This window comes from Puma concolor, chromosome D2, assembly GCF_028749965.1.
Source record: "Puma concolor isolate L17-30 chromosome D2, mPumCon1.1.hap2, whole genome shotgun sequence".
Classification (NCBI taxonomy): domain Eukaryota; kingdom Metazoa; phylum Chordata; class Mammalia; order Carnivora; family Felidae; genus Puma; species Puma concolor.
The window spans coordinates 88,182,195-88,322,303 of NC_141677.1; the positions used below are offsets into that span (position 1 = coordinate 88,182,195).

Below are 140,109 nucleotides of genomic sequence, written 5' to 3' on the forward strand. Positions count from 1 at the left end.
TCTCCCTTACCCCTTGGCCACAGCCTGGGAGACCCCTGGGACACACGAAGCTCCCCGTGGGCCAGGACGGCACCTGTCTTCCTGCCACCCTCAACTCTGTCCGGGTGTCCAACCCTGGGACAGTGGCTTCTCCCGGGGCCGTCCTTGCGTGTGGTGCTGCCCACGGGGGTGGGGGGGGGGGCTGGAAGTCCAGCTTTGGGGGAGGTGACGTGGCTGTGTGTCCCACACTGGGGAACTCCAGCGCACATGTGGTTGCCCCACACGGAGCCTCCGGGTGCCTCCTGGGGGCCCGGCCTCAAGGGCACGTCCACGGACACCTCCTGCTGGCCTCCTCCGGGCTTGACTTCATTCGTTCATGCGTTCACTCAGCAAATATTGGCTGGACCCCGCCACAGCATGGTGCCAGACCGAGCGCCCCCTCCAGGGACTCGAGCCAAGCTGCGTACCTGGGGTCACAGAAACCACACCACAGATGCCACACCACAGTGATTTAGTCGTTTTTACTAAAGCACATAAACTTCCAGGAGCCAGGGCGCGGCAGCCAGGGTGGGCCTCCGGGGACCGTGAGCCTCACCCCAGGGAGGCTGTCTTCCAAAGGGCCCACCTGCTGCTGAGGACCCATGGGAGGCGGAGGCCACCCCTTGTCCCAGCCCCTAGCCCCGCGTCCAGGCGCCCCCCCCCCCCCACGGGACTATTGGGAACACCTGGGGCAGGGGAGGGATCTGGGGGTCGGGCAGCTGAGGGGCCAGCCCCGATGCACCCCTCGCCCCACCCACCCTGCGGAGCCCCCAGAGGCATCCCCTCCTCTCCACGAGGGTCCGGTGCATGCGGCGGGGGGGGGGGGGGGGATGGGAAACGGAGGCAGCCCCAGAGGCAGCCGGACCGGGAGGCCCTGGCGTGACCCTGCGCAGAACTGGGACTCGGGGACAAGGCCGCTGGAGGAGGGGCGCCTACGGGTGGGGTGAGGAGGGGTGGGCGGTGGGTCCTCAGAGGGGCCATCGAGGTCCGTGTCCTCGGGGAGTCACCCAATGGCCAGGTGTGGCAGCCCATACAGGACCGAGTTGAGGGCGACGGGGAGCCGCTCGGAACCGCGCAGCTGTGGCTGGAAGGACAGCAGCTGGTCCTTGGAGGTCCACGGAGACTCATCTGAGGACGGCACAGCTCACTGGGGGCAGGACGCCCGGGGCCCGAGAGAGGCTCACGCACGCGGGGGGCAGGGGTGCTCCCGACCCTGCCTCCAGACGTAGTCCTGAACACGGGCCCTGCCGCACGCCCACACCCGGGACACCGAGTGTCCCCACCCCACGTCCCCTCCGCACCACCACCCCACTCTGAGTGTGAGGCGTCCAGAAACTTCCAGCAGCTCGGGGCCTCCTCCTGCCACCAGCTGGCCGCCACCACTAACTGGGGGCAGGGCGTGCATGACAATCACGGTGCTGTCCCTTCCTTTCAATGCGCATCAACGCGGGACCACGGAGCACGCAGGAGCCACGGCTTCCTCTCCTGCTGCCCCCAGCACAAGTCAGCGGCTCCTCCACCACCGGCTCTTTCTAGACGCCATCGACCTTCATGCACCTGCTGACGCCAGGCCCTCCCTCCCTCCTCCATCCACTGAAGCCGCGCTTATCGTTTGGCACTGCGTTCTGGGCACCGGGGACCACGTAACCCCTTGTGCTGTTTGTCTGAAGACTTCGTGGTAAGTCACCCTGGGATAAACCTCTCCTAGTTACGGCAGACTGTTCCTTTAACGCGCTGCTCGAGCTATGGCTGGTGTCGTGTTTATTTTCAGCCCCAGCACCTTACGTGAAGGTGTGAAGGGGTGTCTGTCTGCTCTGAAGAACAAAGTCCCGGGGCCCCCGCTCCCAGGGAGCACACCTGGGCTTTCAGAACTTATGTGACTTGGACGGTTCTAAAGACAGACGGGCAGTTCTAACAGCCAGGGTGCCTCCCTTAAGGATTTAGGACGCCAGGCGTCCCTGAGGCTGCTGTCAGCCTGTGCAGAGACAGGAGGCAGACGCCCTAGCCTGCGGGGCTGTGGGGCTGCGGGGCTGCGGGGCTGCGGGCAGGGACACGGGGCTGTGGGGCTGCAGGGACACTGGCAGAGACGAGGGGCGGGGACACAGGCCGGGAGGTGGCCCTGCATGGCAGAGGATGAGCGGGGATGTGGAACAGCTTCCGTTACCATGGTTGTTCGTGTCCCCAGCTCCCGTCTGCCGAAGGAGATGGGCGGCCCTCCCGATGGGCCTGCCAGCTGTCAACAGATCTAGGAAAGAAACATCCTCAGGCTGGCCAGGGACCCCGCCGGCAGGCTCCCGGGGAGGGGACGGCCGCGCCCACTCACTTTCCCACAGGACGCTGGCCCGCAGCGCGTTGTCCTGCAGGAAGGTCGGCCACTGGTTTGCCAGGATGCTCCTGACCCCCACCAGACTCAGAAGGACGGCAGTCTCGACGGGCCTCTCCAGGGACAGCTGGGCCACACTGCGGGGACCACGATCCAGTGTGACCACCTGAACCGTCCCCAGTGCACAGCCCGAATAGCACCAAGTGGCGTACGTGTCCTTCGATGGACAGCTCTCCGAGTTCTTGGAAGAATCGAGAACGCATTCCCACCCCCCACCCCGCCCGCCTCGGCAGATTAAACGTCATCTAACAAGAAGCATCCAGAGTGCTGCCAGATCCTTCCGGACCACTCCCAGCATGGCAGTGGAGCCAGGAGTCGCGGCATCGGTCGTGAGGCGGGGGCCCTGCTGCGCCACCTCGGCGGCCCCCCCGGCCCTTTGGGGAGCCCTGAAGCCAGGGCACCCTCCCAGCTGCCGCCCTCTGTCCTCGGGGTCTGCGTTGGGGCTGCCCTCCCGCCTCCACAACGCCCCCGCCAGACTCTTCCAGGGAAGGGGTCGGGGCAGACTGCGGAGTCCTGGCTCCCTCGTGGGGCTCTGTCTCCCCCCCACGCCCCCCGGCCCCCACCACGAGCCCCCCAGTCAGGGATGTGGAGGCGGGGCTGCTGGCACGGGGCGGGGGCGGGGGGGGACATCAGGCACCTCTTGCTGTCCGAGTGCTCCGTGTGCCGCTGCATGCTCGCGTAGGACCTCGTCAGGTCCAGCAGGACCATCATCTGGCACTCTGCGGGACCCAGGAGGCAGAGCTCAGCCGCCGCACGCCCAGGTGGAGGAGGCCAGTGGCCTCGCCCGGCTGGGGCTTGACGTCCACGGGCCCTCTTCCAAGGCCCCCCGGCCACCTGAGCCCGCGGGCGCAGCATTTGCTTCGGGAACCCCACACCCTTCACGGGCCCCCGGTGCCAGCGGGCTGGGCTGGGCGGCAGGGGGGCTGGGAGGCACCCTCTGGGCCATGGCCTGGCCCCCCTGCTCAGCAGAGGCTCTCGGCCCCGGTCTTGCTGGGGGAAGGGGGGGCTGGGGGGGGGGGGGAGTTGGACACACATGGTGAGAGTCGGTCACCCTGGCCCCGTGAAACAGGTGCCAGTGCCTGAAGTGTGACACTTGGCTATGGATGTGCAGGGGGCCACACGGGACAGAGGTGGACTCCCCACTTGCTACGGTGGCCTGGCTGAGGGCGGTTCAGGGGGGCTGCCCCAGGGGCAGGCGGGACCTCCGATGCGTGAGGACAAGCCTTGGTCGGGAATGGGAGGGGGGCACCAAGGGTGCTGTCGGCCCCACGCGCGCATGGTGACGTCGCACACCATCTCATCTGCGAAGGATTGGAGTTAAGCTTGAGAGGCCTTGTTTCTGCTGCCCTTTGGGGCGAGGACTCTGCCGGGTGACAGGCTTCTGGGATGGGGCGGTGTGTTGGCCTCACCCCCATCTCCAGGGGGCTGGGAAGGAGGCAGGTACCAGGTGACCGTGTGCGGCGGAGGGGGGCGGTGTTCAGGTGCCCTGACCACGGGACGAGTGTCCACGTGCTGCCATCAGCGGGTCGGTCTGAGGGCATCTCCGAGGGGTCCTTGAAAAGGCTCTCCTAGCGACTGTGTAGGGCGGTCAGTCATCCAGCCACCCGCTGAGGAAAAGGCGACTCCAGGGCGAGCCAGACCACCACTCAGAAGCCCTCAGGGGACAGCCCGAGGGAACACAAGGCCCAGGGTGCCCCCAGTTACACTAGAAGGAGTGGTGGGGGCGTGACCAGCGTGTTCCGGAAATGCCCACCCCAGCCCTCCTGGACTCCGCAGGCACAGCCCCGGGGGATGACCCACCCAGGCCCTAACTCTGGCCGGGCCTGCCAGGTCCAGAGCTCGGAACTGGCAAGGGGGGGGTGAGGGCAGGAGGGGCTTCCCCCACAGCTCTGCCATGCTTCTAGGGAGGCCCCAGCCCTCGGAGCCCTTCATCAGACAGGCGACGCCTGATGGGGACGCGGGGGCCTTGCTTCGTGTCTGTGCTGGCTCCTGTCGCCCCGGCAGACAGTCGGGCTTGGGGGCGCCGAGGGGCTGTCTCACCTCGTAGGTTCGTGGCAGCCAACCTTTCCACCGCTATGTGGGACAGGAAGCTCTCCATCCCGTAGAAGAAGAAGCCACCGCAGCTGCCCAGGAGCTGCTCCCACTCGGCCTGGCTGCAAAGGGAAGGAGGGTGGCCCGGTGGACGCAGCCAGGCGGGCAGCAGGTATCCCGGGGCGTCCCAGGGGGGTCCTGGCTGCGGCAGCCAGGACCGGATCTGTCCCGAGGCCTTAGGGCTGCAGCCGCGGGCAGGAGAAACTCTCGGGACGTGTTTCCAAAGCAAAGCCCGTCCCGTGCTCCTTGCTCCCTGTCCCACCCCTCCGCTCAGGCGGAACTAATGTCCACCCTCCTGGTGCCCCCTGTTGCCCTCAACCCTGGGTTCTACCCATGTGGTTCTCCTGAGAAGCTACATCCCGTCCCTGGAATGAACCCTCCTTTCACTGTGCAGCGGCTCTGGAAAGTGCTGGAAGGACACTTCCCTAATGGCCAACCTCTCCCAGGTCTCTGAGAGGACCCCCAGGTGAGCATCCCTGTTCCCAGCCAGCGCTCTGCACCACTCCAGTAGGCCCCGCCCACACACACACACACACACACACACACACACACACGCGCGCGCGCGCGCACACACCTCCCCACAGGCCACGCCCACTAACACCCCTGTGCATCTGCGGAGGACCCGCCCCAGCAGGCCCCATGCACAATCCCACTGCAGCCCCGCCCCTCCCCCCGTAGGCCCCGCCCCCCCACAGCCCCGCCCAGCACCCCCCACCCCTGCCCCCAGCAGGTTCTCCCCTGCCTTCCCTCAAACCAAGTGCCAGAGCCTGGGGCACACCCTGCACCTTGGGCAGAAGTACACCCTTGGGTGCCAGGTCCTCATCTGTAAAGTGGGACAAAGACAATGACCCCCCACCCACCCCCCCCCACCCCCCCCCCGCCGCCATCCAGGCACCTTGAGGACCAGGAGCCCACTGCCTGATGACCAAAGGCCGGACCACAGGAGCCTCTGGGGGTGGGGTGGGAGTGTGGTTCCCGGGATAAAATGGGGGTTCAGGGTTGGGGGGAGGCTGAGGGAAACAGGGAGAAGCGAGGGGCCAGGGGGAGACGGAAGCCAGTGGTCCCACCGCCCCCAACCCCCCGAGTGTGGGGAGCACCCCTCTGGCGGGTCACATAAACCGGCTCGATGGGGGACTGTGTCTCCAGACACCAGACACCGACCTCGGGAAGTGCGTGTTTCCCAGATGTCCCACCCACAGAGCAGTGAACGAGTCTCGGAATCTTTCCAAAATTTCCCGGGTTACGGAGACAGGAGTCCTCATGTCTGCAACACACATTGAATGGGGACCAGACACAGGAGCTTGTCTCACACGTGGAACCCTGAGGGGCTACAGGCAGCAGCAGGCCCCGGTGTGACCGTGGTGTGGCCTTGGCGTGTCCCTTGGTGTGCACCTAGCGTGGCCCTCGTGTGGCTGTGGTGGACCTGCTGCGCACAGACGGGGACACGGTGGAGTCGACATCTATCACTTGTGGAAATGTCAGCGCTCCTTCCCTTCCCTAAATCTCTCCTAAAGAGGTTTTGAAAACCAACTTAGCAAAAGAAAAACCCAAGGGACTAAATACCTAAAGCTACAGGGGACGGCACGAAGTCACGTTTCGGGCCCTGAGGGTCACCGGACCTCGCTTCAGGGGCTCATTCGTCCTACAACTGATGTCCTGACTTGGCTGTGATGGCCAGGAAGGGCCGCAGAGCACAGGTGCGCGTCCGGGCCCCAGGGCCCCACTCCCCCTGCGTGGTCGGGGTAACGGGAGGCAGCCACGCTGCGCCAGAGCCCACGGGGGGGGGTTGTGGCCTGTGTGTGCACGTCGAGGGCCCGTGAGAGGCACTTGCCTATGACCCGGGCCTCCTCGTAGGGGTCCACGATGACTGGGTCTGGGTTAAGGAGCAATAGCCCACAGGCTTGGGTGTCCCGGGCGGTGGGGCCGATAAAGGATACACTTGAAGTTGTCGGGGTCGACCACGATGCAGTCGGGGGGGATGAGCCGGGGCGCAGCGTCCTGCTCCACAGACAAGGGTCTTTAGGGGCCCCGTGGCCCGCAGGCGGACCCCGGGGCTCCCCGGGCCCTCTGCCTGTGGCCGGCGAGGCCTCCTCTGCCCACCTTGTGTCCCTCCTTAGCTGGATTTCTCTTCCTGAACTGTCTGCCTTTGCTCTCCTTCTTCACAGTCCCGTCGGCTGCGGACAAGAAAAGAAGGTGGTTTGGAGCCAGTAGAGGTGGAGGCATGAGGCAGTATGAACGCACTAAATGTCCCTGAACTGTTCACTTTAAGGGGGTTAATTTTACATTCCGTAAATTTCATCTCAATAAAAAAAAACCCAAGAAGTAGTGACAACGATTGATTTTAATTTTTCTGAAGTTGTGAAAGCAGCGACTTCTCCCATGTAAAGGCTCGCGGGACTGGCAAAGGCCCGAGCCAGGAGACCTCGAGAAAGGAACAGTCCCCAGAGAACCCCCAGGCCCACCTGGCTGGCCATTCACACACCACGCGGGGCACCCACCAGTATGCCTGCTGCAGCGGCCCTGTCGCGGGGCCGGACCCTGCTGGCTCCCTGCCTCCTGCGCGAGCATTTACACCTCACTGCTCTGCTGGCTTGTAGATTCTTTCGCAAGTTCTGGAAATAGTGACAGGTGACTTCCTCTCTGTAGGCCCTCATGTCTCTTATTCCTGTGGGTACACTCACATGCCAGGAGGGAACGGGCGGAAGAGCAAGGCTCTGGCCGCGTCCTGTGTGCTGTGCCATCAAGAAGGAGGCTTGCTGGGGACCCAGATGGACCCTCCGCCAGGGCGAGCGGTGTTCATTCCCAGCCGGTTTGCTAAGAATTTCTATTACGAATGCATTCATTTTAAGAAATGCTGTTTCTCTGCAGTGACTAAGATGCTTATTAAGTTCGTTTTCCCTTGGTCTAACTTAATGATGCTTATAACTTTCAAGGTCAGAATGGGTGATGAAAGTCATATTTTTCTCTCTTGTGCCGTTCTTGGCAGTTTGGGGGTGTGGGGCCAACAGAGGCTGGAGGGGTGGCCCTTCTTCCCTATTCTCAAGGAGATTTGTTAAGACTGACATCAGCTGTTTCTGGAAAGTCTACCCGGTCGGTTTCAACAGCAGATGTAAGTCTCCCCTCTTTGTTGGTTACGAGAGCACGCGGAGTTTTCCTTCTTGAGTCCACGAGCTGTGTTTCCCAGGACTCAGCCTGCTTCGGCTACGCGCTTGAACATACTTGGTAAGGTCACTCGTAGCGTCGTCTTACCATCTTTCGGATCTCTGATGCATCTGTAGGGTCGGAGTCTCTTTTCACTCCTCACGTTGTGCATTTGTGCCCCATCCACATTTTTCTTGACCGTTCTCACTGGAATGTGTCTATTTTACGAGTTTTTAAAAACTTTTGTTTCCTTGTTGGTGTCTGCTCATGTGCTTGCGGCCCCCTCTCCTCTGCCTTGAGGTTTTTGTGTTCTTGCTCCAACTCCCATAAATCCCATGCTCAACTTCTACGCTTCCAGAGACTAGCGGTCTGGGACCTTCCTGTGATCACTTCTCCTGAGTCCCACGAGATATGCAGGGGTGCGGTTTTAAATTTCCAAATGGGGATTCAAGAAAGCCACCTTTTGGTAGTGGTTTCCGTGATGGTTCCGGGTGTTGCTCCACATGTTTTGAGGCTGTCAACCGTTACCGCTGTGTGACAACCCCACCCCGGAGTGCCTCTGGCTGTGGAGTCTGTTCCACGTGGCAGTGGGCAGCTGTCCCTTCCGGTCACCCTGACGATCTCTTTCTGACGCGGGGTGTCCTTTGGTTTAGCCACGTCTCTCGTACACACGGCACCTGTGTGCGCAACGTCCTCTTGTCCACGCCGTCACTCAGTGGGCAGGTGTGTGGCCCGTTTGTGTATTTACTTATGATCTAGATGGATTAACTCCCGTCGCCCCACTGTTTGGTTTGTGTCTGTCCCACGATCTGTGTGCGCTTCCCCGTCACCGGCTCCCGCAGCCCCACGGCTGCGTCATTTCTCTCGTTTGTTTTCCCTCTTCACCAGCGTGGACTCTGTACAGCAATTCCCTTTTCTGTGGTTGTCCGTAGACGTGCACTGGGAGTACTCACCACACAGAGAACCTGCCTCCAGCCTGGGCCGTTGGACGCTTCTGCTTGTCACCCCTCGGCCATGCGTTAGGAAGGCTCACCTCCCATTTAGCCAGTGTTTCTGTCACTCCACGGTGAGAACCGTTGCTGCTGTAACAAGTGACCACAAGTGGAGGGACTTAAAGCAACACACACGTGGTTCTCACACTTGTGCAGAGGAGTCCTTTTGGCGGACGGTTTGCCCAGGACTGCTTCCTCCTGGGGCTGCGCACAACGGGCTCCACCTTTTCCAGCCTGGGCTCGGGCGCCGCCCCGTCCTTAGAGGCAGCAGCACCGCCTCCTCCCATCTGTCTGTGACCTCCTGCCTCCTCCATCTTACAAGGGGCTGCTCTGCCTTGGACGCCGTTAAAATGCCGCCGGGGGCTCATCAGTCTGACCGCCTTCCCTGGAGTCTCCGCTCCGCTTCTCATGTCGGGGGCTTCTGGAAACTTCTGGACACACGGCGTTACAGTCTTTGTCCAATTCTGGGGGGACACTGGCGGTCCCTGATCCCAGGACTCCCCTCCCAGGGCTCGGGCCGTGGCGCATTGGGCCCCGCGTCCCCCGTGGCTCCCTCTCGGGGCTCAGGCTCCGTGCCCGCTCTCTGGCGTCGCAGAGCCGCTGTTCCCTCTACGTCGCCTTTTCCCTGCTTTCAGTTGGAAGGGCAGATGCGGCCCTTGTCGCTCCATCCGGGATGCAGGTGAAGGTGCAAACTATTTGTTCTTAGCTTCCCTTCCTACTCACTGAAGTGCAGCGTGTCTGCCGGGGACGGCACGGAGGGAGGGCCTTCCCATACCCGGCGCACCTGCGTGAAAGGCGCCCGCGGACAGGCCACGGCCAGCCGGAGTCCGCAGCTGCCCCCAGGCCCGCGTCCCGGCCCCCGAACCTCCGGGCATCACCTTTCGCCACCTAGTCCGTGACTAGCTCGTCACCGGCTGCTTGCTGCCATCCCTGCCTTTCAAACCCAAGCGTGAGAGGCCACGGCCGACGCTCAATGCCCCCTTCGGCGCGACTCACGGATGCCTGGCACACACCAGGGGTTCTGCGACACCTCGAACCTGTGCGTGCCTAGACAAGCGCTGCCACGGCCGATGATGACCGTCTGCCAGGAGTCCACGTGACGGTAACTTAGTCCCATTTTGAAATCAACTGTGGCCCAGGACACCTCTCACCTGTCTCCTCTCGACGGAGGCGGCTCCACAGCATCTGCAGGGAAAACTCTCGGGCCACGGAGTCCACCCCGTCCTCAAACACGGAGAGACCTTCCAGCGGCAGCTCCAGAAGATGCCTGTCCGCAATGAGGATGGTGTCGTTCGCAGCCTCGGGCTCAACTGTGGACAGGGCAGCACCAGCTATGGAGGCCGCAGGAGACGAGCTCCCGAGGACGCGCAAACCCCTGGGCGGGCCTGCCCGTCACCGCTGATGCCGATCGGCTGGAGACACAGGAAGAAGTCTGAGCTCGGCTCAGCCTGTGACGGGAGGGGAGGGGGGCGGCAGGACGCACGGGGGCGTCTGGGGGAAGGACGCTGGTTTTCACGGCACAGCTGGGTCACGACTCCGAGCCGGACGCAGCCTAGGTCTCAGGATGGCCGGGCCTCTGCAGGTCTGAGGGCCTGCCTCCCGGAGCAGATCCTGGAATCCACGACTCCTAACCAGGGAGCCACCTCTCAGAGGATGAAGCCTTGCACCTGGGATGTGGCGGCTTCTCCACGTGACCACGGAACCCTTGGAGGATCACGTGGGCCCTGCTTGGCCAGTTAGAGAGACCCTGCCCTTTCCGACAGGCGTAAATGGTAGTGAGGGTGAGGCCACTAGACCCCTCGGTCGAATTTACCGTACGCACGCAGGGAAACAAATTACTGCGGTGAGCGAGGGCTGCGTCTGGGGATCTCAAGTCCGAATCCCAGCGGACAAAGGTGACCGCGGGTGGGCCGACTCCGGCCCCTCAGCTGGAGCAGGAAGCACCACCACCTGCCCCGCAGCCGCACGCACCCCCCGCCCTCATCTGTCGTCTGGCTGCGGAGCCGCTGGTGCTGCGACACGCGAGCCGCGAGTGCGTGCAGGTGGGTGTGCGCGGTGGCAGCGCCGCGTGGGGAGGGGGCACCAGCGGGGCTTCCGGGTCAGAGCACCTGCCGGGTCAGAGCACCCAAGGCGGGCGCACTCCCTTCCCTCCCGCTCGATGACCCCGCGTGGGCCCCAGAAAAGGAGACAGACGAAAATGCCTTCGAACAAGAGCGAGGGACACGATCGCGGGTGCCGGGTGGGAGATGGGCGCCTCGTGGTCACACCCGCTCCGGCCGCGGGGCTGGGAGGACGGCGCGAGCGCATTTCCCACATTTTCAGGCCCATCGAGTGGGAAACCGGAGGGGCTGTCCTGACCGCGTGGAGACGACCGGGAAGCCTCCGGAGCTCAGGCGCCGGGCGCCCCCTCCCCAGGGGCGGCCAGACCAGCACGCGTCGCCCTTCACTCGGGAGCCAGCAGGTCCCTGTGCAGAAGCTGGTCCCGCCCTCGTGTCATCTGGGGCGCACACTCCCGAGGGTGACGGGAGTATGCCACCACGCGGGCCACCAGCTCCCCCAGGAGGGGCGGGTCTGCGGGTGCAGGAAGCCCCCGCTCCGGGCTCTGGTATGTGGAGCGCACAGACCCCTGAGGGGACTCTCTCACACCCCGTGGGCGCTCAGCGCCCTGGGAGACCCTCAGGGGACGCCTATTTCTGACCCACCTGGGCTCCCCCGACCCAGCCTCCCCTCCGGCACGCTCTCACTCACCCCGGGGCAGGGACACTTTCCTTTCCTTGTCTTTGCCCTTTGGTCTCCCTGAATCCGCGACAACGGTGGGCACCTGTGTTCTGGAGGCCAAAGGCACGTCCTCAGGTTTTGAAAAACACATGGAAATCACACATACTAAGGACATAAAGAACATCTCCCTGGACCGTTTCACATCAGGGCAGGGAGTGTCACTTTTGGGGGCCGGTCTCACTGAGATGGGGGCAGGGATAACTGGGCACAGACAGAAACAAAGGCCGCCCAAGGCCTCTGCCTTCCCTACCAAGAATAAGTCAAAGGGGTTCAGGACCCCGGGCCATGTGTCCCACTCCCACCCTGTACGGGCACCAGGCACTGCAAGGGCATGGGGCGGAGGGGACCTGAGTGGTGGGGATGTTCCCCCAGAAAAGATTTTCAGCAGAGTCGGGACTTTTTCCCTATGACAGAGGCCCCGAGTCAGGCATTCTGGATTTGAGGGGCCCTTTGGCCTTTCCCGTCTGTATTCAGCATGGTCTGATTTAGGGCAGAGCAAAGCTCATCAACTTCACAGCAGAGACCCGAACCTCCACGTGGGAATGACGCCCACCCAGCCCACCGCCGGCCACTCAGCTCATGCTGGGCTTTGGGGAGGCTGGGGTCAGAGCTGGCTTGCAGGCTGAGCCCCCCCCCCGGCCAACCTGGCCCCAGCCCCCTATTCCTGACCGCCCCCAGCACCTTCGGGCATCACTTCTGGGGACAGAGAGATGGTGGTTCCCTTCCCTGTCCTGAGGAGAGTCCTGGACTTTGTGCTCGAAACCCGCCCCCACCTGGACCATGACATCTAGCTAGCACCGCCCTGTCCCCCCCTACCCCCCCACCCCGTGGCCTCCACCCTCGTGCCGGGAGCTGCTCAGACAGCAAACACTTCCGCAATCAGCCCGCGACAGGTACCTGGCCTCAGGGCTGCCGAGCACTGGAAACAGCGGCCTCAGGTACCCCTCCATGGATGCCAGGACTTCCCCAAACTTCCGCAGAGAGTGCCCTTCCTTCTCAGGAGGCGCATTTTCCAATTCCTGCCTCAGCCCAAACATCAGGCTGTGATCAGAAGCGTCTCAGGGGGCCTCATAAAATCCCAGCCCAGTTTGCACACAGAGTGAGGAAGACGCTGCAGGACCCGCCCTTCCAGAAAAAAGCTTGGTGGCCAGGGGCGCGGCTCAGCTGCACAGCAGGCTCCTCGCACCCCACCGGCCCGCCCCAGGCACCGGGCTCCACCGGACCCCAGACTCCTTGCCGGTCCCAGCCGCCCGCTCCTCTGGGGCCCGCCCTGGCGCCCCCAGCCCCACTGGTTCCTCTGCTCACATCATGGAGGCACCTGCACCAGACTCGCTCAAGGAGTCGAAAAGCATCGGCCATCCTGCCGGGACCCCGACCTGGGCGTCTGGCAACGCCTGGGGTCTGGATGACCGGTGCCGCTCACCCGGCACCCCTCCTTCACCTCACTGCAGCCGGGCCGGGGTCCTGGTCCCACCCGCGTGACGGAGCAGCCCGGGCAGCTGGGCTCGGGGCCTCACCGTGCTTGAGTTCAGGGCCATGTCCTCATTGGTCACCTCTACCTGGGTCAGCTCCCGGAACTGCTGGGCATCGGCCAGTAGGCGGGAGAAGGTGGCCGGGTTCACGGCCACCCGTGCCACCTTGCAGAAGCCTGTGGAGACCGACGCCACCGCTGTCCCCCACCCCCATAGTCTGAGGGGCCGAGGACAGACGGAGCGGGGGCTGTGCATGAACACTTGGAGTCGATACACACGGGCACTCACGGTGGCTGTCAGAGTGGGGGCTCAGGCGGGCGTCCCCCAGTCTACAGCCTGAAACAGGAAGTGGAATTATGTGCCTGAGGTGTAAGGACAAAAGGGGGAAGTAGTGATTCCTGGGAGAAGAGATTGTGGAGCCGAGTGAGGGCCACCCAGGGACTTTGAGCATCACCAGCCCCGAGGGCAGCTGAGGCTGGGGTCCGGCCCTGGGAAACACAGGTCTCTGCCCGAGTTCCCGTCTCTCACAGGCTCAACGACCCCCACCCAGCAAGCCTCCCCCCCTTCAGGCCCCCCCCCCCGGTGGAGAAAGGCAGGTCCACCTGCCCCCCTGCTGAGGACCGTGTTTGAGGAGTGCCTCCTGCAGTGGAACTCACCGCCCGCTTGCAGCATCTTCCCTTTGGCCGCAGGGACGGACCTGGGTCTCTCGTAGGCAGCGCCATACAGATGGGTCCTGTTGCCAGGACACGGGGCAGGATCAGAGCCCAGCTCGTGGGGCCCTCGGGGAGCCCGTTCAGCGGACCACACACACCCTGGCGGGGCCCCGTCCCCACGAATGCCTTGGCCAAGTCAAGACGCAGAATTGAAACAGACCTATCTGGGCACAGTCGTCGCTGTGAGCTGTCTGACTTCTCTCTGCTCGGCAGGTGCACGGGCATCGTGTCCCCCTGTCATGCCAGCCTGGTGGGACGCCGCACCCACCCCCTCTCAGCCTGGAGCACCTGCCGGCCTGTGTCTGTCCAGCCAGGGCCTTCAGTGCACCCATAACGTGCCCTGCATGGTGACAACCTCCCCCCCCCCCGCCCCCAGTGACAGTGCCATGTCCATGCTGCTCCACTAGACTTCTTGACAGGGTGGCCAACATCCCCAGAACAGGGACAAGAAGGCCTTACCTGTCCCGCCCGTGCTGCAGAAAGAGAATCCGAAAGGTAGGCGGCATTTCATTCAGGTGGTTAAAATGCTGCTCAGTGACCCAGAGATTTTGCCAAGCCTGCGCGTGACAGACAGGAATCAACGGACCACGCCGGATGCTGGCACAGTCCCTGAGCTGTGCTCAGACGCTTTGTGCCAGGCCTCTGCTGGGGTCTGCCCAGGCCGGCCTGGGGCGCGACCCCTGCAGGACTCGCGGCCGCCACAAGGGGGCAGAGGGCGCACGCGGCCTTCACTGGGATCCACCCAGCTTGCTCCCTCTTGGCCTCTGTCGCAAACTTGACCTGCCCTACACTACACGTGCAGGCCTAAGAACCCAAACAAGTAACAAACGGAAGATCCACCAGCAGCCTAGTGCCTTCCCTCTGTTCCTCCGCCCGGTCCCCTGAACGCCACAAGGCATGGTCACACGCGTGCCCCTGCCCTCCGCGCCCCCTGCTCCCAGGGCACCTGCTCCGAGGCGCATCTGGCTGGGGCGCGCGCCCCGCCCCGAGCCCACCCCCTCACCCACCCCGGCTCCAAGGCGCATCCTGCTCCGCAGCCGTCCCGAGGAACCGGCCCACAAGCACGGGTCCCCACTTGCTACTGAAACCAGCCTCGGGTGGGCGAGCACCGAAGGGTGTCTGCATTCACGTCCCAGCCTACAGGCGGAGCCAGCCTACAGGCGGAGCAGGCAGACAGCAGAAGCATGACCCAGCCACACCCACCCGCCCAGAGGCGGAGCCAGGGCGGCTGGCGCGGAGCGCCCCCTGCTGGGGACCAGACTGGCTTCTTGGAGAGCGGAGTGAGCCCGCCACCAGCCTCTGTCCTCTCCCGGCAGCGGCAGTGGCAGTCCCGCTTGGGCCACCTGGGAAGCTGCGGGTGGGGCCCTGGGCATGTGCTCCCTGGGGACCACGCGGGGGCATTCCACGGGGGTGCAGGCCAGGGACACAGGTGCAGCTGAGCACAGAACCGACGCCAGAGGGGCTGCTGCGTGGATGCAGGCCCACCCCACCCGTGTGACCCGGGTCCTGCTGAACCTGATCCATTTTAGCACCTCTGGGGGTCTGGCAGCATCTGAATGCAGGCCTCTTTGCATTCCGCTAATAGCTAGTGAAGCTGGGAGCCATTAAAAATGTCTACCGACTTGGGGCGCCTGGGTGGCGCAGTCGGTTAAGCGTCCGACTTCAGCCAGGTCACGATCTCGCACTCCGTGAGTTCGAGCCCCGCGTCAGGCTCTGGGCTGATGGCTCAGAGCCTGGAGCCTGTTTCCGATGCTGTGTCTCCCTCTCTCTCTGCCCCTCCCCCGTTCATGCTCTGTCTCTCTCTGTCCCAAAAATAAATAAATGTTGAAAAAAAAAAAAATTAAAAAAAAAAAAATGTCTACCGACCATTTGGGTATCTTTTGTGAAATCCCACTCTTGTCATTCTTTCCTGTGGGAGTGTCTTTTTCTCACTGACGGGAGCACATCCCCAGTACCACGGGATGTGAGCTCGGGGACCCTTTCTCGGGCTTGCTTGTGTTTAAGTTTGTATTGAAGTACAGCGTGTGCTGCTATGCTAGTTTCGGGTGTACAACGTGGTGATTCGACACTTCCACGCAGCACCCGGGGCTCATCGCGACAGGTGCCCTCCTCGGTCCCGTCACCGGGATCTGTACCACGGTGCCCCTCGCCCCTCGGGGTCACCCTTGACATATGTTGGACGTTATGTGGATGGGTCTGTTTCCAGACTTTTCTTCTGTGCCGCTGGTCATTGTCTCTGTATGTGTATATATTCTCTATGGGTCGATAACACGCTGATCGCGTCAATAACAAGGTCCTGATACTTTGTATAGCAAGTGGGCATTTCTGCACAAATTTTAGAATTGGATCGTCAGTTCTTACAAAGGTAAACGCCTGCTGGGAGTCTGATGAGGCTTCTGTGGCAACTGCAGATTCATGGCCCATAGGACGTCTTCCCGGGGTGACTTGGCATTTAGGCTCACAAGGCCGCCCAGGAGAATCAGGACAGGTCAGTGCTGGGCACCCTCTCTCTGGGAGCCATTCCCGGAGACTCCTGTCCGCCCAGTGACAGGTCAGGTACGTGGGAATGAGCTCCACAGGGGGCGGGTGCGGGATCACCTGTCAAGTGGTTTTGGCTCATCATCAACCACGGGCCACTTTCTTAGAAAGCGATACTGACTACGAACTCGGGGGAACACAGCCAGAGTCGGCCCAAGGAGGAAGCACACACACCTGTCCCTTTGTCCACAGAGAGCGGACGGTCGCCGGAACGGCACGGAGCATTCTGCCCACACACAGCCCACCTCCTCTGTGCACATCTTCTCGGATTTCTCTCAGAAGGTTTGTAGTTTTCAGGGGAGAGGCCAGGGGCATCTCGTGTCCGATTTCCCCCAGGTACTGATTGTTCTGCTGCTACTGAAGACGGTGTCACTCAGGTATTTTCCTTTTCTGCTTGTTTGCACCTGGCACGCGGAGTGCAGCTGACACTTCTCTAACGACCTGCGAAATGGGCGCATCGGGCTGGGCTCCCGGCCTCTGTGCTGACTGTTGTTCCTTCACCCCCACCTTTCACCTCTGGCCTCCCTGGACGATGCAGAACAGAAGCGCTCACGGCCTCCGGGGCGCCAACACTCCTGGCTGGAGAAAATCTTCCAACCCTTCAGCAGATAGGCTGAGGTTTGCTCGGGGTTTAAAGGACGTCCTTTATCAAGTTCTATCAATATGGTGAATTACGTTGATGTTTTTAATATGAAGCCACGTGAAACGTGGCCATTTGACGCTGACGCACGACCAGGATCTGGCTGGCCAATGTCTCGTGTCTGCCGATGAGAGAGATTTTCCTTCCTTGTAGCGCCACCACTAGGTTTCCAGTATGGAGACTTAGCAGACCTTAAAAGAAAGAGGAAGTATTCCTATACTCTAGAAGCGTTGGGGAGGTTATCTGTACCTTCACCGTTTGGCAGAAGTTACTGGTGAAGCCAACTGGGTCTGGGATTTTCTTCGTGGGGATGTTTTTAATAAAGGACTCAATTTCTTTAACAGCTAATAAATTACTCAGATTTTCTGTCCTGTCAGCTTGTACGTTGTATTTTTTGAGAAATTTGTCTATTCCATCCCAATCGTCAAGTTAACTGGAGTAAGATTAAAGAGAATATTCCCTTACGAGCCTTGTAATGTCCAAAGGGTCTCTATGATGTCTTTCTGGTACTGATATTGGAATCTTACTGTTTTGTTTTTCCTTTTTTTGTTTTCTTTATTGGGTCTTCCTAAATGCTCATCAACTTTATCAATCTTCTCTTTGGAGCCCTTTTATCAGCGTTGGTCTCCTCTATTGTATGTTTGTTTTCGAATTTCGCTATTTCTGTTGCTGTATTTCTTATTTTTTATTTTCTATTTTTCTTAGGTGTTTTTCTTCCAGCCTCTAGAAATCAAAATCTTAGTTACCGTTTTTAAGATTCTTCTCCCTCTAGTCAAGGCTGTATTTTTCCTCTACGCCCTGCTTTAGACAAGTCTCACAGCTTTTGATATGCAGCGTTTTCATTCTCTAACTCGGTTTAAAACACTTCCTAAATTTCACTGTGATTCCTTCTTTGACTAACCGATGATGATGCTCTCAAAGCAACGGTCTCTTTCAGCTATTACATCTAATTCAATCTCACTGTGGTTGGAAAACAAATGGGAGGATCTCGCTCTGTTGGCGTGTTCAGGTTTGCCACGGCCCGGCTCTGGTCCCTTCTGGTACACGCTCCGTCCAGCCGTCCACGTGGCCGTGGGTCCTCCCGCCAGACGTGGGCCTGTCCAGGGCTCCTCTATTCCCATCCCTTCTGCTTTGGGTATTTGAATCTCCGTCATCGTATGTGAAGGTTTAGGATTGTGATTCCCTGTTGACTGATTCCGGGTCACCGGCTTTCGTGTCAGTAGTAACTTCATGATTTAGATGCTCTGTCTCATCTTTTCCGCTCAATATTTCCGGGTCCTTGTGTGTAAAAAGTACCCCTTTTACGCAGCACGTAACTGGACTTTGTTTTTCTTTTCATCCACTCTGACAGCCTTGGTCTTCGGCTTGTTATACTTACTACGACCACAAACCCGTTGGGTTTCTGTCTACTTTGCTCTGCCTTTTCCCCACTGGGACCACATGCTTTTATATTCCCTCACCTCCCCTGCTCTTTCTGCCTGTCTTTGGGATAATAAAATACTATTATTTGATTTTTTCCTTTTTATTAACTTAGTCACACATTACTTTAGTGGTTACCCTGGGAACTAAGACATTCACCTTTGGCTCATTAGAGTCTAATAAAGATGTAACTTTACCTTTCCCGAGGAGTGACAGACCCTCGGCATCGTCTAATCCTTCATCTAATCCTTCCTGCTCTTTGTTTTACTGTCTTGCCTATCAATTCCACAAAATAATTTCAGCTCCACAAGATGTTAGAATTACTGTCTTACGCAGTCAAATTTTATTTCCTATCACTAAACGTTTGCCTTTGGAGTATTCTTGGTTCTCTCGTGCTTCTGGGGACTTACTTTTCCTGTCCGACACCTCCTTGTTTCTTTTCTTGCAGGATACCTGCAAACTGCCTGGGTTTCTGTGCATCTGAGCGTGTCTCCACTGCACGTCGGCGGGCCGCGGTCTCCTCTGGCCTGTGTTCAGGGGCCTGTGGCTCCGGTCCCGCTGCCCTCGGGGCCTCCGTCCTGGGCACTAGCAGTTCCACGTGGATGGACGTGGTGCAGCTTCCTGTGTTTGTCCTGTGCAAGGTTGCTGGCGGTCCCGAGCCTGTGGCCTCGTGAGCTTGGGGAAATTTGAGCCATCGGGTCATGTCAGTATCGCCTTGGGGCCGCATTTCCCTCTCCTGGCTTCGGAGACTCCGGTTAGGAGTGCGCTTGGCCTACTGAGAGTTCCTCCCATGGCGCTCATCCCTGGTTCTGTCTTTTCGATTCCTCTCCCCTCCGGTTGACTGCCTTCTGCCGGTCCGTGTTTCCTATGCTGTGCTCCTGCTCTCTGAAGAGGCCTCACGTGGGGGGTATCTCACGGGGACCGGGGTCCCGGAGGCCACCTCCTCCCAGGACGGCCCTCATTTCCCAGGCGCCATGAGACCACGATGGATTTCATCACCTTCCACAAGCTTTCAGGCAAACTCCCCACGGCCCAGAATGTAGCCGCTGTCCCCAGGCGTGTCGTCAGGAGCCTGCCACATGTCCCAGAGGGCCGGCAGTGATGCGGGGACAGACGGGGACAGAGTCCCCTCTCGGGAGCTGGAGCTCAGCCTGCTCTCAGTGTGTCCATAGCTGGGCCTTTAAAGACAGCGTTTGGTGCCACTGACCTGGCGCCTGCTGTGGCCGCTGCGGTAGCCTGGCTGTGCTCTGCGCCCCACCCCCAGGTGCAGCCGACCCCCGAGTCTGTGACCAGAGTCAGTGCAGGTCTCCCACAAGGATCCTCGAAACAGGAGAAGGAGGAGGAGGAGTTGACACAATACCCGCAACAGAGGTGGCCGCCTCGGACCCCATCCTACCACGGACCCCGTCCCGCCTCAGACCCTGTCCCCATGGACCCCATCCTGTCTTTGACTCCATTCCGCCTCAGACCCTGTCCTGTCTCGGGCCCCGTCCCACCATGGACCCCATCCTGTCTTTGAACTTGCCCCACCATGGACCCCGTCCCTCCTCGAACCCCGTCCCGCCTCGGACCCCGTCCCACCATGGACCCTGTCCTGTCTTGGAACCCGTCCCACCATGGACCCCATCCTGTCCTCGAACTTGATCCGCATGGACCCCGACCCGCCTCAGACCCCGTCCCACCACGGACCCTGTTCCACTTTGGACCTCATCCCACCTCGGACTGGGTCTCGTCTTGGACCGAGCTCCTGTGCCCCCTGCGTCTGGCTCTGTCCTCAGCCCTGCACGTGCACTGATGCACATGGTCCCTCAGGTTTCCTCTGAAGTTAGCGCTGGGTCACCATCACCCCAGCCACGGTGACACACACGGACGTGTCCTCCAAAGGTGGGCAGCTGGGCTGTGGGGAACGGCCTGTCTGTGGACCGGCCTGCGGTCCCTGCACCTCCTGGGGCCTGCAGTGCTCCTCAGGAGGAGGGAGGCTTTCCAGCACGGGGGCTAAGGCCCTGGCTCTCGGCAGGGGGCGGTTCTGGGGACAGCTCGGGGTGTCACGACTGGAGGGGGAGCTACTGGCATCTGGTGGGAAGGGACCAGGGGCGCCCCTCAACTTCCCATGGAGCACAGGACGCCTCACCGCAAGCAAGACAGGGGACGGAGGGAGACAGGAAGCCGTGGAGGGAGGGGACGAGGTCAGACCCACACAGGTGCACGGAAGCAACAGGGAAGGAGGGGAGCGGGACCAGCCAGAGGGCTCCAGGCTGCTTCCCGACTTGCTAGGTTTTCACCGAGTCCCGCTCCTTCAAATACCCCTCTTCACAGCTGCTCGTCCCAGCACGAGGAGGTGTGGTGACTGCAGCGTTCCACGGCGGCTGAAGGAGAACCCTCGGGGGTCCTGTCGCTCCCGCCCTCTGCCGCGGGCCTGGGATGTAGGGTCACCGAGGCGGCGGGCCCCCATCCCCACGAGGCCCTCGAGGAACAGGAGGTCACAGAGGGTGAGTGGCACCCCAGAACCGCGCGCTGACAAGAGGGCAGCCAGGATTTGGACCCGGCCCGAATCCTCCCCAGTCAGGCCGGCCACAGCAGAGCGACGCAGCACAGCTGTGAGAACGGGGCCGGCTCCGGGGGCTCGCTCACCGTGGAAACGACCGCCAGCCTCTGCCTCACGCTGGCGAACAAGTTGGTGGACGTCCTCCCCTTCCGCTTCAGCTGGTGCTCCAGCCGCAGCAGGGCCGCCAGCTGTGAGCTGCTGGTGTCGTCCGTGGCCGTGAACAGCACGTCCCGCATCATCTCTGAGGCCGAGCAGCTCTGAACCAGACAGGAGGGGCCCAGGGGCCTGAGCCCTGCCCTGGGCCGGTGGCGCCCACGCGCGAGGGCGGACGGGGCTGCACGGCCGCTCCTGCCGCCGGCTTCTCGGGAGGCCGTGCTGCTCCCGGCACCCGCCCACCCCTTTGCTCTGAGCCTCAAGAGCACGAGGCCTGCCGGGCCAACGGGGATGTCGGTAACAGGGGCTGCGGCTCAGGGAACCTGGGCGGGGGGCGGCCTTCCCTACTGCTTCCGGTGGCCGGAAGCGCCCTCTTCCGGCTGAGCACCGCTCTCAAGGCAGAGACCGGCGGACGCCGGCGGGAGGGAGCGCGGGGTGCTCGGGGCCGCTCTCTCCCCAGGTGGCCAAGAAGGGCCCGGAGGAAGGGGCACAGAGCCACACCTGAGACAGCGCCAGGAACTGGCAGGTGGCCACAGGGTCCAGGGTGCCGCTGCACTCCACCATCTCCAGGCTGGCGGCCGCCGCGATGTCCGGGAGGCAGCCGCCCAGGGCCACCCGCACGCACTGCAGCAGCACCTCGGACGCCTGGGCCAGGTACCGCTGGGCCAGCTTCATCTTTCTCTGCAGGGACACAGGCTCAGGCCGGGCTGCGGGCAGGGCGTCGCGGGGCGCGTGGGAGGGGCCGTACCTGCAGATCCCAGCCCTTCCTGCCGTGCTCCTGGGAGGCGGCCCTGGAGGGTCCCGGGTCCCTGCAGCGATCCTCGCCGGCCTCGTCCTCCAGAATGGTCTCCAGAGGCTTATGGCCGCTCAGCTCAGCACCTGCCTATGGAGAAGGCGCCCCTGTCGGCCAGCTCAGCCGCTTGGGGCTGGGGGTCTTCCTAGAAGAGCAGAGTCTGTGGGGAAGAGCCTGCCTTTGCCTTTGGGCAGGTGCCTTCCAGATGGAAGAAGGGGTGTGTACGAGGCACTTAGGACGGTGGCCTGGAGCCCTGCAGCAGCGTCAGCAGTGTCCCTTCGGGGGTGGGATGCTCCCCAGGGGCACCCGGCCTGCGGGGCAGCCTGGCAGGGGGCCCTAGAGAAGGGTGTGGGCCTGCGTGCACGACGCGGCCAGTGCGGGGGCACAAGCCCTTGTGTCGGCTCCACGAGGCAGTGTGGGTGGTGGGAGGGAGGAAGGGGGCTCGGGTCCCCTGCTGCACGTGAGCGGGGGTTTTGCACCCGCACTTGGGCGCACCCTGGACTCCCTGGAGAGCTGCTGAGGTGCGGGGAACACCAGGAACTGCGGGCCGCCGCCAGGGACGTCCTGCCCTTGGACCACCTGTGTGTTTGCCCCCCCTTCCTCTCCAGTCTGTCCCCAGCAGTCTGTGTTTCTCTCCCGCTGGCTGGTCACACCGGACAGACCACTTCTTGCCTTTTTCTCCCTCGCTCTTTTTTTTTTTTTTTTTTTTTTAATGTTTATTTATTTAGAGGGGTGGGGAGGGGCAAAGAGAGGGAGCCAGAGAATCCCAAGCAGGCTGCGCGCCGTCGGCCTGGAGCCTGACATGCGGCTCGAACTCACAGACCGTGAGATCATGACCCGAGCCGAAATCGAGAGTCAGAGGCTTAACCGGCCGAGTCACCCAGGCGCCCCAGGCCACACCACCTTCTCAACCAGGGACTGTTAGAGGCCTGTTTGACATCCTGGTTCTTACTGAGAGGAGGTGAGTCTTAGATACACGGTTTGTTCTCGCGCGCGGGTGAGGGGTATGCGGGCGAGCCGAGGGCAGGAGCGCATACCGAGAGGCCCTCTTCCCAGTAGACGGTGGGGCGCACGGGGTCCGCCTGCACGGCCAGCAGGCGCAGGGCCCTCCCCGCCAGGCCCAGCTGCCGGGCGCGGAGCTCCGTGAAGCCGGTGCGCGGCGAGTGCAGGGCCCCCAGCTGCGCCAGCACCACGTGGGCCAGAGTCCTCTTCAGGGTGAACCATTTCTTCAGGAGCACAAAGCACCTGCGGTTACTTTCGCCTGGCCCTGAGAGGCGCGGCCCCCTCCCGCCCCCGCGTCCCCGGGTCGCGCCCCTGGAGTCCCTGGTCTCAGGCCCCCGGGAGGGACAATATCCAAGCACTCTGAGAAACGCTCCCTTTTGCATCTGGGGCGGGGGGGGGGGGGGGGTCTCCGGGGCTGAGGCGTCGGGAGGTCACGGAAGCCTGGCTGCAGAACCTGGAGGTGGGGCTCACCAACAAATAATGTAAGTTTGCCTCAAGTTCAGTTTCAGGGCTATCTTCCACGTCTCCATAGTTATGTCAAATTAATTTGACTCATACTACATGGAATCTAGGAAAGTGTCTAAAAATGGCAGAATATGTTTCCTTCAGGTATTTTGCAAATTAGACTGCTCTTTAACAACACGATTTCAGCTTTGAGGAGCTCTTTAGCATGCCGACGTGCTTAGGCAAAGCACACGCACGCCCTGGGGAGGACAGTGCTTCGTGCACAGTCCACCAGCAGACCCCCCCCACCGACCGTCAGACGGGGGGGGGGGGGCTTTCTTCGGCAAGACCCCCAGGCCCGCCAGGCCCAGGGCTCCATCCCCCCAGACGCCCCCGGGTGGCCCTGCCATCACAGCACGGCCCCCGCAGACCCGCACGCGGGGGAGGCCTGTTGGTCTCGGGGACGGTTACCAAGCCGACGGAGGTGTGGTCACTGACGCTCTGCAGGTAGCTGAGCAGCAGCTTCTCCACGGGGCTCTGCTCAAACTGGCGGGCCAGGGCCTCCGCCCAGATGAGCTCCAGCAGGTCCAGAGACACTTCCGCCAGGTGGAGTCGGAGCTGCGCCAGCCTCCTCCTCAGAGGCGTGTTGACGTTCTGTACCTGGGCGCGCCAGAGACACAGTCAGGGCGCGGGCAGGCCCCGCGACCCCCCACGCCCCGTGCTTCCATCAGCTCCGATGAGACGCCACGGGCCGTCTCCACAGCCAAACAACGCCCGTGTCCCTCAGTCCCTCCCTCCTGGCGGCCACCAGCCACACTCCAGCACTCTGAACCGGTTTGTGTTTTCTAGGGTTTCGTGCCCGTGGGCTGACGGCATGTGCTCTCTCTGGCGCTGTTCCCTTGCATAATTATTTCAGGCCCATCCACATTGCTGCACGCATTCGTGCCCGTTAACTGACGGGGAGAACCCGCCACAGGGCGCTTATCCACTCACACTCCGGGCCGGCTCACACGGTGGCCTGTGTCTAACTGCCAAAGCGTGGTCCGTGCTACGCCCCTAGCCGAGCGGCCGGAGGTCTGTCCCTCCCCGTCCTCGCTGACGATCAGTATGCTCAGTCTTCCCAATTGTAGCCATTGTCACAGCGGGCTGTGGTTTTCCATGACCGTCAGCGTCTCGCTGGTTCACTGGTGGGTTCACCATCTCTGCACGTCATCGTCCACCATCCACACGTTCCCCTTGGGGGTGTCTGCTCAACTGCCCCCTTTTTATTGGGTTGTTTCTTATTATTAAGTTTTAGGAGTGTTTTAAATTAAAAAGAAATTTTTAATGCTTATTTATTTTCGAGAGAGAGACACAGAGTGGGTCGTGGGAGGGGCAGAGAGAGAGGGGGGGACATAGAACCCGAAGCAGGCTCCAGGCTCCGAGCTGTCAGCACAGAGCCCGACGCGGGGCTCGAGCCCACGAACCTTGAGATCATGACCTGAGCCGGAGCAGTCGCTTCACTGACTGAGCCACCAGGCGCCCCAAGAGTGTTTTATATTCTGGATCAAATCTTGTCAGTCATATGGTTCACAAATATTTTCTCCCAGTCCGTGCCTTCCCTTTTCATTCCCTGAATAGTGTCTTTTGAAGAGCAGGCTCCAATTTATCAATTTATTCCTTCATGGATCATGCTTTTATTGCCGTAGGTGAGAAATCTTTGCTGAACCCAAGGTCCCGAAGGTGTCTTCCTCTAGAAGCTTTGTAGTTTCAGCTCTTACCTGTAAGTCTATGATCTGCTCTGAGCTCCGTCCTTCCAGCTGTGTTTTGGGTGTGCATTTCCAGTGGCACCAATGTTTTATTTAGTTATTTTATTTTTAAAAATTTTTGTTAACATTTATTTATTTCTGAGAGACAGAGAGAGACAGAGTATGAGCGGGGGGAGGGGCAGAAAGGGAGGGGGACATAGAATCTGAAGCAGGCTCCAGGCTCTGAGCTGTCAGCACAGAGCCCAATGCGGGGCTCGAACCCACAAACGATGGGATCATGACCTGAGCTGAAGTCGCTGGCTTAACCAACTGAGCCATCCAGGCACCCCCAGCCTACTGTTTTGAAGAGTAGCCTTTCTTCACTGAATTGCCTTTGCTCTTTTGTTGAAAATCAATTTTGTGTCTGTAAAGTGTATCTATTTCTGGATTCTCTGTTATGTTCCATTGATCTCATGTCTTACTTTTACATTAAAACCACACTGCTTTGGTTCCTGTCACTTTATAATAAGTCTTAAAATCAGATAGTGTTAGATCTCCAACTTAGTTTTTCTTTTTTTCTTTGAACTTTTTTTTAATGTTTATTTATTTTTGAGAGAGACAGAGACATAGTGTGAGCAGGGCAGGGGCAGAGAGAAAGGGAGACAGAATCCAGAGCAGGTTCCAGGCTCTGAGCTGTCAGCACGGAGCCCAATGTGGGGCTCGAACTCACAAACCGTGAGATCATGACCTGAGCCGCAGTTGGACGCTTAACCGACTGGGCCACCCAGGTGCCCCTAGTTTTTCTTTTTTAAAGTTGTGTTTGCTATGTTATGTCTTTTGCAATTCTATGTGGATTTTAAAATAATTTTGTCAATTTCTGTAAAAAAGCCTGCAGCTTCTTGGTCGGGACTACAGAAAATTTAGGGAGAATTGAGATCTTAGCAATATCCAGTCTTCTGGCTCATGAACATGGTATATCCCACCATCTGTTTGGGCCTCCTTCACTTTCTCAGCAATGTGTTACAGTTCTCAGGGTAGGCGTTTCCACTTTTTTATCAAATTTCATTTTCATTCTGTCAGATGGTATTGTTTTGAATTTTTTTATTTAAAAACATTTTTTTAATGTTTCTTTTTGAGAGAGAGAGAGAGCATGGGTGAGGGAGGTGCAGAGAGAGAGGGACAGAGAATCCCAAGCAGGCTCCATGCTGTCCACGCAAAGCCTGATGTGGGGCTCGAACCCACGAACTGCGAGACCACGGTCTGAGCCAAAGCTGGATGCTCGACCGACTGAGCCACCCAGGTGCCCTTGTTTTTGAATTTTTAATATCTGGTAAATTGTTGGGAGTATACAGAAATATAAAATTAATCTTTGCATCTTGTCCTTGCGTCCTGAAGCCTTGGTGCAACTGCTTGGTAGTCCCAGTAGCTTTATTATTATTATCATTTTTGTAGACTGCATGAGGTTTTCCATACACGTGATTATGCTGTCTGAAAACAAAGGCTGCTGTATTTCTTCCTTCCCAACAGGGCACTTTGAATTTCCTTCTCTCACCTGCTGAGTGGGCTACAACTCAAATACAACTCAGGAGGAAGGGGGTGAGAGTACATAGCGCTGTCCTAGCCCTGGACTTCCACCCAGGTGTGGTGGGGGTCCCACAGATGCCCTCCATCAGCTTGAGAAGTTTTCCTTCTATTAATAGTTTGCTGAGAGTATTTTTTTTTCAATCAGGAATGAGTGTTGGGTTTAGTCACATGCTTTTCCACATCTACTGAGGTGATCATATGTTTTTACTTTAATTTTAAAAAAATATGGTAAGCCAAATTGATTGATTTTGAATGTTACACAATTCGCGGGTGGCTCAGTCAGTTGGACATACGACTCTCCGCTTAGATCATGATCTCGTGGTTCATGAGTTTGAGCCTGTGTTGGGCTCGGCGCCGACAGCTTGGAGCCTGCTTGGGATTCTCTCTTTCCCTCTCTCTCTGCCCCTCCCCCACTCATGCGCACATGCTCTCTCTCTCTCTCTCAGCCTCTCTCTCTCTCTAAAAAATAAAATAAATATTAAAAGCAAAAATGAACTATTGGGACCTCATCAAGATAAAAAGTTTCTGCACAGCGAGGTAAACAATCAGGAAAATGAAAAGGCAACTGACAGAATGAGAGAAGATATCTGCAAATGACATACTAGATAAAGGGTTAGTATCCAAAATCTATAAAGAACTTATCAAACTCAACACCCAAAAAACAAGTAATCCAGTGAAGAAATGGGCAAAAGACATGAACAGACACTTCTCCAAAGAAGACATCCAGATGGCCAACCGAGACATGAAAATATGCTCCACATCACACCTCATCAGGGAAATACAAATCAAAGCCACACTGAGATAACACCTCACACTGGTCAGAGTGGCTAAAATGAACAAGTCAGGAGACTCTGGATGCTGGCGAGGATGTGGAGAAACGGGAACCCTCTTGCACTGCTGGTGGGAATGCAAACTGGTGAGGCTGCTCTGGAGAACAGTGTGGAGGTTCCTCAAGAAACTGTAAACAGAACTACACTACAACCCAGCAACTGCACTACTAGGTATTTATCCAAAGGATACAAACATGCTGATTCAAAGGGGCACACGTTTATAGCAGCGCCATCGACAACAGTCAAATTATGGAAGAGTCCAAATGTCCATCGACTGATGAATGGATAAAGAAGATGTGGTTTATATACGTAATGGAATACTACTCGGTGATGAAGAAAGAATGAAATCTGGCTATGTGCAACAACGTGGATGGAACTAGAGGGTATTATGCTAAGAGAAATAAGGCAGTCGGAGAAAGACAAATATCACAGTATTTCACTTGTGGAAATTAAGAAACACAACAGATAGCATAGGGGAAGGGAAGGAAAAATAAGATAAAAACAGAAGGAGGCAAACCATGAGAGACTCTTAAATACAGAGAACAGACTGAGGGTTGCTGGAGGGGAGGTGTGTGACGGGTTGGGCTGAATGGGTGATGGGCATTAAGGAGGACACTTGTTGGCATGAGCACTGGGCATCATATGTAAGAGATGAATCACCGGGTTCTACTCGTGAAGCCAAGACAACACTGTATGTTAACTAACTTGAATTTAAATAAATAAACAAAAAAGAACAACAACAACAACAACAGCAAAAGCATTAAAAAAAATTCCCAGGATAGTCCCGACTTGACATTGATGTCTTCTCCTTGTTACATATCGTTGGATTTAATTTGCTGAATTTTTGTTTAGAACGTTTGCATCCATGTTCGTGATGAGAGGCATCTATCTGAGGCTCTTGTTTTGGTATCAGGGTAATACTAGCCTCATAGGGTGCTCCCCTCTCCTCAGTTTTCCAGAAGGGTTTGTGTTGAATTGGTGTTACGCTTTCGTTACCTGTCCGCTGGGATTTGCCGCTACAGCTTTCCGGGTCCGAGGTTCTCCTCGTGGGAACTACAAGTTCCGTTTCTTTAACAGATGGAGGGCTATTCAGGTGACCTGTCTCCTTTTGAGTGCGTTTTGGTTGTTTGTGTCTTTCAAGGAATCTTCCACATTATCGTGAAGTTGTTCAGGATAGCCCCTTATTATCCTTTTAATATGTGTGGGATCAACAGTGATGTCACACCTCCTATTCTCTGATATTGGTTATTCACGCTCTCTCTTTTCTTCCTGATCAGTCAGGCAGAAGTGTGTGTATTTATTGATCTGCTCAAATAACAACTTGTGGTTTTACTGATTTTACCTTCTAATTTAATGTTTCCTATTTTACTGATTTCTGCTCTGATCTTTGATTTCCTTTCTTCTGTTCATTGGGGAGCTGGTTCCTTATCTCCTTCCTTATGGTGAGGCCTGAGGTCATTAATTTGGGATCTTATTTCTTTTGTCATACGGTCATTTAGTGTCACAAAATTTCCCCTAAGCATTCCATTAGAGATGCCTTAAAAATTTTGATGCGTTTTTTTCCCCCCCTTCAGTTCAGAAACACTTTCCCTGTTGATTTGCTCTCTGGCTCATAGTTATTTTGGTAGATGCTACTCACTGTCCATGTATCTGGGCAATTCCACCCATAGCTTTCTGGGTTTGTTTTTTAACTGAGGTAAAGTTCATATAACGTGAAGTTAACTGTTTCAAAGTGCACAGCTCGGTGGTGCTTCGTGTGTTCGCAGCCTTGGGAGGCACCTCCTCTGCTTTCAAAATGTTTCTGTCATTCCAAAAGGGAACCCCTTACCCACTCAACAGCCATCTCTTCTCGATGGCCTCGCAGCCCCTCCCCTGCAACCACGAATCAGCTTTCTGCCTCCATGGGCTAAACTATTCTTTTATGCTGCTTTTTGATTTCTACGTTAATTCCATGGCAGTCTTGGTACACCATCTTTTTTTTATTTATTTAAATCTCTTTATATTTATTGAGACTTGTTCTATGTTTAGGATCCAGAATATGATCTATCGTGGAGACTGTGTCGTGTGCCCACGAAACAAAAAGAACGCGATCCTGCTGCTGCTGGGGAGATGCATTATAAACGCCCACTATGCAACCTGGTCGGTGGTGGTGCACAAACCTAGCTCTCTGCCTGAGGTCTTCTTGTTCTGTTAATGATGATTTGTCTGCCTCTCCGCCGCAGTGTCACAAGTCTTTCCTTCGTTTCTTTGGACGATCTGCTATTAGGTATTTAGAGTTTAGAACATGACGTCTCCGTGGTTACCGGCTCCCCTTACACCGTGAAACCAACCCGCTCGTCCCCGTGACGCTCTTCCTCCGAAGCCTGCCTGATGCGGGCGGGGCCGCCCGGCTTCCTTCGCTGTGTGTCAGCATCGTGTACCGTCTCCCATGCTTTTACTTCCGGCCTAGTCACGTCTGTAAAGTGGCTTCCCTGTAGGCAGCGCATGGTTGGATTTTGCTTCTTCATACCATCTGACGAGTTCTGTCATTTAACTGGGGATCCAGACCATTCCGGTTCGCGGGACTGTGACATGACTTGTTTGTCTCCTGTACGGCCCGGCTGTTCTTTATTCTCTTTCCCCTTTTTCCGCTTTCTTGAGGGACAAGTGAATGGTTTTTAGGATCTCCTAAGCCCTTCTTGGCTTATCAGGCATGCCTCTTTGTTCTGAGATTTTCGTAATCCCTTCAGGGTTTAGAGTATATTTTGCCACTCCACTCAGAGCACAAAACTCCTTCACACTGCTCTTGTCACACATCTTGTTTACACGGGTGTTACCGACCTGATGCTACGCTGTCATCATTTTGCCGGAACAGTCAGCTATCCTTCGGAGAGATTTAAATAACGAGAGAAAATCGTCACAGGTTTTCCCGGGTAGCTCACACTCGCCGTGCCCTTCGTTCATCTGTGCAGATCACATTTCCACGTGGGGCCGATTTCCTTCCGCCTCAAGGACAACTGTGCGGTCCCGTCGCGTGTCTGCTGCCACGCGCTCGGCTCTTGGAGGTCCGGGGGAGTCTTTACTTCGTTTTCATCCTCGAGAGACGTGTTTGCTGGGTACCGATCAGCGGCTCTCGCTCCAGGCTCTTCGTGACGCTGCGTCACCGTCTTCCAGACGGCACTCTTTCTGTTGAAGTCGGCTGCTCTGCACTTACCGTGTGCTTGCAATTCTGACCCGTCTCGAAGAGCCCTCGCAGCCACCGGCCGGAGACAGCTGGGTCACAACGTGCCCTTGGCATACTTGGATTCCAGTGGGCTCATAGTGGCTTTCAGCCATTATTTCCTCAAACAGCCTTTGTCCCCTCCTGGCCCTCCTCTCCTCACAAGGTTCCGATTATTGCGCTCTCGGCACGTCGACTCACGGGTGTTCTGGCGATCTCCACTCTTGTCCACGGCCGCCTCCGACCCTCTCAGTCTCTGCTCCCCTACCCATCCGGTGCGTGCTTCCCCACACACGTGGTTTTCACCTCTGTCTGTTCGCTCTCTCTCTCTATGTCTCCTGTATCTCCACTTAGCCTTTGGAGCTTGAGGAATGCAGTCAGTAGTAATTTTTAACATCCTTGCCTTTGAACTCTGGTATCTGTGCCAGTTCACAGACTGTTCTGAGGTGTATTTCCTGCTTGGGCATGGTGATTTTCGCACGCGAGTTTTGACTGGGATTTTGGCACGGTGATTTCTCACCCGTTGCCAGACGTGGCGCATCTTGCTTTTTTGGCGGATGGACATTTGTGCCCTGCTCTTGCCTTTGCCCTGGGACCCCAGCGCGCAGACACTTGGATGACTTTGCAGGCTGATCTGGGGCAGGGCTCATCCAGGGCCGGATCATCCCCGACTGGCCTCGGGGTCACGAGGTTGTCCGCTGGTGGGAGCAGGCGCTGCCCCAAGCCTGAGTGGGGGCCCAGCCCCGTACCTGTCCCCCTGGGTGCCCCTCAGCCACCCGGAGTGTCGACGGAGGTGGAGCCGCCTCTGCTCAGGATGACGGCACGGATGCTGACATCTAGTGTGTTGAACATCTGCTTCACGTTTTTGTCTACTTTTTGGTTATTTCAGAAGGGAGGGCAAATCCAGTCAGTGTCACTCCCAGAAGTGGAAGCCGGCGGCTTGTTTAAGGCAAGTGGGGGGCGTCTGTGCGTGCCCTGGGGGTGCTCCGGGCTCGGGGGGGGGGGGCCCAGGGCACAGACTCACCTCTTGCAGGGACAGTAAGGCCCGCACGCTGCAGAACCGCTCCTCTGCATCAGCCACAGCTCCCTGGACTAAGTCATGTGCCTCCAAGTAATACGCGGTTCTCTGCTCCTGGTCTTTCTCGTTCTGGGCACATAATCTTTATAAGACCAAGAGTGGGATTCAGAACAAAAATCTCAAAGCACTAACGAAGTGCGGAGTATATAATTTCTATGTGACTATTTTTTTATTAGTACTTTAAACCCTCTGATGAGATGTCTTGTACGTAAAGATACAAAAATAAGTACGCGCCCTGCACTGCTTTTGCCAAAGTTAAATCTACACCTGGCAGACAGACCAGCGAACCAACACAACGTTAACCGTGCTCATTCAACCACCGAGTCTTCCCATTGGTGCTTTTCCGCATGTTTTAAAGTTCTTCCACGACCGCGTGTCACTTGTGTGATGACAGGCCAAAGGCCACCCTTCACACTGTGCACACTGTGAGCCTGTGTGCAGGCTCCTTCTCCCTCACAAAGGCCGCTGTTAGTACCTTACACGCGGTTTTGAGCTTCGAAATGCCTGTGTGCACCCCAAGCACGCGGGTGGCCAGGGCGGGGTGGGTGGAGGGGAGGTGGGAGGGGGAGGGCATTTACTGAAGTCTCACTCCTCTGCCTCTGGGCCAGCGCCTACCCGTGATGACAGTGGGGACTTCGGGAGGTCACATGGGGGAGGGTGACAGAGCCCCACTGGAGGGCAGCGCCTGGGCTGCTCCTCAGGCCAGAGCCAGCGTGAGCAGGTGCAGGGGTGTGCGGGGTCGACGTGTGCGAGGCTGTGTGTGAACACCTGTGAGTGATCACGGGTGACGTGCCCACGTGTGTGTGACCGATGTGAGAACGCTGTGGGGGTGTGCATGTGTGCCTGCGTGTGCGGGTGGGGCGGCGTGTGGGGCTGTGAGTGTACTTCCGTGTGTGTGCAGAGACAGAGCTGGTGGGATACTGGGGGGACTGGATGAGAGCAAGGACACCTCCCTGTGCCGCTGTCCTGGACGGAGGTGCCCGCGGCCACAGGGTGGGGCCAGGAGGAGGTTCTGCTGGAGGGCAACGGGGGCCGGTGGGGGCTTGACCCAGGAGGAAAGCTGGGCCTGTGGTCAGGACACTGAGTCAGGGGGCAGGGGCAGGGAGGGGGCCGGAGGGAGAACGGCCTGGACAGCCCCGGGGCAGTGCGCGGTCACAGGGCGGCGGTGGGGGGGGGGGGGGGGCGGCACACCGGCCCGGGCAGAGCTCCGGGGGCCCGGGAGGGCCGCTCACCTCTTTATCTTGGCGCGCTCTAGTCTTATATCCACACAATTGTCTCTGTAGCCCCAGGTGATCAACCTTTTCTCAATTTCCGTCAAGCAGTCGTCCATTTTGTTCAGCAGAAGCAAGCATCCGGGAGGTTCGCCATCAGCTGACTCCTGAGCGGCCTTGATCTGGAGGCTCACGCACCTGTATGGGACGTGGGCCGTCATGTGTGGCCACTGCAGTGTCACCAGCGTTGCCGGAGGAAACACCTGAGGAGCGCTTCCGGAAGAGCAGAGACCACACGGGCCACACACACGCCTCCGTCACAACGCGATAAAGTCGGAAGGTAGCAGCCCGCACCCCGCCATCACATGCTTCTGGAAATTCAAAACCGCTCTCCTCTGACTCAGGGGCAGAAACCCACACGGACGGGGCAGTCTTCGCACATCAGACCTGCGGGCCGCTGCCAGGGGACGTCAGGGGTGCCTGCCGGGGGAGGGGGGACAGGCTGGGTGACCCACGGGACCAGTGAAAACGGAACAGGACAGCGCCTCTCAAATACACAGCCAAGAACTGAACAAAGACAAAGCAGAAAATCAAGAAAACCAAAATACGACAAAGTCCCGGCTGCTCTGATCAAGAAAGCCAAAGCTGCTTCTTTGTTGAGGTCAGTTAGCCGTTGGTGTGGAGTCTGATCTGGGAAAAGAGTGAGGGCACCGAGGAGGAGCGGGACCTACGAGAAACGCTCTGTGAAGTCACAGGGGAAGAGCCCAGAAACACGTCTACTAACACAACCAGAGGAAACGATTTTCTAGAAGGATAGAAGTTACCAGAAAGCTGGCTCAGAAACAAGCTGAAAGTCTGCAAGACCAGTAAGCACAGGAGACCCAGAGCTGCTCTTGGAGGCTCTGTCCCCAGTGCACCTGCCGTTGCCCCCTGGGCGGGAGGCGCAGAACCACCGGCCAGAACAAAGCGAACACGGAGCAGGACAGACCCCAGGGAGGTGTCTGCTCCCAGACGCAGTTCCACACTGACGGAGGGTGAAGGGTGGAGAAGACCCCGCAGCCAGCCCCCAACCGGGGCTGGGCCCGCCCCTCAGCGTCTGCTCAGAAGCGTGTGTCCCCTGAGAATTTAGGAACAAACCAAGCCACCTGCACCCCCGTCCCAAGAAAAAGGCACTTTGGAAAGAAAGAGACACTGCCCCCAGGAGCCCGAAGGCCGAAGGTCAGGCTCCCGAGATGTCCCCAGGCCTCCCTCCCCCAGGGGCCGCGTGCAGCAGGCAGGGGGTCCCAGGGAAGGCTCTGCTCCAGAGCAGGTCGCCTGGGTAGGGGGTTGTGGGCAGAGGGCTCTCCGCGTGACTCCCTGCACGCGATAGGTTTGAAATGCCGCATAAAGGACAAAGTGAGCTACGACCGTCATGCGAATTAAGCTTTTCTTACAAAGGACTACCTGGCCTCTAGGTCTGTGGCCATAAACTCCAAGACGGGCACTCGGTTCGGTCTTTCTTTTTGCAGAAGCTTGAAGGTGTCTATCAGTCTCTGAAACAACTGGCAGACCTGGGGACGGCAACGTGGCGTCGGCGTGTGGCCCTCGGCCACCGGGACCGGCCACGGGCCCCTCTCGAGCGCACCCGGCCCCCTCACCGCCACTTCTCTGCCTTTGCCCTCCATGGACAGGAGCGTGTCCGCCAGGGTCAGGGTTGAGCTGTACCAGAACTCCTCGCTGCCCCCCAGGCGCTGCGCCCACTGCACCAACTGCTTAGCTTGTCCGTAGTTTCTTTCCTTGTTCGCCAACTGCGCTAGAAGGTGCAGGCATCTTGCTTGGGCACAAGGATCATCAAGCTCCTGAAAGACGTAGAAAGACAGGAGGGGGGTCGGGAGGGGGAGAGAGACAGAGACAGAGAGAGCAGCTCCGGGCACCAGGCCTTCCCACACCGTGTCCACTGGGCTGCTCCCTGACCTCTGAAGGAGGCCCCGTATTTGCCCTCAGGGCACAGGGGTGGGGGGGCTTGAGGCCTGTACCTGTGCTAAAACCACTTCCAGGGTTCCAACAGTGCCAAGGGCCCTGGGAAGCCCCCTCCCCTTAGCGGCAGGTTCCAGTGTCCCCCCCTCCCCCCCCCCACCACTGCCCAGGAGCCCCCGTCCAGATGCTGGCCAAGGGCCAGCAGGTGAGCAGATTTTGCACCCTAGTTGGCCAGGGCTGTCTCATCCCCCACCCATTGCGCATGGTCGCAGGTGGCCTGGGCGTGGGGCGGGGGTGCTGTTGGCCTCTGACCCACAGCCGGCAGGAGGACGCAGGCCGGAACAGCGGCAGTCCGAGGTGGCCCCGGACAGGGCAGCTGGCACGTAGCCCAAAGAGACCGAGGGCCTGGTGGGCCTGGGGCCTGCTGTCCCAAGAGCCGGGGCTCTGGACGGCAAATACAGGCTGGAGGCGGGGAGGGCGACGAGGTGCCTATGGGAGGCGGACATGTGGGGGGTGGGGGGGGTGCTGGCCGGTGGAGCCACGGCAAAGAGGCCGATGGCGGGTTGCCGTGGACAGAAGCGGGGCCCGTACCTGCAGACACCCCATGGACAGGTCACCAGGCTGTGACTGCTATCGCCCCACAGAGGCACGGCCATGGGGTGGGTGGCTCAGGGCAGTGGATGACCGGGAGGGAAAAACCCGTGGGCACGTGGGACCCGTGTCAGGTTCAGGAGGAGCGGGGTGGCATCTGGAGGCGGCAAAGGTGGCCCAGCCATGCCCTGGGGACTGACTCTGCCCCAGGGGCTCTCAGAAGAGGCCGTGGCCAGCAGGGTGCTGCGGCCTCTCGGGCCCCACCCCTCGCACCCCTCCTGGCCCTGGAGTCTGGACCGCACGTGCCTATCTGGCCACCAGGCCTGCACACAGCTCTCCTGCTGGCCGAGACCCGCACGCCTGTCCCCACTGCCTGAACCTCCCACGCCTTGAAGTTTTGTGCCTTTATTGGGGACTTCTCTGTCTCGGACCACCTGTCTGGCTCTGTAGCTTTGCCTGGTTCCCCAGCGGACACAGTTCTCAGAGCCGGACGCAGGTAGAACCACCCATCCGCAGGCGTTGGAGGGCCACGATCTCCAAGGAGGGGAGCACACGTGGGCATCCATGCTCATGGGGACACAGCCCAGGAGAAAAGCAAGGGCCCAGCGTGGGAGGGGAGGCTGGGCTTGGGGCCTCCAGGCACTAGAAGGGCCACTCATGGGGGACACCAGGAGGACCAAAGATCTGTGCTCGAGGACAGAGCAGGTTCAAGAAGCCCAGCGGACAGAGTAGTGGGGCCTAAGGAGCCGAGTGAAGATCTGAACAGCCAGGCCCGAGTGCTAGCCTTTCCAAGGGGGCTCGGAAAACCCCAGGCTTCCAGAGAGGCCCTGGAGAGGCCCTAGACACCTGCAGGGCCCACACCTGAGGAGACAGGACAGAACTCATGGGCGGGGGGCTCAGCCCGGGCCTTCAGGCTCTCAGCCTCCACACACAACGGCAGGAAACGCAATGCTGAACGGCCCATTAGGAGCCCTACCATCCAAGAGAAAGCGGCCGTGGAATCAGGCCCACGGCAGCCATGGGAAGCAGGGATGTTAGCAAACTCTGTGTACAGAAGGCAAGGAAACCAGAGGAACGTCAGGCAAAGGGCAGAGACTCAGATACAAGTCTAAGATGGGCGTTCCAGAATGGCAAGCAGCAGGCTGGCTTCCCAGCAGAGGGCGCATGTCCCCGCGGGCAGGGCGGCCTCTCACCTGGAAGGCCAGGTAGGCCTCCGACAGCAGCAGCCTCGCAGGCTGGTACAGATCCACCTCCAGCAGAACTTCTGCCTTGAGGGTCCACAGAAGGGGAAAGGACGTCCCCTCCAGCCCAGTCCCGGTCTCTCCGTTTATCTTCAAGATCTGCAAGGCATGGCAGGCACGTGTGCCCCCTCGGCTCCACGCCAGGAGGACCCGCTTTGCCGGGCCGGGGCCCTGTCTCCACTGCGTGCAGTCTCCCGGGGCCTGTGTCTTCTGACCGGCTGCCTCACGCCCAGCACGCCCAGCACCAGGTGGCCCCTGCTCCCGCCCGAGCCCCGTGCTCCGTGGCCCCGCTGTCCTGTACCACGCGGCACCCACACCAGCACGGGAGGGGTCACCGAGCCCCTGAATTCAGCAAGACACCGGGGCTCCTGGCACGTTCCTACCAAGTGTCCCAAACGGTTGACTCTGGGGGCTCAGAAACGGAGTCTCAAGTATGGAGCGGTGTCCCGAGCATGGTGGCCCGGACGGTTACTTTCCTTCGGGGGCAAGACCGCCCAAAGTGTGCCCACTGCGTGGAGGGGAGAGCTGCTTGGTGGTCAGACTTCCGGGGCCGCCTCTCTAGCTGCCCGGGCCTCCACTGCCCTTCTTGGTGGGCCCTCCGTGCCGCCCCCAGCCTGTCTTCTCTGAGTCCTGCCCAGGCCCCTGGGGGGAGCCCTCCATGGCGGTCTGTAGCCCCGTCTTCCCCAGAGACATCCGGGACCCACAGGGAGGGGACACGGGAAACCCGGCAGGAGGGTTTGGGCGCAGCGCAGTCACGGCAGGTCCTGGCCAGTGGCTCGGGCTGCAGCCTCAGCACCGTCCCTGCCCAGCCAGGAACACGGTGCTGCGGGCAGAGTGGGTACCTTATCCTTCGCTATGAGCGGCTTTGTCTCTGCTTTCTGGATCGCAGTTATGGGCTCGGGCACCGTCGTCAGACTTTCTTCGGAGAGCAGTTCCTTGTTTTTCTCCTTTCTCAAGGCGATTTCTTTTCTGCAGCTAACATAAGTAACACAACTAATACGCCAAAGAAATATGATGGCCAAGAAATACCTGAAAATGTCCAACTTCATCGGTCGTCAAGAAATACAAATGAAAATAGCTACAGGAAGACCGAGATTACAGGTAATAAAATGCCCATGACTGCCCCCAGGCACAGCCCCCACCCCAGGCACTGACCCCAGGCACAGATCTGCACCCCCCCCCCAGGCACAGCCCCCACCCCAGGCACTGACCCCAGGCACAGATCTGCACCCCCCCAGGCACAGCCCCCACCCCAGGCACTGACCCCAGGCACAGATCTGCACCCCCCGAGGCACAGCCTCCAAGGCCGAGGGTCTCCCCACAGCCCACCGTCCGGCTGTGATGAAGGATGGGGCCTGGGGCTGGAGGGGGCTCAGCCGAGAGCAGCCCCAGGTTGGCCAAATCGTCCCTTCTGGACAGGGGAGCGTGTCCCGCCGACAGGAGACCTAACAGCCGGGGGAGGCGCCGTACCTGGCCTGCTCCATGTCACAAAGGTATGTTTGCCCGACCACCTCTTCGTGGTAAGTCGCTGCTTCTTGCAACTTCAAATCGGAACAAACTAGGGCAAGTCTAGGGGCAGGGGGGCAATAAGGAGAGTTAATGGGGCCACACAGGACCTGGTGGATCAGAGTCAGGCTGTACTGGGACCTGATAAAAATTGGTAAACGGAAAAAGAAATGTATAATTTAGTGAGGTTTTCAATAATGTTTAAACCCAAGCAAAATTACACAGGTGACTCTACCAAATTTCAGGCAGAGAAAATTTTAATACTCATTCATGTATTTTACTCAATACCTACTTATGGTCTCAGGGTCACCTTCAGAGGTAAAACTCCGGCACAGTGGCTGGGGCTCTGACCACCTCCCCCCTCAAGGAGAGAGGCTCCACTTTGATTCTGGTGTAAAATGGTTGTATTTTGAAATGATGTCAAGCTTGCGGCACAAATACCATAATTACTATACGCCCCTCGCCCAGATTCCTTCAGTGTGAACACTTCACCACATTTGCTTTACCGTTTTCTCTTCCTCCCCCAACACCCTATATTTTTTTCTGGATGATTTGAGTGTCGGCTACAGGCACAGTGGCCCTTTATTCTAACACTTCAGTGTGCATTTCCTTAGAACAATGATCTTCTCTTAAAGACCAGGTAGAAATTGTAAAATAAAATTACTATTTTATGTTCAAATATATTGATTGATTTGGTTTTACAAATCATAGGCACTATTATTTATAGAAATAGTTGACTACAGAATTAATATATGAAAACGCTGTTTGCTTTTATATTGCTTCGGGGAAATTTTCATTTCAGCCACCTAAATGCTCCCCAGTTTCCCTGAAAATAAAACAGCTATACTGACCGAAGATGGTACAGATCTTTGAGGCTCTTGCTGTCTACCACGGAGGCTGCAATTAGTATGCCCAATTGCAGGACTGGGATGGTGAGTTCGTAAAGGGACATCTTCTGCAGGGCTTTGACCAAGTGGTCCAGATAATATAAACTGTATGTCTACATAAACACACAACAAACATGTAAGGTCAAAGAAGGGAGGAAGGTTAGACCACTAGCTTCTAGGGTCTTTCTACAAAAACCTCTATCCTTCTCCATTCCAAGCATAGCTCTAAGCACACAGCAGGTGTTCAACAGTGTTTGTTGAACAACGAATGAATGAATGAATGAATGAATGAATGATGTGCTTCCTCCTCTCCTTCACTAATAACTTTTATCTTGTCATGTGAAATCATCCACAGTCTTCAACATCCAAGTACAGTTAAAGGTCCTCACAAGAAACAATCCATTTATGAGGTGCCTGGGTGGCTCGGTTGAGCGGCTGACTCTGGATTTCAGCTCAATTCACAATCTCACAGTTCATGAATTTGAACCCCACACCGGGCTCTGTGCTGACAGTATGGAGCCTGCTTGGAATTCTCCATCTCCTTCCCTCTCTTTGTCCCTCCCCCACTTGTGCTCTCTCTCTCAAAATAAATAAGTAAACTTTAAAAACAAAGAAACAATCCATTTACATATTTACTCAAATTAATGTTTTTGTTAGATTTCTTCCACTAAAAACTACTGATCCATTAAAAACAGACTTTCTTTAGGAACACAAATACCTGCTTTAAAATTGAATATAGATCGAGAAGAACTAATACTTACAAAGATGAACTAGGTTTGACAAAATTAGAGAAGTTGGATGAACTATTTTTAAAACGCACTAAAAGCACTGAAAACTGGGAAATGCTGGGAAAAATCACTGGGCCGAGACCTGGAAGACGATGGGTGTCCAGAGAAATTAGCCTCACATATTGGGGTACATTTGTCCTGGGCATGTCTGCTGATTCAAGAGGAAGCTGGGAGGCTGAATGATGCTTCTGATTTTTTTTTTTGTAGGGTGGAGGCAAAAAACGAGTTGAGGGCCCACTGAAAGCTACATGTCCCGGCTGGTTCCCAAAGGGCTGCACCTTACGGTTAAGGGTGATCTAGAAGTAAAGCAGCCCCTTCAGGAACTTCATTGAAACCCAGTGGTCTTTGGGTGGCCTGGAAAACGTGTGGTTCTTTGAGAGACTAATAATTGGTAAGCCCTGGTGAGGTTGATCAGGAAAGAGGGGTGGGAAGACACAGAAATCCCTACAGAGCCTACAGTCACTAAAAGATAATAAAAGGATATTAAGAACATTATGCCAATACATCTGAAATTTTATATTAAGTGAAAATGTCCTAGAAAAACACAATCCATAAAATTGTAAGAAGAAACAGAAAATCTGAAGATATGTATAACCATGAAATAAACTATATTCATAATTTATGACCTTCCCTTATAGAATAGGCCTAAAGGTTTTCACCAGGGAATTCTACCAAATTTAAGGAAGAAATAACAAAAAATCTTATATAAATGCTCCCCAAGAATAGTTAAAATAAAAGGTGTGTGTAGGGGGGATCTTCTCTGGTGGTGAAAAGAACATTCTGGCTGACCCTGTGCTCTGGCGTCCCAGGTCAGAAAGGTTGTCTAAAGCCACAGGGAAAATGGTGGAAAATTCACTGCCCCCATTGCCAGAAAGGGCAACTATGGCTTTGTTCTTTCTTAAGCTCCCAATTTGGCTTCATACTCTATCTTGTATGGGCCTTTCTTCCTAAGTCTCGGCTAAACTCCTTAGGCTTAGCCTACTGGCCTCAAAAATATAGAGAGGTCGCATTGCCTGCCTGCCTCCTCGTCACGACAGTAATCACGTATGTACTCCTATTTGGAATAGACACGATCAGTACCTCTCCACTCAACTCCATTCATACAATCAGAGAACTCTGCTAAGAGTCAATAGCAGAAGAGATACCAAGAGCCCATCCCAGCCTTAAGGAATATTCCCTTAATGATGTGAACCGAATGTTCTTTCTCGCGGCCGAAGAACCCGATGCCAAAAACTGAATTGTATGTAGACTTAACACCAAGCATTTATTATATTTTTGACGTAATAATTTTGACCGTAATTATTTTTACTATTTCTCTTAGTTAACCCAACACTGAAATGTAAAAAAGTTGAACTTCCCTTAGATTAAGCTCCACTAATATTATAAATGTTCTCAAATATTAGTTATTAATGGACAAAATAACTGAAATGGTGCATTACCATGTACCAGACTTAAAAGAAAAAAAAGTCCTGAGAAGGAGAGATTCTCGTGGTTAGGCAGATGGGCCCTAGACGTCACCCCACGGGTCATCGTAAGAGGGAAGCAGGGAGGGACGTGACACGGAGGAGAGGACCCTGAGGTCGGAGACAGAGACAGGGGGGAACACGGCCCTTACCCAGAGACGCCGGGACCCCGGGAGCTGGGCGAGGCAGGGAGTCCCTCCCCTAGAGCCCTGCAGGGAAGGTGGCCCCGCTGATGCCCTGACTCGGGCTGGGCCAGACGGACTCTGGACACCTGGGCTCCACAGCCGAGAGGAGAGACGTCGGAGGCTGCTGCCACCCGGCCTGCGCCGACCACCATGGCCACGGCGGCCACAGACCCCGACACGCAGCTGCGTTGGCGTGTTCGGGGTGCTCCTGGCGGGTGGGGGGTGGTGCGTGCCGAAAGGAAGGAAGTGCTTCCCGCGCACACCGGCAGTCGTCTGGGGAGAGCGGCGGCCGGGAACGCGTTCCTGGGGACGGTCCCCGGGCCTGACCTGCTCCGCGCCTTGGCCTGGGCGGCGACCCGCAGGTGTCTCCTCGGCGCCTCGCGAGGCCAGGCCTTGTCCCCGCCCCTCTTCTGGGCGTACTTCACGACAGGGAGGCTCCAGCTCGGGGAGATGGTTCAGGAACGCAGGCTGGCGGGCGCGTGGCCACGGCCCACACCACTTCTTTGAGTCAACTCACCGGCTTCTGGATGCTTGACGCGTTGACGGTAAAGTCGCTTTTATCTTGTTTAAATACAGATATCGCTTCCTCGGGGCAGGAGTAGGAAGCCCACTCCTCTGTGCTGGCCGGTAAGTCCTCAAGCCGTTTGCCAGGAACCGCGGTTGGAAGCTGTAAAGCGGGGACGGCGCACTCGCTTTGGAAGCCGGCTGAGCTCGAGCAGACAGGTGGTGAGCCTTGAGAAGGCAGCGCATCCCTGGCGCCCTTGGGGGCGGGGTGCCGCCCGGACCCGCACCCCCGCCCCGCCCCGAGAGCACCCCTGCACACGTCTGTCCTCCCTGGGGTCCGCGCCCCAGGTGGGGCTGTGAGCCACACCAGAGCCACGTTCGGTTTCACAGGCAAAACCCGCTCTGACGTCACTCCTGAGGGCACAAAGACGGTGCTCTCTCCCCTCGCCCAACAGAGTCTACCCGGAGGCACCCCGGCTCGTGGTGACCCCACCACCGGCACATCCAGGCCCGGCCAGCGCCGCGTAAAGGAGAGCACGGAGGACGTGGGGCCGGAGTCCAGGGGGAGCGCCCGCTCCGGAGGGCAGTCGGACAGGACTGCCACGTGAGCGAGGTGGGGCCCCACGTGACGAGGACGCTGTCTTCCCACTCCTCCAGAGAGCTGCCCTCCCACCCGCACACCCTCTGCCGGGGGGTGGGGGGCACACACCCTGGGGCACCCTCCCGACGGCCCGGCAGCCCGGGTGTGGGTCCAGGCCCTCTTGCTTGGCCCCAGTCTGTGGCCTGGAGCCCCACTGTCAGGGTACCTGCTTGGGGTCTTTGCCCTTCTCTCTGTCCTCCTTCTCCTTCTCCTTCTCTTTCTTTTCCTTCTCCTTCCCTGGCTCCTTCTCCTTCTTCTCCTTCCTCTTCTCCTTCTCCTTTTTAGGCAGTAGCAAATGTGAACTAGCTGTTGCTGCTAGAATTCTGCTTTCTGAAATTGATCTTCCTGCTGTTAACAAAGAAACCTGTGAAAAATGAAATCCAGGTTTGCAACATGAGGAACAGCCGCGAACGCACCCCTGCACACGCTCAGATCTGAGGGCAGCCAGTGGTCCTAACGCTCTGAGTGGCGACCTCACGCCACTCGTGTGCCAGGGCCACGTCGGTGAGCCCGCCCTGTGCACGGGTTACCGCAGCATCTCTTGGTGAGTGGGACATTTGGCCTCCAGGATGCGGGCGCGGTGGGGACACGGGGCTGACCTCCAAGGAGGGCTTGTCAGCTCTATGAAGTGAGTTCATGTCTCTAATTAAGAACACACATAACTTTGGGGAGCCTGGGTGGCTCAGTCGGTTAAGCGTCTGACTTTAGCTCGGGCCACGATCTCGCGGTTTGTGGGTTCCAGCCCGCGTCAGGCTCTGTGCTGACAGCTCAGAGCCTGGAGCCTGCTTCGGATTCCGTGTCTCCCTCTCTCTCTGCCCCTCCCCTGCTCATGCTCTCTGTCTCAAAAATAAATAAAAAAACATTAAAAAAAAATAAAACAAATAGAACACACATAACTTAGCAGTTCTCCTAAAAGAAGCATAAAGATCCTTGTTTGATGGGTGGTGGGACAGTGGGCTGGAGCATCTTGAAGCTGCTTTCCCAGTCCCGCCCGTCCTTCCCGCAGCCAAGGTTCCCAGCACATTTCTGAGGGGGGCGGGTACTGCCCACAGGAGGTCCTCAAGAACCAGAGGCTCCAAGAGCTTCCCCGGGTGGGGAGCCCTATAAAGAGATGGTAGGGACAGGCCGTGCACAGAAGGTTCTGGAAGCCCAGCAGCAGGGCAGCTCAGGATTGCTGTGCCTGGGCCACCGAGGGGCAGGGAGATGCAAACATGGGCCAGCCGGCCGCTCCATTCACACGGGCTGTGGGCACCCCCGCCGGGGAACTTCTGGGCGGACGGACAAGGGTGCTGGGTGGGTTTCGGAGACGAGTGGCCTCGGCCACTGGAGCGGGCCTTCCTTGAGGGGTTTCTCGAGCAGGTGAGGCCCACGGGCTACAGGGAGAGGCTCGGACTCCCGTCAAGAGCTGGGGACCCAGAAGGGAGCAGCCTCGTGCCTCACCTGCCAGATGCGCTTGAGGAACGTGTAGGCCATGAGGCAGTAGTCCTGGTAGCTGGCCGCGCTCGGGGACACCATCAGGGCCAGCAGGGTGTAGGCGCGGGCCAGCGCCTCCAGCTGCCTCACGTTCCAAAGCTTCTCCAAGGAGACTGTCCCCGCAGCCTCGGACACTGGACTTTCAGGGGCTGTCTGAGCGGGCAGCTGTTCCTCTGCAAGACAGGGGTGCCCACGGCCACGAGCATGTCCACACTCGGATGGCGTGGGCCCTTCTGAAGGGCACCTGGGGGCACGGGCGTCCAGGGCTCCTCCCCCAGCCAGCGGACCACAGGGCTGCCCGCTGGGGGCTGCAGGTCCCGGTGGGGGCCGTGAGGACACGCCCATCCCAGGCAGGAGGGAGCCCCCCACCCAAGCGCCCCGGTGCCACGGGGAGGGCGCGGCCCTGCGCGCTGAGCAGCTGACCGCGAACCAGAGCAGATAACCACTGAGGGGCGTCCGAGCCCACCCTCACCTGCCAGCTCAGGGGCGTCCCTGGCAGGTGTCATCGCCAGCAGGATGTGAATCGCCCACGTCAGGTGGAAAGTTACGTCCTCCATGGGAAACTGTTTGTCATACAGCCACTCGCTGAATTCCAGGATGTATTCTACTTTTTGCCAGTCACTCTCTGGCTTCTTTGGGATTGAACAAAAAGGTCAGAAGGGGTATGTGTTCACTCCTCGGCGTCCCAAATGCTGGACTGAGCACGTCGCTGCAAGCGGGCGGAGGGCTCTCAACCCACCTTCGCGGCGCGGGACCCTCTGATGGGACCCAATGCCGTCCACACTCGTGCACAACCTTTCCTTTGCTGATGGTCTTGTCACGAGACCAAAGCCGGGCAGTCTCCCGGCCCCCTTCCCACCCCGCTGCGGGCGCCCGCCGGCCCTCCTGAGTCTGTCTGCCTTCAGTCTGTGCTCAGCTTAGTGCCTCCCCAGGCACTCATTCAAATGTGTCTGCGAGGCTTTCTCTGGACGGGTCTGTGGTTACCCAGGGCTCCGGGGTCAGGGAAGGAGGCTGTTCCGTCCAGCATGCAGCCCCAGAACCCCGCACAAAGTGAGTCGAAACTCACTGCACGAGGGACAGGGCTGCCGCTTCCCACCCCTCCCGGAGCAGAGACAGCCCAACTGATGTCTGGTCCACCTGCAGGGCCCCACACGCTCGCCCCAACCCCACAGCCCTCGCCTGACACCCAGGCCAGTGGGGGCCGCCATCCGTGGGCTGGGACAGAGGAGGGTGGCGCTGAGGAGCAGGCGTTTGATTCTGGGTGTCGGGCTGCCACGCAAGAAGACAGAGGGGGACGGGCGATGGGTCATGGGAGGTGAGGTTGGAGGGGGGTCCAGGCCAGACACGAAGTTGTGAGGAGACTCAGGGTAGAGGTGGGGTTTGGCTCTGGTTGAGATCACTGGCGGGGGTGGGAGGGGAGTCGTGGATGGAGGGATCGGAGCCCTGAGTCCCGCCCTCTCCCCATTAAGTGGTTGGCGGTAGGGGGGGGGTGGCTGGGCTGGGAGGCGGGGGGACCTGGGAGCCCAGAGAAGGAAGCCAGACAGGGCAGGGGCAGGTCGGGGAGGGGGGGGCCTCAGGGTGCCCACGGCGGTCTTGGGGGCTTGGCAAGAGCTTTGCAAGGGAGCTGGGGGGGTGCCAGAGCCTGGGTGGGGTTTATGACGGACACCATCTCTCAACGAATGGTGTTGGGAAAATGGGGTGCCCTCATGCTCACACCAGCCACAAAGTGTAACTCAAAATGGATCGAAGACTTGAATGTAGGAGCTGAAACAATGACGCCGTTACAACAAATACAGGAGTGGCTCTTCGTGACCTTGGACCACGAGACGGCACCGGGGACACAGTCCATAAACACAAGCAACAAAAGAAACAGAGTGGACTTCATCAAAACTACAAATGTTTGGGCTATAAACGCATCACCAACAAAGTGAAAAGCGCTTGAAAAGACAACGCACATATACGAATCTCCTATCTCATCAGAGGTTGTGCCCAGGACACATGAGGAAGTCCTACAACTCAACAATAAAAAGACAAACAACTAAATAAAAAAGTGGACAAAGAATCTCAATAGACATTTTTCTGAAAAAGATAGACAGGGGCACCTGTCGGTTAAGCGTCCTACTTTTCAGCTCAGGTCATGATCTCACGGTTCAGTTTGTGGGTTCGAGAGCCACCGTGCTGACAGCTCGGAGCCTGGAGCTGCTTCGGATTCTGTGTCTCCCTCTCTCTGCCCCTCCCCCACTCACACCTCTGTCTCTGTCTCTGTCTCTCTCTCTCTCAAAAAGTAAATAAACATTAAAATTTTTTTTCAAGCTAAAAAGATAGACAAATGGCCAATACATGCATGAAAATACATTGCTTTCTCTCTCTCTAAAAAAATAAATAAACATTAAAAAAAGGGGGGCACCTGGGGGGCTCAGTTGGTTAAACATCTGACTTCGGCTCAGGTCACAGTCTCACAGCTTGTGAGTTAAAGCCCCGAATCAGGATCTCTGCTATCAGCACAGAGCTCAGAGCCTGCTTTGGATCCTCTGTCTCCCTCTCTCCCTGCCCCTCCCCCACTCGTGCTTGTTCTCTCTCAAAAATAAATAAACATTAAAAATAAATAGATAAATAAACATTAAAAAAAAAGAAAGAAAAAGAAAATACACACATGTGTGAGTCACCCGGGAAGCACAAGTCAAACCACAATGGGACAGCACCGTCCCCCCCAGGACACTAGGTCAGAAAGCCAGTGGGTGGTGCGGGCCAGGGTGCGGCCACACTGGGGCCCTCGCCGCTGCTGGTGGGAAAGAGCTCTGGAGAGCCGTGACCGCCCCTCGGAAGGTCCAGTAGAGCTCTCCGGGCACCTTGCATACACTGCTAGGTCTGTGCCCGGGAGATACAAACGGGGCGTCCGTGCAGCGTCTTTCACGAGAGCTAAACATGGAAACACGCACACCCGTCAACAAAACGTTACCTGACAACGTCTGCACACAGTGGAGCCTTACCAGCCAGAGAAATGGGTGAAGCTCGGACACAGCCATAACCCAAGAGAGCCTGGACGCATTATGCCAGATGAAAGACGCCAGGCACAAAGGACACATCTTGTGCGACACATGCAAAACGGACAAACCCACACAGACAGAAAGGGGACCGCTGGCCGGCGGTGGGTGAGGGGACGGGCGCTAATGGGCCAGGTTTTCTGGGTGGTGGTGAAGCGTCCTCAAACCGATGGCAGTGATGGCTACGTGACCCTGTGAGTTCATGAAGATCCACCTTGCACCCCAAGAAACCAGAAACGAGGAACGAGGGGACTTGGGGTCGGTGGGGACAGACAGCCTTTGCAAGGAGCCTGGTGCCGGGGAAGCCTTTCCCTGGAGGGTGGGGTCCACACTGCCTGGTCCCTTTGAACCCGGTGGGGACCCAGGTCCCAGGAGCCTCTTCACTGGCCTCTCAGCGCTGACCACGCAGAGCCTGTGTTTGGACCCAGAGCAGCGTCCTGACCAGTCCCCAGCTAACTGCTTCCCGAGGGACACACCACCCCTGGCTCCGTCGACAAACCTCACAGCAGGATTTGCTCCATGAGAGACACTCCGAGTAACAGAAAAGCCCCATCAGTTACCTGGCGCTGGTGGCGTCCTCAGGACAAGCTCAGGGCCGTGACTGAGGGGCGGCTTTGCCCCCCAGCAGAGCCCCCACCTGCCGTGGGGTCACGTGGAGGCGCCGTCCCCTCCCCAAACCTGCCCTGCTTCACTCCAGGTGCGTGGAGACGAATGTCTGCCGTGATTCTCGTCGTGGGGAGAGACCGAGACCCCCGAATCGCAGAAGGCGACACAGCCTGCTCCTCTGTGCCCGGTCCGGCCTCGGGCACCCCCTCTTTGCGGGCCTCACCCCCTCCCGCACAACCGTCCCCCGGGGCAGCAATGCGGGCGCTGCACCCACGCAGGGCCTCTCCCTCCACGCTGGAAGGTGCCACGGAAGACAGGGGTCTGTCTGCCTGCTCCCCTGCGCTCGTGAGAAGGGCGCGTCCCCTCCCTGTGGCTGCGCCCACGCCTCCGCTGGGCCAGGGGTTCCCCAGGCCTCCCTCCTCGGGCCCGCGTCCACAACTGAGAGGCTGACGTCACGAGCACCCAGGCAGACCTGTAAGGCTTGGATGGCGTTGTGATAGCAGGTCAGCTCGCCCTGCACACTCCTGGAGTTCAAGGCCAGACGGTGCCACATGTGTGCCAAGTAATCTTCACTTTCATCTTTGAATTTCTGTATTTCCATCATAAAATTCTGGCCAAGTTTGGCCTTCACGATGACCATGTGTTTGAAAATCAGGCTTAAAAAAAAAAGCAAAAGAGAGAAATTAATGCTTGAACTGAACGGTAAACAATTCAATATCTAGAAGGCACCCAAAACTAAGAAACGTTTGTCCATTTTCCTACGTACAAAGACAAAACGAAACGGAACCTGAGTTACTTGGGGGTTTTTGTGTTGTGTTTTCCTTTGTCCTGACTTGTGTGTTTTAAGTCCCCTCCCTTCTTGTGTTGAATTCCCAGAGGGGAAAGGGTGTCGCCAGTGGAGATGGGAGGGTGGGGCAGGGGGGCAGATGCAGGTTGGGGGGCCCCGGTGGGGCGGGAGGGAGGGGGGGGATGGGGTGCCCAGGAGGGGGGAGCACTCACAGGCGGTGCGCTGTCCTCGGCAGCACCTGCACAGCCTCGTCCAGCACCTTGAGGCCCCCCTCCCAGTCGCCGCGGTCCGCGTAGCAGTGGAAGAGCAGGCCGTAGAGCGCGGCGCGCAGCGTCAGGTCGTCCTCGGCACCTGCGGCAGGAGAGGTGCTCGGGGCTCCGAGAAGGGGCAGCTCCAGGCCGCCCCGACCTGCGGGCCTCGGGGCGCCACAGGGAGGGCTCCCGGCACCATGTGAGAGCCCGGAAGCCGCGGACGTCCCTGAGGGCGGCGTGCGCCCTGTTTGTCACACGCATCGGCGACCCCACGGGCCTGACAACGACCCTCGGGCCAACACGACGGCTGTCCGGTCGCGGGGGAAGGGGGGTCAGGGCCGCACGACAGCAGTCCTTTAGGACCAGCCGCGCCGAAGAGGCTCGTGAGGGGCTCACTGTCCCCCAGGCTGCCCCACTGCTCTTCCTGCCTCTGCATGGCTCACCTTCGAGGGGTGCCTCCTGAGCGCCCCCACCCCCTCCCCGGCCGGGCCTCCACACCCTCCACACCTGAGCTGGCTCAGACTTTTCGATTTCCGAGCCCTGTCTCTGTTTCTGACTCCCGTTACTTTTCTACCTCGTGAGGGAAGAAGAATCCTTTCTGGAAAGCCCTGACCCGCACTGCCGGGCGTGGCTGCTGGCCAGGCCCGGCAGGTGGCGGCATCGGGCTGATGGACGGAGACCACGCCTTCCTGTTGACTTGCCACCAAACGTGCCACTGCGCCGCCCAGCTTCAGCGCCCCCCTGTCCCGTGTAAGCAGAGGCCCCGTGGCGGGTATGGGGCCCTCAGCGGCCATAGTTTACATGGGTGACCGTGTAGCCTTCTTGTCCTGTTTGGATGTCAGACCAGCCGGGAGAGCAGGCCCAAGGACCCAGCCACACACACGGCCACACGGCCAGCACAGCACACACTGCCCGGGACCTGCGTGGCCTCTGCACCGCCAGTGCTGGGATCTCAGGACATAGGTGTCCCTGCGTCTACACCCAGGAGCAGGTAGATTCAGGCACGTGACTGGGTCAGCCGGTCAACCCCCATCAACTCGGGGGCCTCATGGTGGGGCGGCGAGGACCGCCAGGGTCTGCCATTTGAGTCCCGACTGGCTCAGGTCCTGCCCTTGGCTCTGCATTTCTTTGATCTGTGCCAAGGAGCAACATCCTCCCTGGTCTGCCCTCACGGTCACTGTCACCGTCAAGGCTCTGGACCGTCCACCGCTTTTCCGGTCCAGTCCCTCCCCTCAGGTACTGCAGCTGTCGTCGGGGGCCTGTGCGCCGGGCCCCCTCCTGCTCCACTCCTTCCCCGCAGGTCCTTCCGGGCGGGGCCTCGGGGTGGGGTCGCCACCAGGGAGGAAAGTGCTGTGCGGAGGCAAGCCTCTGGGCGCTTGCGTGAGTCTGTTCCCGCAGCACAGCCCGTCCTGACCAACACGACTGCGTATCACAGAAGTTACTCACTGACTCACTTTAAAGTTCAAGAAGTAATCTTCCCACGAAACACCTGCTTGGCTCAATCGTACTTTCCGATCTTCCCCCTATAATCTGCCTTTTTCGCTACTACTAAACTGACCTATTTGATCATTTCAGTGCGTGGAGTTCAGCGTGGGCGGGGCCTGCACAACCCCTCCCCCCCCCCCCCCCCCCCCCAAGCCATACTCCGCCAGGAGCCTCGATCCACGGCCCGGACTGCCGTCTGGAGCGTGGTGCTCAACTCACTCTTCAGTCACACACAGTCCTACTGTCTGCTCATTATCTTAAATCAACTTTATCTCCCAACAGACACGCAGTACTCGGGGAGGGGGCCCGCTGCCCCAGCCCACAGCATTTACGCCCCCAGTACACACCGAGACCTTACAGTAACAGGAATGATGATGTTTTAGCAGTTAATCATTTTCTTTCTTTAAACATGAATTCTTAAATACGGTCTTACTGTTCTAAGTTCAGTTTGTGTTTTGCTTTTGCTTTGCAGGAGCCCATCTCTACGTTGGCTTTGGAAGTACAAGAACACGACTTACCTGCCAGAGTGACCCAGAGGCTGGGCCCCCCGGCGGCCACCACAGAGACGGCCACCACCCGCCCAGAGCCCTGCCCTGAACCCAGGGGCCAGACGAGGGGGCCTTCCGGGCTTCGGTTTCCCTGCGCGCAAAGTGCAGGTTCCAGGAAGTTGTTCACAAACAGCACTCTGTGCCCGTCACACAGGAGCCGTTACTGTCGTGATGAAGCGGTCTGTGCGTTAGTGCAAGGAATAACAGCACGCGGCACCTCCCTTTCTCTGTGCTGCGGCCGCGTCTCGTGCCTACAAACCTGGGAGAAAATGCCCTTCGGGAGTCCCTCCGCTTTGGAAGTCCGCTGTAGGCCACTGGTGCAGAAGCAGTGTTTTTCCATTTCCCTAAGGTGAAAACAAAGAAACCGTGCAGATATCGCAAAGGTGCAATTTATTCTGTCACCATTTTGATTTTTATTTGCCTCAGTATCTGAATACAGAAACGGAAGCCAAGTTCCTGAACTACTAAGCCGCAAACACTGAAGTCACATCTCACCCCTAAGGAAAGGCCCCCCAGTGCACACGAGAACATGCACAGGGACTGCCTCACGCAGCCTGCACCCTTTTTAATGACGCAACACATCCAAATCAGTGTCAGAGCTTGAAATCAGTGGGACCAAAAGCACATTAGAAAGGACTTCTAGGGGCGCCTGGGTGGCTCAGTCGGTTGAGCGTCCGACTTCAGCTCAGGTCATGATCTCACGGTTCACGGGTTTGAGCCCCACGCCTGACTCTGTGCTGACAGCTCGGTCGGAGCCTGGAGCCTACTTCGGATTCTGCGTCTCCGTCTCTCTTTGCCCCTCCCCGACTCATGCGCGTGTGCACGCGTTCTCTCTCTATCTCTCTCAAGAATAAATGTTAAAACATTTTTTTAAATAAAAAAAAATAAAATCAGATGTGAAAGTAGGACTATTATGACCTTGGAGAGATAAAAAGGATTCTAAGAGAAGGCTGTGGCCTCGCGCATACCGACACATTAGATCTAGAAGAAATGGAAAAATACTTTAAAACACATAATTGCCCAAGCTAACTCAATAGGAAATGGGAAACGTCAACAAACTTAAACAAGTAGAGACTGAATCAGTAATCAGAAATCTCCCAATAAAGACAAGTCCTGGACGCAAGGCTCATGGGTGGCTTCTACCAAACATGTGAACAATTGGCAGCAACCCTCCTCAACTTCCAAAAACCGAAGAGGAGGAAATGCTTCCGTGCCGATTCTGACGCGATTCTGACACCAACGTTACTTTGATAGCAAGTCCAGACAGAGACATCACAAGAAAATTACAGACCAAGACAATACTCTATGACTATAGATGCAAAAATGCTCAACAAAATTTAACCAATCAAATCCCACAGCGTAGTGAAAATATGATTCACCATGACCACGTGTATTCCCAGGAATACAAGGGTGGTCCCACGTAAGACCGATCAGTGTAATTAATCCAGCACATTAACAGAACGAAGGAGAAAAACCACACGATAATCTCAACCGATGGAGAAAAGGTATCTGACAAAATCCAACAACTTTTCATCATAAAATCTCAGAAAACTAGGAATAACAGGAAAATTGGTCAACATATAAAAGGTATTTGTGAACAACCCATAGCTGACGTTGTGCTCAACAGTGAAAAACTGAAGCTTCCTGCTAAAATCGGGAAAAAGATGAGGGAGTTTCAGCATTTTACTGGACGTTCTAGCCAGAGTAATAGACAGAAAACAGGATAAAAGCCAGCCAAACAGGAAAGGAAGAGGTAAAACTGTCCCTATTCACAGATGATACGATCCTAGGCATAGAAAATCCCAAAGAATCCCCAAGAAAACCACTAGAGCAAATAACTGAATGCAGCAAAGTTGCAGGACACAACAATACAACAGTCAGTTGTTTTTCTATGTACCCGCAGTGATCAGTCTGAAAACAAAACCAGGAAGTGCTGTGGACTTAGCTGTGTCCCTCCTCTACCAAATTCCCATGCAGAAGCCCTAATCCCCAGTGCGCTGATATTTGGAGATGAGGTTCTTGGGAGGTGATTAGGATTAGATGAGGTCATGACGTAGGGTCCTCATGATGGTGTTAGTGTCCTTATAAGATGAGACACCAGAGACCTTGCTGATCTCCACACGCCCCCAAACGAGGAGAGAGCAAGAAGGCAGATGTATACAAGACGGGACAAGGGCCTGGCCTTACTGGCTCCCTGATCTTGGACTTCCTTCCAGACTCCAGAAGAGTAAGAAACAAATTTCCACTGCTTAAGCCTTCCAGGCACCCAGCATTTTGTTATGGCCACCTGAGCTGAGACAAAAAGCAATTTCATTTATACCATCACCTAAGAGAATTTAATGCTTGCAAAGAGGTAAAAGACATATATGTTGAAAACTATGAAAACATTTTGCTGAAAGAAAGTGAACAAGGTCTGTATGAATGGGAAGACATCACTTGTTCATGGATGGAAAAATGCTAAACTGTCCATAGCACCCAAAGTGATCGATAGATTCAATACAATCCCTCAAAATCCCAACACCCTTCTCCAAAGAAACGGAAAAGCCAAACCTCAAATTCATGTGGAATTGCAAGGGGCTCCAAGTAGCCAAAACAACCTCAAAAAAGATTAATAAAGTGGGAAGGCTCACAATTCTTGACTGCAAAATTTACCACAAAGCTACAGGAATCGAAGCAGTGTGATCCTGGCACAAGGACAGACATATAGACCAATGGAATAAAACAGAGAGCCCAGAAATAAATTCTCAGATATATGGTGAATGACTTTTGACAAAGACACTAAGATCATACAACGGGCAAAGAACACTCTTCAGCAACTGGTGCTGGGTGGGGCACCTGGGTGGCTCAATCGATTAAGTGTCCGACTTCGACTCAGGTCATGATCTCAACGTTCGTGAGTTCGAGCCCTGTGTCAGGCTCTGTGCTGACAGCTCGGAGCCCAGAGCCTGCTTCGGATTCTGTGTCTTCCTCTCTCTCTGCCCCTCCCCTGCTCATACTCTGTCTCTCTCTAAACTAAATAAACATTAAAAAAAAAAAAACTGGTACTGGGAAAACTTGATTTTCACAGGCAAAGAAATAAAACTGTCCTCCTATCTTACACCACATACTAAAATTAACTCAAAGTGAGGGTGGGGGAAACCTGAAACATAGGAGCTAAATCTATAAAACTCGTAAAGAAAACATTGGAAAAATTCTTCATGACATTGGATTTGGCAATGACTCCATGGATGTGACACCAAAAACATAGGCAAAAAGAAAAATATAGTTGAACTTTGTCAAGATTAAGAACTTTTGTGTGTCAAAGGATACCATCAAGGGAGTGAAAAGGCAATCAAATGAATGGGAGAAAAAAAATCTGCAAATCTGATGTTTGATAAAGAATTAATATCCAGAATATATAGAGAACTCTTGCAATTCAACAACAACAACAAAAATCCAAAAATGGGCAAAGGACTTGAACAGACATTTCTCCAAAGAAAATATGCAGATAACTAATAAGCACATGAAAAGATGCTCAAAATCATTTGTCATCAGGGAAATACAAATCAAAATCACAATGAAGTATCTCTTCACACCTACTGAGATGGGTATAATTTTTTTTTTTAATCGGAAGCGAGTGTTGACAGGATGTGCAGAAATTGGAACGCTGCTGGTGGGTATGTATAATGGAGCAGCTGCTTTGGAAAATAGCTTTGCATTTCCTTCAAAGGTTAAACACAGAAGTACCATATAACCCAGCAATTCTACTCCTAGGTGTAGACTCGAAAGAACTGACAGCAGGGACATAAATATATTTGCACACTCATGTGTAGCCGCACTATTCACAACAGTGGAAAGGATGAAGCCATCATGCTCAGCAACAGATGAGTGGATAAACAAAATGGTGTCCATCCACACAACAGAGTATCGTTCGGTCATAAAAAAGAAGGAAATGCTGACACCTGCTACATGAACCTTGATGACACTATGCCGAGTGAAATAAACCGGACACAGAAGGACAAACGCTGTGTGATTCCTGTTCAGTGAGGAACCTAGAGTCTTCCCATTCATAGAGATGAGAGTGGGGTTGTTGTTCCATGGGGACGGCTCTTGTTGGGGATGATGAAAAAGTTGCAGGCACAGACCCTGGTGATGGCCATAAAACACTGAATATAGTTAAGGTCACTGAATTATATACTTCTGGATGGTTAAAATGGTAATTATATTATGTATATTTGATCACAACTTTTTAAAAAGCCCATTGGAAAGAACTGAACTTTAGGTGAGTTTTATAGATGTCTAGACCCGGGCTGGGCAAATTTTTTCTGTAAAGTGCCAGAGAGTAAGTACTTCTGGCTTTGTGGGTCACATGGTCTCTGTCACAATTACTCCCTTCTGCTGTTGTAGCCAAGCCACAGACAATATGTAAATGATCAGGCATGGCTGCGTCCCAATAAAACTTTATTTACAAATATAGGAGACAGGCTAGATTTGGCCCCTGGGCGGGGGTTGCCCACACCTGGCTTAGGCCATCAGAGGTCATAAATATCTTTGTAAGAAAATAGGAAGCATAGCCAATTTCTTCTATGAGGCTCTGATTTTCAATTTTCTTCTTGCTGTCTCTTGAACAGCAGTCTCCCCGACCAGAGACAGTTTTGGGGATTTTACGCACAGCTGTGGGCCCTCCTGCCACAGGCCTGGCTCTGGAATCAGCACAGAGGGCGGCTCCCCCATCTCGTCCTGTCCCCCCAAACCTCCCCCAGCTCGTCCTGTCCCCCCAAACCTCCCGCAGCTCGTCCTGTCCCCCCAAACCTCCCACAGCTCGTCTGGCCGCCGGCCTCCGAGGGCTCTGCTGGGGCCCGGACTGAGGGCCCACGAAGCTCCGCCCACAGGCTCTACCCTAGGCCGTCTGACCACAGACCTCTGTCTGCCAAAGCCTTTGACCTGCAGACCTTCCCTTAGAAAAAGGCCCTGCTGAAAACTGCAGGTTTAGGTCTGAGCCTGGCCTTCTTGGGTGGACGGGAAAGGTGCTGGAGTCCCCATGGGAAGCCGAGTCCTGGGGCACAGGACACACGTGGTCAGCAGGCGGGACAGCCCTCACTGACCTCCGCATGCCCTCTGAAGCTGGGTCTGCGCCCAGGTGAACAGAGGGGGCCAGCCGCGGGTGGTGACTTACCAAGACCACACACGCCCTGGCGACGGGGCGCCTGTGGGGTGGAGTCAGGCCGAGACTTTGGCTCTGGCCCAGAGGTTTCTGTGGTTTTCCTCGGCCATCTGAATCTACCGTTCTGTCCTTTCCCCTCCCCTGCTGGGGCTTTCTGGGGAACGGTCAGTGTCCCCTTGGAGGGGAGGAAGGAGGAAAGAGAGGTCTGCGTGTCTGCCCTGCCGGGTTTCAGGGACGTCATTGTCCTCTGGGCCCCCTCCTCTGCTGGCCCTTGTGTTCCTGGTTTCCACGGCTCCCCGGGGTCCGTCTTCCCTGGGGATCTCGCCCTCCCTTTCCGGAGGACGCCTGCCCCGCCGTGGCCCCACATGGCACACCTGTTTCTCCGCTTCTGTCTTATTGATGATGCCGATGAGCCTCTGTACGACAGTTTTGGCTTTCCTCCTGTTGGCCGCGGAGGACAGGAGCGGGAGCCAGGTGTTCCAGCACTGCCTCACAGCCAGCATCACCAGGGCGCTGCTCCCCGCAATGCCCCCGAACCTGAAAGGGAATCCCTGGGCTGGAGCGGCGTAGACACCAACGACGCAGGAGCGACATGGGAAGCTTCTCGATTTACCGGGGAGCGGGCGCGGCTGGGCGCCACGGAGCACCCCGGACGCGGGCGCTCCCTCCCCCCGATGGCCATGTGGCCTGTGGCGACCCACTCGTGCCCGAGGGCCTCTCGAACACGGGGCGGAGTGGATGTGACCGCAAGGGGCGAGATGGCCCCGGCCACAGGGTCACAAAGGAGGGCCAGCCCTAGTGGCAGTCCCCACTGAGCCCCGTACCCTTCACCCCACGGCACTGCGGTCCGTCTACCTCCCACAGGCGGCACGCACGCCAAGCCCACAGCCCACGCGGTCACACTGGCCACTTAGCCCGGCATGGCGCACCTGGCGCTCTCCATGAAGGACCTCGCGGCCGCCAGGCGCAGCTGCTTTCTGCCCTTCAGGTTCTCCAGGATGCTCCTGCCCTGGATGCAGGCTGTGGTGCTCAGCATCTCGGCCACCAGTTGAGTCTCCACCCTGGGGACAGAGAAGTACGAGGGCAGGAGGGCTCTTCGGGGAGACAGGTGCTGTGCAGAGAGGGGAACAAGTCCTGGGGGCATCCAGAGTAGCCTCGTGCGAGCCCCCAAACCGCAGCTAACTGGCTGAGCGCACTCAACCCACAGAACCACGAACCGGCGTGTTAAGTGACGAATCTGTGAAGGGAGCAGCAAAAGGTGGGCACAGCGAGCCCCTCCTAGCAGGGCCGAGCCCCGCCGGGAGCAACGGGGCTCCGCTCCCTGCGCGCCCGTGTGCTGGTCTCAGAGGGCCTCCGCTCTGGGCCGGGAGCTCAGTCCGGTACGGTCTCGACTCAAAACGTTGTCAAGGATGCCAGACCCTCTCCCGAAACGTTTACTACCCAGGCCCTGCCATAGCTTGTGCATAGGTAACACCGCACACACGGAGACATCGCCCCCGGGAGGGGGATCCCGTGTTGGAGGGGACCAGATCCCCAACACCCAGCTCGGGGGGCACTGTATTTATTCCCAGAGAAATACACACAGTTCCTGGGCAGACTCCCTCCACGGGCCACCTGAGTCTTTATTTTTGAAGAGCGTGGCCTCTGGCTGGGTCTCAGACGCTTCCTGTATTCCGTGGGATAAACCCTGCTCTTTAACTGGAGTGACGGCTCACTTCCGCTTGGTACATACACGGTGTGGTTGGGGCGGAATCTTCCATTTGCTTTCGTTTGTCCCGCGTGTTGTTGCTTTCCCCCCTCATTTGGGCTAAGTGAATGACCTTTCAGTATTCCATTTTGTCTCCCCCGTTGGATTTTTACTTATACTTCTGTTTACTATTGTTTCAGTACTTGCTCAAGAGATTACAACGTACATCCTTAACTAACAGTGTAGCTTGGGTTAATGTATCATTTCACAGGCGGTGGGAAACCCCTGAACAGTATTCTGTGACGTGCCTCGTTCCTGTCACTTGTGTTCTCACGGTCACGCACTTTACTTGCATACTTACTAAGAATCCCACCACGCGATGCACTTCCGTTTTAAAAAGGCAAAACCTTTTAAAGAATTGAAGAACTGAGGGGGAGAGTCATTTGCATTCACCACCTCGGTGTTCTCCCGGCTTCTTCAACCACGTTTCCGCCTTGTATCTTCCTTGAGCCTGAAGAATTTCCTCTGGCATCTCTTCGAGGAATGGATTACCCACCTTACTTTTAGCTTATCTTATGCCCTGATTTTGCCTTCATTTTTTGCAGGCTCTTCTTACAGGAATTCTAGATTGACAGGTTTCTTTTCTTTTTTAACCCTTAAAATGTTAGGCAGTCCACGTTGTTTCTGCTGAGAAGTCTGCAGTCCCACCCTTGCTTTCCTACGCACAACGCACCCGTTTGCCTTCCGACTTCTCTCCGATGATTTCTTGCCTTTGGCCGGCAGCAATGGGACTACGGTGAAAATAGCTGTGGTTTTCTTTGTGTTTATCCTGCTTGGAGTCATTGAAAATCTTGGATCTCTGGCTTGATGTTTTTAACTCAATTCGGAAAAAAATTAAACTCTTCTATCTTCAAATATACGTATCTCTGCCTCCCTCTCTTGCCTCTGTCCCGAGACTCCTATTTCCCTTGGGTTAGGCCACTTGATTCGGCCCCACGTGTCGTTGAAGTTCTGTTCATTTTGCTTTTCTGTCTTTTCTCCTCCCTGTGCTTTGGTTTCAATACTCGGTTGAGCTGCATTCACAGTTACTTACCACTTCTTCAGCATTCAGATGTTAAGCTCTCCCAGTGAAACATTTCCAGATGTTGTATTTTTTAGTTCTGGAATTTCCACTTAGTTATTACAGTTTCCATTTCTTTGTTGAAATTCCCCACCTGTACACTAATTTTTCCACTAAAAATGCTTTCTTGTATTTATAACAGCTGTTTTAAGTTTTAAATTTGTTGTCTTCTAATTTCAAACTTTGTGTCATATCTGCATCTGTTAACTGTTTCTATCCTATTGACTGTATTTTCTCCTGGTATGGGAGAACACTTTCTTGTTTTTCCATACGTCTGGTAGTTTTTTTATTTTATGCTGGACACTGCAAGGGCTGTATTGTTGAGTGTGGATGCTGCTGCCTTCCTTTAATGGGATGTTGGGGTTCATTCTGACGGGCAGTTAATTTACTGGTGCCTCAGTTTATCCTATGAAGATTTGAATGAGGCTTTTGTGGGGTAAGTCTAGAGTGGCCCTTACAGCCCTATTCCTAAGGTATATGGTCTTTTTGAACGCCTGGCAAGTTGACTCTGGTCGGCCAATTCAAACACCTCAACACGGATGGCTTCCAGCATCTCTGTGCAGCTTAGAAATCGCACCTCAGTGCCTGGGGAACATACAAGCTCTGTCCAGTAATCTCTTTTCTCACATCATATCTGATAAATGCCGGCTGTCTCAGTAGCCCCAGGCACGGGTCCTCGTTTCGTCCCAGTATGTCTTCTGTCTGGGCTGTGCTTCCCAACGCTGACGTTTGAACACCCCTCCAACCCCACCCCACAGAAAGCAGGGATGAACGTGCAGCCACGTTTGATGTTCCCTTTTACAGAAATCTCTTCTTTGGATCATCTTTTGTCCAATGCTTGGCAATGATTGGTTCATGTATTTTGCCAAGCTTTACCATTTTTTCTCACAGCACAAGAGTATAGTAACTGTTACTGTGTAATGGCCAGAAAATTTTATTATATATTATATACTTATTTGTTTATAGATAAATATAATATAATATACAATAAATATAATATTAAATATCTTACATATTTATATGTAAGATATAAATATTATATACACATATATAAATTATTAATAAATTACATAAATATATTGTATATATTATATAAATTTCTATAAAGACCCAACATTGATGATTATGTTAAATGAAAATGCTGAACAAAGTAGAGATGTCCCAAATAACCTTAGACTATCTAGAATTAGACTATCTAATCTATTTTGTGTCTGTTTTAAGCATCTGCATGAAATTTCTTATTAGTGGACATTCCTTTATACTGATAGTGTGAATGTGAAAATTATTCTGGTAATTAAACACTCAGCGATGAAAATACTGATTAGAAACTGTACTATTTTTCAGCAAGAACTAAAAATTTACTATTACTGTGCATTGCTATTATAAAATGACTTTGTGACCAATTCCACACTAGAGTTTCTACCTATAAATTGCAAAGTGGAGAGATTAGCATAAACATTTGAAATACGTGTCATTTTCTTTAAACAGTGAATCATCTGCAGTGAGTGCCACGTGGCTGAATGTGACCATGTATCCTGCCTGACCAGGCACAAGGTCCAACGTTCTGAGTGGCCAGCAAGATCACTATCAAGTGGGCATCTCTTCCAGAACCAGGGGCCGTGTCTCTCCAGCTGCCAAGCACCCAGGAGCATGCCTGGACACAGCTAGCAAGCCAGCAGGCTGGATGAACGGTCAGAACCACAGACCGGGGTACGAGGGGCAATCCCGCTGAGTGCAGTGACTCCGGATGTCGCTAGAGGGCAGTGATGCTATATAAATGAGCTTTCAAAAGTCGAAGGGGAAATTACATTTTTATGGTACCTCCACTTTCCCTATTACTATTTGCATAAATTTCTATTTTTATCTTCTTTTATTGTATTACATAAGATTTTTCATTCTAAAATGAAACTCAATTTAAGAATCACTGGAGAAGAATGGCAAGGCCACACTTCCTACAGCCTACACCCCTGCCGCCCTGACCGAGTCCTCCTGGCCCGCCCGCCACCAGCAGCGAAGCGACTTTCAACCCAACAACAGAACGACTATGCAGCAGCGTTCAGGTGCTGACTCTTTCTAGAAGAATGTCTTTGCAGTTTCTCTTTTCAAAATAACTTGTCAATTTTTATCAAAATGGTACCTGCACACGGGGAGGCATCGCTACTTCTACTCAGCTCGCAGCGCTGTTCCCTACAGGGAATGACTTCTAAACGCTTAGTCCTCTCCTCTAGTAGGCATATGCTTGCCTCTAAAACTTGGCATCTAACTTGACTTCCCAATGTTATCAGCTGCACACATCGCCTGTGGAATTCTTACGACGATAGATGAAGTTTAAATTACTCAGACCTGGGGCTGCTGGGTGGCTCAGTCGGTTGAGCATCACTCCTGATTTCAGCTCAGGCTGTCATCTCGCGGTCGTGAGATCGAGCCCCTTGTCAGGTTCTGCCCTGACAGCACAGAGCCTGCTTGGGATTCTCTCTCTCCCTCTCTCTCTGCCACTCGCGCTGTCTCTCTCTCTCTCTCTCAAAATAAATAGATATTTTAAAACAAGATTTCAGATTCTCTTTCCCTCTGCCCCTCTCCCTCTTGTGCATGCTCTCTCTTTAAAATTAAAAATTTAAACTACTCAGACCCTCCTTTTGCCCTCTTCTCAACTTATTAATATAGATGATTACAGGACTAATTTAATCCCCCTATTATTATCTTTATTCTTTAAAACATTATACCAGCTCAGATCTCGTGGCCCCTCAGCAAGTGACACCTGACCGCTCACCTTCTCAGGCGAGGCTGCTGTCACAGCCGTTCTCCTCTCTTCTGGACGCTCCCCTCCCCTGCAAAAGCGTTTGGCTTTTGAATTGCCAAAACTGGTAACACTTTTGTGAAGTAGCCACAACTGTTAAGCCCAAAACTAAAGTATCAGTGAACACCATGATAATGCAAATGTTTTGTGTCTCCTAGAGTTTCCCACTGGCTTTTTCTCCACTGTACGATTTTCATTTAGCACTGTGCCTTTTCTACTCTTCCTAACCTAACCCCGGGTCCTCTGTCTTCCCTGCCCTCGCTCCAGAGCCCCCTCCGTCCTGCTCCAGTTCAGACGGGGAGCCCTCCCAGCAAGCAGCACAGTGTGACAACTTTTCTGGAACGTATTTATTATTCCAAGCATCCCACATCTCTCTCTCGTTTGGTTTATTCCTTTGTTTTTCTGGAGCATATCCTTCAAGTGACTTTCCCACAAACAGGCGTGTGGGAAACATATATTCCGGGTCCCTGTCTGCCTAAAAATGGCTTTCCTTCCCCACGTACTTCAACGTTTTTTTTTTTTATTTATTTATTTTTGGGACAGAGAGAGACAGAGCATGAACGGGGGAGGGGCAGAGAGAGAGGGAGACACAGAATCGGAAACAGGCTCCAGGCTCCGAGCCATCAGCCCAGAGCCCGACGCGGGGCTCGAACTCACGGACCGCGAGATCATGACCTGGCTGAAGTCGGACGCTTAGCCGACTGCGCCACCCAGGCGCCCCCCTTCCCCACGTACTTGACTCAAAGTCTGAGTGGGTTAAAATCTAGGCTGCGAATTATTTCCACCTAGAAAGCGCCATTTTTCTTCTGCCTCCCAGTGTTTGGAAAAGGCTGTTGCGTTGATGTTTCCTGTGACTCTGCAGATGGATTTCTTTCTTTTTTTTTTAACTTTTAATTTTATTTCAATCCAAGTGGGTGAACATAGAATGTAATAATGATTTCAGGAGTAGAATTTAGTGGTCCATCACTTCCATACGCCACCCAGTGCTAGTCTCAACAAGTGCCCTCCTTGAGGCCCATCACCATTTAGCCCATCCCCCAGCCACCTCCCCCCCAGGAACCCCAGTTTGTTCTCCATATTCCAGAGTCTCTTATGGTTTGCCTCCCTCTCTGGTTTTTATTTTATTTTTCCTTCCCTTCTCCTATGTTCATCTGCTGTGTTTCTCAAATTGCACATATGAGTGAAATCATGTGATATTTGTCTTTCTCTGATTGACTTATCTTGCTTAGCATAATACACTCTGGTTCCATCCACATTATTGCAAATGGCAAGATTTCATTCTTTTTGATCGCCAAGTAATTAATATTCCATAGTGTGTGTATATATATATATACACCACATCTTCTTTATCCACTCATCAGTCGATGGACATTTGGGCTCTTCCATAATTTGACTGTTGTCGATGGCACTGCTATGAACGTGTGCCCCTTTGAATCTGCATGTTTGCATCCTTTGGATAAATACCTAGTAGTGCAGTTGCTGGGTCGTAGGATGGTTCTGTTTTTAGTTTCTTGAGGAACCTCCACACTGTTCTCCAGAGCGGCCTCACCAGTTTGCATTCCCACCAGCAGTGCAAGAGGGTTCCCGTTTCTCCACATCCTCGCCAGCATCCAGAGTCTCCTGACTTGTTCATTTTAGCCATTCCGACAGGTATGAGGTGGTATCTCATTGTGGTTTTGATTTGCATTTCCCTGATGAGAAGTGATGTTGAGCGTGTTTTCATGTGTCGGTTGGCCATCTGGATGTCTTCTTTGGAGAAGTGTCTATTCATGCCTTTTGCCCATTTCTTCACTGGATTATTTGTTTTCTGGGTGTTGAGTTTGGTAAGTTTTTTATAGATTTCGGATACTAACCCTTTATCTGATATGTCGTTTGCACATATCTTCTCCCATTCCATAGGTTGCCTTTTAGTTTTGCTGCTTGTTTCCTTCGCTCTGCGGAAGCTTTTTATTTAGACGAGGTCCCAGTAGTTCGTTTTTCCTTTTGTTTCCCTCGCCTCTGGAGACGTGTCTCGTAAGAAGTTGCCGAGGTGCAGATGGATTTCTTTTAAAGGCGGTTCGGACACTCTCTTCATCTGTGATGACCAGACGTGTCCCTGTGGTGCGTCTGCACGTGAGGGTGACTTCGTTCCCCTGCTGCCCGCTGGTGAGAGCGTCCGTCAGGCGGCGGCGTTGTCTGCCCTGGAGCCTCTCCTGCATCACAATCCGCATTCAAACTTCTTTCTGAAGCACACTCTCTGTTCTTTCCGGGGTTCTGAAGGTTGGTCCTTGGGCCTCCTGTGTGGCTCCGGTGTGGCTCCTGGCTTTTCCGTCACATTTTCTGTGCGCGTCCTTTTTCATCTACTTCCTGAGAGATTTCCTCACACTGATACCTTTTTTTTTTAATGTTTTATTTTTGAGAGACAGAGAGAGACAGAGCACAAGAGGGGAGGCGCAAAGAGAGAGACACACACACAGAATCTGAAGCAGGCTCCAGGCCCCAAGCTGTCAGCACAGAGCCCGACGTGGGGCTCGAACTTGTGAACTGTGAGATCGTTACCTGAGCTGAAGTCAGACGTTCAACCCACTGAGCCGCCCAGGAGCCCCTCCTCACGTTGCAATCTTCACTCAATTTCTTTTCAAGGGATCTCCAGTCCTTGATTATTCCTTCTTCCACAACACTACACACTTTTTAAATGCCGCAACTTCTCAAGTAAGTTTGAGGGGTTTTTCTTAACGTTCTCCTCTGGTTGTCGCATAATCTACGTATCCCGAGGAATTCTCCCTATTTGAGAGTGTGGCTGAGATGCTGGTGGGGAGCCGGTAGCAAGCAGGGGAGCCCTGGTGCCCTGCCCGGGGTCAGGCGTCCCGGCAGACGGCCAGGTGCTCTGTGCACGGCGGCCGCACGTCCCGCCTCAGTGCACTGGGCTCCTGCGTGGGTGGAGGCCAGCAGCGGGTGGGCGCCCGGTAGCCACCGAGCTGCATGACCAGGGACCACCCCTCGGTCTCCCCCAGCTGGGGTGGGAAGTCAGAAAGCGTGGGAGACTTCCCTTGTGGAAGCCAAGTACCTCTCAGGACAGACTGTTGAGAGAAAATAACCCGTAGCCTCTGAGAGAGGTCAGTCCACACTGTGCGAGAGGAAGGGCCCCTCGTGATGACCCTCAGTGCTGGCGGTGAGAACGGACAGGCTCCGTCACGGCTGTGCTTCAGCTACTCTGTTTTCAGACGGAGCCCTTCTGACGCCCCCACGGCTACCGCCTCAGGTCGGTGGGCACGGGTACCTCGGGCAAGGCTGACGGACACCTGCCCCAAACGTCCAGCTCCTCAGAGGGTTTAGTCAACTGCCCGTTCCTCGACTTGCCGGCTCCACGAGCTTCCGACGGCCCTCACCCTCCGCCGGCCGCCTCTCCTCCCCTCCTGTGGGGAAGCCTCGTCCCGCCCCACCTCATCCCAACAGACATCCACGGCTTCGGTGTTCTTCCAGAAATCTCTGCCTCTGCGTCTACGGACCCCTGGGCCTCGGAGGCGCTGCCCTGAGCTCCGGGGTCGCTCGAGGGCAGCCTTGTCTCGACGGGTCGTGTGGCCCACGGTCCTGGGAACCCACCCCAACCTTCCTCGCAGGGCCACCTTCTCACTGGCACCCCCACCTGCTACTTCGGGCCGGTGACTGGAGTCCTCAGCCGGACTCTTCAGCCACGCGTCCATCCCCTCCCTGCCCTGCGGCCCTCGGAGGGAGCTTCCTGTGCCCCCGTGTGGTTGGAGCCCCCCGGCTGGCACGAGAGCCACCGGGTCTCCCCTCGACCCGCCGCTGCCCCACACCAGGCCTCTGTGCCTGAGCGTCCCGTCTGAGGAGGGCAGGTCCTGGCGGGCACACACCACCCCACCCGGACAGAAGGGGTGCGGTGGAAAGTCGGCTGCTGCAGTGTGTGACGCGGTCTTCTGTTCGTGGGGCAGCCGGGACCCACACACGCCCTCAGAGCACAGGCTGCCACAACCGCGTCCGATTCTTGAGGAAGTTACGGCGACCAGCCAGAGACGAGGCTCCCCGTTACCTCTCAGCAATGGACCTTGTTACTTGGGCCCAAGCCCTCCCATGGGAGGGGGCCTCTCCTGCCGCCCTGCGTCCCGGGGGCTCCCGTCGCCAGGTGCTGTGCCCATCTCAGGGACGTGAACCCACAGGGATCGCGGCTGACTCTTCCGGCAGTTTCTGGCGTGCTCCTGCCCACAGAATGGGCGCGTGGCCGCGTCCGAGAGGCTGCATCCGGGGGTCTCTGGGAGCGTGGGCTTGTAGAACCGGACGCCTGGGCCCGGTCCCGGCTCTGCCGCCTGCCGGGGAGGTGGCCTCCGGCCACAGACGTGGCCTGCGCCTGCCTCGGTTTCCTCACCTGCAATATGGGGACGGTGGCACCCACCAGAGAGCTGGTTGAGGTGGTGCCGCGGGGTCCTCGGAGGGAGCCATCCTGCACGCGCTGCCCCCATCATGACCCCACGCGCATCCGAGACCCTGGCCACTTGGAGGTCGGCGGTGTTAAGACATCTCAGGTGGCATTCATTTGTCGGCCCCCAAATACATGCTGCGTGTGTCCCACGCGGGCCCCGGAACTGCCGCTGAGATATGGCGGACGCATCCGTGTCCCTGGGGTTCTCAGTCGGGGACAGACCCCCCCCCCCCCACGCTGCCAATCACGCTGCCACAGCGGGCAGCCCGAGACGCGGACACGGCCCGAGGTTGGCCTCACGTGGCAATTCGGCACACCTGGGTCTGGCCCGCCCACCCTGGCTGCTGAGTCACTAACGAACGTCTTCTTCATACCCTCGAGTCGGTGATTTCGTGGTTTCCAGGAAATAACCCACAAGACCCTCAAGGAAAACGGTCGTCACCACAGAAAAAACTCACAGTAGAAACAAATTAAAACAGCCTGACACTCACAACGAGGGGAAAGACGCAGAAACACAATTCCCGATCGGAGGTCGGAACGCGAGAGCCGCCGGAAGCTGTGAGGGAAAGCGGGCGTCCAGCGCCGCACGGGGACAGGGGTCCGGGAGCTCGTGCCGCGACATCTGGCAGCCATGGCCTCCGGAGAGCGAGCGGCCCGCAGCGGGCAGGGCGACAAGGGCCGGGGGGGTTTTCTTGTCACTGGGACACCTCCTCGGTGACTTCTGAATTTATGTGGCACGTCTGTGTTGCCCACTCAGAACTATGTTCATCAAAGCTCTGTCTGTCGGGGATGGCAGATGGTGACCCGGGAGCCCCTTTCTGCCTCTGTGCCCGTGACCGTCACGCTCACGGCCAGTGGGCCTCGTGTGGCCTCAGAACCCTTCTGAACCCGGCTCTCTGGAGCCGTGGCTGACGGCGTCGTGCTGGCTGACGAGGAGCTGGCAGGCAGAGGCGCACGGACACACGGACACGGCTACCGGGACACGTGCTGGGATGAGCCGGGGCTGGTGCTCGGGCCCGGTGACCCCTCCTGGCCTCAGGGGGATCGGTCCACAGCTACTTACTGGCTAAACATCCTCAGGAGCCTGATGCCCATCTGGATGGCCTTCTGCGAGCAGGCCATGGCGACCTCGTGGTCGTGGGCCATGTGGGCAAAGTGGGTCAGTCGTGTCAGGGTCTGCAGCTCCACCAGGGGGTCCGACCAGTTGCACTCGGAAGCCATTTCCACCACCTTCCGGGCAGGGGAGAAGGGGCGTCTGTTAGCGCGGCTGACGTGCCACCCCCGGGGTCCCCGCCCCGAGCCGACTGCAGAGGAAGCGCACGGGTGGTTCCCACGTGGAATGGCTCGGGCACCCTGCGAGGGGCAGGTGAGCGCCGTGGTGAGGACGGGGTCCCTCGACAGGGCACCCAGTCTGCCGCCTCAGGCAAGGCCCTCTGACCCCGGCTCTGAGTCTGAGCAGCTGACCCAAACGAGTGGCCTCAGGCTGGGGGCTCTGGGCACTGGTGGCGCCTACCTGGGCCAAGGGGGGCACGGAGAAGTCCATGAGGCCCAGCCCGTTGCAGGAGTACATCTCCAGAGCAACGAGAACTCTGGTCACCGAGTTGATGTCCTCGTTGGGACTCTGGGGGAAGGAAGCGTAAGCGCCCGTCAGCCCGGGGGTGCCGGGACGCTGGGGCCCGGAGCCCTGGGACACGCCGGCATCGCGGCGACAGCCAGAGCCATTGGTATGCCGGTTTCTCTCCAAGGTCCCTTTCCAGGCAGTGTCGAGGCAGCAGGTCTGCTGGCTGGGCTGGCCAGGGGGTGGGGCAGGGCCTGCCCATGACCTCAGAGCCCACGTCTGTGGGAGCTCTCCTCTCTGGGTCCCTGCTTGTCCCCCTTCAGGCGGGAGACCAGGGAAGACCTCAGCAGGAGGTGTCCGCCCTGGAGGCCCCGGCCCGCCGAGCCCTCCGAGCCCCGGGGAGCTCCCAGACGCCACCCGCGCCCCAGGCCCCTGGCACCTGCTCGTCCGCGCCCAGCCGCGGCCCGATCTGCTGCTGTAGCAGCTGCCGGGCCTTCACCCAGGTGGCAAGGAGCTGCTGCTGGGTGCTCACGGGCACCACCTCCTCGGGCTCCGTCCCGGTGCTCAGGTTCAGGGCGAACTCACAAACCTAACACAGATGGGGCCTTGTTCTAGAGCCTGAACTCTGAACAGGGAGCCCGAGCCAAGACTCAAACTAGTAAAAGTAAGTGGACCTGGCTCGTGGTCAGACCGGCGGGGGTTTAAACAGGCACCAGGCCTGCAGCTGGGCGGCCTGGCCCCCACGCGCCCCTGGGGGGGCCCCTGGCTGGCCCTGCCACCTGCCCGGCTCCGCCGCCTCCCCTCCCTGACAACACCCGGCTCTCTGTCTTCCTCTTACAGAAATGCATGTTCTCTGCCCCTCCTTGCCCTGCACCCCATTTCCTGGCAGTAGAAAACCCTAGCCAGTTTCACCTCCTAATGGCCACCCGTCACCTGCGCTAGTGGAGTGAGGGTCCCCCCTGGCCTCGCGCAGCGAGGGCTCTACCTCCACCGCGGTCCTGACTTCAGCGCTGGCTTCTGAGTCCAGTGGTGTGTGAAACAGGTTTGGGCGCATGGGTCTTCTAGATTTTTCCGGCACTTGGGTCGGAATCCAGTTGATAATCAAGCCTCGAGCCAAAGTGTTGCAGAGCATCCCCAGCAGAGTGAAGTCTCTGGAAAGAGCATGCCGGCAGGTGAGAACACAGTCGCACGCACAGACTCAAGCAGACGAGTCCGTGACAAAGTGCGTTTGCCGGGCTCCCATCTTGCCGGGACCAACCACAGGCGCCCGTGGTCCCGGCGCCAGTTTGCCGAGCTGTTCCAAGGCCTCCTAGGGGAAGCTGGCTGTGACGAGGGCCGCTCCGGTGACGCCTGGCTCCCCCGCCACAGGTGGCCTTCCTGGCGAGAGGGCGCCGCCGTGCCAGGCGGGCGGGCTCCTCGGGGCATCGTCGGGGCGGGACAGAGAGGCCCATCTGGCCTCCGTGCCCGCTGCCGGGCGTCCGTCAGGCCTCAGTCGTGGCCCGGGCACTTCTACCGGTTGGTTAACAGATCAAATGGGCCTCGGCCAGAACGCCCACGTTTCTCACTGGCAACGTTATGGCACCAAAACGTTGAAAACTGCTGCAAACGGTCTCCGCACGTCCAGAACCAGGGACTCAAAGTCTGAGCTCCACCTGTGATGGAAACTCACGGCAGTGCTGGGAGGGGAGAGGCTGGCGTCTGCGGAGCCCCGCTGGGGCGCTCGCATCAGAGGGGCATCCACAGGGCCTGCTCACTGCCCAGCGAGGGGCTCTCTAGCTCGGGCTCCGTGTTCATTATTAATCGTCCCTGATGAAAACCGACACGCAGCCTGCTGGTTCCCACCCCGTCTGGCACATCTACTTCAGTATCTGATGAGAAAACCTAAAGCTTATCGTTCAGACTAAAAACCAAACCAGCAACAAACACACAAGGAGAGTCTTTAAATGTCACCCTTGTCGGGTGACACTGTGGTCTGTCTTGCTTTTAAATTTCTGATTTTAGCTCACGAAAACAGCAATCTCCCGGGCTCCCATCCGTCTACGTAAGAAAACACAGACGCACGTTTGCAACCTTCCATGAAACCAGATGAGATTCATACAAAGGAGTCGCTCTTTGCTTCCATTTTTCCCAGCTGATTCGGGTCTCAGCAAACCTTCCTTAGAATCATTCTGTTTGGAACACAGTGGGGCAGGCCGGCTCCGTGCTGAGACACAGTGAGGGTGGGGGGCTCCTTGCCGGGTGGGCCCGAGGCCTTCCTCCACCACTATGGGCCGCCCTGCGGCTCAGAGAGGGTGAGCATCTGGCCTGGGGTGCACGGCTAGTGAACGGAGCCTGGGATGCTTGAGCAGCCCTCCCCGTGCCCCCACCGCCTTCCCCCTGTCCCCACGTCCCCATGTCCCAATCACTGTCAGACACCAGCCAACGGCAGACCCGCCTTTCCCGGAAGGATGGCACTGACGACGGCGGGGAGGGTCCCGGGGCACCACCCCCACCGGCGGACCCGTGTGTGACCCCACAGTCCCCGGGCCTGAATCAAGGTCTGTCGGAGCGGCAGGACGGAGCCTTCCCCGGGGGTCAGGACCACACGCGGGACCCGCCAGCCACACCTACCCGTCGTGGCCCGTGGCCTTGACGATGCTCAGGAGGTGGTCCAAGGCGCCCACGAGCTCCCTCTGCCTCCCGGCCACGATGAGGTGGCGGTTGTGGTTGAGGACGTAGACCACCGCGTTCTGCACGATCCAGCCTTCCTGGATCTCTCGCCCGATCTCGGCGCACCGCAGCCAGCTGTCCATGGCGCCCTGTGACAGACTCTCAATCCAGGTCCTGCAGGACGCACCCCGTCAAGCTCTTCCTTCGAAACAAGACCTTTCCCGAACGGGCATTAGGGACCCGAACATACGGTCTGCCCGTGGCCCGCTGGTCTGCGGAGCCTGCCCCCGGCCTGGACTGCCTGCCGCGACCCACTGCGTCCCCTCGACCCGCCCGCAGGGGCCGGGCCGTGTCCCCACGCTGCGCCTGCCCGCTGCCTCCACGGGAGCCTGTTCGCCAGTGACAGAGGCTCGCCCCTCCAGTTAGCGGGTGGGCAGTTAGACGGTGTGCGGCTCCTGCGGCATGGGGCCGATATTCACACACTACCACCCTCTCTCTTAAAAATACTTAGTTTTAGATCAAAGACAACTGAGACCCTGGTATCACTGTTAACAGAGCATCTCAAATTCACGAGCGTTTCTGTCGTGGCATTTCACGTGCTGTGTCTTCTGGGATGTTCTACGTGAAGCGCTCTGCTCACCCACACTCGTGACCGAGGCCCAGACCACAGCTCGTCCTCTGAGCGCATGGAAAGCCGCTCCCCTTCCACACCCCAGTGCTTACACCAACCCATCGTATCCCCTTTTTACTAATAACAAAATACGCTAACTGGAAGGAGCCAAAGTGTGGATTCTACTAAAACACACTAGACAAACCATCCTGCCACGCCGGCCACGCATGACACCAGCCACGCCCCTGGTGTGGGCGCAGCCTCCCTGGGCCACCCGGCCCGCTCCGTGGCTGAGCCGTGCTGGCAGCTGCCGGGGACGCCGGGGCCCCTCCGGGCCACCTACCGGTACACGACCCACTGTGTGTTGTCCTCGGGGCACTCGAGCGTGTAGCCGGCCGAGTGCTGGCTCGGGTCCTCCGGGGGGGTGGGGTGGTCATTGAGCTGCACGCCCTCTGAGCGCAGCAGGTGGACGGTGGCCTGCGAAGGAAGCGAGGGGCGGCAGAGTCACAGGGCACAGACGCAGAGCCAGGCGGGAACACGCGGCCAGGCACAGGGTGGGCAGACCCCGTGATGCCCCGTGGTCCTCTCAGCCTCAAGGGTCCTCCCTCCACCTCACCCACAAATACCGTGTCCTGGGAAGAGACGGCTCCTTCTACGAGCCCCACACAAGTCACGCCATTCCTCGGACACAGTCACTTCTCAACGTTAGCCAGCGCCCGGCCGCGTCTGCCCCCGGTCACCTCACGAGTGTGCAGGGGCACTGAAGGCTGCCGAGAGCACTGGCACGGCCGGGCAGGTGGCCCTGCCACCACTGGCTGTGCCCCAGTCGTCACTGCGTCCCCAGCTCACGGCATCGGCCCGGCATTTGGGAGGCACTTAGCAGACGGTCCCCGAGTAATTCAGAGAGCGCTCTGGCCCGGCTGCCCAGACCCCAGGAGAAACGACCTAACGTGGCTCCAAGGATTTTGGTTACGCAGTGCCGTGGAGCCTGGCCCCCGTGGGCGGAGGTGCAGGTGCTGTGGCCCTGATGGCACACCTCTCCCCGCTACAACTTGCTCAAAGTGCTTCTGACGTCCACTCCGATGCAACCCCCCAAAACAGCAGGTCACTGCGTAGTCCCCACGTGACTGTAGGCTCCCGATGCAGAAACTATCTCTAAGGAAAGGGGACACGTAATCACGGGGCCCTCGCGCACCAGGAAGGCGCCCCTACTCGGCACCCGTCCCTTCAGGGGGCAGGTCTTCAGGGACAGTGTTCCACAAAGCACAGGCGCCCACGCCGACCCACCAGCGACGCACCTCTGCGTTGATGAACCCCACTTCGGCGAACTTGCGCAGCAGGCTCGGGGACGCCTGCCGCTGCGACGTCACTTCTGAGTGGCCCCCGCCGTCCTGGGCCGTGCTGTCTCTGCCCCTCTTCTTCTTTCCTGGGGTAAAGAGCGGAGCCTCAGCCTTGGTCAGACGTGGTGCTTCTTTTGCAGCAAAGAAACAAAAACGTCTCAAGGATTCCTGGCTCACCCCCAGCTCCGGGGGCAGACAGGGGTCTCTGGGAGGTGCGTCTTTGCTAGAAGGGGCCGGAGGAAAGGCCCCCCCACCCCCGGGGTGCAGGGCTCCCTGGGCGGGTGGCTAACGTGTCCCCAAAGCCGGCTCAGCCGCAGCTCACTTGCCACTGACGTCCCCGACAACACATTCTTGGTTTTGCTTGTGCCCCTTGAGAAGCACCCGGCCCCACCAAGCCTGCAGCAACCCTGCCCTGGGTCTCCTCAGACCCCTGGTACATGCCTGTGCCCTGACCGTCCACCGGACCTGCCCACTGACCCATCAGCCCCAGAATCTGTGCTGATGTGGGGAGCCGTCCTCCACCCACACTCCCGAGAAAACCCCACCCACCTCAGCCCCCCTCCCCCCCGTTCACTGTCACCTCTGCCCTCTGCCCTCTGCCCTCTGCCCCCAGGCGCCCGACACGGCGGCCTCTGTTCTCTTGCTCACAGCAGGTGCCTTCCCTTTTGGAGCCCCGATGACCCTGAGGGACCAAAGAGCAAAGGCACAGTGGCCCGGCTGCACAGGGTCCGGCGTGTCACGGTGACGCTCGGGAGTCCCTTCCATCGCAGGACCCCTGCTTCCAGCATGTGCACACTGACCCGGCCCCCGGCAGGAGCCACCCCACTGGTCATCGGGGCTGCCGGCCCCTGCCCAGGGGCGGCCACACGGTCTGGCTCCGGGCTTCGGAGAACATGCGACCCTGGCTGGCGCCTGGGCGCGCGTGTGGGGGCCCTCGTACCTCTCTTCAGCCGTGCTGGCTTCTTTGCCTTGACGTTGTCGTACAGGAGGCAGAAGCGGCACGCTGTCCGGCAAACGTCCCACACCCCCTGCTTCCGGGCGACTTTGGCGAGCTCGGCCCAGATCTGTATTCTGCTCGCCGAGGAGCCAAGCGACAAGAGCGCACGCGTGTGTCGCTCATGACAGGCCACCCGGCACCACCGCGGGGGCCGCGAGCACGGCCCTTCTCGCCCCGTGGGGGGTGCCCACGCCCCTCCCTGCTGGGGCGGGTGTCCCGCTAGCCCGGCCGGGGGCACCACCTCACCCACCGCTCCCTGGCGTTCTCGCCCCCCAGACGCCACAAGTGCCCGGCGGCCTTGTCCACGCTGATGATGTGGTGCCGTGCCTTCGCGAACAGGAAGCTGAACCGGCCCCTGGTCTTCCCTGTAGACACTGCGGGCGGAAATGCAAGGGCAAGGCTGGCGTCCGGTGTCCCAGGGCCCAGGACTGGGAGGGGCCGCACCTCCGTCCCGGGGACCCTGGTGCCAGGGGGGCGCCGCCCCCACACGCAGCAGCCCGGGGGCTCTGCGCTCTGGACAGGCGTGAGCTGGTGCCCCTCCGGAGGGCGCTCCCTCACACCGGCCCCTGCCCGACACCCCCGCTCCCTCCCGCGGCCTGGCCCTCTGGTCTGCTGGGTGGCGGGGGCTCCCTTTGATAAACGAAGCGCAAGCCAAGGAGAGCCTGGCTTCCCCGAGCGCGGGGCTGCCCGGCACAGTTGCACAGAGCGTGTGGCACATGCCGTGCCCCTCTCAGCCAACACTCCAGCCACCTCCAGGAGCCAGCCCCCCGCCCCCGGGGCCCCTCACCCTGCAGGGCCGGGGTGCCTTCTCCGGCTGGGCTCCCGGCCCGCCAGCAATGCTCTTACCCATCGGAGCACCTCAGGACTCTGCCAACACTTGCAGGGCACGGTGGAAAGCCAGGGCGGCCACACCCAATGAGCCCCATGGCCACAGAGGGCCACGTCCCAGAGCCGTCTTCTCCCCACCGCTGGGGCATGACAGCCGGGGGAGCCTCGGGGCGGCCTTCGGTGGGGCCCCCCAGCCGGGCACCCGGCCGCCGTCCTCAAGAATGTGATGTGCTTGGCGGGTCAGTGGGCAGAACTGGGCCCCCCCAAAAGGTATGATGAACCCTAACCCCCAGAACCTCAGAATGTGGCCTCATTTGTGTCTCCAGGGGGACGAGGTGAAGGCACGGAGGACACTGCCACCTGCAAGACACAGGGGGGCTGCAGCCATGCCCCCTCCAGACTGGTGCTTTCAAAGGCCCAGATCGCACACCTCAAGGTTCGGACCTTCGGCCGGCACGGCGTGGCCCCCACACGCCAGGCTGAGCGTCTGCCTCAAGACGGCGTGAGGCTCAGGTGGCCCCTGGGCTCTGGAAGAGAAAGCCAGCCTACCTTTGGCCTCGTTCTCGCTGTCGAGCACAATCTGGAAGGTGTCGGGGGCCAGGGCCAGGCCCGCGTTCACTAGGAGAGCCCGCTTCTTCCTGACGCTGTCTTTTGGGATAGCTTTCTTGGCCTGCAGCAGGAAGGAAGAGTGGGCTCTCACGTCGCCAGAAGCGACACTGTCTCCGGGCTGTTCCAAGGAGGCACGTGGGCTCTTGCAGGGCCCCAGCCCCCCGGCCAACCCCACAAAGGCCGTGATGACAGCACCTGCTCGATGGCCACGACGGCCTTGTCCTCGGCACGCTCAGGGGACTGGTACAGCCTGGTGCACAGATACAGCCGGTTGAAGGCCATCCTGAGCTGGTCCTGGTAGAGGCCCAGGCTGTCCAGACGCATGGCCTTCTGCAGGTGCCGCATGGCCGGCTCCAGCCGGTCCTCGTCCTCCTCGATGTGCACCATTTCCATGTGCACCTGGCAGCGGAGCAGGACCATGAGGCTGGGGGGGCAGGGGGATAGCACAGCGTCAGGCGGGCCCGGGGCACCCTGGCTGGGACAGCACAGCGTCACGCGGGCCCCGGGAGCACTGGCTTCCCAGTAGACGCCCCAGGGGGAGATGTGCAGTGAGCCTCCGGCTGCTCCTGGCTTTCCTGCATCCTTTAGGCCCTGCCCGGCCTGCCTGGAGGACTCAGACGGGGGGACAAGCAGCGAGGGCCCTGCGGAAGCCAGAGTGGCTGGGGCCCGCGCTCCGAGGCCCAGGAGCAGCAAGCTGGCAGACCTGGGACACGCCAGTGAGGCCTGCCGGGTGGCGCACAGGGCCGGCTTGGGAAGCTTGGGATGCTGCAGCCACCTGGTCCGTCCACAGGTACCGCCCACACTCCCCCCCATGCCCACTGCTTCCTGCAGCCCGCGCCCCCCTGCAGCGTGCGGCCAGAAGCCTGCTCTTTGCCCCTCCGAAGGCAGCCCTGCTCGGGTCTTAGCAGCTGGGGCACCGCCCACGCTCAGAACAGCCACCATGCCCCATGGGCCCTCACCCTACCTCTGCCAGTGTCTACGGGTATCAGCGAAGGGTCCTCACAGCCTTTCCATCAACGGGAGGCAGAGAGCCCACGTCACGGGGTCATGCCCTGGGATGCCAGCATTAGCAAATCCAACAAATTTGGCCGAACGCAAGTTCCACAGGACCCACGAACTGAGCACAGATGGAGGCGTAAATGCCACGTGGCCTGCCTATGACCTCAGGGACGAGGAGGCAGGGAGTCCCCGTGGCCCTGGTTAGTGCCGGGAGAGGGCCCACGCTCCTGACGGGGAACCAGGTTCACCCACAGACTCTCTACAAGCCCGGGCGGCAGCCAGGGCCATGGTCCTGCGGTGGCTACAGAGGACAACTTAGGAGCTGGCCGAGGCCAGCCAATGCCACACACAGCAGAGGGGGCCACACGGAGGGTCAGCCCACTCTGGGAACGACCTGGCAGACGGCTCGCTTGAAGAGGCCGTGACTCGAATGAGGGCACATAGCTGCCAGAACGGGAGGAACGGAACCAGGCGAAAAGGACTTAGAAGTGAGCAATCCTCCGATGGTGGTAAGTGACTCTGCGACACGCAGCAACCACAAAGCAGGGCCACATATGCGGGGTGGCCGGCACGGGGCTCCGGCGGAGTGAGACCGCGGCCCCTGGGGGGCGTCAGGCGCGAGCCCGTGATTGTCGGCCCCCCGGGGGACAGAGCGCGGAGCCGCCATGCCAAGGAGGCGACATCAGAGCACAGCCTGGGTGGCTGGAGTCCTAGGCTGGCCGGAAGAAGGGGCTCTGTGGCACCAGAGACCGGACGACCAGGAGGCTGTTCGTCACCAGACGTGGTTAGCTCAACGCCTTTCCAACAAAAACCAACTTCCCCAGACGGGACAACAGAGCCTAGCACCCTGCAGCATATCACCCACACTGTTCGGTGCATACCAGGCGAGCAAGGACGAGAAAAATGTGACCCACAGTCAGGATACAGGAAGGACCACATGTTGAGTTTACCGGATAAATCCACTAATGCACGTATTAAAATACAAGTACAAATATATCAAAAACCTGAAGGAAAACAATACTCAGGACAGAACAGATACTGAATCTCAGGGGAGGTGGAGAAATGCAGACACGGGAGGTACCTGAGCTCGGAACTAGACTACGTGAGGGCAAAACTCCTGCTCGGGGCTCACGGCACACAGGAGACGGCGGAAGGAAATCAGCCACCAGAGGCACAGACTGAACAAGATGTAAAAACGAGCGGAGACTTGGGGACCTGTGGGCAGTATTGAGGGTGCACTCGAAACCCAGGTCCCAGGAGGCGGAGAGCGAGAAGGACGAAGTCACAGCCAATGACTCCGCAAACCTGAGACGTCCTGTCACATATCCGGGCATCGCAGCCAACCCGAGGAGGGTTCTTTAAGGCTCTGAGGAATCCCACGACCAAAATTCTGAAAACAGAAGAAGCAGAAAGACTCACGGCACACAGAACGACGCTGAAAACCGCGCACGTCTTCCTCAGGAATGGTGACGGCCAGAAGCAGCACATCGTCTTCAAAGTGTCTGAAGAGGAACACTGTCCCCGAACCCAGAATCCGGTGACCGGTGAAAGCACTCGTGGGGATGAGGTGAAGCCATTTCGGGTCAACACGGCAGAAGCTCTTAGGGCTGAGATCAAGCAGGTGGGAGCTTGGGTGTGTGGGAAGGGGAGACCCAGCGGGACCGGCCAAGAGGGAGGCAAAGCCGAGAAACCCTCGTTGCCCTCTGGGGACGTTCTCCTTGTTGAAGAAGACCACTGGCCGCCAAGACCAGACGACAGCACTGCAAGGTGAAGCGGACGCATCTTCACGTGGCAGACGTCACACCACATCGAGGGGAGCCCACGGCCACGACGGCACGGAGGCAGGGAGCGGGCTGAGGCTGAGGGAGGAGAAGGGCTGCGGGGGCCCTGCCTGCGGGGCGCGGGGTCAGGTGCGCAGCTGGCCCTCACGGACTCTGCTGCCCAAGGACCCGTACTTTTGGCCCTCGAGCGGCGCCCCCCCCCCCCCCCCCCCGCAAAGTACAGCCGAGGAAGTGGACAGGATTCTAAAAGTTAACCTCGAGGAAGGCAGGGCAGGAGCCGCAGGAAGCAGAAAGGATGAGTGGAAAGACGTGAGGTCGAAGACCAGCTTAGCAGGACACGGTGCGCAGAGGGTGCGGGGCTCCAGGCCCCACGCAGAGGGTCACAGCGACGGAAGGCGGACAGACGGCGGTCCACCCGACACTGCCAGGCCGTGCTCCGCGCGTTCGAGGTACACAGAGGACAGGATTTAAGAGGATGGAAAAGGAGAGGCCATGCATCCGGGGAGGTGGTGTTACCACCACACGCCGGAGCCTTCGAGGCAGGGGGGTCACCGGCGGCTAAGAGGCCACGAGGAGACACGACCCCAAACGTGCGGGACACGGTGTTTGGGACCACGCCGAGCAAAGCTGAGGGAGACACGGGGTGCCAGAGGCCAGGCGGCTCGGAGCCGGAGGCCCGCACTCCGGCCGGCACTCGCTGGGCTGAGCACTCTGCACCCAGGGGAACTCTGGCCTCGGGGTCAGCCCGAGGGGACACTGACAGGAGCTGCCAAGAGCCCCTCAACAAGGATAGACAATGCCATCAGCTGCCACCAGGACTCCTCGGCGTTGACCCGCCACGGGGAGTGCGGCAGCCTGGAACCCTCCTCCAGAAGCAGCCACTCGGCACAGCCCCCAGGCCCAGAACCTTCTAAGGAGAAAGAATACTTCCTAGCTTCCCGATTCATTTTACAAAGCCAGCGTGACCTTGACGTCAACCCTGACAAAGGAAGGAAAACACAGGCCCATGTCCTCATGAACATATGCATAAGACCCTCCAACAGATCACGGGAAGGAAGCCGAACGTGGCAATACAGTAAAGAGTGAAAAGATCGGGACCGCACAGAGCGTGCACGGTTGGTTCAACCCCCAAAACTCAATCAGCGTGATTCAGGCGGTAAGAACGGGAGAGAAAAGGCACATGACCGTCTTCACAGCCGCAGAAGAAACACCATCCGGGGCTAAAGGGCCTGTTGCCAACGCGGATGCCCCCACGCGTGCGTCCTACTGGGGGCAGCGGGGTCTCACTGTCACTTAGGAGAATCAGCAGAGAAAAAGGGGGAAACTACCAGATATTTTCTAAACTCAGGCAAACATGAAAAAAAGCTAATAGGAAATAAGAAACATACTCATTAAAATTAAAAGCAGGCCAAAGAGAAGGCAGAATTAGAGAATCTGTGAAATGAAAGAACAGATGGAAAACGAGGACGCTGGGAATGTGGCACGTGTGCTTCCCAGCCGCCCCGCCCCCTGCCGCCTGCACCTGCGCCCGTGCCCGCCTAGGGTCGCCCCCGCCCCGCAGCAGCCCAGGGACCACTGGCCGGGACTGCGTCCTCCTCCCGTGGCCCGGCCTGTCTCTTTAGGCATTTCAAGGCCCGCTCTGCCCTCCTGCTCTCAAACGGGTGCCACCTTGGGTTTACGCCCTGTCCACAGCCCAGGTGACCTTCCCAGAGACCCCTGTGAGCTCTGGACGCACAAGACTGGGGTGTCTGCAAGGGGCCGCGGGCCTGCTGCCCACCTCCCACAGCTCCGTCTCTCCCGGCTCACGGCGGCTTCCGTGCCACCCGGCGCCCGCCCTGTCCACAGGCTGTTCTCGACAGCGGGGTGGCCATTTGACAACTGGCGATACCTCCTCTGTGCCGGGTCCTCTGATGACGCTGTCCCCCGGCACAACCTCCGCCCCTGGAGGACTGATGAGCCCCCCTTCTATGTGTATGGAGGGCTCTGCTCCTGGGGCGTCATCCTCCCGGCCCCCGGGCCGTCTCCTCTCTCTGGGCTCGGTTTCTCGGAGACCGACTGGGACCGTCCTGCCTAAACAGCACCCACCCGCCCTCCCTCCCTGCTCCTGCCTTCTCAGCACTTCCCACGGCTGGCCTACTGAAAGCAGAGTGGAGATGTAGGTGTGCCTGCAGGCTAGGGGACCCTCGGTGCCGGGACCCAGGCGGGCGCCCGCTCTCCGTTAGCGGGCGGTGGGGGACCGCCGAGGCCCGCGCGGGGCACACGGATGGCTCCATCCCTGCGGCAGCCACACAAGCCCTTTCTGATATGGGTGGGGTTTCCCGCTTGCACGCTTTTTGGGGGAAGTCAGTTGGGTTTCATCTTTTTCCCGGTGTTGAGGGATTCTGCCCCGGCCCCCTCCCGCCACGCTTCTCCGTCTCTGAGAGGACAGCCCGGGACGAAGACACGCAGGCCACCTGTCCACCTTCTCCAGGACGTCCGCGACGTTGGCCAGCGGCTTCCGCAGGTGGTGTCTCAGGTTGTGCTGCAGCAAAGGGAGACACGCGTTCCACTGGGTGGTGCACACCACGTGGATGACCCCGGGGTCGCCCAGGCGCACGGCTCGCTGCAGTGTGATGTCCAGTCTCCGTACTATATTCAGCTGGGCCTGCACAAAACACATCGACCGGTCCGTGAAGCACCACGTACCGCGTGGGGAGCCTGGTCCCGAGGCCCGGAAGCTGGAGGGCCAGCCGGGACCCGAGGTCTGAGCCTGTCTGTGGCAACAGCCTGCATCCTCTTTTCTAGAAGGGATGTAAGAATGTCTGCGAGATGCTCCCTTAAAAAGCCCGGAATGGCCTCTGCACACCCGTGGATGAGGTTCTCTTCCGTGAATTGATTCCATCCAAGTGCACTACTCAGCCTTGTACATTCCCTGTGGCCCACGGCCTGTTACGTTTACAACCCAAAGAACACGTCCCCTGTTCCGTGCTGCATGTGCCCTTCCCGCCAGACAGGCTCTGGTCCCACGTTTTCAGATGCGTGGAACCGGCTTCCCAGCCCCACGCCTCCTCAGAGCCCACGGGGCCTGCCCACGGGTCCTAAACTCGGCCACGTCCCACGCTTCTGGCTGCCAGCACCCTCGGGGCCTCCCCTCACGCTGCCTCATGAACCGGTGCCCGAAGCTGCTCTGTGCTCCACACAGCACTCCCTGCGGCCCCCAGGGCCACACGCACCGCCCGTCTGCTGCTATCTCCTGATCACACGTGGGGCCAAAGTGTTCCCTGCAAAGCGTCTCCTACACAGCGTTTGTCAAGCGCCTACCAGGTGCCAGACAGGAGGGTCAACGCTAGAGGAGCCACACGGGCAAGTCCGAGAGGGACGGATATCCGCCGGGCCGCAATGAAGGCGCCACACAGAGCCTGCTGCGGGTGTGGGGGACGGGGCCCCGCGCCCGGCCGCCGATCTCTCGGCCCGAAGGCTCCCTGGGGGTGCCAGGAGCCAAGCCCACGAGTGCCCGCATTGGCTCCAGTCGACACGAGGCTCCAAATCTCTGTTTTGACACTTTTTTCCTCCTTTTAAGCTGCAAATTTCTCATTAAAGAATGGTCTAAAACGATCTCTGGACTCCTTTTCTGGCAGTGGCTGCTGGTCCAAATCCCACCGCGTTGAGTAAGCAGACGGGAGAGTGAAACCAAGCTCACGTCACCACCGCGTTTGGGCAGCCGCCTCCTCTCTGACCGCAGACGGGGAGCACAGCAGCCACGTCCGCCGTTTCCAGATGGGGCCGTCACCGTGAGTGAGCACCGCGCCCGCCTGGGCGGCCCCTGGATCCACCCTTCCCGGGGCCCCTGCCTCTCCCCACGCGCTTGGGGATCCCCGAATCCCCAACAGCCTCTGGCCACCCTCGTCTCCCCACCCCCAGATCCCTGCCTGCCCCCGTTGCGTGCAACGACCTTACCGCCTACCCCGAGCCCCTCGGGTTTCCAGGCCCCGCGTGGCTGATAGCCCCACGCTGTGGTAGGGAGTGACTTTTGCCTTCCTGGACGGGAGTCTGGATGGCAAAGAGCCATGACAGGGACGCGAAGGCCTGACCAAGGGCAAGCGCATGGGGCTACGGGGACGGGCACCGCCACTCGGGCAGCAGGAGGGCTCTCGGGAGCTCATCCCCGTGCCCCGCCCCCTGCCCAGGCTGCGTGACCCTGATATGCCTGCTACGTGATGGCCCGGGAGCCGTGGGGGAGCCCGTCCTGGCGGGGCTCCTGCCGGGGAGGCCGTGTTCACCGGTGGGAACCCGAGGCACGGGAGGCTGGCCTTGTGTCCCCCTCACCCGGGGGGCCAGCGACCTTCCAGGACACGTGCAAAGCCGCTCAGTGACGCCGACTCCCGTCCAAGGACTTACCTCAACAGCTGCTCGGACGTAGACTTTAACTTTACTTTCGAGTCCTAAAGCTTCTAATTCATACTCCAGGCATTTGATTTCAATCAGCTTCCCAGGGTCCTACAGGACACACACAGTTTTTGTACACGTGGGGGTTTTTAGTGAAAGAAATCACACACATTCATTAACTTCAAAAACCATTTAAAGATATTAACGTACTAGGTAGAAACTCAACAAAAAGACCTCTGGAGAACACAAATATATATATTAAAAAACGTAACCTTTTTCCCCCAAAATGCAAAGACTCGAGTGAGAAAGCAAAAACAGCTTTTTTGGTTACCTTTTTAACCATGGGGGAGAGAGCCCATTTCACTGGACGTCGGATTTTTACATGATGGCACCAATTTCAGATAAACTCTTATAAAGTCTGGCAAACGTGTTTTCTTTGACTTAACCCCTGCCGGCTTAGGAAGAGAGTGCCCTGCTCACTGGACGCGGAGGCGGGCCGCAGCAGGAGCCCGGGGTTTGTCGGGGCGGCGTCTACCTCACTTTTTACAAGACTGCTAAGCTTTCCCAAAGGTGTCGTGCCACCCTGAGTCCCCAGCGGCCGGGCGGACAGAGAGCTCCAGCTCGCCCATGTCCTCTCCCACATCTGGTGCGGTCAGTCTGCTCACTGCGGCCATTCTAGTAGGTGTGTCGACGTGAGTTAATATCAACATTGGTCTCTGCCTCGGTTCCCAGCACAGCGCTCCTGAAACCCTGGTAATCTCCTGAGTGGCAGAGCACCGGGAGCATCTTTCCTAAAGATGTGACTCCCGGGGGTGGGGGGTGGGGGGGTCCTGGGTGGGGGCCGGTCGCACAAAGACCAAGCCATGATTAGAAGCTTGGGATTCTCAGACCTGCCTCTACCCGCGAGAGAGCGGACGGGGGCTGGAAATGGATTACTAATTGCATCACGCCTATGGGAGGAAGCCTCCATAACGTCCCAACAGTACAGGGTTCGGGGAGCCTCGAGGTTGGCAAACACGTCCACATACCAGGAGGGTGAGCCGCCTCCACTCTACAGGGACAGAGGTTCCTGCCCTTGGGACCCTTCCAGACCTCGCCCTCTCTCTGTTCATAGGCTGTTCATCTCCATCCTTCATCACGTCCTTATATGACGGTCCTCTTTGTCTCATAACGTTTTTCGACTTTTGTATCGGTGTAGCTACTTCTGCTCTTGCCGTTGCCATCTACACGGAGTATCTTTTCCCACGTCTTCACTTTCCACCTACATGTGCCCTTGACGCTGAGGTGAGTCTCTTGTGGGCACACAGTCGGGCCTGTTTTGGTTTGTTGTTTAACCCATTCAGTACCCTGTCTCTTTCGATAGAAGAATTTAACCCTTTATATTTAAAGTAATTGTTAACAGGTAAGGACTGATCACTGCCATCTTCCTTCCCGGCTGGTTTTTGCACTTCTGTGTTTCTTTCTTCCTCGCTTGCTTTTTTGTTCCCTTTGTGATTTGATGGCTCTCCGTTGTGGGATGATTTGATTCTTTCACTCTTTGGTGCATTGTGCTTCACGGTTACAAAAAGCTCCTTACAAATGTATAGCAATGTCAATCTATTTTAAGTTGAAACAATTTCACTCCAATCAGTACAAAAACTCTACCTTTTCACTACCCCCCACTACATTTTATGTTTTTTATGTCACAGTTTACATCTTTTAACGTTTTGTATCCATTAACAAATTATTGTAGTGTTATTTTTAATAATTTTGTCTTTTAAACTCTATACCAGGGGAAGCGACTTACACACCACCATTAAAATATGACTCTGACGTGACTACATGCTCACCTTTACCAGTGAACGTTACACTGTCATATATGTAATTAATGTCCTTCCATTTCAGCTTGAAGAACTCCCTTTAGCATTCCTTCTAAGACAACTCATGAACTTCCTCAGCTTTTGTTTGTCTGAGAATACCTTTTATTTCTCTTTCATTTCTAAAATGAAAGGACTATCCAGCTTTGCTGGATAGAATATACTTGTTTGGAAGTTTTTGAATATATCATCCAGCTCGCTCCTGACCTGCGAGGTTTCTGCTGATAAATCCATTGATAGCCGCATGGCAGTTCCCTTGTGTGAAATCACTGTCTCTTGCCGCTTTCGAATTCTCTTTTATAATGATTTTTATGATAAAACTTCTGCCAGTTTTATTATAATACGTTTTGGTGAAGTCCCCACTGGGTTGAACCCTATGCGACCAACAAGCTTCATGTACTTGGATGACCATATCTCTCCCCAGATTTGGGGAGACTTCAACCATTATTTCTTTAAATCAGGTTTCCACCCCTTTCCCTATGCCTTCTGGGACTCCCATAACGCAAACACTGTTTCGCTTCACATGGGCTTCCCATGGTTGTTGTCATTTCTCCTCCTCTGGGTAATTTCAAATGACCTTTGAGTTTACACATTCTTTTTTCTGCTTGATCAAGTCTGCTACTGATGCTCTCTACTGCACTTTCCACTGCATCCACTGTATTCTTCAGCTCCGGAATTTCTATTTCATTATTTCTTATGATTTCTATTGCTATCGACCTTTTCATTTTGCTCACGTGTGGTTTTCCTGATTTCATTGTGTATCTGTGTTCTCTTGTGGCTTGCTGACTTTTCTTAAAACAAGTGTTTCAAATTCTTTGGCAATTCATAGATCTCCATTTCTTTGGACGAGGCTACCGGATCACTGTTGTGTTGCTTTGGTGATGCCGCGTTTCCTTGATTTTTTGTGTTTCTTGCGGCCTTGTGTTGACGTCTGTGCATTTGACGAAGTAGTCATCTTTTCCAGACTTTGGTGGGGAAAAGACCTCCGCCTGTGGGTGGACAGGATGTGGCGGCTACAGTTCTAGGAAAGGCCCAGCGTCACGGTCTCCGTGCGCCTCCATCAGCCAAGGTTAGCATCGGCGAAGACTATAGGATTCCTCAACAGTCAAGGCTGCTGGTCTCTAGTTTCAAGGTCTCTTGGAGTCTTTGGTGGTGAAGGCTGCTGGGGACCCCCCGATCCCTTTTTCTCCCACAGGGTATGTCCACGGGGATCTCTTTTGGCACCCGGCCTGGGGTGCAAGCACCCTGGTAGCGGTGGTGGCACCGACGTCCGACGCACAGGCGCCCAGGCGGCAGCCTGCGTCGCGGGTGCTTGCAAAGCGACAGCAGCTCCGGGGGCCCGGGCACTGGCTAGCTGGCAGTGGTGATGCTGTGTGTGACACACGTGTGTGTTAAGCGGCCACGAAGCCAGGATCTAGGTCTAATGGCTTTAAATTCCACTCCAGGAAGTACTCTCAGCCCCGTGTAACCTCTGAAGATTGCTCCCTGGTCTCCTTTTGGGGGATTCTCTCTGCAGCTCGTGTAGTTTCCTCATACACGGGCGCTAATCAGAACGCGGCTGAAGACTGGACGGAGCCCCTGGAGCTCTCCACAGCTCCCTTCGTGCAGTTGGCTCCTCTCTGGTCCTCGGTTCCGTGAACCGGGGCCGCCTCGTCCTCCTGACCAGCAGCTCGTCCTCCATCCGGTAGACTGCCACCGGCTTCACCCACGTTCGCCTCCGCCCGCCGAGTCTACAGACTCTCCAGGCGGTAAACTGGACGATGCTAAGACCCACCCCATCTGTTCCCCACCTCTTGGTTTCGCTTCCCTTCATCATCTATTGTTCAGTGTCCTGAAATGTAGCGTTTCACATACTGTTTGGTTTTTTCGTTGTTTCAGGCTTGAGGGCCTTTTATTCCATCTTGGCCAGAAAAAGTTCGTTTCTTCCGCCATGTCCCTTTCGTATTCTTTCCCCCTTTTAAGAAAAGGTCCACTCGTTACTGAACGATCACCTACAACTACGCGTTTGTGTTTGCTTTACTTTTGTTTAACTCTCCTCTTAAGACGATAGTAAGACATCAGGCATTACAGTCAGTGCCGGAAACCTCGCTCTGCCTGTTTCCCCCATGACGCCTCTTCCCTCTCGGCTGCCGCTCCTCCACACTGACCCAGGGTGGATCTGGACCGGGCCTGACCCAGCCGTGTGACTTCCCAACCACGTTGCCCGTCACTGCAGGGAGACCCTACGAAGAAAGAGCTGGCAAACCATGGGAATCTGAACGTGCCCGCTTTAGAGAGATTGGAATGATCTTAACACCCATCCATCTGTTCAACAAAAATCCGCAGAGCACCTCTCCAGGGCCAGGCATTACGCTGAGAAGTGGGGTGACATATGACATAGGACAATGCGCTCTTTCTCAAGTGATATTAGAAATACCCGTGTTAGGGGCTCCTGGTGGCTCAGTCGGTTAAGTGCCCTACTCTTCAGCTCATGTCACGATCTCACAGTTCGTGAGTTCGAGCCCCGCGTCAGGCTCTGTGCTGACGGCCCGGAGCCCGGAGCCTGCTTCAGATTCTGTTTCTCTCTCTCTCAAAAATGAACAAACATTTAAAAAAAATGAAGGAATCCACTTTAAGTACACGCAGAATATTCACAAAATCCAGCACCAATAAGTACTGAGGGTGTTGGAAAGACCAGCGAGGAAAGGGGGCGCTGACCTCTGAGGTGCACTTCGCTGAGCCCGCCTCATTCGAGTGAAAAATTTACATAAACAAGAACGGGCACTGGACGTTTCCAGATGCCACAGGCCTGACAGCACCCGCTGACCCAGTCAGATGGCAGCACCAGGAGGGATAACACCCCCCCGGGAGGGATGTTCCTGTCGCTGGAGATCGCTTTCGGCAGGCGGCCCGAAGGGAGGCCACCTCCGAGCTTGGGCGGGCAGGGCCGGCTGGGCAGAGTCGGGGAGAGAGTCCCTGAGGGACCTCCCCCGGAGGCAGCAGGGTGGTGAGGGCCCCGCCGCCTACACGTGACCCACCTTTGCAGGAAGCCGCCGTCGGCAGCAAGGACCACCCCCCTCACCACAGGCAGAACACTGGACTCCGACAGCGGCCCCAGGAAAGCGGTCTCGTCCCTGCTGGCTCCGTACAGAGACAAAAAACTACACCCCGAGGGCGTCACTCAGCTGGTGAGTGACGCAAGCCGGTGGGATCCCGATGCTAAGTTTGGGCCACTGGGTGTGGACACAGAAGACAGCAACAGCCCGCAAAAGAACCCGGAAGTGCTTCCAAATAGGTACGTCCGCTCTCTTCATTCCCCGCTCTCTGGCCTTGGCGGTCTCCAGCCCCACCCCCACCCCCACCCCACTGCCCTATCCACGCTCTACCAGCTGGTCAAGGTCCAAGTGAAGTTTTTTTTTATTTTTTATTTTTTTTTTAATGTTTATTTATTTTTGGGACAGAGAGAGACAGAGCATGAACGGGGGAGGGGCAGAGAGAGAGGGAGACACAGAATCGGAAGCAGGCTCCAGGCTCCGAGCCGTCAGCCCGGAGCCCGACGCGGGGCTCGAACCCCCGGACCGCGAGATCGTGAGCCGGCTGAAGTCGGACGCTTAACCGACTGCGCCACCCAGGCGCCCCGGTCCAAGTGAAGTTTTATTTCCCTTTGTAGAACGATTTCCCGATCCACAGAACCACACACATGACTGGTTTCCCCTCTACCAAAGCGAGTGTCCCGTTCTGTGCACCGCGGAAGGGGCGGCACTCTAGAGCTTTGTCTGGAGGGAGACTCCCAAGGACCCGCTGGTATCTGGGACCCACCGGTAATCTGGGACTAAACACAGCAGGTGCTCAATGGAAAGCGCAGGGAGTGACCCCCCGCCCCCCGCCCAACCCGAGCGAATCCTCCCTCCAACCTCCTCACCCTCGCGGGCAGCGGCCCTCACGGCCTCTGCTGGTCACCGGGCACCGTGTTCAACACCATCCACGCCACCGCTAAATAGCCTCTGCTCTGCGCGAGAGCCCTTGCTAAAACACATAAACCTGAAGCTGGCTTAGAAACTTCTGGTGGGAATGTAAATTTTTCTTTGGAGGGCAATATTACAATATGTATTTTCAAATCGTAAGAGTGAAACTTCCAGAGTAATTTCCCGTCAGTGACCTTATGTTAGGGGGAAACCCCTAAGTGCAGATAACATCTTCAGGCACAAAATGTTCACGTAAGAACAAAAGATAACAGGATTCAAACGTCCAAGAACGCGGCCGAGGAGTAAGTTTCGGACCATGAATATCCCGAAATAACGGTGCAGCCGTTCGAGTGGACCGCGCAAACAGCCGGTGGCAACACGGGTCGGTGCCAGGGACGGTGGGAACAGCGTGTGATGCAAACATCGCATCAGCTCAGCGATGTGACGTGCGTGTGAGGGAAACTGGGAGGCGTTTACCAGGCGCCTGTTTCCAGACCCTCCCCGCGAGGCCCGCTCCAATTCCTTTCCCTGCTTTTTTGCCTTTTGTGTTCGGATCCCAGGGAGGAGGCGCTGCGTGCCACGGCCATCGGTCACTTACTTGGCTGTCGATTTTCTTCAAGTCGGAGATGCAGTCAGAGGAGATCTGCTCACATTTCAAGGTCAAGGAAAGACGAGCCAGTTCAAAAAGCAAAAGAATTCTGGAAACCAAGAAACAAGAGAGCAATGGATGGACAGAGGTGACAGGAACGTACCCCGTACTCACCTTGTAGCCCCCAGAGCTCCAAGGCCCCAGCAGGCCCGGCCCCCTGACGTGTTGCCCCTCGGTGCTCCCTGAGCTCTGGCCGCACGGACCCGCCCCCCCCCCCCCCCCCCCCCCGCCTCGATCCAAGCTCAGCAGGAGGCCCGGCTCTGCACCACCGGGTGCCCCAGAGACCCATTTCTAGAAACTTCCCCTGAGGCTGCTCATATGAGTAGTGAGACCCCCCAAGGGAGGGCCCAGCCCTAGCAGAGGACGCCGGAGGGGACGCCACACATCCATGTGCACACACGCGTCCGCCTTCAAAAGTGTGTGCCTGGGTTCACACAACCCGAGGTTCACACAACCCGAGGTGTCCTCACCGACCGCCTCGAGGGTCTGAAAACCCATGTCGAGAACTCCGTTGTAGAGTATTTCATGATGCAGAAACGTATTCACAATTTATATGGGAAAAGCAGGTGAAAGCCTATGTGATCATGTTGAAATTTGACATCGATTCATTTTCAAACTCTCTACAATTATTACATGTTAAATTTGAAATAAAAAAATGATGAAAATCATTTTAAAAATGCATACCCAGGCCACCCCCGGCCCATTAACTCTGTATATATTCAAGAGCAGTGGAGGAGCTCACACACGAAGTGACAGTGAACCCAAGACATCTTGTGGCCCCGGTCATCCCGTCTAGACACAAGCTGCCTCAGGATGCCCAGTGACCCCACACCCTGGTGCCCATGGCCTGTGTGATCCCTTCCCTTCGAGACTCGCTTCTAACCAACGGGAACCCACAATGTCGGGCAGAGGCCGCTTCCCTGGCCAGACCCCAAACAGCGCTGACTTCCTGTGCTAGTCCGGAATACGTAGCTGGCACTGATAATGCCCCTGCTCAGTCGGGTCTCAGAAGAGACCGCTACTGCCCTGCTGACACCTCGATGGCAGCTGTGCCTGGATCCCTGTCCCACGGGCACAGGGAGGTCATCAGTGTGCACTGTTGAAGCCCCCATGTCTGTGACAGTTTGTGACGTAGCAGCTGAAAATAGACCCCGCTTATGAGTTTCCTAGGGCTCCTGGGACCAATTGCCCCAAACGAGGTGGCCTAACAGCAACAAGTTAATCTCTAAAGTTCTAGAAGCCCGGAGACTGAGATGGAGGTCCCAGGACCACACCCCTTCTGACGGCTCCGGGGCAAGATCCTTCCTTGCTCTGCGGGCTTCTGGTGTTTGCTGGCCATCCGTGGTGTTCCTCAGCTTGCGACCACGGCTCTCCCGTGTCTGCCTCTATCGTCACCGGCCTTCCTCCCCAGGGGCATCCGTGCCCCAAACCTCCCTCTTCTCATAAGGACAAAAGTCAGTGCTTGGGGCCCATCCTCATCCAGTGTGATCTCATCTCGACTTGATTACATCCACAAAACCCTATTTCCAAATGAGATCATGTTCACCGGCAGCAAAGGTTAGGACTTGGACGATCTTTTGGGGGGGCTCAATGCCACCCATAACACCCTCAAGTCAACTAACAAATGATGGATGGAAAAAGTATATAAATAATCACTGCGGACAATGGCCAGGATGTTTCACGTGTTCGGAGTGCAGAGTTGATGAGAAAATCGGTGGGATTCATCAAGGGATCAATTCTCAACAGCGGGACTTCGAAGGGCCCAGACACGGCTGAGGGTCACACCTCAGTGACCCTGGGGGACGCGCGCACGGATCACAAAGCGATACGGTAACTGCAGCAGCCACACCAACGGGGTGTGGTTGTGCTCGCTCCGTCCTTTTATGTCAATGTGACAACGTGACAGTGGATTGGGAAGCAAACCCATCATCTCTGCGGGAATAAACTGCAAAGTACATTCTGGTTCATTCTGTCAGCCTCTGGCTCAGCTACCCACTCCTGGGAATCCGACCCGGGACTTATCCTAAACTCAAACAGCACTGAGAGGATTCTGGAAGGCACAGAACTGAGACACTGAAATGCGGGGTGTAAGATGCTGTAGTGACCTGAAAGGCACCTACACTTAGAAGTCAAATTTGGGGGCGCCTGGGTGGCTCAGTCGGTTAAGCGGCCGACTTCAGCTCAAGTCACAATCTCGCGGTCCGTGAGTTTGAGCCCCACGTCGGGCTCTGTGCTGACAGCTCAGAGCCTGGAGCCTGTTTCAGATTCTGTGTCTCCCTCTCTCTGACCCTCCCCCATTCATACTCTGTCTCTCTCTGTCTCAAAAATAAATAAACGTTAAAAAAATTTTTTTTAATAATAAAAAAAGAAGTCAAATTTGATTTAGAGTCCAATATGCAGTTACGTGTCCCGAATGCTCCCCAAACGGTACACACCTCAAGACCAAAAAAGACAGTGGGAGGAAATATATGAAACCCTCCACAATGGCCGAGGCCCATACGGTACTTAGGATGGCCTTTTCTGTCTTCTCACATTTCCTACACTTGCGAGTTTCACGCAGTGATTACGGACGTGTGGAACTGGAGCCACTTACTTTTCCTCTCTGATTGAAGGGAAGCGCTCGTGATTGTAATAACTTAAGTGTTTATAGGTCTTCTTCAGAATTGCGTTGACATCTTCAGGTAACTCATTTTTATCCAATTTCCTAGAATGTATTCAAACATTAAATAACGAAGATGTCATGTCAGATTTGTTCAAATTATCCTAAGAGAAACTCCCAAGTCTACGAGCCTGTGTTTCCCACTCAACAGTAGGCCTGAAAAATCGCTCCTCCTTCGTTCCTTCTCTCTCCAAGAGGACGTCTCACACTCCTTATCGTCCTCACTCCCAGAGCAAGCTTTCTTCCTGAACAGACCCTCTGCCGGGACCCGAGCCAGAAGGCGGCTCCCTCGTGGGCTGGCTTGGCCCTTCGTACCTCCCCTGCCGGGCACCCTGGGTCGGCAACCTGCCCGCTTCCGGACATCTGCCCTCTCCTCACACCCGCACTGCCCCTCACACGCGCTGATCTCCTCACACACTCACTGCCCCTCACACACACTCGTCTCCCACCGCCCTTTCTTCGCACGCAGTGGCTCTCCCCCTTCCTAAAGCCCTGTTGCAGGTGTGTGCCCGGGTACATTTCCGCTCTTCGTTTGCTCTGACCCACCCGTCAGGGTTTTACCCATTCCCTACTGTTGTTTTTCTCAATGTCAGGGTCAAATGTCACGCCACCCCCGGAAGGTCCTGTCAGACGGTCGCACCCAGCTGGAGACTGTCTCCTCCTAAACCACTTTCCTCGCCCGTGGCAGCCTCTCTGGCTGCTTCCGAGGAAAGGGAGGCAACGCAGAGTCCCGTCCTCCGGGCCCAGGCCTCGGCCACCCCGGCACGGCCGTAGCCCCTCAGGCGGCACAGAGACACTGGCCAGCCCCTCAAGCCCTAAACCACTTACGCTTTCAGCACGTTCATGTGGTAGGTGACAGACAGGCTTATGGAGGTTCTCTTTTCTTCCTTTAACTGAAGCTCATCCAGTAATTCATGGCGCACCTGTTGTCAAACGGAATTGAGCTATTAACTGATTTAAACAAAAGATTAGGTAGAGGTCCAGGTATCCGATGTTGTATTACATACATCCTCCTTTAAAACTACTTTTGGAATGAGCAAGTGTCTTCTCATTAACTGTGCTTCTGTTCGGTTTTCACAGCCAACCCGCGCTGTCTCCCCACAGAAGTGAGTGGTCGATGATGCTCCTCATACAGGTTGTTGGGGTTTACAGCGACTTTATCGCAACGCATTTTCTGCGACCCTTTTTAATTCAGTGATGCTGCGAGTGAAGTGTTCAAAGATCACGATGAAAGCAAAAGACTTTGTTTGGTTTTGCTGACGCACGTGCACTGTGTGTATGCTTTTGTGCCTCTCAGTGGGTGGACGGGGCTGTTTGTCTACACCGTTTTCTGAAAATGACACTTAAGAACATCACTTCTGCCTCCGTTTTTCAACATGCCAGCTTACCATAACAGAAAAGATGTGTCGGTATTTCTGGGGCACGTTAGCTTTTATAAAGGGCGCTGCGGTGGCACAAAACGTCGCGGCCTCCTCCTTTTTTCCAGCTTGTAGATAACACTCCAGCAGCTCCCTGGATGATGCAAAATGCTGGACGTGACCGAATGGTTTTTCGCTGCACGTGTCTAATAACCAGGTTAGTATGCATTTATCATTTTCACATCTCACAAGCTTCAGGAAGTCACACGGCTCGGCCCCCGGTGCGGCTCACCGGGGCCGAGAGAGCACTCCTGCTCCCGGCGTGGCAGGAGGGAAAAAGGGAATATTCGCCCCGAAACTCCCTAAGACGTTTAAAATAAGCTTTTTCAAAAAAACGTCATATTCGTATTGATTTTCTCTTAAAAGCTCCCCACGTAGCCATAAAGCAGGCGAAGAAAGCGTCTAGATTCCCGATTCCAACTTCAGGGAAGACCCTCTGGCTCGTCTCGTGGACGCCCACCCGGCCGCTGCCCGCACACGGCACTCCCCGAACACGGGGTGAGTCTGGCCGCCGCTCACTCCTCCCCGCACCAAGACCGCGTGCTGACATCTCACTGTGGCTCCTCAGGGCCGTCCCTGTGGTGATGCCTTGGCGTGTGCTTCCCTCAATAGGGCCGTTCGGGCTGAGTTTACGTTGCTAAAATGTCTACTGCATTAATAGTTACGGAACGAAGTTTTTAGAACCACGAACCGGGACTGTGACACAAGCTTTCATTTCCTACGTTTTGAGTCTGAACGCTCAGCTTGTGACACCCACATGATCAGCACGCTGCGATTTCATCCCGAGGTATCGTTAGACAAGCGCACAGAACATGCACTACATGAGTCCAAACCAATGCCCTACACCCTGCAGTGTAAGTCCCACCCGGTGAAGGTGGGAGGGGAAGCAGGTCAGAGGTTGCACGGGGCCGTCGGGTAGGGACCCGAGGCCGGGCGGGCCACCTCCACTCACAGCATCAGCTCTGCCTGCCACTCCTTGTCTTCCTCCTCGGTTTGGTTTAACACGTTTACGATCTGGGAGAGGCTGGAGATCAGATGGTGACGATATCCCGGCTTGAGAAACGGCCTCACCATTTGCCAGTAGAGGACAGATGCGTTATATACCAGGAAGTGATACCTGTGACCAGAGCAGAGGAAGTCTGAGGCCAGGCCACAAGGCTGTCCCCAGCCCCTTCGGGCGTCTCCAGTAGATGGCAGCAGCAGCATCTGAGCTGCCCCCGGCCCACACTGCCAGAGTGAGCAGAGCCCTCCCTGGGGTGGCCACGGGCGCCCTGCCCAGAAGGGGTTGGGGGCTCCAAGTTCAGCCCCGGCCGTGGTCACCCCGCCACATGACTCCTGAGCCCAGAGACCCTTTCACTCATTCAGTCAATCCAAAAGTGACCAGCTCCCTGTGAAAATGCACCAGTCAGCAAGGTCTCTTTTGGTTCCCAAGGGACAGACAAGAACGGGCAAGAGGAGGGGGAATCAAGGAAAGCCTCCTGGAGGAAGCAACATCCTGCTGAGACCTGACATGCGATGAGCAATCAGCCGGGACAGCAGTGCAGGTGCAGGGCCCGGCAGGCAGAAGGAGAGCAAATCTTTAGGGAGCAAAACTCCCAAACCTGCACATGATAGAGCCAAGTGGGGGAGGAAGAGGGGAGCAGGGACACCCCCGGAAGCTGGGCTTTCTCCTGAGGGCCGGAAGCAGGTGCCGACCAAGAGAATCACAGCGGCCGATCTGCCTTTCTCGCTCCGGCCTCTCCAAGGGGCCGGCTCTGCCTTGCAAGACTCCAGGCGCCCGGCGGTCCACACTGCTCCCCTGGTGGGCGAGCGCCGTGGATGCCTGCTCTTACCCCGGATGGAGGAAGGACCCAGGGCACGGCAACAAAACCAGGCTGTCTGCCCCTTCAAGGGGCTAACTCGGAGCCCCTCTCGTTCTCTGCCAAGCTGCGCCCTCGTCTATTTGTAAAGATGGTCCTGCCAGCCGCCAAGGCTGCTGGTGGCCCAACAGGCAGTCTGCAGGTGCCCCCAAGATCCCCTGGATGCAGGCTGCCTGCCAGTCCCGCGTCACGGTTCCAGGACATGGTCCCCTTGAAATACCCACTTCCCTTAGCACACGTCCCCAGTGAGGAGGGTCTGTGGGGCTGGGCCCGGTTCCCCAGCACCCACAGCAGGGGCTGCCAGAGGGGGCCATGAGCAGCACCTACTAGATCACCGGCTGCGTGAATCTGGGATTTATTTACACCCGAACCTCCTTTACATGTTGGATCCTACTTAAGTAGGTTGTAGGAACATCAGTTCGTATGCAAGCTTAACAGCTTCGAGAGTAGTTCTTGAAAACCGAAACGTTGGGGCGCCTGGGTGGCGCAGTCGGTTAAGCGTCCGACTTCAACCAGGTCACGATCTCGCGGTCCGTGAGTTCGAGCCCCGCGTCGGGCTCCGGGCTGATGGCTCAGAGCCTGGAGCCTGTTTCCGATTCTGTGTCTCCCTCTTTCTCTGCCCCTCCCCCGTTCATGCTCTGTCTCTCTCTGTCCCAAAATAAATAAAAAAAAAAAACAGGTTGAAAAAAAAAAAATTTAGAAAACCGAAACGTTGATTAAGTAGAAAACGGTGCTGGAGCGTTAGCCGAATCACCACAGATACGAGGCCTTGGCCCGGACCATCCACCGGGGGGGAAATAGGTAAGTGGGGGCAGCAGGGAGAGGGGACCCTGCGGCTGAACCCTCAGAGAGGCCCAGAAAGTAAGGGAGCCACGGAGACCAGGCCAAGGAGAGGTTCCCAGAGAGAAGGCAGACAAAAGTCACGTGCAGACCACAGAAACCACAGAACAGAGGAAACGATGAGGCTGGGGGGGGGGACGATGCGCCTGTGCGGCCCAGCTCCGCACATTAGAGACGAGCACACAGCCGTACGTGCGCCCCAAACACAGACCAGGACAAGGAAAACCCCTACAGTCTGAACAGGTGCCAGCGCTCGGTGACTCCTGGTTTGGTACCTTTTACACAATCCCCGTTAGAGACGGCCGAGTCCATCGGGCCTACCTGGGTTCTCCTTTCGCGAAGTTTATTGCTTTCATGTACTGAGTCACGCAATTTTCAAACTCCTCCTAAGACGACATAAAGAATATGCACAATTACACTGAATCTGCCACTAGAACATCGACCGTGGCTCGTGGTCCCTTTGGTGACCATCAAACCGCACTACAGGCTGGCCTGGCACCCCGAGTGTAGGCAGGCGGGGCTGGGGCGCATGCGCGCTCTCCGCAGGTTCCCCTCTGCCTGGCCCGAGGGCGGCTGTTCCGGGCATGACCCCCGCACAAATGTCCAACGGGAGCTCAGGGAAAGGGCGGGAGCAGGAAACTCGGCCAGTTTCCCGTCGCTGAACAGGACGCCACTCGCCTGCCTCTCCACGAAGAGTACTTTCGGATCTGTCTAGCCCCACGCATTTTGGAAGCGGGGGGAGACCTGACTATTTCGACACAAGATGTAAAACTTCGAGGAGGCTCAAGGCAGCCTGGCGGTTTGGGGGGGGGGGTGGGGAGCTGAGCGGGACAATTAGGTACTGATTTGCGAATGGCTAACGGGCACGTGGTGTGGCCTGTCTCACTGACGTGCTAAGGTTGTGCACAGGAAGATGGCATGCTCAGACGCACTAATAAAGGACATGGGGCCTCTCACCAGGTTTTCAGTGGACTTGGGGGCGCAGAGCTGGGCCCGGCACAGGTGCGCTCGGCCCAGGAACTGGGTGACCGGCCCCTTGGCCTTGAAGTACATCTGGATGCAGTCCTCGCTCACGTCCGGCTGCCCCATCTGCGAGACCACACGGCACCATGGAAGGCCCCAGAAAGCCGCCCCTGGCGGCCGGTCTCCCCTCCAGCAAACCCCTGAGGGAGTGGCTGGAGGACCGATCTGATGACAGGGAGCCAGCACCTTCCTGCCCCATTTCCTGCTTCTGGTAAACCCAGAACAGAGACCTCCAGAAGGCTCCCCCCGCCCCCCCACCAGGACCCCGGGGAGTAGGTACCTTCAGGGCCTGTTCCGCACACAGAACAAACAGGTCAGGGCTGAAGCTTTCTGAGGGGTCAAACTCGGATTTCCCCAGGTTGGCCGACTTGATCAGCTGGTAGGCCCTCTGCAGGGAGGCAGCATCTAGGCGGTCGACATGGAGGCGGGTTTGGGCTGGGGAAAGCACGCCTGGCACCACTGAGCAAGGCGGGGACGGTCGGGAGGGGGAGGAGGGGCCTGGGGTCTTCCCTGCACGGCCCCCTGCCCCCTCCAGCAGCCCGAGCCTCAGCAGCGGCCCTGACAACGCCTCCTTTTATTTTTTTTTTTTTTTTTTTTTTTTTTTATAAGTTCGTTAAGAACTTTTTTTTTTTAAATTTTTTTTTTTTTCAACGTTTATTTATTTTTGGGACAGAGAGAGACAGAGCATGAACGGGGGAGGGGCAGAGAGAGAGGGAGACAGAATCGGAAACAGGCTCCAGGCTCTGAGCCATCAGCCCAGAGCCCGACGCGGGGCTCAAACTCACGGACTGCGAGATCGTGACCTGGCTGAAGTCGGACGCTTAACCGACTGCGCCACCCAGGCGCCCCCAACGCCTCCTTTTAAAAGGGCGGCTCGGTTTACCGTCGCCCAGGTCAACCAAAGGCGAGAAGCGCGGGTTTCACTCGGTCACTGTGTCCCGGGGCAACTGGGGGGGGGGGGGGGGGGGCGGGGCTCGGCGGGTCCCAGGGCGTCTCTGGGTCATGGGTCTGGCACCTGCTGGAGCTCCCCAGGGTCGCGGGGGTCCCAGCGCTGGGGTGGGGAGGGTTCAGGGGTCGCGGGACCTGCCAAGGTGGGAATTCGGAACCGGGCGGGACCGGGCCCGCCCGGGGCAGAGCGGAGGGTCGGGGCCCCCGCCCACCTTGCTGGCTCTCGGCGTGGGCCAGCTCCTGCGTGATGACCAGGTCCATGGCGCTGCGACCCCCGGCTGGTTGGCTTCCTCCCTCTAGTGGCTGGCGGTTGCCTAGCAACCAAGGTGGACGCGGAACCGGTCCTACGGGTCGGCGACGGGGCCACACTACTCGGGAGGCGAATCGCCACCGGGCGGCCATCCCTCATCCCAGCCCCGGGGGACGAGGACTTGGGGGCGGGGCCGCGGCCCCGGGGGCGTGCCCGAGCTGGCCCGCGCCCCCCCACCTCTCAGAGACCCCCGCCCACCCCCCTGGACGGCGCTCCAGCCGAGCCTCCCCGCGTCCCCGCCCGGCAAGGATGCCCCTAGTCTGGCCCTGAGCCGCGGCGGACCGCGCTCACAGGACCCCGGAATGCATTCCCGCCTGCCGTAGCTCATTCCCGCATCCATCCATCCATCCATCCACCCACCCTACAGACGGCAGTTCGCCCCTGCCTGGGTCGGGGCTGGGGCGCGGGGGAGCCGGCTTGCGGGGAGAGATCATCAGGCTAACCGTGAATGCCGTGCCTAGGGGTCGGCTCCCGAGGGGGTCGCGCGAGCACGGGAAGGGTGAGCAGAGATCTGCAAGGGAGAGGAGGCTCGCCACCGGGGGACGACGAGAACAGCACCTGTGCAGGCCCGGAGCGGGGAGGGGCGCTGGGGAGGGCGACTGGGCTGGGCTGGGCTGGGCTGGGCTGGGCTGAGGGGGTGGAGGGGGGTGGAGCGGGGGCGCAGGGGCGCCAGGCGGGAGCGGGTCCCTCTCCTCCCGGGGCGCTGGGCGCCCGGTCTCCGCGTTTTCTGAGGTCAGGCGGAGACTGTCTTTGGGGAGGGTGAAGGCTCGCCCACATGCCGCGGGCAGGAGAGGAGAGTGGGTCCGGGTGACGAGGGTGGGGCCAAAGAGGCCAGGAGGCCGAAGCCCTGGGGCTACGGGGGTGGCCTGGGCGTGCACCGGCGCCCGCCGGGAGCTCCAGGAGCGGACTGGGCGCGTGGCAGCTCCGGAGCAGGTCGTGGGAGTTCCGTCTGGGCACGCGGGATGCCGAGGTACTCGAGCTCACGTTCGCGGGAAGGCTCCCGGCTGAGCGGACGGCTCTGAGCCGAGGTGCGGCCTGCGCACCGCCGCACTGCTGTGTGCGGGGCTGGGCTGCAGACCAGCCTTGCAGCAGCAGGGAGCGCTGCAGGGGAGACGCTGGCGGACCGAGAGGTGGAAGGGAGGACTGCAGAGCCGGGTCTGGGAGCCAAGGTCGGGGTCGGGGGAGGGGGTCTGCTCGGTCAGATATGGCCACGAGGTCAGTAAGAGGAGCACTGAGAAAGAGCGTTTGGGATTAGCAAGGTGAAGGCTGTGGGTGATCCAAGCCACTAGCGCGGCCAGATGGCCTCGAAGGAGAGCAGTGTTGGAGGGCTCACACCACTTCATTTCAGACCTTCCTGGAAGGCTGCAGCATTTAAGACAGTGTGGGCCAGTGGAGCAGAACAGAGTTCAGAACCAGATCCCATGTCCATAGTCCACCGATGGCACCAGATGTGCTGATTCAATGGGGCAAAGGAGCCTTTTCCGCAGCGATGCCAGAGCCCCCGGGAGGTGGGTGGGCATGGGGACACGCAGCCCCTGCACCATGCCGGGCCGGAACTTTCATTTGAGCGGGCTCATAGGCTTACAGGGAATGGAAATGTTTGAAAGAGGGAAGCAAAATATCTCACCATCTTGGAGCAGGCAGAAGTTTCCTACCTAGGGCACGAAAAGGGAAACCATAAAGGAAGAAAATAAATCTGTCATCAAAAGGAAAACCTGTGCTCCTTGAAAGACTGTTAAGGAAATGAATAGGCAAACTGCAGATCGGAAGAGAAAATTCACAATAAGTACACCTGACACAGGAGCTGTGCCAAGGTTATCTTTTTAAAAGCCCATAAATCAATAACAAAAGGCAAAAGCACAAAAAACCTGGGCGGAAGACAGCAAATAGACGCAGGACGGTAGGGTTAGGGTTAGGGTTAGGGGTTAGGGTTAGGGTTAGGGGTTAGGGTTAGGGGTTAGGGTTAGGGGTTAGGGTTAGGGGTAGGGTTAGGGTTAGGGTTAGGGTTATCTTGTAAGCACACGAAAGGGGCTCGGCGTCCTGAGTAATGAGGGAACTGTTGCACATTCCAAAGTGAGAAACCGTTATAGGCCCAGGAGAATTGCTGAAGCCTGACCATGATGAACATCGGTGAGATACAGCGAGTATCTCTGCGGGTCTGTTTCCACCCGGTTCTAGAACAGGCAGGAGGAACCAAAGACCGTGGGGATCAGGATGGGGCTAAGCGCTCAGGGGTCTCAGGCAAGTCCACGCCTTTTCTGGGGTGTCGGGCGCCCGGCTGTATTCCCCTCAGACCTCCCCTGGGGCGCCTGGGGGGGGCTCCGTCGTTTAATCCTCTGACTCCTGATTTCAGCTCCCGTCATGACCTCACGGTTTTCGAGATGGAGCCCTGTGTCAGGCTCTGCGATGACACTGTGGAGTCTGCTTGGGATTCTCTCTCTCCCTCTCCCTCTGCCCCCCCCCCCTTTTCTCTCTCTCAAAATTAGTAAATAAAATAAAACAACACCAAACTCCCTGGAGTCACCGTTCACCGTGGGGCATCTTATGTTACTTCAGTTGTACCTCAAGGACGAACCAAGCCAAAGGAATGCCAAGCCCCGGGCTCCAGGAAGGCTGGCCTGAGAGGGATCGGGGCCCCAGGCCAGGCGGGCGGGACCAGGGCGGGGGGGGCAGCAGCGGGCGCTTGGCCCGCGAGGCTGCAGGAGCTTCCGCCAGCCTCTGGCGCCTGAGAACATGTGGCGGGGCTGCTGGTCTGCCGCGGTGGGAGCACTGCCGGTCGGGGCTGGGCACGGAGGAGGGCAGACCAGAGGCCCCAGGATGTTAGGCCCCCTCGAGGCCAAGGCCCCCTCGAGGTTAGGGCCCCTGCCCCATGAGCTCCACCCACCTGCTTCCCCCCAGGATGAGAGATCCCGATGGGGTCCTTCTGGGAGGGGAGGTCGGTGCAGCCCCGCAGGTTCCTGCGGGCGGTCGTGGGGGCACCTGGGACCCGGGGCCAGTGGGGGGGGTGGGGAGCGGAGCTTCCACGTGCGGCCGCGGCCTGTGCAGCAGGACCAGGCTGTGACCCGGCCATGTTGGCGGGGGGGCGGGGGTAGGCACTGGCCTGAGGGTGTGGGGCTGCCACTGGGTGAGCCCAGGAGGACAGACAGAAGAGGAAAACGTCCAGCAATGTTAAAGCGTTAGCTGAGCAGCGCGAACAGCCCGCCTCCCAGACTGTGGGACGTCCATGCTGCTCCGAGTACTGTTCATCTTTCTTTACGCTCTCTCCTCTCATTCTTCTGCCTCAGGAACAGACTCTTATTTTTGGCAGGCACAAGCCTACCTCACTTCCCCCCTCCCTTGTTGCCAGTGTGGCCAAGTGACCAGGTTCTGGTCACTTTAAAGCAGTTTTAGGGGAGTATTCTCAAGGGGAGAGCAACCCTTCATGGGTCCTTCCTTTTGCCTGCTGGTGGAAATGTGGCTGTGAGGACTGGAGCTTGAGCAGCCATTTTGTGTCATGAGGAAGTAACCTCCATGCTGTGGATGGAGAAGCCCAGCTCTCCCGTCTGTGGGGAAGCTACTCAGTCCTGCGAGGCCTTATGGGAAAAAGAAATAGACATTTCTCTTGTTAAATCTGCTGCTGCTTCCTTTTTCCTGGGACATTCCCAAGCGATGTCCTCAGCAGGGCTTCAACCTGGCCTTTTGAAGATTAGGATGCAGTGCAGACCGCAGGGCAGATTTCTGGCAAGTGTTGTGTCTGTGTTCTTAGATAAAGTTTGAAATTCAAAGCCTGATGAAGCATCTGTACTTGCATGTATATGTACACACACGGGGTAACATGAGGCCCGTGGGGGGGGGGGGTATGATAATTCTGCCTGGGTGTGATTCTGAAACCCAAGCGCCCTATTTTCGTCAGGGTCTGCAATCACGCACCGTCTCGGAGGTGGAAGGCTCAAGTCCCCGTTAGTCAGCTACGAGCTCCCACAGGGACTTCTCAAACGTGTCTTTGTTTATTCCGAGAGACACTTGGCACTGTGTGCACGGCGATTATAAAATATTCATCCCCCAAGGAAGCATCTCCCAACATCATCTAGTAAGAGGTTTTCCAAGTCCTAGAGCATTAAACATTAAAACTCATCTTCCTAGTTATACAGGGGCCTTAAGCGTGAGGCGGGGACACAAGGTTCTTGTTTTGCTGGCTGGTGTTCCATTTAGTAAAGACAATTCGGGCCGGGCCCCACCTGCTCTTTCCCGTTTGGCGTGAGAACACGTGTGTTTCCTTCTGAAAGTCCACTCCCGCCGGGCCGGTGCTCCTCCCTGTCCGTGCTCCGACCCCAGACGCCTCGAGGGAAGGCCGCTCGACGCCACCAAGCGGTCCGGCCTCGCCCATGTAGGGACACGCTGCGCTCCGGGCGCTCTTGCCCTCGCTGTTCCTCGCGCCTCCCTGGCCGGTCTCCGGGCGGCACCCGAGCCCACCTGCAGCAGGAGGTCCCTAACGTGCGCCCTGCGTGTCCCTCACAGCAGCATTTCGGCCACTGGGACCGCGTCCTGCGTCTGGGCCCCAGGCCCGCTGTCTCCGTCCACACGGGCTGCACCCAGTATCTCCACCGCGGGCGCCTGGGACAATAGGACTGTCTGTCTCCGCGCAGCCCGGGGCAGACGTCGGAGATGGCGGCCAGGCCGGGCTGGCTCCTCCTGGGGCCGCGGGAGGGGTCCGGTCCTGCTGACAAGTTGCTGAGAATCTGTGCCTCCAAACTGGTATGGAAAGGGGCCGTGCCATCTTTTCAAACAGTTCAGAAGCTCGTCCTTGAGTCCTCTACGCTCTTGGACTGCTTTCGTAACACTGTACTCATTTGTTCCCTAAAGTAGCCGGCACTGGTGACGCTGGATGTGTTCTTTCGTGTGTTTTGAGCAGGTGAGTTTGTGGGTGTGTGCATGCAGGTGTGTACATGTGGGGGGTGCACATGCGTGTGAGTGTAGATGTGCGTGGCTGCGTGTGGGTGTGTGCGCATGCATGTGGCTTGCATGGATGTGTGTACATGTGGTTATGTGTGCGTGCATGGGTGTGCATGTGTGTGCGCGCATGGGTGTGTATGTGGGTGTGGGTGTGTATATGTGTGTGCATGGCTGTGTATGTGTGGGGGGAGGTGTATATATGTGTGCATGTGGGTGTGTGTATGTGGGCGCATGGGTGTGTATGTGGGGGGTGTATATGTGTTGCACATGGGAGTGTATGTGTGTGCGTGGGTGTGTGTGTGCAGGGGGTGTATATGTGTGTTGCATGGGTGTGTATATGTATGCGCATGGGTGTGTATATGTGTGCACATGGGTGCGTATGTGGGGGGGGTGTGTATATGTGTGTGTGTGGGTGCGTATGTGGGGGGAGGTGTATATATGTGTGCATGTGGGTCTGTGTATGTGGGCACGTGGGTGTGTATGTGGGGGCGTGTATATGTATAACACACGGGTGTGTATGTGTGTGCGTGTGTGTGTGTGTGCAGGGGGTGTATATGTGTGTTGCATGGGTGTGTATATGTATGCGCGTGGGTGTGTATATGTGTGCGCATGGGTGCGTATGTGGGGGGTGTATATGTGTGTGGATGTGGATGTGGATGTGTGTGTGTGTGTGTGTGTGGGAGGGTGTATATGTGGGTGTGTATGTGGGGGGTGTATATGTGTGTGTATGTGGGTGTGTATATGTGTGCACGTGGGTGTGTATGTGTGTGTGTGGGTGTGTATGTGGGGGTGTATATGTGTGCGCATGTGGGTGTATATGTGTGTGTGTGGGTGTGGGGGGGTGTATATGTGGGTGTGTATGTGGGGGGGCGTATGTGTATGGCTGTGTATATGTGTGAGCGTAGGTGCGCGTGCTCTCGCCCAAGTGTGAGTGAGGGAGAGTCACAAACTTGACGACTGTTTCCCTGTGATAGTTGGCTTCTCCCAAGTCCACCTGTATTTTTCTGGAAAAGCATCTATGTCACCCAAACTTTAGAACGCACAGACCTGAACAAAATAGTCTTTATGGTTGTTTTTCATTTCCTTGTGTCTAGGGTTATGTCCTTATTATCATTTCTTTATTTTGTGTCTCTTTTTTTCCTTCTTGGTTAGGTTAGCTAAGCTAACAGGTGTTTTTTTTTTTTTTATTATCTTCCTCTTTTTAAAGAATGAGCTTTCGGGTGTATTTACTGATCCTACAATTTGTTGTTGATCAATTTCTTCTTTAATTCTTACCCCACCCTTTTGTCACTTAACTTGGCGGTACGTTTTGGTTCTTCTTGAGTCAGATGCCTCATTAAATTATTTTCACCTTTTCTTGTCAATATAAGCAAGGGTATGAACTTGCATCGGAGCACTACAGATCCCATAATTTCTGATATGTAGTCTAAAAGCTTAATTCTCAGGCCGGCTCGGCCCGGGCAGCGTGTGACTCTTGACCTCGGGGTTGTGAGTTCGAGCTGCACCTTTCATGTAGAGATTACTTAAAAATAAAGTGTTGGGGCGCCTGGGTGGCTCAGTCGGTTAAGCGTCCGACTTCAGCTCAGGTCACGATCTCGCGGTCCATGAGTTCGAGCCCCACGTTGGGCTCTGGGCTGACGGCTCAGAGCCTGGAGCCTGCTTCCGATTCTGTGTCTCCCTCTCTCTCTGCCCCTCCCCGTTCATGCTCTGTCTCTCTCTGTCCCAAAAATAAATAAACGTTGAAAAAAAATTAAAAATAAAGTGTTAAGGGGCGCCTGGGTGGCGCAGTCGGTTGAGCGTCCGACTTCAGCCAGGTCACGATCTCGCGATCCGTGAGTTTGAGCCCCGCGTCAGGCTCTGGGCTGACGGCTCAGAGCCTGGAGCCTGCTTCTGATTCTGTGTCTCCCTCTCTCTCTGCCCCTCCCCTGTTCATGCTGTCTCTCTCTGTCTCAAAAATAAATAAACGTTAAAAAAAAATTAAAAAAAAATAAAGTGTTAAAAAAAACCTTGATTTTCAAATTGTGAAACACGCTCTGCTACTCAAGTATCGAGTGGGTCTGTGGCACTGATTCCTTCACTCCTTTGGCGAAGAAACAGGGACAATGACAGCGCAGAGATCTGCGGAGCATTTTTCTGGCGGTCACAGTCAAGGTCACCTGAGCTGTGCAATGTGGCAGATGCATGGCTGGAGGGACGCGAGCCCCTGGTGTGGCCCCCAGGCTGCAGCGGAGAAGCCTCGGGCCTTGTTTCCCTGGTACCGTTCTGTGGCTGATCTTGAAGTTTCTCTGCGGTTTCTCCGCACGGCTGTTCCAGGGAATCTGCAGTTTTTTCAAGTGTTTCAAGCACGCGGGTCCATCTGCCTGTGAGCCCAGAGCCACAGAGCTGGGGTGAAGCAGGCTCGAGTGGGCGCAGCCAGAGGGAACCCCCCAGTCCCAGCTCCCCACACCCTCCTGTACCCGAACCGGGGACGCGCCCTCTGTTTCCGGTGGGAGGTCCAAGGCAGACACAGCTTCTCCACCTGTTTAATGCAGGCCGCCCCGCACACCCCGCTCGGGCCCCACAGCCTCACGGGCGTGGAGACCAGGCGCCCACGTAGCCACCGACCCTGGACCCAAAATGGCAGCTTTTTTGGAACTGCTCAAAAACAAACGTCAACTGAGTGCATTTAAGGATTTTATCGGGTTTCTTCAATGATTCCTGAGTTGGGCGGCGTCCCACCCAGCAGACAGGAAGGCGCTCGACGGGCCGGACGCGATGGAAATCTTAGAGGCGGAAGGAGCGGACGAGCAGGTTACGGTAGCCACAGGCGGGTTGGTGGGTCGCTCTTCTTCAGGGGACGGCGGGGGCCGATCAGATGACCTACCCCGCGCGGGCCGGGCGGTTCCCGCTTCACTGCTGTAAGGATCCATTTCTGGGGGAGCCTAACCTGTCGTCAGGCCTCCGGTTGGTGACGCGGGGCTTAGCGTGAGCGACTCCAGTCTGGGCCTGTTGTCTTGTTTTTACAGAACCTTGCAGGAAGGTGACTTGGGGGCCCTCTCTCCTGATGGGTCTCCAGTGTGGGAGGGGCTCACTGCCTCCCCCACCCACTGGGACCTGAGGACGTTGCCCGCTGTAGTCAGTAGAGCTGGTGGGCTGATGGCTTTCCCCTTCAGGCCCCGGTCTGAGGATGAGAACAAGCAGGAGAAGGATTCCCAGAGGGGTTTTCATTGTGCGCAAAGCACAAGGCAAGGAGAACCTTCCAGAACTGCAGCTTTCCCCTCACTGTCCCCACAGCAGGATTTGGTGGAAGAAGCAGCCAAACTCAGACATCATCCCTGGAAAATGTCCCGCAAACAGGAGACATCTGCTGGCACACTTCTGGCGGGGGGCGGGGGGGGGGGGGCGCTCTGCATGGCCCCAGCCCCATCCTGGGGAGAGAGGTCTTTGGGTCACGGCCCAGTTCTTTCGGCAGAAACATCTGGGAAGAAGAGAGATGCTTCCAGGAGGCCCTGGCAGGATGGGACCCCCGGGAGGGTGTCAGGGCCACGGACACCTGCACAGTCTGGAGCCAGCACTCGGTCACCTGTGCCGGGCATCGTGCCTAACGCACGGCTCCAGGCCTGCTGTGGACATTAGGGTGGAGAGCAGGCCCCTGTGGGCAGGGCGGACGCACGGGTGGGCGATGGGGTGCGGTTTCCGAGGGCCCAAGCCTGAGCAAGGCCCTGCTGTCACCTCTCCCCACTGACGAGGCCAGATGCCCCCGGGACAGCCCCCCGCCCCCAGCTCAGGAGCCCCCAGGCCTGGCCTAGAGCACCACACTTGGTGTCCTGCACCCACCGCCTGTTTGAGGAGGCCCCAAATAGTTCCCTGTGTGTTCGAGTCTCCTAACCCCTGCCCCCTGCTTGGGGACCCCTGCTCTGACCTGGGCAGCTGCCCTGGACCCGTCGGGGCAGGCAGGCAGCCTGGCACTCTCGGGGAAGGGGGACCATCCATCCGGGACAGGCCCGCCTGGGAGGGCGGACCCGTGGGGCTGTCGTCCAGGGGGTCTGGAGGTGGGGGAGGGGCAGACGGGGCCCTTCTGTCCCAGGCAGCTCCCGAGCAGAGGGCCTGGTGGTGGCAAAGTGGGGAGAAGAGGCCCGAAGGAGGCTTGTTCAGTGGAGGACAGGGCTGACCTTGCAGGGAGAGTGGGGCTGCGGTGTGGTTCTAACCAACTGGCTGCACAGGAGAGCCTCACAGGGCGATGGCCCCGGGAAACAGTGCCCCCGCGGTCCCAGAGCTCTGGCATTTTGTCCTCTCCCAGTGACGTGGGGGCGGGAGGGGGGGAGGTTCCCTCCATTGTCGGCCGTTCTGAGGGTGTGGGACATGCGCACCAGCCGCGCCCCGGCTCCTGTCTGCAGAACCTCAGAGATCCCTTCTGGTGGTTCACTGCCCCTCCCCCAGAGAGTTAAAGTTTACTATCAAAAATGTATTTGGAGGGAAAGTCAGGAAAAAGTCACTGTTCCTTAGACAATTCTAATTCTTACTCAAGAGGCCTTTGATCTGAAGAAGGAGGAGAAATAAGCCTGTCAATTCCAGCAAGTTCTCTGCCTCAGAGTGGATGGTCACCCTGCCCTGCCCTTCCCCCTGCCCCCCACCCAGGGGCCTGGGTCTCTGTGCTGCCGGGGGTGGATGGCACGCTCTCCCTCTGGATGCACCTGACAGGCGGGGGCAGGTGGGGACACCTGTCTCTCTGTTGCTTTGTCCACTGTCACCTGTGGCTGAAAGACTGGAGGGAAAGACGTTCTGTGTTCCAGAACAACAGAGATGAGACTCAGCCACAACGACCCCGGACAGAGGCTCCCCCACGGCAGCAGGGGTGACTGGCCAGCACTGCCTCCCACACCTCGGGGCACCTGCCTTCTAACGAGCACGGTGGCCTTCTCCGGCCGGGACCCGGACTTCCCATGGGCCCAGCCACCTGTGGGAGCCTCAGGTGTCGCGGGAACCTTGCACCCACACGGGGCGGACACCTGCCTGGACACGGCTTCCAGCCTGACCATGTTTAGAACCACAGCACTTCCAAAAGAAACAGAAATGTGCCCCCCCCCCCCCCCCCGCCGCCTGAAGAGACCATGTGTCCTACACATAAGGTGCCGTCCACCCAGGACAATGCCCAACAGAGAAGTCCGTGTGGGAGCCACCAGATGCTGGGGATGGGGAGGAGTCCCCTGAGGACCCAGGTACCCTCTTTGGGATTCATGCAAAGTCGGTGGTCCCACTTGCAGGAGCTGCTGAGACGCCGTCACTTGTCTTTGTTGTACGAGGTCGGCCAGCCCCAGCTCTGGGTGAAGATGGACGACTGAAGACCTGAGCTTCCTCTCTCGCTCCTTCCTTGACGCTGCTCAGGGGACCGGACAGGTGGCAAAAGCCTGAGTCCACGGCCACGGTGGTCCCAGTGACCTCCCTTCATTCCCAATTTACGTGGTGTCTCTGGGATTGTGCCTCCGGTGTGAATAGTGGCCAAGCCCAATCCTGCCCAGGTCCGGGCCGGGGGCAGGCGGGGAGGGAGACGCTGGGTCCTCCTCTGGACCCGGCCCCTGTCTGTCTCCCGTCCAGTGGACGTGGCCCCTGGGAGCAGCCTCACACCTGCTGACCCAGACTCACTCACCCCTGTCCTGGGCCCACCTTGGAGGACAAAGTGCTGTGTGGCAGAGGGGGCTGGCATGTCCGTGGGAGGGGGGCAGACGGGCCAGGCTCGGGGGGCCTGACGGGTGGGGCACGCGGGCTCTCCCGGAGCTCAGCCTCGTCCCAGAGACTTCGGTCTCAGCGCTCTCTGGGACGAGCAGGCAACGTCCCAGCAGAACGGGGCCGGTGCCGTGACTTCCGTGGGCTGTCAGACAGCTCCTGAAGCCAGACGCGCCCAGGCTGCGGCTTCAAGGCTGCCTCTCAGCTCCCGGTCGGCACCATGCTGTGACCTCTGTATAAGTTTGGCAAACAAGTCACAGGCAGGTCACAGATGGCCCTGACTCCCAGGCAAGGGGCGCCCAGGCAGGGCTCTAGGACATCAGCCTTGAGGAAGAGCAGGCTGGAGCGTGTGCCGTGGGGATCTGGTGAGGCCGGGGAGACCCCGCAGCGGCCACTGCAGACCTCAACGAGGCAGGTGTGTCCCCAGCCTCCCAACGTTTGGACCAGGGGCCTCTGGCTTCACCCTCTCCCAAGAATGAACGGTTCTGGGGCGGTGCAGAGCCCTGAGTGCCCCCGGGGACTTCCTGTCAGCGTCTCCATCCAGCCTGACCGCCGCTACCTCTGGAGCTCTGGCCTTCAGTCCGCTGTCGCTTTCCCGCCTTGCGTTACCACCTGTCACGGTCGCCTAAGAGGCGAGGGGACGCTGGCTTCCAGTCGCCCGCGTCACTCAGATTTAGAGTTGGCAGATTTAACAAATCACACACATGCACAGAGAGGACACCCAGTCAAATTTGAATTTCAGATAAAACGTTACTTTTCAGTATAAATATGTCCCATAAAACACGGTCCTGACTCAAATGTTCGCACAGCTCATACTCATGCTAAAAACATTATTTGATGTTCACCTGAAATTCTAACTTAACGAGGTATCTTCTACTTTCCCAGCAGCACCGCTCAGAACCCAGCACCTTGCAAGGACTGGAGGGTGGGTTCCTGAAGACATCAGAAGGGCAGCCTCGTCCACAGAAAGACACGGTGGTCAGCGCGGAGGAAGCAGCACAGGAGATGTGAACAGGGGAGGCGGTAGGTGGAAAACAGTTTTTGAGAAGACATTGGAACTCGTGTATCCGTCAATAAAAGTGTGAGGAGATTTAAATAGCATACGCGCACCCTAGACAAGCTGAGGAAGTGTCAGCATCCATTGAACTTGGCAGGAGCGCAGGAGCGTTGGCGCCCTGGGTCACCATGGCCATGCCCCGGCCCCCGGGAAAAGCTTCCCCACGAGGCGCGTCCTCACAGGGGAAGAACCAGCCGCACAGACCGAGGCACAGAATCCACAGATCATTTGTGGGGGAGAAAAAAAAATAAAAACAATACAAAACAGAAAGCGTTGCATAAAAATTCAAAAATAGGAATAAATGCAAAATATAAATAAACCACAAATAGATACAAATACATAAAATATAATAATACCAGAGGCATATCAGTAAATGTTACGGGCCTGACACACACCTGCTGAATGCAAAAGACTGACATGGGACCACAAAGCAAAGTAGTTACCTGCTGTTAAAGCAGGACCCGTGACCACTTGAGTGACCCAGAGAGATGGGACAGAAGAGAACAGGCCAGAGATAGAGTGTGTCCTGCCATCAGACAAGGTTAAGGTCGAATTAAGAAAGCATCAGTAAAAACAGTAGAAAGTATTCATAACAAGAAACTTTAATTCTGTCTCAGCTAATGATGGGCCAAGAAGGCAAACGTAAAATGTTATGTATCAGCTGGAGACTCCAATGGGGACCTATATCATATGCTGAGGATGGAGGAAACAACTTTTGTCTCAAGTGCCTGTGGACATTCAAATACTGATCCCAAATGAGGTTCCCCCAAACCCCTCGAACAGTCCCCAAAGTAGAAAGAGTGCAGAGAACGTTGTCTGATCATGACAGCAAAATCAGACATCAAAACACAGCTACAGGGGTCAGTCGGTTAAGCGTCCTACTTCGGCTCAGGTCATGATCTCGTGGTCGGTGGGTTCGAGCCCCACATTGGGCTCTGTGCTGACAGCTCAGCCTGCTTCAGATTCTGTGTCTCCCTCTCTCTCTCTCTGTCCCTCCCCTGCTCACACTCTGTCCATCTCTCTCTCAAAAAGAAATAAACCTTAAAAATTTAAAAAAAAAAAAAACCCACAACTACAAACAGCCTTACTAACCGAATAAAAACACCTGTGTCTCAAACAACTCTGAGATTCAAGAAGAAATCAAAACAAATTTATTAAATAGAGCATTTCAGAAATAACCAGAGGAAAAGTCATGCACATTACAGCCAAAGACAGTCCTCTGAGGAAAAATATATTTAAGATTGTGAACCAAACAGAATATCAACCATCCAACTGAAGTTTTAGAAAGAATAACATTAACATAAAAGCACAAGAAAGGAACTTAAAAGGTAATAATAAAAATGATTGGAAAACAGAAGAACCAAAGAAATCCAATACCAAGTTATCCTGTTGCCAATTAAGAAATGTCGAAAAAGCACAAATGTGCAAACTAATAAAGGATACAGGAGGAATCACTTACAGCACCTCGTTTATGTGGATGCTTTTCTAGGAAAATGTGAAGCAGGAGGGCACCCGGGAGGAAAAAGCCCTGTCAGTGGATCCGTCCCCATGGAAGACGCAGTGACCGTGACAGAAGGCTGTGCACCCCGAACCCTGACCCGACGTCACCAAGGGCAGGGCGCAGAATCTTCACGGAAAAGCTAACTCCATTGCTATTTCCAGGAGATTAGAGAAAAGGGAAGGATCTGCCACATTCTTGGATACAGAGACTCAATCTTACAAAGATATTAATTCTTTTAAACAGAATTAATAATTAATGCTATTTAAACTGTCTCAGGGCGTAGAAGAAGAAGGAAATCTTCCAAATTATGTCCATTAAAGCAGAACAACATCGATCTTTAATTTTGACAAAGGTAGCACAGAAATGAAAGCTCCGAACCAATCTTGGATGTGAATATCAATGTAAAAATCTAAAATAAATAAAATATTAGCCAGTAGAATCTAACAGAAAAGAAAAGAAGAGAAAAGAAAAGAAAAGAAAAGAAAAGAAAAGAAAAGAAAAGAAAAGAAAAGACAAGACCGTCCAGGTGGGCTCATCCTGGGAATTCAAAGGTAGTTTAACACTCAGACATTTTTTTCTTCTGAATCAACACGTAACGAGCATCGATTAAAAAAAAGCATGATTATTTCCAAAGTGCCTAAAAGGCATTTGATAAAATCCAGCGTCCGTTCTTGATTGAAAGCTCTAAGTTAATTAGGAAGACATGAGCATTTGCCAGGATCCTAAGGAGAGACTATCGTTATTCTCATTAGGTCAGAAGCAAGACAGAGATGTTCAATATTACTTTGACACAATTTGATAAAGTAAAGGAATCAGAGGCATAAAGAGGGGGAAAGAAAGGAAGTAAATTGGCTTTTGTTTCAGGAAGGCAGGGCCGTGTGCCTGGCCACTCCAGGGGCATGTTACAAACAGGAGGATTAAAAGGCCGGCTGCGAAATTACTCGTAACAATCCGCAGATGTCCTATGAAAACAGTGACCAGTTAAAAGCAAAATGGGAAGACGGCCCTGTTTGCCATAACCATGACAACACTGGCACTCGAGTCCCAGGAAGAAATCTGACAAGAAATAGGTTAGATATTCACAAAGAAAACTTTAAATGCTATTGAAGTTCAGAAGAAAAATAAAAGAAACTGCCATGTTCATAGAAAAGGCCAGTATTACAAAGATACTAATTCTCCCTAAATTAACCTGTAAACTTGATGTAATTCTAATAATAGTCCATAAAAGGGTGTGTGTGTAAGAACTGATCAAGTTTGTTCTAAATTTTATTTTGACAAATACATATGCGTTCAAAACATTCTGTAGCAAAGTCGAGGTTAGACCAGTCCTCCTGGGTAACAGACATTGTGTGAGGTCAGGACATTAGACTGTGTCCTGGGGCACGCACACAGCAGCAGGGCGACTGGCACATCCAGGGTCAGGCTGGAGGTGGCCCTGCCACCAGAGCTTGAGCGCCAGGCGGCCAGACCTCACTCCTACAGCAAATGGTCCTACGGGAATCCACAAACGAAATAGAAAAGCTGAATGGGATGGGAAATTCCAGAAGAAAGCAGGAGAATGACAGACGTTTAGTCCGGTTGAAGTATGACACAAACTCAGACGATAAATGACCACAAAAAGACAGCCCGGAAACTTCAAAGTGAGAAAAATCCCACTGTAAGGGGGTGAACGGACAAAGGAACCCCTGAGGACACTTTGCCAAAAGGCAGTGAGGGGAAGGCTGGTTTCCTGGTTAATGTCTACAAACCGGTCGGAAAGTGACCCTGCGCTGGCAGGAGCATAGGCACGGGGGTCGGACCGGTGGTGCAGAAGGAAGAAGACGGAGCTGGGCCTGAGCCGAACTGTCCGCTAAGAAGAGAGAGGAAAACCCCGAGGTCAGGACCCCACTGGTCACGTGTCTGCGTGGGAAGGACGGTGGTCTGGGGAGAAGGCGGACGGACGAGGACACACACACGGCACCCCGGTGAGCAGGGCTGGCGGCGACCCCGGCCGGCCACACCCCCTCTGCCCAGAGCTTCCACACGCGGCCTGTGGCACTGGGTCCCCGCCCCGCACCGCCCCCCGCCCCCGCCGGCGTCCCCACCCTGCCGTGCGTGCAGGGGAGAGGTGTCCACACCACCAGCGCGGCCGTTATCAACACGACCGGTTACACGGGACCCAATGTCGGTGCCTGCGTGGGCTCTGCCTCCCAAACCGGGCTGAGCCTGTCCCTTCTCGTGCCCCCAGTTCTGCCACTGCGCCCCAGATTACCGCCTCGCCCCTCCCCGGCCCTTCCTTCTGCTCCCACCCCAGCCCCCGTGTCCCACCACACGGGGTGGCCTCCATCCGGGGTTCAGAGAGCTCCCGCTTCCAGAAGGGACGGGGTCTGTAACACCTCACGGTGTCCTCGGAGCGGCCGCCGGGACAGGTGGGGGCAGGAGGTGCCTCCTTCTGCAGCCCCAGCTCCTCTAGGCCCGAGGCAGGACCCGGAAGGCACGCCACGCGGGGCAGGTGCTGGGGCCGCGGCCGGGGCGCTGAGGGGAGGAGGCGGCAGGCGCCCCGCGGGGCTCGGGCTCTGGAACCGGACCCGCGGGCCGCTAACGCCTCGTGGGGCAGGTGCCGGCCACTCGCTCAGCCGCCACGCCCGAGTTTCTCCGTCTGTAGACTGGGGACGCTGGCCCTGCCCGGGGGGGGCCCTCTGAGGCCGGGGAGCGAGTCTGGGCTGGGTGGGGAGCACGCAGGTGGCGTTGGGACGCGCTGGCGCCCGGACCTCTGAACGGGGCTCCTGGGCTCAGTTGGCGAAGGTCCAGCTGCAAGGGCGCCTGCTCGGCTCCAGTGGCCCTGAGCATCTGCGTCCCCGGAGACCGCCCCTTCCTGGGTCCAGGGAAGAAAGAGCCTCCGCGGAGGCGCCGGCTGTGTGTCTGCAGCTGTCCCCTCTCCTCCGGCTCGCTGCCACCATTCACGGGCATTCGCCGTCCTCCCTCCCGGAGCCCCGACGCCGCAGGCAGCTGTTTGAATGCAGGCTCAGTCGGCTGTGACCGTGCTCGGCGATTTGATAGAAAGAAAAATTTCACGGTTGTGCTCACCGAAGCTGGGAACCCCTGGGAATGTCCCCCGTGAGCCCGCCGTCCTCACGCACAGACCACGGCCGCCTGCCCTCCAGGACCCCCAGAGGCACCACACATGCTCCCGGGGACGGGCTGCCCCGCAGCCCCCTGATGTCCTGGCACCGCCCCATCCAGGCACCTGCCAGCCACGGAGCCCCTCGGGCCTGGGTCCCGCAGGCCAGCCCAGCGTGAGGACTGCCCCCTCCAGGGGGTGCCCAGAGGTCCTGTCCTCTCTTGGGGCAACGCTGTGACTGCTGGGCTGGGCTGCCACCCCGGCTGGTGGCCACGCCAGGGTGGGCATTGCGGGGGGGTTGGGAGCCACGGGCAGACCCACACAAGGAGGCGGGTGTCAGACAGGGAGCAGGGCACGTGCTGGCTAACGCCGCGGCCCCCCGACCCCACACCTGGAGGGCGGGACACGGGCAGGACACCCCGCATGCTGGTGACGTCTACGTGGCCCTGAGTGTCCCGAGGACAGGCACCAGGTAAGTCTCCCGACAGTCACAAGCAGGTAGCCACTCATGTGCAGATCGGTCAAGTTTCACGAGGGTCCTAGTCGGGAAATCCAGCTGACAGGGTCCCCTGTGGTGGAGGTGTCACTGGCCAACCACGGCAGATGCCCGTGGACCGGTGACCCTCGCCCTCTCCGGGTGGCCCACGTTGGGCTTCACTCACAGCGAGGACCCCGGGGGTCCTGAAGGGGCTTCCCCAGACGAAGACCCCGCTGGGGAGGGCACAGCCCCTCCCCAGGCCTGACACCCCGGCCTCTGGGTGGCAGGTCACTGGCCCTTTGGCCGAGGGGCCCTGTGGATTCCTGTGTCTGCTCTCCACATCTGGGCAGTAAACTGAGGAAGTGCTCACCGGGTTCCGGAATCCTGGGGCCGCCTCCCTGCACTCAGGACCACTCGGGGTTTGCGGCCACGTGGGCTCCCCCACAACCTCGTGGGGCTGCCGGTGGCTCCTCTCTGCCACCTGGACATGGGGTGTCCCTGCCTGGGGCTTGTGTCCACAGCCTGTCCCTGGGCTCCGCCGCGGCCTGGCCGCTGTGACCTTCCGAAAACAGCTCCTCACTGGACCCTGATGTGCGTGCCCAGCCCAGGCGACGGCCCCTCCCCGCACCCCCTCTGTCCAGTCCCCTCAGGGGTCCGGCTGCCCTGCTCAGGCCCAGGTCAGGGGGGGTCGTGGAGTGATGTGTCTGGGCCCATCCCCATCCTCTTCAGGGATCCCCGAGCACCCGCCCCCCTGCCTCCAGGCCACAGTCCCCACAGGGGTCTGCACTTGGGACAAGGAAAGCTGCTTGTCGCTGTGTGGGGAGAGCCATGCCAACAGGGGGTTCTGAGGGTGGCGGCCCCAGTGTTGCTGTCCCCGGCAGGACTTAGGTCGGTCAAGCTCGGGGTGGGGGTCCCTTATCGGGGCCCCGGAGTCCCCGGCTAAAGGGGCAGACACAGACTAACGTAGACTGTCATCTTAGAGTTTTCCCTAGAAACATCCCCCAGGTTCCAGGTCAGGGGACACTCCATATTTCTCATTTGGCCCTGGCAGAAACCTCCCCACGGGCCTGTCTTGTTTCTCTAGAAGCAGGGGCCACAAACTCCGTCATCAAGACCAGGCCCTGTTCTCGCCATGCCGACCTCAAGACAAGAGGGACCAGGCGCAGGGGCGACGTGGCCAAGGCCCCCGGGCGGAGAGGACCCACCCTCCCCTGGCCATTCGTCCCCCGCCCACTGGGGGTCACGGTGGACTGTCTCCCAGGCACCTTCTGGGGCCCATCAGCCCAGGGGGTGATTTTTGCACTTATCCTGGGAGAGGAGCTTTCTGCAGTCCATGCAAGGGTGCAGTTGGCCCGCCTGTGTGGACCTGCCCACAGCACAGTGGGCTGCCATGTCCCCCGGGGCCGGGCCCCCCCTGAGAGACTCAGCCGTGGGAGTCACTTGCCCGGGCTGCTCCACGTCTCCTGGGTCCCAGCAGGACTGAGCCCCGGGCCCAGAGCAGGAGTCTACACTGTGTGCCCAGCCCTCTACATCTGTCTACACTGAGTGCCTGGCCCTCCACCTCCCTCCTCCGTCTACACTGTGTGCCCAGCCCTCTACCTCTGTCTACAGTGTGTGCCCGGCCCTCTACCTCCGTCTACACGGTGTGCCTGGCCCTCCACCTCCCTCCTCCATCTACACTGTGTGCCCAGCCCTCTACCTCCGTCTACAGTGTGTGCCCGGCTCTCTACCTCCGTCTACACGGTGTGCCTGGCCCTCCACCTCCCTCCTCCATCTACACTGTGTGCCCAGCCCTCTACCTCCGTCTACACTGTGTGCCCGGCTCTCTACCTCCGTCTACACGGTGTGCCTGGCCCTCCACCTCCCTCCTCCATCTACACTGTGTGCCCAGCCCTCTACCTCCGTCTACAGTGTGTGCCCAGCTCTCTACCCCGTCTACGCTGTGTGCTCAGCCCTCTACCTCCGTCTACAGTGTGTGCCCAGCCTTCTACCTCCGTCTACACGGTGTGCCCAGCCCTCTACCTCTGTCTACACTGTGTGCCCAGCCCTCTACCTCCGTCTACACTGTGTGCCCAGCCCTCTACCTCCGTCTACACTATGTGCCCGGCCCTCTACCTCCGTCTACACGGTGTGCCCGGCCCTCTACCTCCGTCTACACGGTGTGCCTGGCCCTCCACCTCCGTCTACACTGTGTGCCCAGCCCTCTACCTCCGTCTACACTATGTGCCCGGCCCTCTACCTCCGTCTACACGGTGTGCCTGGCCCTCCACCTCCGTCTACACTGTGTGCCCAGCCCTCTACCTCCGTCTACACTATGTGCCCGGCCCTCTACCTCCGTCTACACGGTGTGCCCGGCCCTCTACCTCCATCTACACTGTGTGCCCGGCCCTCTACCTCCGTCTACACGGTGTGCCTGGCCCTCCACCTCCGTCTACACTGTGTGCCCATCCCTCTACCCCGTCTACACGGTGTGCCTGGCCCTCCACCCCCTCCTCCATCTACACTGTGTGCCCAGCCCTCTACCTCTGTCTACACTGTGTGCCCATCCCTCTACCTCCGTCTACACTGTGTGCCCGGCCCTCTACCTCCGTCTACACTGTGTGCCCATCCCTCCACCTCCGTCTACACTGTGTGCCCAGCCCTCTACCTCCATCTACACGGTGTGCCCGGCCCTCTACCTCCATCTACACTGTGTGCCCGGCCCTCTACCTCCGTCTACATGGTGTGCCCGGCCCTCCACCTCCGTCTACACTGTGTGCCCAGCCCTCTACCTCTGTCTACACTGAGTGCCTGGCCTTCCACCTCCCTCCTCCATCTACAGTGTGTGCCCGGCCCTCTACCTCCATCTACACGGTGTGCCCGGCCCTCCACCTCTGTCTACACGGTGTGCCTGGCCTTCCACCTCCCTCCTCCATCTACACTGTGTGCCCAGCCCTCTACCTCCGTCTACACTGTGTGCCCAGCCCTCTACCTCCGTCTACACTGTGTGCCCAACCCTCTACCTCCGTCTACACTGTGTGCCCAGCCCTCTACCTCCGTCTACACGGTGTGCCCAGCCCTCCACCTCTCTCCTCCGTGCCCCACCCGTGCTCCTGAGACCCCACCCCAGCAACTCGCACGGGACCCTCACAGCAGGCCCGAGGCCGGGCCAGCCCACGACGCAGCCGAGCAGCCTCCTAGGGATGGACGCTGGCCTCCGGGCTGACCCAGCTCAGTGACCTCAGCCACAAGGCCACGTCTGACCCAGCAGGGTGATCCCGTATCCCCACCCCTCTGGCCAGGCCGCCGAGCAGGCGGGCGAACGAGGGTGCGGACAGAACATGAAGGGGTGAGGAACTCAGCCGCCCACACCCGCAGCCGGGATGGGCCACCCCCCGACTGCCTGGCTCGCGTCGCCCCCCTCGTCCTGACTTGGCTCCCTCCCCTCACCGCTAGGACAGAGGCCCCCCGGCAAGCGTGAAACAACAGCTGCAAGTCAGTGCAGAGGTCCCCGTGCCTGGCCACACCTCACCGGGATGCCACACACTGTCCCCTGAGGGGAAAGAACACGTGTGAGTCCCGACTGTCCCGATCGGGCCTCAGGTGCCTGGGAGGATGGCGGGGCCTGGGAGCCGTTTCTGTGTCCCCAGTGAGCACCAGGCTCGGCACCCGCCCGGGGGACGAGGGAGGGCTCTTACGTGAGGCTGCGAGAGGTGGGAAGGGGAGGGTCACGAGGTCACGGTGTCGGCCGATGTCCCGGGAATTTTGGAAATGGTTCGACCGAGGGTGGCTTTCATCATGTTCGTAAAGCCGGAAGAATGAGGGGCTCGGTGGCATGAAGGCAAGCCGGAAACGTCGAAATTTCTGGGGAGTGGAAACCTCTGGCCGCCAGCCCGTGCCCTGGGAGCCCCTGGGCGCAGGCCAGCCGGTTCTGAGGGTGGGGTTATGTGAGCGTGAGCGTGAGCATGCACGTGTGTGAGCGTGTGCGCACACGTGTGTATCTGTGACAGATTTCCCCACGTGTGTGCCCCAAGCAGGCGAGCCCTGTCCCTGCCGGTCTCCCTCACCGTGCAGGACAGCTGGCCGTCCCACGTGGGACACTGGCGTCACCGAGCCGTCGGCGCTCACGGGCGGACCGCGATGAGGCAGGTGCTCAGCGCGTCGCCAATGTGCACGGCAGGCAGAGCGGGGTCCAGCCTCACTGACAGACACCTTCTGGGAGAGGAAGCCGACCGCTGCCTTCGGGAAGGTGTGTGCTCGCAGATGCCATCAGGTGTCGTCTGGGATATAAATGTCTTTATTCGGTGAATCGGAAAATGATACTAACTCCTGCCTTAATTTTAAACAAATGACATCGGGAGAGTCAAGGGAAGAAAGAGCCCGCCCCCACCCCCGTCCCCTGGCCCCCTGGAGCCCTTGTTATTGCGATATAAAGAGCCTCCATTGTTTGCTGAAATATTCATGGAGGTAGGAAAAATTAAGCATTAGTAGTTTGCTTTGTGTTTCATTATTTATTAAGCTAGTGACTTATTTTCCTTTTGGCAAGGAGCTTCTGATCTTTTCCAAGAAAACAACGTAGGCAAGAGTAACAGCCCTCATATTTTGGAGCTATTAAAATTAAAATTTAAATGGCCTCCCTGCCCAGAGTGAAAACCAAATAAAGATGTTTATAGTGCAGACTGATTGAAAATGAAAAATGTAGGAGCTTTTTGTTACTCGCTTTGTGAAAGTCAGTTTGTTCAGTAACTCTCCCAAGCTGGCTCTGAACCCCATTCCCTCATTTCCTTCTCCATGTCTCGGCCGATGCCCGGCTGGGTGTTTGGGGGTCCCACCTTCTTCCTCCCGTCCGTCCACCCTCCTGGCACCTGCCCTGGAGGTGCGGGTCCAGAGTCCGCGGGCGGGAGCAGCGTCGTGCTGGCCCCCCCTCACGAGGCCCAGGGAGAGGCTGTCGGCCCCTCCCCGGGAGCGCAACACCCCTGGATGGACGCGGCACCAGGCTCCAGCCCCCTGCGCACATCCCCGATGCCACGGACACTCCAGGAGAAGGCCGAGGTCAGGGGGCCTGGCGGCCGCCACAAACCCACACACGCGGAGAGACTTCGACAGGAGAAAGGTCTCTGGAGTTCTGGAGGCAGAAGCCCAAAGCCAGGTTCGGACTCCCTGTGGAGGCTCCGGGGGAGGGCCCTTCCTGCCTCTTCTGGCTCCTGTGTCCCCAGGTGTTCCTGGGATCAGAGCCTCGGCCCATTCTCTGCCCCGTCTTCCCGCGGCTCCTCCCCTGCCCTGCCCCCTGTGTCTAGTGCAAATCCCTCTGTCCTCTCTCGTGAAGACACCAGTCGTTGCATTTAGGGTCCATGCTCTGGCAGAATGATCTCAGCTTAAGACCCTTAATCACATCTGCAAAGACCCTGTTTGCAGGTAAGGCCACGGCCTCAACCACCGGACTAGAACACGGACACCGAACTAGAACACGGACATCTTTTTGAAGAGTGACATCCGGCCAACTTCACGGATGACGGCACGAGTGTGCGTGCGTGTGCGAGAGGGTGCACGTGTGGGTGTGTGGGCGTGTGTAAGAGTGGGTGGGTGGAGAGTGTGTGCACTTGCGCGTGCGATTGTGTGTGAATATGTGTGTGAGTGTTGGTGGGGGTGGGGGTGTATGAGTGTGCATTTGCGTGTGTGTGTGTGCGTGTGTTTGAGAGAGGGAGAGAAAGAATGTGTTTGCATGGGTGTGGGACCTGAGTGTGTGGGGTTGAGTGTGGGTGGGTGTGCAAATGTGTGTGTGAGAATGTGTGCGAGTGTGCGTGTGTGTGACTGTGTGTAAGTGTGTGCATGTGGGTGCATACAAGAGTGTGGCTGTGAGGTGTGTGGATGAGTGTGTGTGTGTGAGAATGTGCACGCGTGGGGGGGAGTGTGAGAGACTGGGTATGTGGGGGTGTGTGAGAGTGTGTGGGTGTGGGGTGTGTGTGTGTGAGTGTGCGGGGGGGTGGGGGGTGGGGGGGTGTGAGTGTGGGAGTGTGGGTGTGGGGTGTGTGCGCGTTAATGCACCCGGCAACCCTCTGACCCAGCTGGGTGTCCTACCATCCAGACCCGCCTGACACTGTCCCCCTGGAGACGGTGAGGGCTCGGTCCCGTGAGTCCCTGGTCCCCAGTCCGTGCCGTCGCCTGGGCTTCTGGGTGCCTGGCTGCGGGTGGCAGCTTCCCACAACCCCCTCCTGGGGTTCGATCAAGCTGCCAGAGCGGCTCAGAACTCGGGAGACGGTTCAGTCACCGGATCGCTGGTTTTTTAGGAAAGGACACAGCTCCGGAAAGGAAGACCGAAGACGTGCAGGGGGAGGGGTGGCGAAGGGGCGCAGAGGTTCCCCCGGCACCCCGGAAGCTCTCCGGACACCCCCTTCTGGGTTTCTAGCCCGAGGCCGGGGCGGGATGAGCGCTCCAAGCCCCCATCTCTGAGCTGGTTCCTGGACACCAGCCGCCACCCTGCAGCGGCCGAGGGGCGGCCCAGGGTCACCTCGTTCACAGAACAAAAGACACCTTTAGGCGCATCACTTAGGAAATTCCAAGGGTGTTAGGAGCTCTGTGCCAGGAGCCGGCAAAGACCACACATTCATTTCTATGATAAATCACAGTGATCACTCAAAAGACGCTGGTGTGGAAGAAGGCTCCCAGCGAGCCCCACGCCAGGCTTTCAGCTGCCGTGGGAGCGCGAGGTGAGGGCGGCTTCTGCCCCCGGGGCCGCCGGCGCTGGTGCGCGGGAGGGCTCCTGGCCCGCAGAGGGTCCACCTCGCGCTTGGGCGGGAGGAGCCCCACGATCAGTAATGACCTCCCCTCTCTCCTCTAAGCCCCCTCCCGCCTCCTCCGGGGATCAAGTTTGCAGCTGGCGGCTGGGGAAGTGACGGTGAGGGACGGTGAAGCAACCTGGCGGATGCCCGTTAATTGTTTGGAGGGGTGCGTGCAGCCGGCCTGTGGGAGCCCAGAGTCGGGCCAGGCTCATTCTGCCCCGTGCTCGCCAGGCAGTGGGCTTAAACCCCGGCCGGACCCAGCGACTGCCACAGGAAAGTCATGAACTCACGGGCACCCGTAATTCTGAGTTTTTGGAGACTCTGATTCAGCGGGTCTGAGGTAGGGCTGCAGAGACGGCGTTTGTGACTTAACTTCTTTAGCTTTTATTTGTTTGGGTGCGTGTTGATTAATGTGTTTCAGAATTGCATAAAATGCCTAGAAATTTGTCAATGTCCTGCCATCCGTATAGTCTCTCTCTAATTACTAGTTCGAAATGCTATATGTTACCGAAATAACCAAATGTCCTCATCAATGCATCCTTCTTTAACAGCGAGCTGTCACCAGATCTTTTCACTGTGGCCATTTTTGCAACTTTTGTATTTCACAGTTAGTTACTATTGGCTCTTGATTCTTCCCTGAGAGTGTTTGCAATCAAGCACAGGTAGAAAGGCTTCATCTCCATGGAGAGTCCTGGAAAGGACCAGAACACAGGTGAGAACTTTAGGACCCAGCCGTTGAACTCGGTGAGAATTTCTACAACTCTAATGAAGAAACCGATTCATACATCGGCCCGCCCGCTCCAACCCAAGTGAACCGAGAATTGATTACTTGGGATCGAATGAACTAATGGGGTGGTTATAAGTTTTATAACTTTTTCTTCAAAGCATTGTTAGTTCTTTAGTGTTTTGTTTTCCAGATTTAAAGAATCCCCTTTCTCCTTTCTTTTAAGCTATCCGTAAATCACAGCAGTTTGGGGAAATATACTTTTGCATAAACAGAAATGAAGCATTTATTTTTTTCTGATCCCTCCGGAATTCAGAAAGTCCTATCGAAATATCTTATATTCACGACCATATAGGTTTTGACCTAAGTCCAAAAGGGATCTGTTCTCCCTGGAACAGGAAACAATTGGATGAGTCTCTGACTTGGTTTCTTAGCCTGGGGATGCTTTAAAAAAATCTCTGAGATTCCTTATTCCTGGACAGTTTTAAGGAACCAAGATTGACTGTGGGAGCCCATAAAGCCCCCTGGATCTTACCAAAGCTTTGACCGGAACGTTGTATTTGAGAATACACATAAAATCATCGTTCCCACTGCACTTATGTAAATAATCAGGCCGTGGTCGGTGAGACTATTCGCCAGATTCCGCTCCTGGGTCCCGAATTCTTCTGGTTTCCTCAGCTATCTGGCTACAACTCTCCAAACTGATGTTTCCGATTTCCCTCCCACCTTTCTGACTTGGGATTACTGGCACTGAAACTGCCCTTCTCCCAAAGGCCCAACAGCTTGATGACGGCAGACGGCTTGCCGTAAACTTCAGAGGCGTTACCACCGCGGGTCCTGTCGGCATAACGCTCTGCCTGCCTCTGCCTGGACCTCGCAGAGACTTCACTGGGACACCTGCCGACACCAGCAGGGACCTCGAGCTGCAAACCAGCAGCGCCCAGCACGATGGAACGGCCACCCTTAGTCCACCATCTAAAGACGCTGGAAGCCCAAAGCCAGAAATGTTCTCAACCGGCTGCTCTCCAAACTGAGAAATTGAGTTTATAATAGTAACTATTAGCCCTTGTTTTCCTTCTGTTTCCATAGAAGTGCCTCTCATTAAAGTTCTGATTGCCGACACCACACGGAGGCCTGAGTTGGACGAAGGCTCACCTGCCACAGGGCCTCCTCACTCCGGACCTGCCCTGCGTCGCCCTGAGGGGTTCAGCGCAGCAAGGCGCCCATGTGACGCTCGGAGGCGTGTCGGCACCTGGCCCAAAAGCTCTCCGGGCATTCACCCTCAACGGAGGGCAATGTTTCCCACACATCGGAGCCTGGGGACTGTGTTTCTTGGAAAAGCATCAACAAAAAAAAAACGCACCTCAGCCTCCTTGGAAAGGAACTACCCAGTGCAAAATCTGTAATTAAGCACAGATCTAGGACCCTTTAGCCAGAGTCGACTGGACAATCACGTCACCGTAGACTAGTTACCAGCTGAACAAGGGAGAGTGCGTGTGATCACATCATGCCGTGCCCATGTAAATAACTCAGGAGAAAATGAAAATCCAGATCGGCTTGGAAAAGTCAATCCTGAATCTGATGATAATTTAGCCACTTAATTGAATTCATTAACCAATCTATTGATTACATCGGTCATTCTATTTTGACAAACAGCTTTTACCCTCCTGACAGCAATGTTCATAATCTCTCTTATGAGCCGTGTCCCCTCCAAGGTCCTAAGTGCTTTTCACTGGCCACTGACTGGGCCGATGAGAATCGACCTTCAGGTGCCCTTGGAGGAAGGCACAGTGTTAACCAGCGGGCCCCTCTCTCAGCTCAAGCGAGAGAATGAGCAAAAGGAGGTAATTGTCAAAGAAAACCCCAAATGAGGCCACTTTCAGTCTGCTCGGTTTGCTCTCTGTCGATAAAATATTCACGAAGTCCGAATTTTCTTTCCCCTTTAATCTTGAACAGGTTTTTTTTTAGCCCGTCTCCATATTTCTTACCCTTGAGATTCTTGTACAGCACAAGTCAGTCTGCAGAATGACCCTTAACTTGGGTTGGCATGCAGACTTCTGTTCTGTTCCATGACAGTTTGGGTAAGTTGTGTTTTTCAAGGAGTTTTTGCATTTCATCTCAGCGATCAGCTTTATCAACCTAAACGTTCTTCTCATATCCCTCGATTTGCCTTTTAATGACCGGGGCTCTGTGGTTGGCTCTCCTCCCCACCTCCTGGTGTTGGCAACCTGTGCTTTGTTCTCTGATGCATCTCCTAGGGACACATCGAAATTGTATTAATCTTTCTAAAGAACCAAGTTTTTCCTCCAGCTACTTAAAAAAACTTCTCTTTCTTTGTAGTTTCCAGCCCCACAAGGTATGGTTCCTTCGTATTTATTTCCCTTTGGATTTGTCTCATGCATCCGTACGATTGTTCTTCATCAAATGTGGGAAAATTTGGGCCATTATTTCTTCAGGTTTTTTCCTGCCCCCTTGTCTTTTTCCTCGACCGCTGGGCTCCAGCGCACGGGTGTTAGGCCACATGACGCTGCTATTCTCTGTGCGTTCCTAGCATCATTTTTCTCTCTGCCCGTCACATTGGATGGTTTCCATCGAGGCTTTGGGGAACAGGGTGTGCTGAACTTGCCCCGGGCTGCAGTGAGGGGTCCACAGTCTTGGTGGCGACTCAGCCCCGTCCTGCGGGGTCAGGACTCTGTGGCAAACGCACCGAGTGCAATCCCTGTGGGTCCCTCCCAGGAAAGGTGACCCATGACCTTGCCTCCTGCCGTGTATGGTGTCTTCCACCCAGACGCCCTCGCTGGGCCTCAGTGCCCAGGACGCCCATGCCTGCGATGGCCGCTGGTGCCCCGGGGCTTCCCCCAATCTCGGACGGACGCCGGCCTGCCAGGAATCACCCGCCGCCTGCATCGCACAGGCCCCAGCCCCCTCCCCGGAGCTGTGCGGACCCCCTGCGCGGCTCAGCTCCACCCGGGCTGGCTTCACGGAGCCCTCTCCATGGTGCACCTGCTCCAATGTCAGGAGGATCATGGATGGCCTGAGGGTCTGCTCCGTGGACCCCAGATGGTCAGGCAGCCCTCTGGGTGGCCAGCCAGGTGACCTCTGCCCCTAGTGGATGCTGACTGCCACCAGGTGGCCCGGGGCAGCACCATTCCTATCTGTGCTGGCCCTGGGGCTCCTCCCTACCTTCTTCTCTCTCTGTCTCTATCTCTCCCTTCTCTCTGTGTCTCTCTCCTCTTCTTCCCACTCCCTCCCTCCTTTATTTTCAAAGGTTCCCCTCAGACTCAGTAAACATCCCGGGTGCAGATTATATGAGCCTCCTCTTGCAACCTGAGCAGATACATTTAAAAATAAGACTTGTCCAGGGTCATTATCCTCTCCTAGCTGTCTAGCCTCAGAGCTATTTAAGGCCACAGCAGCACGGGCCTCTTAGGGGGAAAGAGGATGGACCCCCTTCCCTTTGGCATCAACCTCTAGAGAAGGAGAAGCGTCTGCTTCTAGAAGATCCTTGGAAACACTGAGACACAAGCTTACACATGAGCAAGTCAGGACCCGACGCAGAAGCCTTTCTGCAAGAGACGCAGGGAACCTGGGCACGAGGGGCCCTGGGGGGACAAGGAAGCGTCTGGACACAGGCCGAGGCCGGGATACGAATCCGGGAGGCAGCAGGTTTCTCTCTAGAGACACCAGGTGCGCGGGGCAGAGGGGTGCCGCGTTCTAGGCAAGGCCTGCATTTGGCCCCTGACGGCTCCTGGCCCTCCCAGACTCCTCCTTTGCCGCAAAGAGCCCCCTGGCCCGACGTGATGTGATGCGGGACCCCCCGTTCCAGGGCTGGGTGGTGCCGGCTGAGGCTCGCAGGCAGGAAGGGCCCCCAGCCCTGAGATGCACGTTTGCTCCTGCAGGGACTCTGGAGCTCCTGGTGGACGGGTCCCCAAGCACAAGGCCATGTCTGCCTCAGCCTGGTGCCAGTGTTGACCTCACAGTCCCTTGGTATCTCTGGCCAGGTGTCCTGTCTTGAGCAGGGTTCAGGAACATTCCAGGAGACCACTTTCAAAGGCGAGCACTTTCTCTCTGCAGGCGACCAGCCTGGCCCCAGGGGCCCAGGGTCTTGCTACAGATCCAGGCTACAGGGTCTCCTGGGTCCTGTGGTCCTAGGAGCCCCCTGGCTCCCTTCCCTGCTCTGGGCCCCCCCCAAGCTGGCAGTTTTGCCTGTCACCCAGGAGATGGGCCGGACAGGAACCCTGGCAGGGACCACGGGGGGGCCGCTGGGCACCGTACTCCCCCCTCGGGCCGCCCTCACACCCTCGCACCCCACCTCACTAGACATGGGAGCAGGCTGCCCGGGGCACGACAGTGGAGGTGGCTGCCTGCCGGCCCCCAGCTGGGCAGCAAGTGCTCCCACTGGCCAGAGTCCCCGCCCGGAGTCCCCTCAGGCGCTGGGTACGGGGGGGGGGGGGGCGCAGACTGGGAGGCAGGTGCTCAGACTCACACCCCTAAGAAGTGGCCTCTGGGCTTGGGGGCACAGCTGGGCACCCCCTTCTCCCACAGCACACCAACACCCACGTCCCCGGCCACTCGTGTCCGCGTGGGTAGCGAGAGTCACAGAGACCCTGCCCACAGGCCCAACTGCCTGTCAGAGCCCAGGGCCCCTCAAGGACCCAGCCCTCTGGACCGCGGCGGCCGTCGTGAGCCCGGGTGTGGCCTTGGGGTCAGGAGCGGCCCCCGCTGCGCGTCCGTGGGCATCGCGGGAGAGAGGGGGCTGCTCGTGGTGCAGGCAGAGTGAGGCTCCTCCACACCCGTGGCCTCGTGCTCCGTGGGGCCCCACAAGTCTTCCCTCCGTGCGGGAGTCTGCCTCTCGCCTCGCTGGCAGGGAGGGCGGCAACCTGGACCCCCAACCCAGCTCCCACGCCCCCAGGAGCCACCCAGAGCGTTCGTCTGGGCGAGAGCAAGCTGCCCTTCATCTCCATAGAGTGCACCTCCCAGGGCCCCCATTGTTACCGTGACCGGCCAGCAGAGGGGACATGGGACAGTCTCCACTCAGCTCCAGCTGGGATTCCCCCGGGCCGGAAGCCTCCCGTGAAGAGGGTCGCGGCTTCCCCCCGTGACACTGTGTCCGCTCCCAACTGCCAGCCAAGGGCAGTGGGGCTGGGGTCCCGCGGGGTCGCAGGGAGTGGGGAGGGGCTCGAGGGGTCGCCTCAAAGAGGTCACAGGCACTGGAGAGACGAAGGTGGCTCTCGGAAGCCTCCCTGTAGCTTCAGGTGAGCCCTGCTGCCCTTGTGACCCTACCCTCAGGGCAACGGGGACACCAGCCGCCTGTCTCCACGGCCCTCCGTCCCCGCGCCTGCTGCCCTCCATCCCCATTGCCCTCTGTCCCCACTGCCCTCGGTCCCCTGAGCCAACCACCCTCTGTGCCCGCTGCCCTCTGTCCCTATGTCCACTGCCCTCTGTTCTCTGAGCCCACTGCCATCTGTCCCCTGTGCCTACTGCCCTCTGTCCCCCCTGCCCTCTGTCCCCTGAGCCCACCGCCGTCTGTCCCCTGTGCCCACTGAAAGGCAGACCGAAGTGGGTGGACTGAACTTTATTTTTGTACTGCTCTATTAATTCAAACCCAGAATGAGAACAAGAGTGAGTACTGGAGCCCTAATAACCAGCGACATCTCTCACAATGCGCACTGTGTCCACTTCTCCCGGGGGCCTGCCAGCCCCTTTCCTCAGCCTGAGACCCAGGGGTCTCCCCAGAGCTGGTGTCCCCATGCTCATGTCTACCCAAAGCCCTGTCCTGGCCTTTGCTAATGCAGACCTGCCTCTCCGGGCCTCTTTCTTGCTGAATCGGCACAAGGAAGGCTGCCTGGCCCCCGGGGTCGTCCGGGGAACCCCCGGCACACCCCAAGCTGGGCCCCACCGTCCCCAGGGACGCAGTGCCTAGGCCACCAGCGCAGACAGCAGGGCCCTGAGCAGCATCTCGGTGCGGTGGGCATCATAGGGCAGCACCCGCATCCCTCCTGTGGAGACGGGGGAGCCTGAGAGGCTCTAGGTTACGTGGTGAGGCTCCGTGTCTCTGGCCCTGACCTTCTGGAAGAGGAAGGACAGGCCCTGGGGTGAGTGGCAGAGTGTGGGGGAGGGGTCGGGCAGCCGGGAGCAAGCGCAGGGCGGACCCTGCAGCCAGGGGAACACACGGTCCTCCCGATGGGGAGCCGTGGAGGTGGCCGCAGACCGAGGACGAGAGTCGGGTCCTGGAGGTGCCAGGTGGTGCCTCCCTGCCACCTCCCTGGGCAAGGGACGTCCGGACAGCAGTCAGGGCTCCAACAGGTTCTTGGAGTGGGGTTTTCGGGCAGTGTGTTTACAGCCCCCGGAATGAGGGGAGACCCTCAGGCCGCGGAACCGAGCCCTGTCCCTCGTCCCGTCCTGCGGGGAGGGAGAGGGCCGTTTCCATGCGGGCGCAGAGACCCCCACCCCGAAGGCCGCTGCACCTACTCCTTAGTCAGCCGTAGCAAAGTGCGTGCAGCCTGCACTGTCTGAATTCCAGCTCCCGACGTGAGGGGAGCAGCCAAGGAAGTGTCTCTAAAGACGACACCGCCCAGTGGGTCCAGGACTTGGCGGCCGGAGCGCGTCCCCCGCACACATTCCTGCTTCTGAGACGAGGCTCTTGTCTCACCCTTATTTTCCTTTCCAGCCTGGGCACCGGCCGCAGTGAGAGTCCGAGGCTTGGTTTTCGACCCCTCCTGGTCACGTGGGGTGACCCACATCGGCTGGCAGAATTCTCCGGGTGCTGGAGGGGGGACTTGCAGTGACACGTAAAGCATTTATCTTGGAATTATGTTTTTGAGAAATCAAAGCAAATCTCAAGACCAAAGTGTCATTTGTCTTGAAAATTGGGGCGTTTGTGGCAAGACCGTTTTTGCTCGCTATTGTTATTTTTCCAATTACGGGATGAAAAGTGTCAACTCTCTCCTGAAAACTGGCATTCAGGTTTGTTCTTTAGCAAATAAAAATACTGAAAATTGTGTCTGCCACGCCATGGCCCTGTATCTGCCCTTTCCAATTCCGTGCACGCGGATAAACTTTCAAATTGGTTGGGGAGCAGCGAAGACGAAGCCACGCAGTCTCTGTGTAAAGACAGTGGGGAGAACAGCTCTTGGCGAGGAGCCCTGGGGCCAGGGTGGGGACCCAGGGGCCAGGTAAGGGCCCCTGGGCAAAGGAGACCGGGCCAAAGGTCCAGACCCCAGTGCTCTGCCCCTGGGAGCCCGGTCCTCTCCGAAGGACAAGTCGCGGCCTCCAGCCCCGAGTGTGAGGCAGGCGTCCGTGCTCCCCGGCGGCCCCTCCCTGGGCCTCTCTCCCCTGCAGGCTGCCGATCGGGGAGCTGCCCCACTTCCCTCTGCTCTGCTTTGGCTGTGGACGTGACGGGAGCCGGTGCCGCGTGTTGTGTTTTTAACAAGCCCTTGCTTCTTGCTTTCCTACCTCCTTCCCGGCGACACATTATCCTGCGACGAGCTGCGGGGCTTGGTGGGCCCCCTCAGTGGTTCGAGAAGAGGAGGGCGCAGACACACACAGCGGCTACAGAGACGTGCTCCCTGCCCAGCTGTGGGCAGGGGCCTGTGTCCCTGCGGAGGGCTGAGGGGAGGGGCACAGGCATAGGCCTGGAGCCATCCCTCAGGTGGGGGGCGGGGCAGGGGGCGAGGACAGGAGCCATCCCTCAGCTGGGAGGATTGGGGAGGGAGGCAGGAGCTGTCCCTGGGGTGGGGGGAGGGGTACGGGAGCCATCCTCCGACTGGGGGCTGGGGCTGCAAGGGGGACAGGAGCCTACCCAGCTGCGGTGGTCAGCAGGCAGCACCTGGCAGGGCAGGAGCCACAAAGGCGTGTGCCGTGCGGGCTCGTGGGGACCGGCTACCTGGAAAACCGCTGCTGGGCTGAACGGTCAGTGTGGCTGCTGCCGGCTGGACAATTGCCCGGGGCTCTGTGACGGGCCCGCTGTATGCATTTGGAGCAGGGGGGAAGCCAGCAGAGACAACGCCCCACAGAGGCCCCGCTTCCCCCGCTCCCCACCGGCCCGGCTCCGGGGCGGCTGGGGGACCCGCTCTCAGCATGCACGGAGGAGGAGCTCAGCGGTCCGCGTAACCTGCCGTGTGTGTCTGTGTGTCCTGGGGACTCCTGTGGGGACAGACGGCTTCTTGGTGCCGGATCTGCTGTGACTTCCCGAAGGGCAGGAGCTACCTCTCTGCAGATCTCAGAGGACTGCCGCCTTTGAACCTCTGGGGGGCGGGACGTGGCCGGCCCGCGTCTACAGACCCTCCCCCTCACTGGCGGGCGGCCCGGCCCGCCAGTGCCCATCCTCTGAGCAGCCATTCACGCTGCCCTCGGGCATATTTTCGTTCTTCATCCTGTGGTTCAAGACCTAATAAAAAGCTTTGCATAAATATTTTATTCTGCATATTGAATTAATTTTGGTCCTGCAGGAAGGAGAGACTAGAAAGAAAGTAAATTCATCATCGGTGGGCGTCAATTGTGCAGTTCCTGTGGGAGACGTATTGCCTTCTGATACCCTTCAAGTGGTGTGAAACCAGACGTTAGGAACTGGACGTAAGCCACAGGGGAGCAAACCTGGAGAGCTGGTGGGGGCGGGACGCTTCGAAGTTCCACGCCCCCACCTCTGGGGGGAGGAGCTTTACTGATGGGCGGGTGGGTGCCAGCCTGGGGGCCGGGGTGTCCCCGAGCCTCCTGCCACTGCCTCCTTGGGGCCACCGTTACCGTCCTCATTAGGGAAAGCCAAGAGGGGTCACGACAGCCCAGGAGTGGGCTACTGGGAGTGGGGGAGGGGGCTCCTGGCAGAGGTCACTACAGGGCCCCCCCTGAGCCTCGCAACCAGCCTCCGGAAGAGACGTGGAACCTGCTTTCTCCCACGTTTCAGAAAGGCCCTGAGTGGACAAGCCCATGGAGCATGGGCCCTGGTGAGGGGCTTTCACTCAGGGAGGCCACAGGGAGGCAGTGGGATGGCGGGGGTCGGGGGGGGGGTCACTGCCATAGTCAGGAAGCTGTTAGCAGCACCTGCAGACTATGGCAGCTGCTGTGGAAATGTCACCAGGGTGCTTTGAGGAGGGAGAATTGGGAGAAATGGAAGGAGGGAGGGGGAGGGGGAGGGGAGGGGAGGAGGGAGAGGCAGGGGAGGAGGGAAAGAAGGGGAAGAGGGGAGGATGGAGGGAAGGGGAGGAAGGGAGGGAGGGAGGAAGTAGGGAGAGGGAGGAGAGAGGGAGAGGCAGGGGAGGAGGAGAAATGGAAAGAGGGAGGGGGAAGGGAGGAGGGAGGGGGAGGGGAGGAAGGAGGGAGGGAGAGGGAGGAGGGCTGTTCTCAGTTCCACCTTCGTGCCGGCCATGGAGGCAGGTCAGGGGGACATGAGGGGAAGTAGCTGGTCGAGTGTGTCTTTGGTCCCCGGATGCAGCGCAACCCCCGGCAGGTGCACAGAAAACCGTGCTTTAGACCCAACGGTGCCGCTGCCTCCTGTGGTCATGCAGAGTGTCGCCAAGTTGAGTGGAACATAACAAAAGCCCTGAAATAGACCCGCACGGAGAGGAACTGGGTTTTGGTGAAGGCGATCCGAGGGAGGAAGGAAGCCCTTTTCAGTGAACTGCTGGAGGCAACTGGACAAGCACCCCAAAGGCAAAAGCCCCCAAAGGTTAGCCCTAGCCTCCCTCATCCCGGAAGAGCGGGGACGGAGGACCAGCACGGAGCCGGGGGTTCCTGCGGCCCCCTTCAGACTCCGATTTGCGAAAGCTTGCTAACCACCAGCCGAATGCAGACTTTATTTTTAAAATACACAGACTCCATCCAAAACGCATTTTATGGAACAGTTTCCCTCCATTTTTTTCAGTTTATGCTGTGTTCTGAATCCCGGGCTCAGCCGCACGAGTGCGAAAGTAAAGGCCCGCATTTCTGTGGACCGGGAGCCCTGAGCTGCAGGGGGGAGGCAGGCAGGGGCTGGACCGCAGCCAAGAAAGAGGAGGTCGGGACCGCATGGCTTTGCAAAGACCCCTCGCCCACGTGTTGCGAACCCGGTGGCCCAGCCTTAGGGACACGGGGAAGGCTGCGTGGCGCGGGTCGGGGGACGTGGGTCAGGACGCGGGGGGGGGGAGGGGGGACACCAGCAGGTGGCACCAGCCTTTCCTCAGCGCGTTCCTCTGGGGCTCTGCTGGAAAGTGCGTCCGAATCCAGTCCAGCTCCCTCAGCAGGAATCCATACGGACGATCAGCCTGAGAGGCAACACGGGGCACAGGCCTTAGTTTCCGCGGTCACACGCGCGCGTGCACACACGTCCCCAGACCCCAGACTGACGCACCGCGGTTGGGTGGAAAGCCATTGCCCTCGGCATCTCTCGTGTCCTGCCAAGGGCAACTTGACCCGCTCAGGCCCGTCTCTGCCCTCAGCTCTGACACCCCCTCTGGGCATTGGGCCGGGGGTGTAGATGTCCACACATTTCCGTGTTCTCAGAGAGGGGGTGCTGCGAACTGTGTTTCCTAGTGGTTTGAAGATCTACCAGGAAATGAGACGTTCCTCGTGCAGAATGGGTCCCCGGCATCTCACTTCTGGAAAGGTCGGGCGCCGGGACTGGGGTCGGGCACCTCCACGGAGGGTGTGGGACAGCAGCTGGCCGCCCCGCCACTGGCCGCCAACAAGCGTGAGGTCGCTCGTGTCCTCGCAGAGGTGAGTGGGGGCACGCGGGCGGAGGTGCACTCAGCCTGAGGCCGCGGCCGCTCCTCTCGGAGGGGAGTCGCACGGGCTATGAAGCAGCCAACCGCAGGCGCAAAATCGGGATTTGTCAGACTCCCTGCGCACCACGTCTCTGAACTGCTCGGGCTTCGTGTACATCCTGGGAGTCTTTCACAGGGATGCACATCGGGTCCGCAGGCCTGGGCGGACCATCGCCCCCGAAGCCTACCTTCCGACGAGCAATATTTGACCCTTTACTGAAAAAAGTGCACACCCCTCTTATTTATAACGAACCAAAACGCCTTCGAGCCACACGTCCAGAGCGGGGCAGGTGGAAATGGCCCCACAGTCCTTCGAGTGACTGTGCTCTCCTGCCTACAAGGGACACGTTCCGGGAAAGGCCATTCCCTCAGCAGCTCCCGCTGTTTATTTTGATTCAACAAGAGAGACGGAATTAAATTTTAAAAAGCCAAAAAAAATTAATTAGAAAACAGAAATGAACAAAGTGTTTCAAGGGTGTCAGGTTCTCCCAGCGTGGAGGACACCGTGCGTGTGGTCACCGTGGACGCTGGGATCTGTGTGTCTGGAAGGTTCTGGAGCCTGCCCTGGGGGCCGCAGCTGGGCCTGCCAGCTGTCCCGGTTAGGCAGGTGGGGTTTGCGGGAGAAAAAGGCTCCCAAATTCCACAGCTGGACAAGAATATTTGAAACTTTATTACCTTTCTTCCCAGCAAGTGGATTATTACTACGGGCAAGTGTGAAGGTGTCGTTGATGGAAACACACGCAGCACGTTTGGACACGTTTTTCGTGGTTTTGCTGGAGTCAAGAGAGGCGGGGCAAGCCTGGTTTAAGTGGGTGCGTGGGATTCACGGGATCGGCTTTGGGTCGTTGGTAGTCACAGCCCACGTGAGCGGTGGTGACCGTGACTTGTGGGGTGCGTGTGTGGGGAGCTCACCAGCCCCTTCCCTTGGTGTGACGTCGCCCAGTCCTTTTGGGGGGGCCCGTCCTCGGCTAAGAAAAGCGGCGACCGCTCAGAGGGGCGAGATGGGCTAACCCTCCCAGCCTCTGTCCACTTGCCCCCTATAACCCACCTGGGGTCGTGCCCGAGGAAGTGTGTCCTCAGGCGACACCGGGGACACAGCACGTCAGTCCCTCCTTCCTCGCAGCCCCTCCCGCGCCCTGATAACCCCCCGGGGGCCCAGCCTGCGCCAACTCCTCTCAGGACGGCTCCCCTCCCGCCCCACACGGAGCCGGGCTCTCACCCCGTGCCGCGTCTCAAGTGTCTGGCCCCGTGCAGCCTGGACCCTCGGGCGGGGTGGGGCGCTGGGCCAGCCTGGAGAGGGTGAACCCCCTCGTGCCTCAGACCCCGTCTGGGCTGTCCTCCATGGGGACGCCCCTGTGCTGGGGTGTGGCCGTTTGAGCCCCTGCGGTCTCCACCCTGGCCCTGCTCCGACCTGCGTTCGGTGAGGTGAGACCCCCCCCCTCGCGCACCCCCATCCCCTCTCGGCCAGGCCCAGGGTGTGGTTATGTGGGGATTACTTTCTGACTGTCCACCCTGCTCTTGGGGTGGGGCCTTGATTCTCACAGTGGCCAAGCTGAGGGGACCCCACTGGGCCTGTGCTGGTGCCCTGTTCCGTGGGATGGTCGCATACCTCCCGGGGCTGTGGGTGGGGGCCCTGGTTCCTCACTCCCCATCGGTGCTACCCCCTTTCTGAGATCCCTGCTGTCCTTTTCACGACCAGCGTTGGTGACTCCAGGTGCCAGGAGACCAGCTCGAACCGGCCGATGGGGAGAAGGCTTCGGAAGGGGTCTGGCTTGGGGGGTGCGGCTGCGGGAGCCTTTCTGCCCCTCCGGCTGCTTTTCTTGGGGGCAGGGAGCACCCCGCAGAGCTCAGGGCCGTCTGTCCCCTGCCTACGGGGTCTGGCCTTTTCCTGTTATGAAGACGTCTCAGAAAAGGTTTCCATATAGGTAGTAAAAACCCCAACCTGTCAGCTTTGGAAAAGAATTCCAACTCAGAAAGGCATAAATACATAATGTACCAGAGTTTTATTACTGAGTTTTACTGAAGCTTTTTCTTAGATTTTTGAAGCAGAAGTGACCATTAGTGACAGATACTGTAGAGCAGGAAAAAAGTGAGCCTCTTTCTCATCTATGAAAGGTACACGTGATTTCGTTAAAAATAGACTGGCTGCCCCTCTTAGTGACCTCAAAATCTCAACATGCACTTTCCTCTGTCAACACGCGGATTGTGATGAGTCCTGACACCTGGACGGCAGGCCACTGCCTCCTGCCGCCGGGCGGTCGGGGCCGGGGGCTCAGGAGGGTCCCCTGAACTGGACAGCAGGCCACTGCCTCCTGTGTCCTGCCGCCCGTGGCCTCCTGCGTCCTGCGGCTGGTCCTGGTGGGGGCCCTTGGGAGGGTCCCCGCTGGCTGGCGGGGGAGCACAGCTGTGGGAGGGGCCGGGACCAGCCTCTCCGTCACTGGGGGCAGGTGGGCGGCGGGCGGGAGGCTGGTGTTCTCCCCGAAGCAGCTGGTTTCTTCCTTACTCAGAATCTGCCCTCCTGAGACGCACGGACGTCTGTGGACCCCCGGGAAGCCTCTTGGGCTCAGACTGTGCTGAGTCTGGTGCGTCTGGGTCCAGGGCAACCTTGGGTTTCTCCCCGCCCCCCTCCCCCCCTCCCCCCCCCCCCCCCGGGGTAAGTGTGTCCTTCTCACTTCCGAGGGCGTGACCTCCGTTTGTCCTGGGCTTGAACCTGCCTCTCAGCTCCTTCTGGGGGCCGCACTAGGCCCCGTCTTCTGATCGCTTCTGCGCCACAGGGAAGCGCTCCCAGGTGCCGTCCCGGAGCCCCGAATGCTGGGGGGGGGGGGCACTTTCACATTGCTTCTTTTATTAAGACCTCAAACACTTCAAAACTGACCGCAAAAAGTTCTCCAGAGGTCATGGAAGCTGATAGGAATAAACAACAGGGAATGTCATCTGAGGACAGGTGCTCCCGTGAGGGCCCTCTGCGGTGCGGGCCCCAGCGTCCCAACAAGGGGAACTGAGGTCTAGACGATCAGCATTCCTGGGGAGCGAGGCTGCAGTGGGCCCGGGGGCCCGGACTCCACACACGGTGCAGGCGGGAGCGGGCGAATTCAGCAGGCCCCTGGGGGGCCCAGCATCCACGAGCTGTAAGGGTGTCTGCTGCGGCAGACACAGGTAAAACCATCGGTGGCAAGGGGCGAATCTTCTGCCTGCCCCTCACAGGGCTCGGGGTCTGCTGCTCCTGGGGGTCGGTTCTCTCACACAGCTGGATTCTCAGTGGCTGTGAGGGGAGGGCAAGGGAAGGTGGGAGAGGGGAAGAGAGGGGAGGGGAGGGGAGGGCAAGAGAGGCCAGGGGAGGGGAGGGGTGGGGAGGGAAGGGTGGGAGGGACAAGGGGAGGGCAGGGCAGGGTGGGAGAGGGGAAGGGAGGGAAGGGGAGGGCCAGGGAGGTCAGGGGAGGGGAGGGGAAGGCAGGGCAGGGGAGGAGAGAGAGAAGCTGGTGCCGTCCCGCTAAGGAGTCATCTGGTGCAAATCCCACAGGGCCCCACATTCCCGTTCCGCTCCTGATCGCCGCGTGGGAGCAGACGGCCCGCGTGCCAACAGGGACAGGTGGGAGGACACACGTAACGCCGCCAGTGGCCCGGGGAGTAAATGCGGAAGCAGGGCGATGTTTCAAGCCGATTTGGGAAGCCCGCAACACGGTGTGGCAGTTCTCTGTAACGGCTCCTGCCAGCTGGAGCTCTTACGCACCAATGTCCTCGTCTTGTCCCCGTGGAGAGGCCTGGAAGCTTCGTGCTGGGGGCGTCAGGAAGGACCCCCGCCCCCAGGGACAGAACCGGGTGGGGGGGCGGAACATCTGGGGCACCCGCAGCCTCAAGGCTGCCCAGGGAGGCTCGGGCTGCCCACTGCCCGGTCTCTGTCCGTGGAGCCTCCTCTCCTGACGGCAAACAGCACAAGGGCCTCCAGAAAAGAAGCTGGTATTTTTGTCTGTCAACTCGGTGGAAATAAACAGAGGAAATGTAATTCTTACTGTCAACACCTGACTTCATTTTGCAAGAGTTTGAGGACCACGGATGGGACCAATACTCATCTCAAAACCCCCTGTCCTCGGGCATCTGTCTGGGCTTCCTCTGATGGTGTGGCTTCTCCTCGTGGGCGGGAGGACGCCGTGTCCCGGGAGTGAAGGCTGGTGTAGACGCTGTCGACTCCCACGGCGTCTCCGTCACGGGCGGTCCGTCATGACCAATAAACTCTTCAGGAGAAGGGCTGACGCTGGGATTCCTTCTGAGTCTCCCTGCTGGAAGAACTGGCCCTAAGTGTCCTCAAGGCACTCTTTCCCTGTGGGGTGAGGCTCTCTCTGGCCCCCCACGGGTTCACATTCACTCTGGTATGACATCACTGACGTGCCCAGAGGCTTGTGTGCCGAGGGACAGGACAGAAGGGCTTTGGGGCACAGGAGGGTAGGCTGCCCAGGAGCCTCTGAGCCCCAGTCAACCGGGATTCTCTGCTGTGAGTTTTGTGTTCTGGGTTCCATCTGAGACTTTGTTCAGGAAAATCAAGGATATTCTGCTGAAAAAGAAAAAAAAGAGAGAGAAAATGTGGGAACTACTGGTTCAAAGTGCACTTTGCTGTTCAGGCTTTGGGATGATTTGATTAAAAGGAGCTCCCGTCTGTGTCTCGTGCTGATCGCCCTTTGAAACCCAATGGCAGGTGTGCTGGGGTAGGTTTGCAGAAGCCACATGACTCCAGAAGCTGAGCTGAATGTCTTTTCATTCTCCCTCATGAAAGAATCATTTGTGTTCCAATAAATTCTTAGCCTCTGCATCGTCCAGGTCCCAGAAGCATCCTTTGGGTCATATAACCTAGGAAACCACCGACTATTGATGGTGGTGGTGGTGATGGTGGTGATGGTGGTGTGGATCATGGTGGTGATGACGGTGACAGTCATGGTGGTGATCTTGGTTGTGGTGATGACCATGACAGAGGTCATCATGATGGTAGGGATGACAGAGGCAATGGGAGTGGTGGCAGACCCTTCCTGAGAACTCTCACGTGCCCTGTTGTGTTACTAGTGCTTGGCACACTCCCATGTCTGGTTGGCGTGATGTTGTGGCTGTCTCTCTGAAGGCTGACCAGAGGTGGGTCTGAAGTTCTGCTCCAAAGCCAATGCAAACAATCGTGCGTCAACCTCGGGGATCCTTTCATTCAGTAGCCGTGAGGCCCTAGTGAGTTACAGAGACTCTGAGTCTCATGACAATGACATGTGGCCTCAGTAAGTGCCGACCTCGACACTCAGGGTTCGGGGCGCTGCTCCCCTTACCCTTGTAAAGATGGGGTAGGGTGTGCTGGCCGGAAAGGGGAGTGGGCAGCAGACTGAGGCCTGTGTGCAGATCATGACCTTGAGTCTCTGGGTTCCCCTTGCATGTTTCCATGTCTGGTCTGTTCTCGAAAGGAGATTCACGAGCGCTTACTCCTGGGTGATGCTTCCCCAGTGGCTGGACCCAGGTCCGTGCCAGCTAGACTGGCAGTACGGAGGCTGAGGCACCCAAGAACACAGGGACGGTCACCAGCAGTGCCTGGGCAGCCCTGGAGGATGAGACTCCGCGTGAGGGGGCAGAGCCCAGAGGGGAGGTGACGGGAGCGTTCTATCCAAAGGCCAGGTGGACGAGCTGCATGCTAAGGAGCAGCCAGGGCCTCGAGCGCGTGTTTGGGGCTCTTCTCCGCCGTCCCAGGCTCCCCGGCAGAGCACCTGGCTCCCGCACGGCCTGTGGACGAGCACGTGTCTCCACAGAGGGTTGGATCGTGCTGGAATTCACACGCAGGGGACACGGTGACAGGTTGAACAGGCTGACCCACCTACAGGTTTGCTGGGGCGAACTGCCGGTTTCAGCCCTGAACGTCGCACGGCCACCCCCACACAGCACAGCTTCAGGGAAGTGAGACATTCCCGCGGGGAAGGGGCCCGTGTGGTGGGGCCACGGGGCCCGTGGGCCGTCTGTCTGCTCGAGCCTGTCGTTCTGCGCTTGGCGATGCTGCCTCTACAGAGCTGTGTCCCCATGTAACTTTCCAGATTACGCTCCACCTGCTTGAAGCCCTTCGCTGTGAAAACTGAAACGGCTCGTTTAAACCACTGTGGACTGATAAGGGATGTTCTTTCTTAATTCTCAAGAGAGCGTTGCTGTTCTGAGGGATTTTATTGCGGCTGCTTGGAGGGCGAGGGGAGAAGCAGGCGCCTTCGCCCCATTTGCCGTATTTACGGCCGTGGAGCCCGCAGGTGGGGGCCGTGGCAGGGGCTGCAGGGCCCGGGCGTGCCGAGCCGTGAACTCACAAACCTGGGAGGTGGGAGGGCGCTGTCCTTTGTCACCAGCCTGGAACGAAGCCGTGAGCGGACCCCGGGGCTGCACCCTGTGAGCAAAAGCAGATGTGTCCTTTGAGGCCGCCGGCGAGGACCAGGGCCGGGGAGGGACTCGCGGCCAGACGCACGAGGACTTGGGGCCGGGTTTGATTTCAGAGGCACCACTTGCCCCTGCTGTGTCTCCTCCCTCCCAACCCAGGGGACGGCAAACCTCTGTGCAGGGTCAGATGGTAAGTGCGTCAGCTTCCTGGGTCCTGAGGCCCGTGCCACAGCCAGTGGCAAAATGAACGCCAATGGGTGCCAATAAAACTGTCCCCAGGTGGCCTTGGGCCAGGCCCGTCCTGGAGCGGGGGACTCACCCCTGCCTGCTCAGCCCGGCCTCCCCACGGGCACCGGCTCAGCCGCCCCTGGCGCTGGGGTGACGTGCAGGGCTGAGACGCCCGGGAGAGCAGCTGTCTCTCTGTGGCTCCCTGGTCCTGCCTGCAGACCCATCCTGTGTGAGAGCTGTTTCTGTCCGCGAGTGTGGCGCCCAGACCCTGGTGGTGAAAATGCTCAGGGCCTGGGCCTGGTCTGGCCGTCCGGGTCACAGCCTGGCTGCTGGCCTCCTTGCACTCCGGCCCCACCAGGGCATCTCTGCCACCGTCGACAGTGGGGCCCCCGGAGGGCATCAGGCCCTTCTGATTCTACTCGGTCTGGGTGAGGGTGAGGCCCTCAGGGTCCCGGGGGGCTGCCCGTGGGGTGGTGTTCTCAGAGACTCGAGAGGACAGTTGTAGAAGGTCCAGCTTCCTCGGGAGCTGGGGTAGCGGGTGCTGGTGGTCACTGCTCTTTGGCCACCGTGTCTCTGGCTGGTGGCCAGAAGTGAGGATAAATATTCCAGAAGATGATGGCTAGCGTGGGTCCTAACTGCGTCTCTTCAGTATTTGAAAACAAGGCTTCGTGCCGTGGAGGCCTTGGGTCAAGCTGTAATTTGGGAGGTGGGATGACAGCCCATCAGGCACCCGCCAAGACCACGGGGTTCCTCTCTGTGGCTCTTCCCAGAAGCAGCTCTGTCATCAGAGTGGGGACACAGGGAGGTGGGGCCACAGAGACCAAGGCCCCCCAGCTAGTGGGGCAGGGGCTGGGGTCTGGGGCTGGGGTCCGGGACTGAGGTCCAGGGCTGGGGTCTGGGGCTGGGGTCCAGGGCTGGGGTCCGAGGCTGGCTTCTGGGACTAGAGTCCAGGGCTGAGATCTGGGTCTGGGGTCTGGCACTGGGGTCTGGGGCAGGGGTCCGGGGCCTGGGGTCCAGGGCTGGGATCCAGGCTTCAGGCCAGGGAGCCCCCTGGCCCGCAGCTGGGATGTGAGTCAGGACTCAGTATACCCCTCACATTTGGGAAGGAGGTCCCCCTGTGAGGTGACACCAGGCTGAGAGTCTGTCCCCAGGGCACCAGTTCCTGCTGACCCCGGGTCCTCAGCCTTAGCTTCTTCGGGACACACAGGCGGTGCCTTGATGGTCAGAGCATGGGCCTCGAGGCACTTGCCTATGGGGCAGGCCACACCTCCTGTGACCTCCTGGCTCCAGCATCGACTCCACACTCCCTCCCCTGGGACCCAGGGGGAGGCCCTGGGGCAAGTGTGGGGGGGGTGCTTCCACGGGACCCCACTAGGGCCCCTGGGTGTGCGGCCAGGAGGCCCCG

At 57.6% G+C, this 140,109-nt stretch overlaps 1 protein-coding gene, 1 long non-coding RNA gene and 1 pseudogene across 2 annotated transcripts; 1 reads left to right on the forward strand and 2 right to left on the reverse strand.

Moving 5' to 3' along the window:
- Positions 1–485: 485 nt before the first annotated feature.
- CFAP46 (cilia and flagella associated protein 46) lies at positions 486–97,156 on the reverse strand. The gene is made up of 59 exons (XM_086681252.1): positions 97,015–97,156; positions 96,135–96,259; positions 95,789–95,920; positions 95,153–95,217; positions 93,085–93,249; positions 92,103–92,226; positions 91,543–91,637; positions 90,649–90,759; positions 88,005–88,104; positions 81,619–81,717; positions 79,695–79,885; positions 74,657–74,885; positions 74,402–74,522; positions 73,275–73,398; positions 72,968–73,098; positions 71,986–72,113; positions 71,031–71,164; positions 70,039–70,251; positions 68,414–68,579; positions 67,868–68,017; positions 67,384–67,491; positions 66,934–67,100; positions 56,779–56,910; positions 56,224–56,386; positions 50,966–51,050; positions 48,635–48,773; positions 48,108–48,291; positions 44,458–44,617; positions 43,953–44,158; positions 42,679–42,876; positions 41,886–42,035; positions 38,897–39,045; positions 38,010–38,108; positions 37,382–37,514; positions 36,492–36,638; positions 34,389–34,589; positions 34,195–34,301; positions 32,773–32,949; positions 31,487–31,622; positions 23,594–23,782; positions 22,714–22,902; positions 21,632–21,766; positions 21,385–21,564; positions 20,817–20,987; positions 14,048–14,145; positions 13,532–13,608; positions 12,921–13,051; positions 12,301–12,422; positions 11,374–11,453; positions 9,777–9,935; positions 6,593–6,666; positions 6,430–6,490; positions 6,324–6,359; positions 5,654–5,756; positions 4,442–4,554; positions 3,039–3,120; positions 2,342–2,478; positions 2,183–2,263; positions 486–1,146 (listed from the first exon to the last, which is right to left on the reverse strand). Exons 1-59 carry the CDS (start codon positions 97,061–97,063, stop codon positions 1,022–1,024), a joined length of 7,836 nt encoding a protein of 2,611 aa, XP_086537378.1. The 5' UTR covers positions 97,064–97,156; the 3' UTR covers positions 486–1,021.
- Positions 40,500–40,957, forward strand: LOC112854544 (phosphatidylinositol N-acetylglucosaminyltransferase subunit P pseudogene; annotated as a pseudogene).
- A 24,014-nt stretch (positions 97,157–121,170) lies between the features above and the next one.
- Positions 121,171–121,996, reverse strand: LOC147576254 (uncharacterized). Its single transcript, XR_015242035.1, has 2 exons — positions 121,901–121,996; positions 121,171–121,332 (listed from the first exon to the last, which is right to left on the reverse strand). It is a non-coding gene; the product is annotated as an uncharacterized LOC147576254 (long non-coding RNA).
- Positions 121,997–140,109: the final 18,113 nt, after the last annotated feature.

Coding starts and splice junctions, on each gene's coding strand:
- CFAP46 (XM_086681252.1), bottom strand. CDS start 97,063: ATGGACCTGGTCATCACGCAGGAGCTGGCCCACGCCGAGAGCCAGCAA. Junction 79,886..81,618: donor ACGTCCGAGCAGCTGTTGAG/GTAAGTCCTTGG, acceptor TGTTTTGTGCAG/GCCCAGCTGAATATAGTACG. Junction 32,950..34,194: donor GCCACAGACCTAGAGGCCAG/GTAGTCCTTTGT, acceptor CGTCCCATACAG/GTGCGTGAGCCTCCAGATCA.